Below are 144,179 nucleotides of genomic sequence, written 5' to 3'. Positions count from 1 at the left end.
TCCTTGTTAGTGTAGGCTGTGGCTCACAGGTTTAGCTAAAGTGTGCAATGATAGCGGTTGTAGGTTAGGTTCCTGGGGAAACCTGATTTTAATAAGTACTTGTTTTTCACAATTTTTAGTAGTTTTATAGGGAAAAAATCTGACTTTTTCTTCTTCTCTAGAATACAGGTACATAGAAATACACTGTAATGTACAGATGTGTCTCTAAGGTCCAGTATAATCTGCCTGTGGATTCAGTGCCTGAACTGCAGCTCAAGTATTGAAAATCTTCCCATGTTTGTCAATGGTGGCTGTGGCTCATAACTTTAGCTCCTGCTTACAATGGTACATGTTATGGGTTTGATTCCAGTGGAGAACAGAGAAAAAGAGAATTGCTTATTTTCTTATTGTGTGAGCAGAGCAAAGATGCGAGCCCCTAGGAAGAGGAGCGATGGATTGATGACGTCATACAGAGAGGAGATAGTGAGTAGAAATCAGGACAAAGCCCTGACCTTCCTGGGACAGCGGAATGGTCCTGCTGAATCTGGGATGGTTGGGAGCTCTAGGCTCTCTACTCACCTCGCCCTCCGCTTCAGTGGTCCCGATCATTCTTTGTTTATTTTCATGGCTTAATGATTTGCCGGATTTACGCAAAGGACCTCTGGAGCCAATCTCTGACCTTTGGCTAGCATCACCACAGAGGCCAGTGATTGGCTGCAGTGGTCACATGGATGTACAGCATATAATTATTCCAAGAAAATAAAAATAGACTCGCAGAATGGTGCGGCGGGGAATTTACAGAACACTTTATATTTTAGAACACTTTGTGCTGTTTTAGTTGACATGTCTTACGCTTTTGGAGAAATAGGAGGAAACGATGGCTAAATAAAACTAAGGGGCGCAATGAAGGACAAAAAGAAAGTGTTTAGAGAATTAAAGAGGGAAGTGGAAAGGCATTAAATAAGTCTAGAAAAAGAAAAAAAATGTTTAAAAATCAAATCAAGGCAGCAAAACTTAAGGCCGAGAGAATCATTGCCAAAGAAAGTAAAAATAATCCAAAAATATTTGTCATCTATATAAATAGTAAGAAACTAAAAAATAATAGTGGTGACCACCTTACTCTGAGTGAAATAGTGGAAGAGGGTGAGGTAAAGGCCAATCTGCTTAACTCCTTTTTCTCTTCAGTATTTATATTAGAAAATCCCATGACAGATTACATGATCAGGGATACTAGAAATTATGCATTAAATGTCACCTGCTTAATTCAGTGGGAAGTACAGCGCTGCTTCAACATCACTAAAGTACACAAAGCCCTGGGCCCGGATGGCAGACACACCCAAGTACTGCAGTATTGCAAGAATTAATAATACCGTGATAGATAGATAGATAGATAGATAGATAGATAGATAGATAGATAGATAGATAGATAGACTGTTATTTTTTATTTTTAATATTCACTAAAAATATAATATTGGGTTAACACCTGGCTCAGTGATAGGAAAGAGAAAAGGTTTATTAATGGAACACATTCTGATTGGATCACAGGCAACAGTGGGGTATTACAGGGGTCAGTATTGGGCCCTCTTCTTTTTAACATATTTATTCACTATTTTATAGGGGATGTGAGATAGCGCTCCGTGAGTGCATTGGGGGCCACTCGCTTGGCAACGGGATTAAAGCACTCAGGTACGGTTTCTCACAAAAACAGTCTTATTTGGTTTATTAACTCCATAAACCCCAGCGGCACACACATAAAGTAACAGCCTTCAGATCCAGCAAAATAAAGTAACAATGTTCATAACATGGTTCTACTCCATCAGGACTGTGACCATACTTGGTAGAGTCCAGTATTCAGGCTCGCTCTGGAGTCAAACACACACAGTCTGGGTTAACTGCTTGACAGCATTGCAGGTTTTCACCGGCTGTCATCACACGGGTCCTGTCCTTACGGGAATCACCAACTTGCCTGGCAGGCACACATCAGTCAGTTCCAGAGCCACTGAAGGATGATAGCTTCCCCAACACAGTAGCAGTCACCGGCTCTGCAGATCCATGGCCTCACCTTGTGCTCTTCAGGGATTCAGTCCACACACAGGACCTCCCAACACAGAGGCTACTCAGGATCACAGCCTCAACAGGTGCTCTTCAGGGATCCGGTCCACACTCTGGACCTCTCAACACCCAAGCCTTTCATCTCACAGGAACTTAAAGCCAAGAACCATTCAGGTCCATACACTCAGAGCTATGTGACCCAAACCCTGGTCACATTATGTAGTTGTAACCACTCCCAAAGGTAGGAGGTGTGTGTGGTTAGCCAGTCCCACCCAGCTCTCCTTCTAACCCTGCAAGCCTCCCTTTTAAGTAAACAAACACAAATACTTGTGGGACTACAGGTCCCAGAACAATACTACAGGCTTAGAGCGCGGACTACATCTGAAACACACACCAGCCATTTACAATCCTGCCTGTCACTGTTTCACCATCACCATTACAGATATGCCTCCCTGCGTATCCTGAGGAACACATACAGCGCCCCTTGGCTGTAACATGGGTCACTGCATCACAGGGCATACATAGTGCATTGCAATATTTGCAGATGATACTAAATTCTGCAGGGTAATAAACACAGGAGAATAATTTAATATTACAGAAGGATTTACAGTTGTGCTCAAAAGTTTACATACCCCAGCAGAATTTTTGCTTTCCTGGCCTTTTTTTCAGAGAATATGAATGATAACACCAAAACTTTTTCTCCACTTATGGTTAGTGGTTGGGTGAAGCTATTTATTGTCAAACTACTGTGTTTTCTCTTTTTAAATCATGACAACCCAAAACATCCAAATGACCCTGATCAAAAGTTCACATACCCCACTTCTTAATACCGTGCATTGCCCCCTCTAACATCAATGACAGCTTGAAGTCTTTTGTGATAGCTGTGGATGAGGTTCTTTATTTTCTCAGATGGTAAAGCTGCCGACTTTTCTTGGCAAAAAGCCTCCGGTTCCTGTAAATTCCTGGGCAGTCTAGCCTGAACTGTGCGCTTGAGATCTCCCCAGAGTGGATCAATGATACTGAGGTCAGGAGACTGAGATGTCCACTCCAGGACCTTCACTTTGTTCTGCTGTAGCCAATGACAGGTCGACTTGGCTTTGTGTTTTGGATCGTTGTCATGTTGGAATGTCCAAGTACGTCCCATGTGCAGCTTCCAGGCTGATGAGTGCAAATTTGCCTCCAGTATTTGCTGATAATGTGCTGCTTTCATCTTTCCTTCAACTTTGACCAAGTTTCCTGTGCCTTTGTAGCTCACACATCCGCAAAACATCAGCGATCCACCTCCATGATTTACAGTAGAAATGGTGTTCCTTTCATCATAGGCCTTGTTGACCTGTCTCCAAATGTAACGTTTATGGTTGTGGCGAAATAGTAAAATTTTGGTCTCATCACTACAAATTACCTTGTTCCAGAAGTTTGCATACTGTAGGTGAGATACTTTGTGGCATTTGCGCAGTAATGGCTTTCTTCTTAGCTCCTCCTCTGCAGTATACACCCTCGTGCTGGCTCCCAGAGAACCAGTTTGGTGCAAAAGCAGTAGGAACAAAGAGTAACAACATAGATGAGTACAACATGTCAACTAAAAAGAACAGGCAAAAGCCATATAAGCCGATAGGCTAACAGGGTGGGTGCTGTGTCCCCCAATGAGTGGCTCGGAGAAAAGGATTTGATGGTGAGTACACAAAAATCCCTGTTTCTCCTTCACCTCATTGGGGGACACAGACCATGGGACGTTCCAAAGCAGTCTCTTGGTGGGAAAACAACACAAAGAATTAGGCTTTATGCAACAACTGCCTAGATGTGCGCCACCGCTGCCTGCAGAATTCTTCTGCCCAGACTCGCATCAGCTGAAGCCTGAGAGTGAATATTATAATGCTTTGCGAAGGTATGTAAACTGGACCTAGTCGCAGCTATACATACCTGCTCTGCCGTCGCCTGATGCCGCATGGCCCTAGAAGCACCCCCAGCACAAGTGGAGTGTGCTTTGATCCCCATTGGGATGGGCTGACTTCTGACTCGGTATGACTCCTGAATGGTGGAACGAATCCATCTGGCTATCATGGCCTTGGAAGCAGCAAGACCCTTCCTGTGATCTTCTGGGAGAACGAACAAAGCATCTGTTCTTCTGAAGGATGCCGTCTTGAGACATACCTGCGCAGAGCTCTGACTAAAGGTACCTTCACACTGAACAACTTTCCAACGAGAACGACAATGATCCATGACGTTGCAGCGTCCTGGATAGCGATCTCGTTGTGTTTGACATGCAGCAGCGATCAGGATGCTGCTGTGACATCGCTGGTCGTCGCTGAAAGTCCGGAACTTTATTTGGTCGTCAGGTCGGCGTGATTCGTCATGTTTGACAGCAAAAGCAACGATGCCTGCAATGTTTTTTCATGGAGCTAACAACCAGCGAGAACGATAAGTACGTCACTAGATCGCTCCTGCATCGTTCTGCTGTTAGTGTTTGACGTCTCCTAGCGACCTAAACAGCGATGCTGCAGCAATCGGCATCGTTGTCTATATCGCTGCAGCGTTGCTCAATGTGACGGTACCTTAAGTCCAGAGTGTGGAGAGCTCTTTCAATTCTGTGAATAGGGGCCAGACAAAAGGAAGAACAATGTCCTCGTTAAGATGGAAGGATAAAATGACCTTTGGCAAAAAGGATGGCGATGGCCTCAGGACAACCTTGTCCTGATGGAGGTTAAGGAAAGGTACCCAGCAGAATAAAGGCCCCTTCACATTAAGCGACGCTGCAGCGATACCGACAACGATCCGGATCGCTGCAGCGTCGCTGTTTGGTCGCTGGAGAGCTGTCACACAGACAGCTCTCCAGTGACCAACGATGCCGAAGTCCCCGGTAACCAGGGTAAACATCGGGTTACTAAGCGCAGGGCCGCGCTTAGTAACCCGATGTTTACCCTGGTTAACAGCGTAAAAGTAAAAAAATCAAAACACTACATACTTACCTACCGCTGTCTGTCCTCGGCGCTCACCTTCTCTGGTCTGGCTGTGAGCACAGCGGCCGGAAAGCAGAGCGGTGACGTCACCGCTCTGCTTTCCGGCTGACCGACGCTCACAGCCAGTACAGGAGGAGTGCAGAGCACAGCGCCGGGGACAGACAGCGGTAGGTAAGTATGTAGTGTTTTTTTTTTTTACGTTTACACTGGTAACCAGGGTAAACATCGGGTTACTAAGCGCGGCCCTGCGCTTAGTTACCCGATGTTTACCCTGGTTACCAGTGAAGACATCGCTGGATCGGTGTCACACACGCCGATCCAGCGATGTCCATGGGAGATCCAGCGACGAAATAAAGTTCTGGACTTTGTTCAGCGACCAACGATCTCCCAGCAGGGGCCTGATCGTTGGTCGCTGTCACACATAACGATTTCCTTAACGATATCGTTGCTACGTCACAAAAAGCAACGATATCGTTAACGATATCGTTATGTGTGAAGGTACCTTAAGGCAGCTAATTCCGAAACCCGTCTGATTGATGTGATCGCCACGAGGAAGTCAACCTTCCAGGACAGAAAGACCAGCGAAATGTCCTGAATCGGTTCAAAGGGCGGTTCCTGAAGGGCACTTAGCACCAAGTTGAGGCTCTAAAGCAGCGGTTCTCAACCTATGGGTCGCGACCCCGGCGGGGGTAAATGATCAAAATACAGGGGTCGCCTAAGGCCATCGGAAAATACATATTTCCGATGGCTCTAGCCGCCGAGAAGCCGCGCTACCGTCTGCAGCAGCGCTATTCAGCTGGAACGCACGCTGTTATGGACGTGCGTTCCAAACTGAATACCTGCGCGCATGCGCAGACGTGATTGAATCATCCGTCCGGGGCCTAAGGGTTCGAGGGAAGCGGGGGGAACACTCCACAATCCATAGCAGCGTGCCTTCTCATTCATAGCAGCGCATTACGTGTGTCCGGCGCTTGCTGACGTCATCAGTGGGCGGATGCAGCAAGCGTCGGAGGACAGAAGCCTAGGAGGCGGAGAGCCAAGAGACCCTGCGAAACAGCCTGCTGGTGTAAAAAAGGTTAATAATGTAAAAACAGTACACACACCATACACACAATACTGTGTAAGTGTAAGGTGCTTTTTTCAGTGCTCAATTTTCAGGGCTCAATCTTTTGGACTCCCATTGATAAAAATAGGAGGCAAACCATTTTCAGCGCTAAATTTACTGCATAGGAAAATGTAGTGTGAACGGGCCCTAAGGCCCATTCACACTGAGGAATCTGCCAGCCAAATAGGCAGGCAGAATCCTCGTCCTCACAGAGCAGAGTGCCCAGTTTAAACCCATGCTATGCCATGGTAAAATGTTATTTATTTGGAATTGTTGTTATATTTAAACCCATGCTATGCCATGGTGAAATGTTATTTATTGGAATTAGTAATAAATATTTCTCAATATATAACTAAATATTGTTTTTGTGATTAATCACTATGTTTAAATTATGTTTGATTTGTAGCAATGAGAATACATAATGCATATCAGGTATTTACATTCCGAATCATAACTGCAGCAAAATTACAGTTATGAAGTAGCCACCAAAATTATTTTTTGGTTTGGGGTCACTGCAACGAGGAACTGTATTGCGGGGTCACGGCATTAGAAAGGTTGAGAACCACTGCTCTAAAGGCATGCGATAGGGTGGAGCGACATGTGACACCCCCTGAAGAAAAGTGTTAACCCGGAGTCTTGACGAGATGCGTCTCTGAAATAAGACCGATAGAGGGGAGATTTGGCCCTTGAGAGAGCCGAGTGCCAGCCCGGAGTCCAGACCGGCCTGTAGGAACTCTAAAATGGTGGGAACTGAGAAGACGAGAGGAGAAAGACCACAATCCATGCTCCAATCAAAAAATATCTTCCAGGTACGGTGATAGATACGGACCGATGAGGGTTTACGGGCACTAACCATGGTGGAAATGACCTGTTGAAAAACCCTACCTGGGTTAAGATCCAGGATTCAACGGCCAGGCCTTTAAACACAGGGCCCCTGAGTTCTGGTGGTAAATGGGGCCCTGGGAGATCAGATCTGGCCAATACGGCAGTCTCCAGGGTATGTCGGCGATGAGGCGTACCAACTCTGCGAACCACGCGCGGCGAGGCCAATCGGGAACAACCAGGATCACTGGTACTCCTTCCACCTTGATTTTCCGGATTACTCTGGGGAGTAACGGTAGGGAAGGAAAATGTACAGAAGACAGAATTGGCGCCATGAAAGAACCAGAGGGTCGACACCGATGGCTCTTGAATCTCGAGACCTCGCTATAAACTGGGGAACCTTGGCATTCAGTCTGGACGCCATGAGGTCCACATCTGGGATCCCCCAGTGAAGACAGATCTGGGAGAAGACTTCCGGATGGAGCTCCCTCTCCCCTGAAGTGAGACCCTGACGTCTGAGGAAGTCCGCCATCCAGTTTTTCACTCCTGGAATGTGTACCGCTGAGATCACCGAGTGGTTGTTCTCTGCCCATCGAAGGATGTGAGTTACCTCAGACATGGCTGTCCTGCTGTGGGTACCCCCCTGATGATTGATGTATGCCACAGCCATGGCATTGTCTGATTGGATACAGATGGGGTGACCAGCTAGAAGGTGATGGAAGTGCTGCAGGGCCAGTCGTATAGCACGGATCTCCAGAACATTGATCGATAGCTTTGATTCCTGAATTGACCAGCGGCCCTGAGCAGTGTGGTGGCAGAAGACTGCTCCCCAGCCCGAAAGACTGGCATCAGTAGTCACCACTAGCCATTGAACAGGTAGAAAGGAGCTCCCGCGGTTGAGGGAAGAATTCAATGTCCACCACCTGAGAGTGTCTGACCTGCAAGGATAAGTGGCACCTTCGGTCGAGGGAGAAAGGGTTTCTGTCCCAAGCTGCCAGAAGGGCATGTTGTAGGGGACGAAGAAGCAGTTGCACAAAGGGGACCGCTTCCATTGTGGCCACCATCTTTCCTAGTACCCTCATTTTAAACCGGATGGAGTGGGGGTAGGCTCACAAAGCCCTCAGGCTCCTCATTTGTCTGGAGGGAGAATTACCAACCCCCGAGACAAGTCCAGAGACATTTCTAGAAAGGAGATCTGCTGGGCTGGGACCGGAGAGGACTTGCTTAAATTTATCAGCCAGCCCAGGTGAGAAAGGGTATCGCAAGTAATGTGAACGGACTCCAAGCAGTCGTGGAAGGACGGACCTTTGATCAACAGGTCATCCAGATAGGGCAGAACGATCACGCCCCGAGAGTGCAGGATGGATATGACAGACGCCATGACCTTTGTGAACACTCTGGGACAGTAGCAAGGCCAAAGGGCAGGGCCGTGAATTGGAAATGCTGGTCGCGAATGGCGAAGCGCAGGAATCTCTGGTGAGGGGGAAAAATTGAAATGTGCAAGTAAGCTTCTCAGATGTTGATTGAGGCCAAGAATTCCCCTTCTTCCAGGGAAGTGATAACTGAACGCAGAGATTCCATGTAGAAATGACGTCTAGTATGGGTCTCACCTATCTGTCCTTCTTTGGGACCACAAAAAGGTTTGAATAGAAACCCTGAAAATGTTCGCTCTCTGGGATGGGGATAATGACTCCATCGTGACACACTGTGTCTATGGCCCAGGAGAAAGCCTTTGCCATTGCCTCTGAAGAGGGAGAACGAGAAGGAAAGAAACGTGAAGGAGGGCGCGTAGCAAAGTCGATTTTGTATCTGGACGACACCAAATCTCTGACTCATTCTTTGGAGACGACGGAAAGCTAGACCTGACGAAAGAGAAGTAGGCGGCCACCTACCCTGCTGGTGTCGACCGGATAGCGCTGATAGTCAGCATGAGGAAAATCTCTGAGACCTAGGTCCTTTAGGCCTCGACTGTTTGGGTCGGGACTTCCAATGCTGGTTAGGCCTGTACGAGACCAGAGTTCCTCCATCTCTTTGTTGAGAATGTCCTGAACCGGACAAAGTAGTGGTAGTGGCCCAGCTTGGAGTGGAGCGAAAGGAATGTAAACGGATTTGTTGCTGTCTCCGAAAGGGACGCCTAAGTCTCTGTTGGGGAAGGAATTTACTTTTTCCTCCCGTAGTATCGGAAATGATTTGATCAAGCTTTTCTCCAAATAAGCGACCGGTTTGATAAGGAAGAGAGGTGAGAGACTTTTTTGAATCAGAGTCTGCCTTCCACTCTCTGAGCCATAATAACTTTCTGATTGAGATGGCATTGGCTGCTGAATGAGCCGCACAATCGGCCGCATCCAAGGATGCATATACCAGGTAATCGCCTGCCCAGGAAATTTGGTTGGAAAGGTGCGCCACCTCTGGAGGAAGGTTACTGTTCTGAAGAGAATTAGCTAAGGTCTCTGACCATAAAACCATAGCCTTAGCTACCCATGTTGCGGCAAAGGATGAATAGAGGGCCGAACCTGAGGCCTCAAAAGCAGAGCGGGCCAAGTCTTCTATCTGATGGTCCGTGAGATTTTTGATGCATAAGCCATCCGGCACGGACAGGAGAGTTTTCGATGCTAGGCGGGATACTGGGGGGTCTACCACTGGAGATTCCGCCCAATACTTTTTCAGATCAGCAGAAAAAGGATACTTGGCTTGAAGGGGCTATTGTCCTGTGAAGCGTTTATCCGGGCGTTCTCTATGCCTATTAACTATCGCTCTCAATCCAAGCTGAATAGCAAATGCCTTATGAGAGTGTTTAATTCTCTTAAAGGACAAGGTCTGATCTGAACAGAGCCGGAATCTTCCTCAACTTTTAAAGCCTGGTTGACTGCCTTAATAAGCAAATCCACTTCTGAAAATCTAAGGAACCATCAGATTCGCAGTCAGATTCGCGTTCGCTACTGAATTCTGGAGAGAGCGAGAAACAGAGCTGTGAGGTGATAAGGCACGTGTCTGCTCAGGAGACGTGCTACGAATCCATTTTCTAGGTGCCTGACGGCTTCTAGAGTCCTTTTGGCCCCTGCTAACCCACTGCTCCCGGCTTGGGGAAGATCCTTCTACATCAGTCCTGCAAACGCTCCGGTCCCCCGAAGGATCACGGAGGAATTCAATCGCTTTGGCCAGCGAAGCCATGGATTGAGACAGTGATGAAGCCCACTCAGGGGAACTAGGTACAGTGGGCTCGGTGGCGGCAGAGGGTTCCTGAGTGCAGTTGGGGTGACAGGCATTGCAGAGCGGCAAACTGAGCCTTAGGCTTCTTTCACACTTCCGTCGGTATGGGGCCGTCACGAAGCGTCGGCGCGACGTTCCGACGGAAGTGTGTGAAATTTTGAATGACGTGAGCAGCGGACGCAGTGTTTCAACGCGTCCACTGTCCAATGTAAAGTCCCAGGGAGGATGGGGGATTTCTGGCCGGGCATGCGCATTAAAAAATGCAGGATAGGATGTACGAAAAAACGTTCCCTTGAATGTTTTTTCGATACGACGGCCCGCCAAATACCGACGCATCCAGTGCACGACGTATGGAACGTGTGTCTATACGTCGCGATGCGTCGGTAATACAAGTCTATGTGAAAAAAACGCATCATGCGGGCAACTTTGCATGATGCGTTTTTTTCACAAAACGACGCATTGTGATGGTTAGCTGAAAACGGAAGTGTGAAAGAAGCCTTAGGGAACGCAGATTGGCAGGAGAAGCATGAAGAAAAGAATATTGCCATAGTCCTATTAGACTTTTTAGATGCCTTAGGCTGGGACATGACGTACCCTTCTATGTGGCCCTATATTATGGGCTCCTGGGAAGGGATACTGCTGAGAAAAGGGGGTGACAGCAGGGAGGATGTATAATACAGCGCTCCCTTACCCAGGTCTGTGTCCCAGCTCCTCCTGCGTTTCTCCAACTGCGTGGCCCCTGCGCTGAAAACACTTTCTGCCGGTCCTGATGGCAGTTAGTGTGTCCTGAGGCGGTCTGAGGGGAGAAAGATGGCCCCCGAGATCTCAGAGGCGCTTTTGCTGTGCGAAAAGCGCCAGGACCAGTGGGCAGAGCCTCCGAACTGCATCATCACATGGGCGGAGATAGGGGTTGCAGCTTAGTACAGGGCCGAAGCCAGGGACTAAATTTGCGGTGCCGATGCAGGAAGGGGCCAAATGTGTGCCCCCACAGTCAAAATGGGTCCCCCTTAACCAGCGCTGCCCCAGACCACCTGAAAGGAGCCCTCGAGCCTTGGCACTTACCCGGAGAAGCTGCCGGGTGGCAGGTAAGGCAGCTTGCTGCAGGTCCACCTGTGCTGCTGCTGGTTTGGACGGTGCAGGGATAAGGGGGAAAAACCATCAATCCACCATCCCTTTAGAATGTGGTGGAGAGGGACCGTCCGCCTCCTTGTACCATCCGCTTTAACAGTGGTGGTGCTGTGGGGCTGCTCGGACGCCACAAGGTGGGCCTCTGTACATCCAAAGGGTTAATCACCTAGGATGGGACAGGACTGAATGTCCGGCAATAGGCCTGGCTGCGGAAGAGGATACGTGGAGGCGAAACTCCATGTGCTTGTCCGTTGAAGGTGTAGGGAGATTGGTGCCCTTGAAGGAACCCGTCGCCCCTAAGAATCAGCTCAGGCGTCGCATCCCAAGTCGCAGGGGAGGCGACACTCTCCGTGCTCGCCTGTTGATGGTTCGGGGAGATCGGAACCTTGAAAGGATCTGTCGCCCCTTCGTCCATTGTAAAAAATAAAATCAAAAATGTAAAAATAAAATAATAGTGTTTTTGGTCTGAATAGCAGACTCGTCCGTGTGCCTTCTACGGACACTAAGCAAGAACTGTTTCTCTGGGAGCCAGCAGGAGGGTGTATACTGCAGGGGAGGAGCGAACTTTTTTTGTGTTAACTTAGGCCCCTTTCACACATCAGTTTTTTGCCATCAGGCAGAATCCGTTGAATTTAAAAAAAACAAAAAAAACCCAGATCCGTCGCAAATTGTGAAAAACTTATGCAACGGATCTGATTTTTGGCCGGATTCGACAAGCTGATCCGGCTAATTGGATCCTAAAAAAAAAATCGGAGCATGCTCAGTTCAAAAAAACGAATCCGTAGCTGTCCGTTTTTTCGACGGACACAAAAAACTTTACTATGTCCGTTGTCTCAGGCCGCCGGACAATTTTCAACGGATCCGGTGAACGACACATAAAACGTGAGGCCATCCGTCGCTAACACAACTCTATGAGAAAAAAATGGATCCGGCGGCATTAGTCACCGGATCCGTTTTTTTCCCAAATTTGACGAATTGCGACTGATGGCAAAAAACTGATGTGTGAAAGGGGCCTGTCAGCCTCCTAGTGGCAAGCAGCATACAACCCATGATCTGTGTCCCCCAATGAGGCGAAGGAGAAAATAAACTTTTGAATTTACTAAATGGTTGCAATAAAACAGAAAGTGAAAAATTTTAAGGGGTCTGAATACTTTCCGTATGTGATGCCTGGGTATTGAGGTAATACATTAGTCTCCTATCACGCTTTTAAGAGTTTAGCCTCACTTGGCTCAGCTCCAGCCAGATGTCGGATCCTCTTCCACTCCCATCCTGCTGTCAGAGTATACTCCCAGGCTCAGTCCAGCTGCTCTAGATGTTTTTCAATCCTATAACTCTGCTGCATCAAGATCCCTGATTACCAACTCTTCTTGGGATTCACACCATAGTCTTTGCTATCAAGGCACTGAATAGTTAACGCGTCTCTACTAAGATACCAGTTTTCTTATAAATCTCTGCTATTCCTGTGAATAACCACACTCTTGCTGTAAGGGTACCGTCACACTGAAATGACGCTGCAGCGATACGACAACGATGTCGATCGCTGCAGCGCTGCTGTGTGGTCGCTGGAGAGCTGTCACACAGACAGCTCTCCAGCGACCAACGATCCCAAAGTCCCCTGGTAACCAGGGTAAACATCGGGTTACTAAGCGCAGGGCCGCGCTTAGTAACCCGATGTTTACCCTGGTTACCAGCGTAAACGTAAAAAAAACAAACACTACATACTTACCTTCCGCTGTCTGTCCACCGGCGCTGTGCTTTCCTCTGCACTGTCAGCGCCGGTCAGCCGTAAAGCAGAGCGGTGACGTCACCGCTGTGCTTTCCGGCTGGCCGGCGCTCACAGCCAGTGCAGAGAAGCACAGCGCCGGAGGACAGACAGCGGAAGGTAAGTATGTAGTGTTTGTTTTTTTTACGTTTACGCTGGTAACCAGGGTAAACATCTGTATCTTCTCTTACTCAGTTTCATTTCATTGCTTCTCGTGTTTCCATGTACAAATCAGAATAATGATGATCCCTCTACACTGTGACAGCCCTTCAGATATTTGTAGACAGCTATTAAGTCTCTTATTATTAGCCTTCTTTTTTTGCAAGATAAACATTCCCACATCTTTTAACCATTCCGCGTAGGACATAGTTTGCAGTCTGCTCATCATCCTGGTATCTTTTCTCTGAACTTGCTCCAGTTTTTCAATGTCTTTTTTTAAAATGTGGCGCCCAGAACTGGCCACCGTATTCCAGATGAGGTCTGATCAAGGAGTAGAGCAGGATAATTTCTTTACGTGATCTAGACTCTATGCTTCTCTTAATACATCCTAGAACTGTGTTTACTTTTTTGCTGCTGCATTACACTGTTGACTCATGTGCAGTCTATGATCTATTAGTATACCCAAGTCTTTATCACAAGCGCTGTTGCTCAGTCCTATTCCTCCCATTTTGTATATGCTTTTTTTTTCATTTTTCTCATTTCCCCATATGCAGTGTAATGCTGCCGCAGCACCGTATCGTGCCTCCAAAACCAGGGGGGTGCTGGAGAGGGAAGATAGGTTGCACACACAACGTAACACTACAGTGCGGCAGCGCAGGCACCACTAGGTGGCAAAAAAGTGTTCAGACAAGTCGGGTCAGGAACGGACAGGATATGCAGAACCAGGTGAAATAGCAATACACGTGGTAAGATACAAGCCAAACAAGTTGGAGCCAGAGATACCAGAGACAGAAAAACAGGTCAGAGGACAAGCTGGGTCAGATACCAAAGGTCACAGCACAAAGAGCACACAGCAAGACGAGCAGGGAAGCAGGGATGGGAACTGAGTAACCAGGGCAGAGGACAAATCAGGGTGCAATGGGGTCAGTCGCTCAAGCTGGGGGCAAGGACTATAGCTGACGCTGCCTGCAGGCAGCCGTGGACTAAAACAAAACAGATCCCAAAACGAGGCAAAGAAGGTTAATCCCCGCATCACCAGATCAGGGAGAAAATAGAAAGAAACAAACCCCAGCCTGGATCATGACATGTAGGACTTTGGCTTTTAACAGGGAGAAATACATTCTTTTAGTTGCTGCCCAGTTTGTTTGTTTAGATCTTTTTGAATCCTCTCTCCTCTAGTATTAGTTATTCCTCCTGGCTTTGTATCATCAGCAAATTTAATCAGTTTTCCCTCAATTCCCAAATCTAAATCATTGATAAAGATATTGAACACAGGGCCCAGAACAGAGTCATGCGATACCCCACTTGAGACATTATTCCAACTGGATGTGCAGCCACTTACCACCACTCTTTGGGTCCGATCACTGAGCCAGTTATGAATCCACCTAACGTATCCATTCCATACTTGGTTATTTTTTAAATAAGAATAGTATGATATACTTTGTCAAATGCTTTTTTTTAAAGTCAAGATATACTATATCTACTGCGTTTCTGAGCGATTCCATCATAGAAGTAAATTGTTAGTCCGACAGGACTTGTTTGCTGCAAACCCATGCTGGCTGTGGTTAATTATTGTATTCTTATCCAAGTACTTAAATAAATGCTGTTTAATAATTTGTTCAAAGCTCTTTGCTGGTATAGAAGTAAGGCTCACTGGCCTGTAGTTTCCTGGCTCCGTCTTCTTTCCCTTTTTGAAGATTGGCAAATGTCCCTATCTCCAATCTTCTGGGACTTCTCCTGTTCTCCAGGATTTTTCAAAGATTCTGGCTAGTGGTTCTGCAATATCCTCTGCTAACTCTTTCAGTACCCTAGGATGTAATTCATCATTTAAATTAGCTAAGTGTTCCCTAATAGCGATGAGCAAATATACTCATTACTTGAGATTTCTCAAGCACGCTAGGGGGTCCTCAGGGTATTTTTTAGTGCTCGGAGATATAGTTTTTCTTGCCACAGCTGAATGATTTACATCTGTTAGCCAGCATAAGTACATGTGGGGGTTGCCAGGGAATCCCCACATGTACTTATGCTGGCTAACAGATGTAAATCATTTAGCTGCGGCAAGAAAAACTAAATCTCCGAGCACTAAAAAATACTTGGGAGGACCCCCGAGCATGCTGGATTAACGAGTATATACGCTCATCACTATTCCCTAACCATCTCTCTGTTTATAGTGTGGATTATTCTATTCCTTTGATAGTATAATGAAGATCAGTTGATGTTACATTTACTTTCTTAGAGAAAGATGAAAAATAGGAATTTAAAAAGGTTCAGCCTTCTCAACATAATTTTTTTACCACTTCATCATTTTCATTCTGTAAAAATCCAATAACATCTTTGACTGCTCTTTACTTTTGACATACCCCCAAAATACTTTTTTATTGTTTTTTGACGTCTCTTGCAAGCCTTAACTTATTTTCAGGTTTAGATAATCTGATGTGTGCCAAGATCACACCCATCCTCAAAAAGCCCTCCCTCGACCCATCCTCTGTGTCTAGCTATCGCCCAATATCTCTTCTCCCTTATGCCTCCAAATTGCTGGAGCAACACGTCCATCTTGAACTGTCCTCCCACTTCTCCTCCTGCTCCCTCTTTGATCGGTTACAATCAGGCTTCCGTTCCCATCACTCAACTGAAACTGCCCTAACTAAAGTCACCAATGACCTACTAACTGCCAGGAGCAAGCGACACTACTCTGTCCTCCTTCTCCTGGACTTGTCTTCTGCCTTTGACACTGTTGACCACTCCCTTTTGCTACAAATCCTCTCATCCCTTGGCATCACAGACTTGGCCCTTTCCTGGATCTCGTCATATCTGACAGACCGAACATTCAGTGTCTCCCTCCCCCACACCACCTCCTCACTTCGCCCCTTGTCAGTCGGTGTTCCTCAAGGTTCTGTTCTAGGACCCCTACTCTTCTCCATCTACACTTTCGGCCTGGGACAGCTCATAGAATCCCACGGTATGCAGTACCATCTCTACGCCGACGACACGCAGATCTACCTCTCCGGACCTGACCTCTCCTCATTGCTTACCAAAATCCCGCACTGTCTGTCTGCCATTTCAGCCTTCTTTTCTGCTCGCTTTCTACAACTGAACATGGACAAAACAGAATTCATCATCTTTCCCCCATCTCACTCTACCCCTCCACCACATCTATCCATCAATGTCAATGGCTGCTCACTATCCCCAGTCCCACACGCCCGGTGCCTTGGGGTGATCCTCGACTCTGCCCTCTCTTTCAAGCCACATATCCAAGCCCTTGCCTCCTCCTGTCGTCTCAAACTCAAAAATATTTCCCGGATCCGTGCTTTCCTTGACCGCAACACTGCAAAAACGCTAGTGCATGCCCTTATCATCTCCCGCCTCGACTACTGCAACCTCCTACTCTCTGGACTCCCCTCTAGCACTCTGGCACCACTCCAATCCATCCTACACTCTGCTGCCCGACTAATCCACCTGTCCCCCCGCTATTCCCCAGCCTCTCCCCTGTGTCAAGCCCTTCACTGGCTTCCTATCGCCCAGAGACTCCAGTTCAAAACCCTCACACTGACATACAAAGCCATCCACAACCTGTCTCCTCCATACATCTGTGACATGGTCTCCCGGTACCTACCTACACGCGACCTCCGATCCTCCCAATACCTCCTTCTCTACTCCCCTCTCATCTCTTCTTCCCATAACCGCATCCAAGACTTCTCCCGTGCTTCCCCCATACTCTGGAACTCTCTACCCCAACACATCAGACTTGCGCCTACCATAGAAACCTTCAAAAAGAACCTGAAGACTCATCTCTTCCGACAAGCCTACAGCCTGCAGTGATCCTCAACCTACTGAACAGCCGCACAGCCAGCTCTTCCCTCTCCTAGTGTATCCTCACCCACCCCCTGCAGACTGTGAGCCCTCGCGGGCAGGGTCCTCCCTCCTTATGTACTCGTGTGCCTTGTTATCTGCTCATGTTTAATGTAATTGTCTATATTTGCCCCGTATTCACATGTAAAGCGCCATGGAATAAATGGCGCTATAAAAATGTATAATAATAATAATAATAATAATGTGTGCTCTGCACACAGCATTAGGCCGGCGTCACATTAGGCGTAAGTAAATACGGTCTGTTTTTTACGGCCGTAATACGCAGTAATTGTCCCAAAACACTGTTCCGTATTCAATGCGACGATGCGATTTTTACGCATAAATTTATCTGTGTGTCATTCGTATGGCTTCCGTACGGTGATTTTTTTCTCGCAGGCTTGCAAAATGGACATATCATGGATCCATTGGCTCAAATATTCTTAAAAACATATATACAGTCTATATATACAGTACAGACCAAAAGTTTAGACACACCTTCTCATTTAAAGATTTTTCTGTATTTTCATGACTATGAAAATTGTACATTCACAGTGAAGGTATCAAAACTATGAATTAACACATGTGGAATTATATACTTAACAAAAAAGTGTGAAACAACTGAAATTATGTCTTATATTCTAGGTTCTTCAAAGTAGCCACCTTTTGCTTTGATGACTGCTTTGCACACTCTTGGCATTATCTTGATGAGCTTCAAGAGATAGTCACCAGGAATGGTTTTCACTTCACAGGTGTGCCCTTGTCAGGTTTAATAAGTGGGATTTCTTGCCTTATAAATGGGTTTGGGACCATCAGTTGTGCTGTGCAGAAGTCTGGTGGATACACAGCTGATAGTCCTACTGAATAAACTGTTAGAATTTGTATTATGGCAAGAAATAAGCAGTTAAGTAAAGAAAAACTAGTGGCCATCATTACTTTAAGAATTGAAGGTCAGTCAGTCCGAAAAATTGGGCAAACTTTGAAAGTGTCCCCAAGTGCAGTGGCAAAAACTATCAAGCGATACAAAGAAACTGGCTCACATGAGGACCGCCCCAGGAAAGGAAGACCAAGAGTCACCTCTGCTTCTGAGGATAAGTTTATCCGAGTCACCAGCCTCAGAAATCGCAGGTTAACAGCAGCTCAGATTAGAGACCAGGTCAATGTCACAGAGTTCTAGCAGCAGACACATCTCTACAACGACTGTTAAGAGGAGACTTTGTGCAGCAGGCCTTCATGGTAAAATAGCTGCTAGGAAACCACTGCTAAGGACAGGCAACAAGCAGAAGAGACTTGTTTGGGCTTTTGAACACAAGGAATGGGCATTAGACCAGTGGAAATCTGTGCTTTGGTCTGATGAGTCCAAATTTGAGATCTTTGGTTCCAACCACCGTGTCTTTGTGTGGCGCATATTGACCAGCCACATAGTATATTGCACAGCGACATAGTATACAGCACAGAGCCATGTAGTATACAGCACATACACGTAGTATATTGGCCAGGCCCACGTAGTATATAGCAGCCATGTAGTATATAGTACTGCCCACGTAGTATATAGCAGCCATGTAGTATATAGTACTGTCCACATAGTATATAGCAGCCATATAGTATATAGTACTGTCCACGTAGTATATAGCAGCCATGTAGTATATAGTACTGTCCACGTAGTATATAGCAGCCATGTAGTATATAGTACTGCCCACGTAGTATATAGCAGCCATGTAGCCCATGCAGTATTTAGCAGTGTGGGCACATATCCCTGTTAAAAAAAAAAAAGAATTGAAATAAAAAATAGTTACATACTCACCCCTGGGATCCAACGGCGCTGTGGCGATGGGCGCGTGGCTGCCGCCATCTTCCGTTCCCAGGATGCATTGCGAACTTACCCAGAAGACTTAGCGGTCTCGTATTTCTCGCAAGTCACACGCACGGTCCGTGTGTAATCCGTAATTTTCTCGCCCCCATACTTTCATTTGTGTATTTTTTAGCGCAATACCCTGACAAACGCAGCATGCTGCGATTTTCTACGCCCGTAACATACAATATATTACAGATGTGTAATATACGGCAGATAGGAGCTGCCCCATAGAGAATCATTGGGCCGTGTGCAATGCGTATTTTCTGCGCTCATACGTTCGTAAAACTCGCTAGTGTGACGCCGGCCTTAGAGTTGTGTGAAAAAGTGTTAGCCCCATTCCTGACTTCCTGTTCTTTTGCATGTTTGTCACACTTAAATGTTTCAGATCACCAAACAAATGTAAATATTAGACAAAGATAACACAAGTAATCATACAATGCAGTTTAGAAATTAATGTCTTTGCTATTAAGGGAAAAAAAAAGAAAGACAAGAATTGGAAATATGCCATATTAAGGGTGAAAATCTGCAGAAAGATGACAGTGGATTTGAAATCTCCACCACGTCAATTTTTTTTTCTCATATTTGTTGCAATTTTTCTACCTGTAAATTGTGAAATATTTCTGCTGTGTGAAGATATCGCACCAGCGGGTTCTGAGTATAAGGTTTCTCTGCGAAGGTTGCTAATACACAGAAACTGCACCATTCTGCCATCTGCTGGTCATCCTCTTAACTGGAGCCTGTGGTTTCTGTAGTTTGATGTATGTGCCGAACTTGCTTCTCGACACTATTGAACGAACATTGAGGCTATGTGCACACGTCAGGATTTCTTGCAGAAATTTCCTGAACAAAACCGGACATTTTCTGCAAGAAATCCGCATGCGCTTTTTGCGCCTTTTTTTTGCATTTTTTTTCCGGAGGTTCCCAATGCAATAATATAGTGGGAAATCCGCAAAAAAATCCGCAAAATTAATGAACATGCTGTGCTTTTTTCGCGAAACAAAATCGCAACATATGCACAAAAATTGCAGAATGCATTATAAATGATGGGATGCATATGTATGCATTTTTAAAGCGTTTTTATAGCGAAAAAACCTGAACGTGTGCACACAGCCTAAATTGAACATCCACATTTACATAAAAATGTAACCTAGCTGCAGAAAGGTGCCTTTTTTTTCGACTTAAAATAACTGCAATACTTCTAAGCTACCGATTCCCCCACTTGTGGATTTCCATGAGTAGACCGAGGCCATTTCTTATTTAAAGGGAACCTGTCACCCCCAAAATGGAAGTTGAGCTAAGCCCACTGGCATCAGGGGCTTATCTACAGCATTCTGGAATGCTGTAGATAAGCCCCCGATGTAAACTGAAAAATCAGAAAAAGAGGTTAGATTATACTCACCCCGGGGCCTCCCATTTTCTTACGATCACGTCCTCTTCTTGTATTCACACTGCGGCCCCTGCGCAGGCGTACTTTGTCTGCCCTGTTGAGGTCAGAGAGGCCCAGCGCTTGCGCACTGCAGTACTTTGCTCTGCCTTCAACAGGGCAAAGTTCGCCTGCGCCGGAGGGTGAAGACAAGAGGACATCATCATAAGAAGATGGGAGGCCCCGGACCGCGACACCCATCGGACCGGACCGCAGCGGGACCGCCCCTGGGTGAGTGTAATATAACCTCTTTTTCTCATCTTTCAGGATACATCGGGGGCTTATCTACAGCATTAAAGAATGCATTACAGAATGCTGTAGATAAGCCCCTGAAGCCAGTGGGCTTAGCTCATCTTCGATTTTGGGGGTGACAGGTTCCCTTTAAAACCGGTGTGACGTGTTGCTTTAAGGAAGAATAACTGTGGTCCTCCCCCTCTTATCAGCCTGTGCCCCAAGTCCCCCTGTAGCACACACACGGCCTGCGCCCTGTGTCTCCTTCTATTACACACAGCCTGCGCCCCAGGCCCCCCTCTATTAAACATAGCCTGTGCTCTGGGCCCCCCTCTAGCACACACAGCCTGGCCCCCTCTATTACACATAGCCTGCGCCCCCTCTAGCACACACAGCCTGCGCCCCAGGCCCCTCTATTACACACAGCCTGGGCCCTCTCTAGCACACAAAGCCTGCGCCCCAGTCTAGAACACAGCCTGCGCCCCGGGCCCCCTCTATTACACACAGACTGCGTCCCAGGCCTTTCTATTACACACAGCCTGGGCCCCGGGCCCCCTCTAGCACACACAGCCTGCGCCCCGGGCCCCCTCTAGCACACACAGCCTGCGCCCCGCGCACCCTCTAGCACACACAGCCTACGCCCCGGGCCCCCTCTATTACACACAGCCTGCGCCCCGGGCCCCCTCTAGCACACACAGCCTGCGCCCCGGGCCCCCTCTAGCACACACAGCCTGCGCCTCGGGCCCCCTCTAGCACACACAGCCTGCGCCCCGGGCCCCCTCTAGCACACACAGCCTGCGCCCCGGGCCCCCTCTAGCACACACAGCCTGCGCCCCGGGACCCCTCTAGCACACACAGCCTGCGCCCCGGGACCCCTCTAGCACACACAGCCTGCGCCCCGGGCCCCCTCTATTACACACAGCCTGCGCCCCGGGCCCCCTCTAGCACACACAGCCTGCGCCCCGGGCCCCCTCTAGCACACACAACCTGCGCCCCGGGCCCCCTCTAGCACACACAGCCTGCGCCCCGGGCCCCCTCTAGCACACACAGCCTGCGACCCGGGCCCCCTCTAGCACACACAGCCTGCGCCCCGGGCCCCCTCTAGCACACACAACCTGCGCCTCGGGCCCCCTCTATTACACCAAGCCTGCGCCCCGGGCCCTCTCTATTACACACAGCCTGCGCCCCGGGCCCCCTCTATTACACATAGCCTGCGCCCCGGGCCCCCTCTAGCACACACAGCCTGCGCCCCGAGCCCCCTCTATTACACACAGCCTGCGCCCCGGGCCCCCTCTATTACACAGCCTGCGCCCCGGGCCCCCTCTATTACACACAGCCTGCGCCCCGAGCCCCCTCTATTACACACAGCCTGCGCCCCGGGCCCCCTCTAGCACACACAGCCTGCGCCCCGGGCCCTCTCTATTACACACAGCCTGCGCCCCGGGCCCCCTCTAGCACACACAGCCTGCGCCCCGGGCCCCCCTCTAGCACACACAGCCTGCGCCCCGGGCCCCCTCTAGCACACACAGCCTGCGCCCCGGGCCCCCTCTAGCACACACAGCCTGCGCCCCGGGCCCCCTCTAGCACACACAGCCTGCGCCCCGGGCCCCCTCTATTACACACAGCCTGCGCCCCGGGCCCCCTCTATTACACACAGCCTGCGCCCCGGGCCCCCTCTAGCACACACAGCCTGCGCCCCGGGCCCCCTCTATTACACACAGCCTGCGCCCCGGGCCCCCTCTATTACACACAGCCTGCGCCCCGGGCCCCTTCTAGCACACACAGCCTGCGCCCCGGGACCCCTCTAGCACACACAGCCTGCGCCCCGGGACCCCTCTAGCACACACAGCCTGCGCCCCGGGCCCCCTCTATTACACACAGCCTGCGCCCCGGGCCCCCTCTAGCACACACAGCCTGCGCCCCGGGCCCCCTCTAGCACACACAACCTGCGCCCCGGGCCCCCTCTAGCACACACAGCCTGCGACCCGGGCCCCCTCTAGCACACACAGCCTGCGACCCGGGCCCCCTCTAGCACACACAGCCTGCGCCCCGGGCCCCCTCTAGCACACACAACCTGCGCCTCGGGCCCCCTCTATTACACCAAGCCTGCGCCCCGGGCCCTCTCTATTACACACAGCCTGCGCCCCGGGCCCCCTCTATTACACATAGCCTGCGCCCCGGGCCCCCTCTAGCACACACAGCCTGCGCCCCGAGCCCCCTCTATTACACACAGCCTGCGCCCCGGGCCCCCTCTATTACACATAGCCTGCGCCCCGGGCCCCCTCTATTACACACAGCCTGCGCCCCGAGCCCCCTCTATTACACACAGCCTGCGCCCCGGGCCCCCTCTAGCACACACAGCCTGCGCCCCGGGCCCCCTCTATTACACACAGCCTGCGCCCCGGGCCCCCTCTAGCACACACAGCCTGCGCCCCGGGCCCCCCTCTAGCACACACAGCCTGCGCCCCGGGCCCCCTCTAGCACACACAGCCTGCGCCCCGGGCCCCCTCTAGCACACACAGCCTGCGCCCCGGGCCCCCTCTATTACACACAGCCTGCGCCCCGGGCCCCCTCTATTACACACAGCCTGCGCCCCGGGCCCCCTCTATTACACATAGCCTGCGCCCCGGGCCCCCTCTATTACACACAGCCTGCGCCCCGGGCCCCCTCTATTACACACAGCCTGCGCCCCGGGCCCCCTCTATTACACACAGCCTGCGCCCCGGGCCCCCCTCTAGCACACACAGCCTGCGCCCCGGGCCCCCTCTAGCACACACAGCCTGCGCCCCGGGCCCCCTCTAGCACACACAGCCTGCGCCCCGGGCCCCCTCTATTACACACAGCCTGCGCCCCGGGCCCCCTCTAGCACACACAGCCTGCGCCCCGGGCCCCCTCTAGCACACACAGCCTGGGCCCCCTCTAGCACACACAGCCTGCGCCCCGGGCCCCCCTCTAGCACACACAGCCTGCGCCCCGGGCCCCCCTCTAGCACACACAGCCTGCGCCCCGGGCCCCCTCTAGCACACACAGCCTGCGCCCCGGGCCCCCTCTAGCACACACAGCCTGCGCCCCGGGCCCCCTCTAGCACACACAGCCTGCGCCCCGGGCCCCCTCTATTACACACAGCCTGCGCCCCGGGCCCCCTCTATTACACACAGCCTGCGCCCCGGGCCCCCTCTAGCACACACAGCCTGCGCCCCGGGCCCCCTCTATTACACACAGCCTGCGCCCCGGGCCCCCTCTATTACACACAGCCTGCGCCCCGGGCCCCTTCTAGCACACACAGCCTGCGCCCCGGGACCCCTCTAGCACACACAGCCTGCGCCCCGGGACCCCTCTAGCACACACAGCCTGCGCCCCGGGCCCCCTCTATTACACACAGCCTGCGCCCCGGGCCCCCTCTAGCACACACAGCCTGCGCCCCGGGCCCCCTCTAGCACACACAACCTGCGCCCCGGGCCCCCTCTAGCACACACAGCCTGCGCCCCGGGCCCCCTCTAGCACACACAGCCTGCGACCCGGGCCCCCTCTAGCACACACAGCCTGCGCCCCGGGCCCCCTCTAGCACACACAACCTGCGCCTCGGGCCCCCTCTATTACACCAAGCCTGCGCCCCGGGCCCTCTCTATTACACACAGCCTGCGCCCCGGGCCCCCTCTATTACACATAGCCTGCGCCCCGGGCCCCCTCTAGCACACACAGCCTGCGCCCCGAGCCCCCTCTATTACACACAGCCTGCGCCCCGGGCCCCCTCTATTACACATAGCCTGCGCCCCGGGCCCCCTCTATTACACACAGCCTGCGCCCCGAGCCCCCTCTATTACACACAGCCTGCGCCCCGGGCCCCCTCTAGCACACACAGCCTGCGCCCCGGGCCCCCTCTATTACACACAGCCTGCGCCCCGGGCCCCCTCTAGCACACACAGCCTGCGCCCCGGGCCCCCCTCTAGCACACACAGCCTGCGCCCCGGGCCCCCTCTAGCACACACAGCCTGCGCCCCGGGCCCCCTCTAGCACACACAGCCTGCGCCCCGGGCCCCCTCTATTACACACAGCCTGCGCCCCGGGCCCCCTCTATTACACACAGCCTGCGCCCCGGGCCCCCTCTATTACACATAGCCTGCGCCCCGGGCCCCCTCTATTACACACAGCCTGCGCCCCGGGCCCCCTCTATTACACACAGCCTGCGCCCCGGGCCCCCTCTATTACACACAGCCTGCGCCCCGGGCCCCCCTCTAGCACACACAGCCTGCGCCCCGGGCCCCCTCTAGCACACACAGCCTGCGCCCCGGGCCCCCTCTAGCACACACAGCCTGCGCCCCGGGCCCCCTCTATTACACACAGCCTGCGCCCCGGGCCCCCTCTAGCACACACAGCCTGCGCCCCGGGCCCCCCTCTAGCACACACAGCCTGGGCCCCCTCTAGCACACACAGCCTGCGCCCCGGGCCCCCCTCTAGCACACACAGCCTGCGCCCCGGGCCCCCCTCTAGCACACACAGCCTGCGCCCCGGGCCCCCTCTAGCACACACAGCCTGCGCCCCGGGCCCCCTCTAGCACACACAGCCTGCGCCCCGGGCCCCCTCTATTACACACAGCCTGCGCCCCGGGCCCCCTCTATTACACACAGCCTGCGCCCCGGGCCCCCTCTATTACACACAGCCTGCGCCCCGGGCCCCCTCTATTACACACAGCCTGCGCCCCGTCTATCAGATTCAGACACTTTTCTTTTCACCTCACTTCCTGTATTCTGTACTATAGCTCCGCCCACATTCTGGTCACATGGTCATGACGTCATCGCAGGTCCTTTCTGCTCACTGGGATTTAGCATCTACCGTTTCTCCCATACGCCCGGTATCCGGGTAAGATGGCGGCCGGTGACCAGTGCTCGCTCTCGGCTCAGTGGCGCCCAGTTTCCCTCACGCACGTTGAGTATCCTGCAGGTAAATGACTTTCTTCCCGCTTTCTCGCCTCCGCTCGCTCACGGCTCATAGAGATTGGTTTGAAGAAAGATTTAATGGCGATATTGTGATCCCTGTACGGGACTGTCTGGGTTGTACGCAGGCGCAGTGTTGCTGAGGCTGGTGCCAAGTAGTGTGGCGGGCCAGTACGCATGCGCGGCGCACTTTCTGCAGGTTCCTGCTGTGTGTGGACTGTCATGGAGGGCACGGTGGTTTCCACTGTGGTTCCCTCAGTCTGTAGTGTGACTCCAGTGCTGTATACACGTTGCTGGCCGGGACGTGTATACATTATGCTTTCTGTACGGACTGGGACGTTGTTTTCATCTTTGTTGACAATTCCTCAAAATGGTTTCTAGTTCTGGTTCCGTGGCGCTATTAACCCCTTCCTGTTACAGGATGCAGTTTATCGTCTTGTAGCCAGTGCCGGTGTATGGAGCTGGTGCTGGGTGTATTTTACGGCAGCAACTGGAGCTAACCCCTGATTGCTGCTGTTTAGCCCCATAATTGTCGCTGTCTGTAACCTGATTCCTTGGTGTGAGTCGCACCATCACGGTTTTGTGTGTGTTGGCTTCCAGGACCGTGACCGCCAGCCACTGATGAGATGCCCTGACTGCCAGTGGTCTGCTGAAGCCCCCCTTGCCGCCATGTCCATAAAGGCTTCTTATTTACTCTTTGCCATGACCCTTGACTGGCATTTGTGGGGCCCCTTATTTTAAATGGCTCCTTATATATCTATAAAATGGACAGTAAGTCATCTTTCAATAGGGAGTCTCCCAGTGGTCCCTGGTTTGGGGCCCTCGCTGGAGTAGGAAGTGCACATGCTCTGTAGAGCCCACTATTCGGGAGCACTGGGGGTCCCGGGGGTCAGTACGTTATCCTCTGTACTATTTATAAGGGGACACATTTTTGGGAAGACTGTGTGAGTTTGGCTGGCCCGTCCCGTCATGTATTGCCGCTTTTTGCATAGAGAGAATGTCTTCCCGCAGTAAACAATCCTAATAAAACTATCCTACTGTTTTGTGTTCACAGCTCCTATGCAGATTCATGTGTTTCTATGGTTACAAGTGATAACCAAGCCCTGTATGTCGTCTGATTGTGCACTGCTTTGTACGCCGCTTCTTCTGCTCACCTATAGGCACAGAGGCAGGACTCTGGTCCGGGGGCTGCTGATCCAGGGTCCTGTGAATCTTTTTCCGCTCAGCTCTCATCATGACATATGTTGCTGGGAATAACCTTTTAACTGCTAAATCAAGCTACACACGTGCATGTTTGGTAGTCAGCGACTACTAAGGTTCATATATCTGCAAATACAAAACGGTATTGTGTGTGTGTGTATATGTTGATCCGATGCCTAAACTCGGCCATGAACTGATGTGACCCAGACGCAGGTCCATAGATGAAGAGCTCATTCTAAAATGACAGGGATTTGAATGGCAAATCTATGGCCTGTGTGTGGGGCGATAGGGCGAGGCTCGGGCGAGTCATCACGTTCTCTCTGTTCCTTTCTTGGTGGCTATCTGCAAGCACAAGAAGGAAAGTCTGGTAACTGAGTCATGTCTTATCAGTCAGCTGCCCGGGTCAGTTTTCCGTTTGGGCTGTGCGGCTGCTCACAAGTCATGATAGAGAGCCAACCCCATCCCACTCCTCTACTAAGGGAGGAAAAACCAGTAAATCTATGGATACCTTCATATGTCATGTTTGACGCAAAATGCACTAAAACGGTGCCATAAAGGGTCGTCACATGCCGCCGCCGTTCTTGCTCATCTCATGGGCAATGTCTGATGTTGTAGATCCTCCCAGTTTAGTAAAATATAAGGTGACCATCCCTATTGCTAAATGCAGCCCCTATAGATACTGATTCTCTGTAGAAGGAGTATACAGATATACATATAGAACTGTACTAATATACACGTATTATGAGAGTTGGCGGTCCTGGCTTTGGCAGCTTTGTTTCTAAGATGGGTTCCGCAAAGGAAGGGGGCTGTCTAACTCGCATTTCAGTAGGTGAGCCAGCCCCTCATCTGTCCATAGAGAAGTTTCAATGGATCCTGTCAGCCAGCCCCCTTATCATACAATATTGGCCCCATTGTCGAACCCTAATCAGAAGTGGAGCTCCCAGGACCGATGCTGAGATCTTAAGATGACGGCACCTTTCTTAAAACAAATATTAGTAGCTTGTATGTATATATTGTGTTTTTATGAGCTGGACAACCCCTTCTAATTTTCGTCTTATAGGAAACTCCCCTTCTTAAATGCTGGATGCGACCGCTTCCTCCGCAGACTGTATGTGGCCACATTTCTCTCATCTGGATTCTTCCGCTATGAGCCTTCCTTGAATATTTCATGTGGTTTTTAATGGCTCAGCAAAACTGACAGACTCAATTATTCATGAGGTTGTTCCTCTGGGCTGCAACTAAATAAGTCACATTTCTATGACGCTGGTAATTTACCCAGATATGTTCTTACCAAGCCTATAGGGGGTGCTCTTTCCTGCTGGATAGTGGACTGACTGAGGGACAGGTGTTACCATTTCAATAGGCAATGGGTTTGTACAATTACTCGTTTATTGCCCTATTGGGATACATCAAGTTGCCCAGGAGCGGGCCTTTCCCTGGTTGCCGTCCCGAGCTGGGACCTCCTCCCGTGTCACCCACCCGAGCTGCCAGGCAGGAGTCCTTCCCGGGCTGGGGCCCTTCCTGGGTTGCTGTCCTGAGCTGGGACCTTCTCCCGTGTCACCAACCCGAGCTGCCAGGCTGGAGTCCTTCCCGGGCTGGGGCCCTTCCTGGGTTGCTGTCCTGAGCTGGGACCTCCTCCCTGGTCACCCAGCAGAGCTGCCAGGCTAGAGTCCTTCCCGGGCTGGGGCCCTTCCTGGGTTGCTGTCCTGAGCTGGGACCTCCTCCCGGGTCACCCACGCGAGCTGCCAGGCTGGAGTTCTTCCCGGGCTGGGGCCCTTCCTGGGTTGCTGTCCTGAGATGGGACCTCCTCCCGGGTCACCCACCCGAGCTGCCAGGCTGGAGTCCTTCCCGGGCTGGGGCCCTTCCTGGGTTGCTGTCCTGAGCTGGGACCTCCTCCCTGGTCACCCAGCAGAGCTGCCAGGCTAGAGTCCTTCCCGGGCTGGGGCCCTTCCTGGGTTGCTGTCCTGAGCTGGGACCTCCTCCCGGGTCACCCACGCGAGCTGCCAGGCTGGAGTTCTTCCCGGGCTGGGGCCCTTCCTGGGTTGCTGTCCTGAGATGGGACCTCCTCCCGGGTCACCCACCCGAGCTGCCAGGCTGGAGTCCTTCCCGTGCTGGGGCCCTTCCTGGGTTGCTGTCCTGAGCTGGGACCTCCTCCCAAGTCACCCACCCGAGCTGCCAGGCTGGAGTCCTTCCCGGGCTGGGGCCCTTCCTGGGTTGCTGTCCTGAGCTGGGACCTCCTCACGGGTCACCCACCTGAGCTGCCAGGCTGGAGTCCTTCCCGGGCTGGGGCCCTTACTGGGTTGCTGTCCTGAGCTGGGACCTCCTCCCGGATCACCCACCCGAGCTGCCAGGCTGGAGTCCTTCCTGGGTTGCTGTCCAAAGCTGGGACCTCCTCCCGGGTCACCCACCCGAGCTGCCAGGCTGGAGTCCTTCCCGTGCTGGGGCCCTTCCTGGGTTGCTGTCCTGAACTGGGACCTCTTCCCAAGTCACCCACCAGAGCTGCCAGGCTGTAGTCCTTGGGCTGGGACCCTTCCTGGGTCACCCACCTGAGCTGCCAGGCTGTAGTCCTTCCTGGGCTGGGACCCTTCCCGTGTCGCTGTACCGAGATGCTAGACCCTTCCTTGGTTGCCGTCCCGAGCTGCCGCGGGATGGGGCTAATATTTGACTGAGAGGTGAATTGCACCCAGTGTTCCGATTTTCTCTAGTCACCTTCCACGACGGCATACGGAGGTTGCCTCTTTGCCCTAATGGGGAACAGGAAAAGGAGAGGTTAAAAGGCCCTCCCACCTCACCAGTGTCTTTCCTGTTCCCCATGGGACAGGAGAGGTTTACTACGTATGCAGTGGTGGCCGGTAACTACTGCTACAGGCTCTGCCTAAAATGTAACCGGGCAGCATGGGGTCGTATCTTACCTCCCCTCCGGTTTGCTGCTCCCGTCGCACCACGCTGCGGTGTCCTCGGGACCTGGTCCTAGCCTTCCCGCGCCCCCGTGAGGGCAAAGCAGGCTAGAGTATCCATCCGGAGTCCTCCTGGAGCTCTCCGGTTTCCTCCTCTCCGCATGCCGCTGGCGACCCGGAAGTGATCGCGCGCGTCACTTCCGGTCCTTTCTGCGCTCCATGGAGGCACTTCCGCCGGCGGTGTCTCGTGCAGGACCACGTCCTCCACCCTGGACCATGGAGGGGGGGAGGATTTTTCGAGTCGCTGGGGACAGGGACATGCCGCAGTGCATAAAAACCTGCCAGAAAACGTCGCAGGTAAGACTATCCTGACATGGAGAGCAATACCTGCCCTGCGCTTGCAGAGCCCAGCGCTGCCCCTGCCACAGTAAGTGCTGCAGGGACAGGGGGTCCCTAGTTAGTAACTTGGGGGTATTATTAGTATGACTCTCTCTCCCCTCTCATTGCAGGGAGAAAAGTCTACCCCCAAAACTACTACTAAAAAGAAGTGTGCCATCTGTAACATTAAGCTGCCACCATTATGGGAGAAGAAACTCTGCAATACCTGTACTGATAAGATTGTCAGGGCAGAGCAACCTTCTTTACTGGAAGAAATACGCTCTTTGGTCAAACAAGAGGTGCAATCCTCCCTAGCAGCCTTTACTCCCCCACCCCCTCCACCACACTCTCCAGCCAAAAAAAGGAAGATCCAGGAGGAGGATTCTGATTCTAAATCGGACCTCTCCTATGCCTCATCCTCGGGTCGACGGGAGGAACCCACGTCCCCTATATCTGTTGAAGCTAGAAAGTATCTTTTCTCTTCAGAATGGGTTGAGGATCTAGTAGCTGCCGTTCGCAGTACTATGGGGCTGGAGGAAGAGCCAGAGCCACAGTCCATACAGGACCAGATGTTTGGCGGTATATCTAAGGGTAAACGGGTGGGGTTCCCAATCCACTCAAATATTTCCGACATGATTGATCAAGAGTGGGAATCACCTGAAAAACGTCTCAGTACTCCATCCGAGATGAAGCATAGATTCCCCTTAGAAGGGGATTTGACCAAATGGGATATCCCTAAAGTTGACTCACAGGTGGCAAGAGTGGCTAAGAGAACGGCTCTTCCATTCGAAGACGCGTCTCAATTAAAAGACCCAATGGACAGAAAAATAGAAAGTCTTGTTGAAAAAATCGTGGGAGACCTCCACGGTAGCTCTCAAGGCCAATATTGCTTCAACATGTGTGGCTAGAGCACTTTTCCGTTGGATAGGCGAACTGGAATCACACATATCCCAGGGTACCTCTAGAGCTGAATTATTGGAATCTCTACCCAGTCTCCTTAGAGCCACGGGTTTCCTAGCAGATTCTTCTATGGAGACCATCAGAATTGCTGCTAGGTCATTAGTACAGACTAATTCGGCTAGAAGGGCGCTTTGGTTGAAAATGTGGTCCGGTGATATCACCTCCAAAGCCAAATTATGCGCCATACCGTTTAAAGGTAACCATGTCTTCGGACCTTCCCTGGATGACATCCTAGAAAAGGCTACCGACAAAAAGAAAGCCCTCCCAGAACATAAAACTCCCAAAAAGAAGTTTTTTCGTCCCTTTCAGGGCCAAACCTCTCAGAGAGGGAAAGGCAAAACTGGGAGGTGGAGTTACCCGAAGGGAGGCGGGAGAAACATCCCTATCCCTCAGCAACAGCAGCAGCAGTCTCAACAGGAGATGCGGTGACTTCGACCCGGTGGGGGGGAGACTCTCAGAATTTATATTCCAGTGGCAAAAAATCACCAATTGTTCCTGGGTCCTCAAAGTCATCAAAGAGGGTCTTCTAATAGAATTCATTTCCTCTCCCCCACGGGGTCTAAAAATTACCTCTCTTCCCTCCGTGAAAGACCAGTCCACTCTAGAGTCGGGTCTCAGGACCCTAAAAATGTCAAATGTGATATCCCAGGTTCCGGAATCAGAGAGGGATCGGGGTCACTACTCTCGTCTATTTCTGGTTCCCAAACCATCGGGCGAGTCCCGTATTATTATAAATCTGAAGGGCCTCAACCGGCATGTCAAATACAGAAAATTCAAGATGGAATCAGTGAAAAATGCGATTCCCTTGATAAGCCCGCACTCCTACATGGCCACTATCGATTTGAAAGATGCTTACTTTCACATCCCCATTCATCAGAGACATCGCCAATATCTCAAGTTTGCAGTGCAGAAGGGACGTCTGATAGAGCACTATCAGTTCAACGTCCTTCCGTTTGGGATCTCCTCTGCTCCAAGAGTTTTTTCCAAAGTAATGGGGGAAGTAGTCTCCTTCATCCGGAGGCAAGGCGTCTGTATAGTGCCATACCTAGACGACCTTTTATTAGTGGCTCCCACCAAACAATCTCTGGAGTCTCATGTATCAAAGACGCTCGATATTCTGACATCTCTGGGATGGGTACCGAATTTAGAAAAATCTCACCTACGACCCTCCAAATGCAGGAAATTCCTGGGAGTTCTTCTGGACTCTGCAAGACAAATGTCCTTCCTCCCATTGGAACATCGTCTGACTCTACTATCAAAAGTCAAGATGTTCAGAGACACCAGATCTCCTACAATCAGAGAAGGCATGTCTCTGCTAGGATCGATGACAGCTTGCATCCAATCGGTACCCTGGGCCCAAGCCCATTCCAGGATTCTTCAGGCACATATCCTACAGAATTGGAATGGTCAGCCCAGTTCTTAGAACAGGAGATTGTACACACCGGGCTGTGTCAAGGCCTCTCTGGCGTGGTGGATGACTCCGAAAAATTTACAAAAAGGAGTCAGTTGGTCTCAGATTCCTCTGACTACGGTCACAACAGATGCCAGCAAAAGAGGCTGGGGGGCCATGATAAATCCCACCCCTTTCCAAGGGCTCTGGGATCAATCGACGAGCAGAAAATCATCCAACTACAGAGAGCAAAAAGCTGTAGAAGAAGCCCTTCTGATAGGGGGTCATCTTATCAAGGGACATCATGTCCGAATATATTCGGACAATGTGACCACGGTGGCTCACATCAGACATCAGGGAAGTTCAAAAAACAACAACCTGAAGAACATATCTGCCAGAATATGTTCCTGGGCAGAAAGACATGTTATCCCTGACGGCAGTTCACCTGAAAGGCTCATCCAACACTCAGGCGGATTATCTAAGCCGTCAAGACATACACCCAGGAGAATGGTGTCTGAGCAACCGAAGTTTCGAGATGCTGGTGAACAAATGGGGTCTTCCAGAGATCGACCTCTTTGCATCCCGGCGAAAGTCGAAGTCTTCTTCTCCCTAAACCCCAGAGACGGCTCCAGAGGAGTGGATGCATTGGCCCAGGAATGGAATTTTCGACTGGCCTATGCGTTTCCTCCAATTCCGATATTGGCAAAGGTCTTGCAGAAAATTCGGGAAGAACGAACACCAACTATATTGGTAGCCCCATTGTGGCCAAAGAGGAGTTGGTACAACCTGATAGTGGATTTACAGGTGGATGGGCCATTCCAGTTTCCGGTGGAGGAAGACCTTCTTTCTCAAGGACCAATACATCTCCTAGACGTCCACAAATGGAATCTGGCGGCATGGCTACTGAAGCCCAGGTGTTGAGAGCCAAAGGACTATCAGAAGCAGTGGTTTCCACACTTCAAAAATCAAGGAAGCCGGTAACCATTGCTATATATAATAAAATCTGGAAAAAATTCTCATCCTTTTGTCTTCCCGAAGTACCAGATCCCTTTAATCCGAATCTGTCACAAATTCTAGATTTTTTGCAAAAAGGCTTAGAATTAGGCCTCAGGCCGAGCACCCTAAAAGTTCAAGTTTCCGCACTCAGTTCAATATTTGACCAGGATCTGGCAAATCATCGCTGGATTAAGAGGTTCATGATATCAGACTCTAGGATGAATCCTAAAAAACAAATAACAGTACCTTTATGGGACCTGAATCTGGTATTACAAGGATTTACAGGTGCACCCTTTGAACCATTATCCTCCTGCTCGCAGAAAAATCTGATTTATAAAACAATTTTTCTAGTGGCCATTACCTCAGCAAGGAGGGTAGGAGAATTACAGGCTCTCTCAATGAGAGAACCATACTTGTCTATCTGAGATGACTCTATAATACTGCGCCTTGACCCTTCCTTTCTTCCAAAGGTCGTATCAGATTTCCACCGCTCTCAGGAAATCATTTTACCTTCTTTTTGCCAAAATCCAACAAATCCAAAAGAAGAAAAATTTCATACCCTGGATGTCAGACGCATTGTATTATTCTACCTAGAGCAAACCAGCTCTTACAGAATTGATCAGAATCTGTTTGTCCATCCATCAGGACAAAATAAAGGAAAGAAAGTAGCAAGAAGCACTATTGCCAACTGGATCAAGAGGGCAATAGCAGAGGCATATCTTGCTCAAGATAAAACCCCTCCAGTGGGAATCAAGGCTCATTCGACTAGATCAACCTCAGTCTCCTGGGCAGAAAGAGCAGGTGCATCAACAGAGCAAATCTGCAGGGCAGCCACATGGTCTTCGTTGCATACTTTCTCCAGACATTACAGACTAGATGTAATGCCCAACAAGGATTTAGCCTTCGGCCGGAAAGTACTCCAGGCCGTTGTCCCTCCCTAGCGCCAAATTAGTTGGTATTCCTCCGTATGCCGTCGTGGAAGGTGACTAGAGAAAATAGAATTATTCTTACCGTTAATTCGGTTTCTAGGAACCTTCCACGACGGCGCTAGTTCCCTCCCTATATACTCCTGGATTTTAATCTGGGATTCAAGGTAAACCGGTGCTATGGTTTTCAGTTATAAGTCACTGGTGAGGGGGAGGTGGGAGGGCCTTTTAACCTCTCCTTTTCCTGTTCCCCATTAGGGCAAAGAGGCAACCTCCGTATGCCGCCGTGGAAGGTTCCTAGAAACCGAATTAACGGTAAGAATAATTCTATTTTTGGGCTTACACCTAATTAGATTGGCCTTTCCCGGTCTGAGTTGGTAAATAGCATAATTACATACAGTTAAATTCCATGGATTTAGATCCATCCCGTCTATGGTCTGCTTGTGTATAAGAGAAACATGGAAAGTTGTTGCCCCCTCGGTACCTGTGCTCCATTTCCATCTGCGCCTGTTCTCGTATAGTTGCCTTCCTATGTTAGGTGCCTCTGCTGTCAGTTACCTTTGCTATAGATGGACCATAATCCATTTACTCACTGCTTTCTTATTTTTGTGTCCCTTGTCATCCAGGAGATGTCTATGGGCAGCTCTTGGCCTACCTCAGCCTGGGACCAGTAGTCATTCTCATCAGTTTCGTGACTCTCATCATATTCAAGAGGGAACTGCACACGGTGAGCGTCCATTGTACCCCCAACACTTTATATCAGAGGGTGTCAGATTCCGGCTCACGGTCTCCTCTCTTTTCCAGATTTCCTTCCTGGGGGGTTTGGTAATGAATGAAGGCGTAAACTGGTTAATTAAGAATATAGTAAGAGAGCCGCGTCCATGTGAAGGTAAGTGAGCAAATGCAGGCGACCGGGCGAGGGGCTGCTGCTCATGGTTCGTGGGGATCAGACCGTGCACCCCATCGTCATTCCTGCCCGGCAGGATACACAGCTGCTCGTTATGTCACATTCAGTAGAGCGCAGCTTGGAGGTGAAAGCTTCTAGCAGGGACCCTGGAGAGCAAATGTGCAGGACGGCCCCAAGTGGCCGGAAAATAGGTCAGAGTTATTATGGTGTTAGTAATGTCTTGGTCAGGAGAGTGATTATTAGTAAGGTCAGGATCAATACAGATATTAGAGTTGGTAAGGTGGGTCTTCGGTATCATTAGTAAGGTCAGTGTTATTGGGGAAAGTAAGGTCAAGGTCAGTAGTGTTATAGTGTCAGTAAGGCTAGGTGGGTAATTAGAGATAGTAAGGTCAGGGACTGTGGGCTGTTCAGGTTATTTGGGTTAGTAAGGTAGAGGTCAGTGTATTAAATAGGGTCAGGAGGATTAGTGTTAGTTAGTTTTGGCTCTGTGTAATATCTGAACCCTAAGTTTGGTGTTTATATTAGGACATATGTCCTATGTATGCACAGGGCTCCTATGCAGCCCTATAAGTTAGTGTAAATCATAGTTGTAAAGTACAGGCTATTTATTTCATTTTAATTTTTTTTTAAATTGTGGCCAATCAACGATGCATCCCACTATATGGCTGTACAGAGGTGGGTGTTGCTAATTATTCCCAGCATCATCTCCAGTTAAAGGCTAAAATGTGCACAGATCATGATTGCAGGGTTTGTAGGCTTGGGGTTAGTGGGGTTGGCAGGTCAGGGGGATTTGCAGGGTTGGGGTTTGCATGGCTGGGGTCAGCGGGGTTTGCAGGTTGGGGTTTGCAGGCTTGAAGTCAGTGGGATTGAGGTTAGTGGGGTTTGTAGGGTTCGGGTCAGCGGGGTTTGCAGGGTTGGGGTTTGTAGGATTGGGGTCAGGGGGATTTGCAGGGTTGGGGTTTGCAGGCTTGAAGTCAGTGGGGTTGAGGTTAGTGCAGGGGTGTCAAACTGCATTTCTCGAGGGCTGCAAACGGGTCATGTTTTCAGGATTTCCTTGCATTGCACAGGTGATAATTTAATCACCTGAAGAGAATGATTCCAGCACCTTGTGCAATGCTAAGGAAATCTTGAAAACACGCATGGTTTGAGGCCCTCGAGGAATGCAGTTTGACACCCCTGGGTTAGTGGGTTTTGTAGGGTTCGGGTCAGTGGGATTTGCAGGCTTGGGGTTTGTAGAGTTGGGGTCGGCGGGGTTTGCAAGTTTGGGGTTTATAGGGTTGGGGTCAGCGGGGTTGGGGTTTGAATGGTTTGGGGTCTGTTGGCTTGTAGTCAGCAGAGTTTTCAGGGTTGGGGTCAGTGGGGTTTGTAGGGTTGAGATCAGCGGGGTTTGCAGGGTTGGGGTTTACATGGCTGAAGTCAGTGCAGTTTGTAGGGTTGGGGTCGATGAGTGTCTGATGTTGTTTTCTTGTGTCATTTTGCTTTTCTCTTCTCTCAGGAACGCACACGACAGTCACCACAGAGTACGGCTTGCCTTCTAGTCATTCCCAGTTCATGTGGTTCTTCTCGGTGTACTCCTTTCTCTTCCTGTATTTAAGGTGAGGTACTGATAATGGCTTGGCTCTCAGGCTGTTCATGGCCACCTCAGAGATTGGCGACTAGGGTAAGTGGTCGTGTGTGTGGCACTGGTCCAATCGGAGAGCAGGTCACACTTTCTGTAGAAGACAACTTTTCCAGGACCTGGTAGAATCACCTCTGCTCCAAACTTCTCTGAGGTCTGGGAGTTTTCTCTCTGGAGACGAGCAACACTTGCCCGTTAAGCAGTTTTACACACATCGGATTACATTTTGTGCCTTTTTTCCTTCAGGATGCACCAGACTAACAACGCACGGTTCCTGGACTTGCTGTGGCGCCATGTCCTGTCCCTGTGCCTCCTAACAGCGGCATCCCTGGTCTCGTACAGCCGGTAGGGGATCTGCCTGTCCTAATGTCCTATATCCCTATATATTCTGAGTGTTCGGTAACGGCTGTGGTCTTTCTGCAGAGTCTATCTCGTGTATCACAGCTGGAGCCAGGTCACGTATGGAGCTGTGGCGGGAAGTATCTTGGCTATAATTTGGTTCGGCATCACCCAGGAGATTCTCACCCCCTTGTTCCCTAGAATTGCATCCTGGTAAGTTTTTATTTTTTTTTTTTTTTTTTTTTTTAATTCCGTCTTTGCATTGGGTGATACAAATGGGGTCTGTTTCAACTATTAATATGAACCAAGCAGGCAGGCCCCTTCTCGGTCTCTGCATTGGCTGGTACAGAAGGGGGCTGGCTTAACTATTTGTTTGAACCAGTCAGCCAGCCCCCTATAGACACCTGCAATGATGCAGTAAATACTTTCCTGTGTTCATTGTGGAAGTTGAGCAGCCGAGGCCGTGGATAATATTGGGGAACCTTTCATAGTATGTTGGATAATTAAAACCGGCTGTGACGTCATTGGCACCACTCACTTCTGATGGGGATCTGATTGGCTCGGGACGGCGCTGGATAACCCCATTTAAGGGCTGTTGCCATAAAAGACATTGATCACTTATCCACAGTATTGGTGATGAATGTCTGATCAGTGGGATATTCATGGATCACTAGGACATCTGTCCTGATTCCCCCAGTTATCCTCATCACTGTCTGATTTAAATGGACCTGCATGACTGGTGCCGCCCCATACAAAGCCCATGAGTCCGGTGGGGTAATTGAATGCAACCCATGATCGTACTGTGAGGAGGAACAGGGGATCAAGATGGGAAGACACAGGATCCTGGTTCATGTGACATAGAGGAATGTGATTGGGACTGTGTATTGTGCCCATATACACATGCGCTCCCCAAAATACCAATTAACCACCATTGCACTAGACTAATGGAGGGCACTATTGTAGTAGTGGCTTTATCTTTCTGGCCCCCATCTCTAATGTCTTTCTTTACACTGTCATCTCTGTGTCTCTGTGTATGTGTGTATGTATATATATATATATATATATATATATGTATATGTGTGTGTACACATATATTTTCTTTTTTATTTTTTTTCTTTCAGGCCAATTTCCGAATTTTTTCTTATCCGTGACACCAGTCTAATTCCCAACATCTTGTGGTTTGAATACACAGTCACTCGATCAGAAGCCAGGTAACTATGCCAAGGGTGGCGTTTCTTTGAAGCTGGTGGCACAGGGATCTCCATCTGGTCACTTTCCAGCTGCTGTAAAATGACAGCTTCCAGAATGACCATCGCTTTCTAGTTGTTGTCAGCTCTGTGGAAGTCACTGTAAAGTATGCGGAGGATGTGGCACTGTGGGGGGCTGATAGTTGGCAGTGGGGCCTTTCTAACCTTGATGGCCTCTTAAATACATCTATCATTTTTACAGGGATTGTCTTAAAAAAGAAAAAAAAAGTTGCAAACGGCAGAGAAGGTTATAAATCAGTAATGTTGCTGGCTCGCTCTAGCCGCTATGGACTCTGCACTGGTTGCACGGGCAGGCCACTGGAAGGGGATGTTGTCAGACGTGCTATGGGCGATGTTCCCCATCAGTCACCTGACCTCTGCGGCCAATCACAGGCCTCAAATGCACAATGTCATTGCTTACTGTACTAGCGGAGACCACAGGTTCAGCACCGCTTGCGAGCATCCTTCATTTTATCGCTTCATCTCTTCCTGTCGCTTGCGATCTATAATTTTTTTTCTGTAGACATTCTGCAATAATCAGGCATTTAAAGATGAGAAATCTGTTCCGGCATCCAGCCTGGTCTTCACTTCTGCACCTGGTATCATGGGTTCCACTGGAGTTTACTGGGCAGCATGCTGTCATGGCGGAAGGCTATGTCTGAATACCTTGGGAGGGATTTAATAAGTTCTTGAAGTTCCAAGGAGGGCAAAAATGAGTTGCCCAATTTGATTAGCCATCTACGTGCACGGCCGGCAGGTATCGTGGGTGTGCCTGCAGGTATGTGTAGATGCCGGGTCATTGGCGCCATTGATCTTTCAGTGCAGAAATTGCAGCGTCCAAAGCTTTTTGGGTGGTGGGATTTGGAGCTGTGAACCAGAATAACAGACCTCTGAGTGTACAGACATAGTATGAAATGAATGCAGCAGTCATGATGCAAAAAAAAAAAAAAAGTTTGTACCCCCTCCCTCCATTGCTCATTGATTGCACAGTCAGGTAACTTACAGGAAATATTCTTTTAAACTTTTTTTATTATTATTCTTTTTTCTGCCTTGTCCAGGAGCAGACAGCGCAAACTCGGTACCAAGCTTCAGTGAATCTCAGCCAAGCGGACCGGTTTGGGGGATGACGGCGGCAGGATCCACAATATTCTGGCAAGGAATTGAAGCCGGTACAGCCCGTGGTGCACTGAAAAACATTTATAACGAACGGACCAAAAAAAAAATGCGGAGAAAAAAAAAAAGCAAGCGAGAGGCCTTTTACTCGGTTTACATGCCTGTCTTGCCAGCGGCCGCCCTCTGCATGTCAGGATTGGGGCTGACCCACACACGCCGTCCAACGGTGCCTCTCCGAGACGGATTGACGGAAACTTGCAAGAGCTAAGGGTGTCCCCCTTTTTTTATTTTTCTCCCTGATGATCAAAGGAAATTCATAATTCTATCAAATCCCAGCCCTTTTTATTGCATGAACATCCACCTTTTATTTATTTATATATATTTTATATAAAATGCTTTGGGACTAATAAGTATAGGGTGGAAGATTCTGTAAACGGGGGCAGATTTTTTTTTTTTTTTTTCTCCCATTTTATATAGGGGGCAAGAGAGGCTTTGGGACTGACTTTTAGTCCCTGTAGATGATGGACCCCACGTGCTTCAACAGACTAAAAGCTTTGGTTGCCGATTTAATAATTCCGCGCCCCGCTGCTCACCCCCATGGGCTTCAGCTATGCTCCCGAGGTGCCTATCGATGATTGACGGCTGGAGGGCTTAAAGCAATTCCTGTTGCACTTTTGAACAAGGTTTTTTTTCCCCTCGATTATAAGGACTATAAATTACCCTTTTAACACTAGTGATATATATTTTTTAATTGTGTGCGTGAAAATTGTGACAGCGGAATTTTTTTTTTTTTTTAGTTTTCCTCTTTTTAATCTACTTTGTTCCTTGTCTTACTCAGTGGAGAGGATGTTTCTTACAGTAAATGAGGAGCTGAATCGCTCTGTAGCCTCCCATGTGGTTCGTCCTGCAACTTGCATGGGTTAAAATAAAGCTGCACCCTTCGAGCCATGCTTAAGGAATTACCTTTTAAGCAATTTTCTAATGTATAGGTCAGGAAGCATGCAGTCATCTTGTCTATGGGCTGGTATCGGTCCCTCAAAAAAAAAAAAATCTGGGTTCCTTAAAATGGCTTCAATGGAGTTTTATTTTGAGCCATTTTTAGTTGACAGAATGGAGCCGTGTTTAGTCTTCACGACAAATCTCACTGTTTCTTCTACGAGATAGCAGCCGCCATCTGCCAGGTATCGGTGCAGGCCCAGCTCCTGCGACCGTTCTTATAAGGATGTGATTGGATTAAGTCTCGTATGATCTTTTCCAACCCTCGAACCCTACACTAGGAGAAACACCAATGGCCGATTATCAGAGGTGACCATCTGCCTCCAATTCTGAATTGTCCGTGAGTGAATCCGCACCCCCTGTATCTGCCAGTGTGAATGAGCATAACTATCTGTATACATGTCGGCTACAGCAGAATTACCTGTCCACGTGGAAAGGGCTTACGGCGGGCCGATTCGGACGTCTGCCATCATCGTCTATATGTCCCGTGTGGACCGATGCGGAGTGATCAAACGGCGGAGAACAGGAACTGCACAGGAGGCTGTTAAAGTTCATCTCCTCCCCAAAAATGTGCACATCTGGTAAAGGGGTTGTCCAGGTATAAACTTATGGTTGACTTGGCAAATGTATGATCAAGTGTCTCTCACTTTCTCAGAGTCTGTCTGGCAGTGCATTTATTTGCTGCAATACCAGGCACAGCCTATGGATAAGAGGGGGCGCTGTCTCTGGGCAGTCTTGGACAATGCCTTTACCATGAGATGGGAGCATCAGTCTATTTCTTCAGCTCCACGGCACAGATATCGATGCAGTGACCCCATGTCATGGCGCCTGACCAACGGCTCCTGGCACAAACGCGTCACTCGTTTGTTTTGTTCTGTGAGTCTAATGAATTGAGTCATGACATTTTTATTTTAAAATAAAAATTATGCAAAAAGTCTGCATTTCTAGTGCATGTGTGTGGTGTTTATTTTTTTTCTCCTGCCGAAGTTTCAAATGTGGCAAATTCATATTGGAATGGGGGCAATTTTGCAGGGTACATTTACATTTTTAGAGAGTGCAACCATAAATTGGGAAAAAGCACACATGGTCAAAATTGTTGGTACCCCTCGTTTAATGACAGAAAAACCCACAATGGTCACAGAAATAGCTTGAATCTGACAAAATTAATAAATTAAAAATCTATGAAAATGAACAAATGAAAGTCAGACATTGCTTTTCAACCATGCTTCCACAGAATAAAAAAACAAAACAAAAACTCATGAAATAGGCCTGAACAGAAATGATGGCATCCTTAGCTTAATATTTTGTTGCACAACCTTTTGAGGCAATCACTGCAATCAAACAATTCCTGTAAGGGTACCGTCACACTATAACATTTCGATCGCTACGACGGTACGATTCGTGACGTTCCAGCGATATCGTTACGATATCGCTGTGTCTGACACACAGCAGCGATCAGGGATCCTGCTGAGAATCGTACGTCGTAGCAGATCGTATGGAACTTTCTTTCATCGCTGAATCTCCCGCTGTCATCGCTAGATCGGTGTGTGTGACACCGATCTAGCGATGCGATCCAGCGATGCGTTCGCTTGTAACCAGGGTAAACATCGGGTAACTAAGCGCAGGACCGCGCTTAGTTACCCGATGTTTACCCTGGTTACAAGCGTTAAACTAAAAAAAAACAAACAGCACATACTTACATTCTGGTGTCCGTCAGGTCCCTTGCCGTCTCTGCTTCCCGCACTGTGACTGCCGGCCGTAAAGTGAAAGCAGAGCACAGCGGCTGTGCTTTCACTTTCACTTTACGGCCGGCAGTCACTGAGTGCGGGAAGCAGACTGCAAGGGACCTGACGGACACCAGAATGTAAGTATGTGCTGTTTGTTTTTTTTTAGTTTAACGCTTGTAACCAGGGTAAACATCGGGTAACTAAGCGCGGTCCTGCGCTTAGTTACCCGATGTTTACCCTGGTTACCCAGGGACCTCGGCATCGTTGGTCGCTGGAGAGCTGTCTGTGTGACAGCTCCCCAGCGACCACACTACGATTTACCTACGATCACGGCCAGGTCATATCGCTGGTCGTGATCGTAGGTAAATCGTATAGTGTGACGGTACCCTAACTGTCAATGAGACTTCTGCACCTCTCCACAGGTATTTTGGCCACTCCTCAAGAGGAAATTGCTCAGTTGTCTCGTGTTTGAAGGTTGCCTTTTCCAGATGGCAGGTTTCAGCTCTTTCCAAAGATGCTCAATAGGATTTAGGTCAGGGCTCATAGAAGGCCACTTCAGAATAGTCCAATGTTTTCCTCTTAGCCATTCTTGGGTGTTTTTTAGCTGTGTGTTTTGGGTCATTATCCTGTTGCAAGACCCATGACCTGTGACTAAGAGCAAGTTTTCTGACACTGGGCAGCACATTTCTCTCTAGAACCACTTGATAATCTTGAAATTTCATTGTACCCTGCACAGATTCTAGACACCCTGTGCCAGATGCAGCAAAGCAGCCCTAGAACATAACAGAGCCTCCTCCATGTTTCACAGTAGGGACATTGTTCTTTTCTTGATATGCTTCGTTTTTCCGTCTGTGAACATAGAGCTGATGTGCCTTGCCAAAAAAAAAGCTCCATTTTTCTATTCGCCACGACAGCACCCACTAGAGAGAGGGGATCTGCCCCTAGGAACATGAAACCTACAGTGATAAAAGGGGCGGTCCCCCCCTCACTCCTCAGTTGGTTTTCTGTTCCTAGACAGGAACCCACAGAGAAGACTCTAGTGAAGTTGGCTAACGAAGAGGAAAACCCACCTGGACTTCCGCCTGTACAACTCTGCTGAGCGGCAGGGGCTCCAGAACGGGTAAACAGAGTCGGGGGAATGATCCTGCTGGCTCCCCCCTCATCTGGTGATGCTACTGCAATGCCTGGAGGTTCTCAACAGTCTCCCTGCTGGGACACTGTTTTACGATGCCACCGCTGAATAAATACAGAGCGGCACCTGCCTCGGCCCTGAGTGGGACAAATGCTTGGCTGGATTATCAGTGCAGGTGAGAATGCGCTCCTGGCGTGTGAGACGCTGTGCACGACCGCTATGATACCTGTCATCTCCTCCGCCCACAGCGCTTACCCCGCTGTAATAAAAAACCTTCCGGAGTGGGAAGGAGCCGGGAATGGGGCGACGTAAGATGGCTGCAGGTGCAGCGCTTACCCGGTAGTAGCAGTATCTTCCAGCTGCACAGCAGAGAGGCGGGCGCACGTGCAGTAGCTTCGGCGTCCCAGAAGTGGTTAGTTTAGCTTCCGAGGTCGCGATGTTAGAATGCCACTTCCGGTGGAGACGCCATGTTTGTTTTCTCTGGATGGTCCGGTCCACTCTGGCAAAGCCTTAATCCGATGGAGAGGTAAATAAAAAAAAAAAAAAGGGGGAATGGCAGGAAAGGGTGTGTTTGAGGATGGTGCCTACACTATAAAAAGCATGTCAGCAGGTTGGAGTGTGCGCAATCATGTCTCAGGAGGATATGGGCGAGCGCCCAATGGAGGAGTTAATATTACCTATTGGTGATACCAGAAAGAAAAGTAGTGGACACTCGAAAGTGAGTGATTCCACTGAGAAATCGGGAAGGAATAGAAGATCAACCCGTGCTACAACCAAGGCCAGCCAAACAACCCTACAGCCAGTATATGATTATAACTCCGGGTGAGTTTAAAGACAGCTTTATTGAAGCTTATTGTAGTCTCTTCTGCTTTATTTTCTTATAGGCAAAAAAGACAGGGAAGTCTAAACATAGGCAATGTGCAATATGTACCGAACCCCTGCCTGACTCCTATATAAAGAGATTATGTCAGAGTTGTATAAATAATACCTTACAACAGGAGGGATCGGTCAAGATGGATGTGATTCGTCTTATGATCCCTGAGGAACTTCAGTCCTTAGGTGGTGGTCCTTCTATAAATATTGAGAGGAAAAGAAAGAGAGCACCCTCACCTAGAGCAGGCACGTCTTCAGAAAGTGGAGAAATTGATTCTGACATCTCTCAGGCTTCGGGTTCCTCGGAGGAGGAGGACTATGTGTGTTTTCCTACTGACGGTATAAATAATTTGGTAAAATCTGTAAGGAACACAATGGGTTTATCAGAATCCAAGGAACCTCAGACGCCGCAAGAGGTTATGTTTGCAGGTCTCTCCTAGGGAAAGGGTCATGTGTTTCCTGTAATCCAGACCTTTAAGAACCTTGTCAAAAAGGAATGGAGTAAGCAGGGACAGAAGGGGTTTGTACTAATATCTTGTAAGAGGCGTTACTCCTTTGACGATGAGGACTTGGCCACCTGGACTAAGGTGCCTAAGGTAGATGCGGCGGTCGCATCCGCTTCTCGTCGTTCCTCTTTGCCTGTAGAAGACGCAGGTTCTCTGTCTGATCCAATGGATAGGAAATCAGATGCGCTTCTAAAATGATCATGTAAAGCTTGTATCACCGCATTTAAACCAGCGATCTCAGCTACGTGCACTGGCAGGCCTATGCTGGTTTGGCTAGACCAGCTGGATTAGAACATTAAGAATGGTATGTCCAGAGAAAAATTGCATACCTCTATTCCCTTGATTAAGGGTGCTGCGGCCTTTTTATCATTACTAAACCTGATGGATCTTTCAGAACTATAATAAATTTAAAAAGATTAAAAACCTTTTTAAGATCCAAGACATTTAAGATGGAGTCCATTCATTAGGTTATAAAAAAAAATCTGTTTCCAGGCTGCTATATGGTAGCCTTGGATCTTAAAGATGCTTATTATCATCTTCCCTTACACCAATCACACCAGCAATTTCTCAGGGTGGCGGTAATAATGAATGGTCAGGTCTGTCATCTGCAGTTCAGAGCAATGCCCTTTGGGTTGTCTATGGCCCCGAGAGTGTTTACCAAATTGTTATTAGAGGTGATGTCCTTTCTACGGGTAAAAGATACACTGGTCATTCCGTACCTAGACGACCTACTAATTGTAGGGAAATTCCCCCTTCAGTGTGAACAGAGGTTGGAGGAAGTTGTGTTTTCGTTACAAAAACTTGGCTGGATTATCAATTGGGAAAAATCCAGGCTCCAGCCGGTAACATGTCAAAAATTTCTTGGACTTCTTCTAGACTCACGAGCCAGGAATGTTTGCTTCCTGAGGATAAGAAGACCTCCATAATTAATAAGGTGAACCTAGCGATTGAAAAACGTAGTATGTCATTAAGAAGTGCCATGTCCTTGCTAGGTTCATTAACTTCATGTATTCCTGCGGTTCAGTAGACACAATTTCATACTAGACAACTGCAGGGTTTTGTATTAGAAGAGGGCATTAAAAAGCGGGGACATTTAGATCAGACAGTTTTTCTCCCTTTAAATGTGGTTCACTCCCTTACATGGTGGTTGAACTGGGAAAATCTCTCGAGGGGAGTTCTTTGGGTAATATCTCCTTCAAACATAGCGACCACAGATGCTAGTCCAGAAGGCTGGGGTGCACATTTTAAGGAGCAGATTGTTCAGGGTCTTTGATCCAGATCAGAATCTTACAATTCTTCTAATGTAAAAGAGTTAAGAGCAATATATTATTCCATACTCCACTTTCTTCCTCAGCTGCGAGGCTCTCACACAAGGGTCCTTTCCGACAACACCACCGTGGTTGCCTACCTAAACCATCAAGGAGGTACACGGTCGCACACTCTCATGAACGTTACATCAGACATCATGAATTTAGTGGAAAATCATCTGTTGTCACTATCGGCAGTACATCAGGGGTATAGACAATTTTCACGCCGATTTTCTCAGCCGCCACACTCTTCATCAAGGAGAATGGTTGCTCAACAAAAGAATCTTCAAACTGATAACTGCCCGATGGGGGGGTGCCTCAGACTTATTTTAAACAAGATCCAACCGACAAGTCAGAACATTCGCCTTGCTGTGCAGACAGGACAATCCGGATGTATTTGATGCCCTGCAGGTTCCATGGACATTCAGTCTGGCTTATGCCTTTCCCCCATGGAATCTTCTACCCATAGTTATCAGAAAAATAAGAGAAGAGGGGGCAAGAGTGCTGTTGATAGCTCCATTTTGGCCCAAGAGGCCATGGTTTTCATGGCTCAGGGCACGGTCGATTACAGACCCTTGGATTCTTCTTCAGACCAAGGACCTGATGTCTCAAGGGCCTTTTTTCCACCCTCAAGTGAAGGGCATGAACTTAAGTCTGGAATTTGAAAGACAGTTATTAAGTCTTAGAGGATTCTCTAAAGGGTTGATAGATACCCTCATGAAAAGTAGAAAACCAGCTACTACCAAAATTTGTCAGAGTCTGGAGAAAATTCCTCGAGTTCCACACAGCACAATTTTCTTCTGAAATACCTATTTTTCCAATTCTGGAGTTTCTACAGAAGGGACTGGAGTTCTCTGTAAAAACTCTAAAGGTTCAAATTTCAGCTCTAGGAGCTCTCTTCAATTATGATATTGCAGGAGATTGGTGGATATCCTGCTTTATATCTGCATGTGAACGGTCAAAACCAATCCGTATACCTCAGGTTCCACAGTGGGATCTAGGTTTGGTCTTGGACGCACTAACAGAGAGCTCTTTCGAACCCCTTCATACAGCCTCATTAAAAAATATCTCATTAAAGACTATTGTTGGTAGCATTAGTATCTGCTAGGAGGGTGAGTGATCTTCAGGCCTTGTCAATAGACCCTCCGTTTTTGTCAGTAACATCTGACAGAATAATTCTAAAGACGGACCCGTCCTATCTTCATAAATTTGCTTCTAAGTTTCATAGATCCCAAGAGCTCTTCCTGCCTTCCTTTTATAAAGAACACTCAACTCCAGAGGAGGAGAAACTTCATACCCTAGATGTTAAGAGGTATGTGCTGGCCTACTTAGAAAGGACTAGGGACTGGAGGAAGAGTAGGGCTCTCTTTGTGTCTTTTCAGGGTAAGAACAAAGGCTCCAAAGTCACAAAGAATACATTATCATGCTGGATCAGAGATGCCATAATTCTGGCATATAAGGCTAAAGGGGTTGCCCCTCTCCTCCATGGCAGAGCGCGACGTATCAATAGACAACCTTGGCATAATAACACCACCAAAAAGCTAAGGCAAGTGTCCAGGGTTGCGGAGCGGCGTTGGAAGAGAACACACTCGCAAGACGACTTCACTGTATTCAAACAAGCAACACTCGCTTTTAAATCTGCACTCACCTCTGCTAAACAGGCCTACTTCACAACCCTGGTATCTTCCCTATCCCACAACCCCAAACAGTTATTCAAAACATTTAACTCCCTCCTCTGCCCCCCACTGCCCCCTCCAACCTCCCTCATCTCTGCTGAGGACTTTGCCACACACTTTAAAAATAAGATCGACCAGACAAGGCAAGACTTTATTGTTCAACCACCACAACCCCTTTGTATACCAGACCAATGCCCAAACCCCATAACCTCCCTATCCAACATCACTGAAGGGGGACTTAATTGTCTCCTCTCCAAATCCCACCTCACCACCTGTGCGCTCGACCCCATCCCATCCCACCTCCTCCCCAACCTCACCACCACACTTATCCCATCCCTAACCCACCTCTTCAACCTATCACTAACTTCTGGCACCTTCCCCTCTGCGTTCAAACATGCCACAATCACGCCTATCCTTAAAAAGCCAACCCTCGATCCAACTGCTATGTCCAGCTATCGCCCAATATCGCTGCTCCCATTTGCTTCCAAACTCCTGGAGCAGCACGACCATGCTGAACTCTCCTCCCACCTCTCATCTAACTTGTTGTACGACAATCTACAATCTGGTTTCCGCCCCCATCACTCAACTGAGACTGCCCTGACCAAAATCACTAATGACCTACTTACCGCCAAAGCTACTGGACAATACTCTGTACTCCTCCTTCTAGACCTGTCCTCTGCTTTCGACACAGTTGACCACTGCCTCCTACTACAGATCCTCTCCTCCTTTGGCATCAAAGACCTCGCCCTATCCTGGATCGCCTCGTACCTTTCCAACCGCACATTCAGCGTCTCCCACTCCCATACTACCTCCTCATCCCACCCTCTCTCTGTTGGAGTCCCCCAAGGCTCTGTTCTAGGACCCCTACTCTTCTCAATCTATACACTTGGCTTGGGACAACTCATAAAGTCCCATAGATTCCAGTACCACCTCTATGCTGATGACACTCAGATCTACCTCTCTGGCCCAGACGTCACCGCTCTGCTGTCCAGAATCCCAGAGTGCCTATCAGCCATATCCTCCTTCTCCTCTCGCTTCCTCAAACTCAATGTGGACAAATCTGAACTCATCATCTTTCCTCCATCCCACAAATCTTCCTTACTTGACCTATCTATCGCAGTCAATGACATCATGCTTTCCCCTGTACCCGAAGTCCGCTGCCTCGGAGTAACCTTCGACTCTGCCCTGTCCTTCAAACCACACATCCAAGCTCTTTCCACCTCCTGTTGCCTCCAGCTCAAAAATATCTCCAGGATCTGTCCTTTCCTCAACCCCCAATCTACTAAAATGCTTGTGCACGCCCTCATCATTTCCCGCCTTGACTACTGCAACATCCTTTTCTGTGGCCTCCCTGCTAACACCCTTGCACCTCTCCAGTCCATCCTTAACTCTGCTGCCCGACTAATCCATCTCTCTCCTCGCTACTCCTCCGCTTCCCCCCTCTGCAAATCTCTTCACTGGCTCCCATTCCCTCAGCGTATCCAGTTCAAATTGCTAATACTGACCTACAAAGCCATCCACAACCTGTCTCCTCCATATATCTCTGAACTAATCTCTCGATATCTTCCCTCACGTGACCTCCGGTCCTCCCAAGACCTCCTTCTCTCCTCCACACTTATTCGCTCCTCATCCAATCGCCTCCAAGACTTCTCCCGAATATCCCCCATCCTCTGGAACTCTCTGCCACAACACGTCCGACTATCAACCACAGTCGGATCCTTCAGACGGAACCTGAAAACTCATCTCTTCAGGAAAGCCTACAGCCTGCACTGACATCGCTGCTGCCTCATCACTATCGAAGCTACCGCCTCACCAACACCGGAGCTACCGCCTCACCAACATCGGAGCTACCGCCTCACCAACACCGGAGCTCCTGCAACCCTCAACCTACTGTCTCCTTCCCCATAATCCTGTAGAATGTAAGCCCGCAAGGGCAGGGTCCTCGCCCCTCTGTATCAGTCCATCATTGTTAGTTTGTTTACTGTATGTGATATTTGTAACTTGTATGTAACCCCTTCTCATGTACAGCACCATGGAATCAATGGTGCTATATAAATAAATAATAATAATAATAAATAATAATAATAATAATAAAGGAAGAGATCCTCCACTGCATGTGGGAGCACACTCTACAAGAGCTTTGTCGGCTTCCTGGGCGGAGAAGGCATACGTACCGATAGACCTTATATTTAAGGCCGCAACCTGGTCTTCACCTAGTACTTTTTAAAAGCACTGTAGATTAGACCTGTCTTCTTCCTCTGATCTAACCTTTGGAATATCGGTCCTTGACACGGTGAACCCACCCAAATTATAGTCTCTGTAAATCTCTCTAGTGGGTGCTGTCGTGGCAAATAGAAAATACCGGATTACTTACCGGTAATGCTCTTTTATAGAGCCCCACGACAGCACCCACTCACATCCCTCCCTTTTTATAGTAGCACGAGTTGCCTTGGTGGTGAGCTGTTAACCCCTTTACCCCAAGGGTGGTTTGCACATTAATGACCGGGCCAATTTTTACAATTCAGACCACTGTCCCTTTGTGAGGTTATAACTCTGGAACGCTTCAACGGATCCCGGTGATTCTGACAATGTTTTCTCGTGACATTGTGCTCCATGATAGTGGTAAAACTTCTTTGATATTACATGCGTTTATTTGTGAAAAAAAAAAAGAAATTTGGCAAAAATTTTGAAAATTTCGCAGTTTTCCAAATTTGAATTTTTATGCAATTAAATCACAGAGATATGTCACACAAAATACTTAATAAGTAACATTTCCCACGTGTCTACTTTACATCAGCACAAATTTGGAACCAAATTTTTTTTTTGTTAGGGAGTTATAAGGGTTATAATTTGACCAGCAATTTCTCATTTTTACAACACCATTTCTTTTTAGGGACCACATCTCATTTGAAGTCATTTTGAGGGGTCTATATGATAGAAAATAACCAAGTGTGACACCATTCTAAAAACTGCACCCCTCAAGGTGCTCAAACCCACATTCAAGAAGTTTATTAACTCTTCAGGTGTTTCACAGGAATTTTTGGAATGTTTAAATAAAAATTAACATTTAACTTTTTTTCACAAAAAATTTACTTCAGCTCCAATTTGTTTTATTTTCCCAAGCGTAAGAGAAGAAATTGGACCCCAAAAGTTGTTGTACAATTTATCCGGAGTTTACTGATACCCCATATGTGGGGGTAAACCACTGTTTGGGCGCAAGGGAGAGCTCGGAAGGGAAGGAGGGCCGTTTGACTTTTCAATGCAAAATTGACTGGAATTGAGATGGGACGCCATGTTGCGTTTGAAGAGCCACTGATGTGCCTAAACATTGAAACCCCCCACAAGTGACACCATTTTGGAAAGTAGACCCCCTAAAGAACTCATCTAGATGTGTTCTGAGAGCGTTGAACCCCCCCAAGTGTTTCACTACAGTTTTTAACGCAGAACCGTGAAAATAAAAATTCTTTTATGTTCCCACAAAAATTATTTTTTAGCCCCCAGTTTTGTATTTTCCCAAGGGTAACAGGAGAAATTGGACCCCAAAAGTTTGTCCCGAGTACGCTGATACCCCATATGTGGGCGGGAACCACCGTTTGGGCGCATGGGAGAGCTCGGAAGGGAAGGAGCGCCATTTGGAATGCAGACTTAGATGGAATGGTCTGCAGGCATCACATTGCGTTTGCAGAGCCCCTAATGTACCTAAACAGTAGAAACCCCCCACAAGTGACCCCATATTGGAAACTAGACCCCCCAAGGAACTTATCTAGATGTGTTGTGAGAACTTTGAACCCCCAAGTGTTCCACTAAAGTTTATAACGCAGAGCCGTGAAAATAAAACTTTTTTTTCCACAAAAATTATTTTGTAGCCCCCAGTTTTGTATTTTCCCAAGGATAACAGGAGAAATTGGACCCCAAAAGTTGTTGTCCAATGTGTCCTGAGTACGCTGATACCTCATATGTGGGGGTAAACCCCTGTTTGGGCGCACGGGAGAGCTCGGAAGGGAAGGAGCACTGTTTTGCTTTTTCAACGCGTTTGGAGAGCCCCTGATGTGCCTAAACAGTGGAAACCCCCCAATTATAACTGAAACCCTAATCCAAACACACCCCTAACCCTAATCTCAACGGTAACCCTAACCACACCTCTAACCCAGACACACCCCTAACCCTAATCCCAACCCTATTCTCAACTGTAAATGTAATCCAAACCCTAACTTTAGCCCCAACCTTAACCCTAACTTTAGCCCCAACCCTAACGGGAAAATGGAAATAAATACATTTTTTTAATTTTTCTCTAACTAAGGGGGTGATGAAGGGGGGTTTGATTTACTATTTAAAGCGGGTTTTCTAGCGGATTTCTATGATTGGCAGCCGTCACACACTGAAAGACGCTTTTTATTGCAAAAAATAATTTTTGCGTAACCACATTTTGAGAGCTATAATTTTTCCATATTTTGGTCCACAGAGTCATGTGAGGTCTTGTTTTTTGCGGGACGAATTGACGTTTTTATTGGTAACATTTTCAGGCACGTGACATTTCTTGATTGCTTTTTATTCTGATTTTTGTGAGGCAGAATGACCAAAAACCAGCTATTCATGAATTTCTTTTCGTTTATACCGTTCCGCGTTTATTCTTCCCGTCAGTATGACTACAGCGATACCTCATTTATATTTTTTTTTATGTTTTGGTGCTTTTATACGATAAATACTATTTTATAGAAAAAATAATTATTTTTGCATCGCTTTATTCTGAGAACTATAACTTTTTTATTTTTTCGATGATGATGCTGTATGGCAGCTCGTTTTTTGCGGGACAAGATGACGTTTTCAGCGGTACCATGCTTATTTATATCCGTCTTTTTGATCGCGTGTTATTCCACTTTTTGCTCAGCTGTAAGATAAAGCGTTGTTTTTTTGCCTCTTTTTTTTTTTTACGGTGTTCACTGAAGGGGTTAACTAGTGGAACAGTTTTATAGGTCGAGTCGTTAGGGATGCGGCGATACTAAATATATGTGTACTTTTATTGTTTTGTTTCTTTTATTTAGATAAAGGAATGTATTTATTGGAAATATATATATATATATATATATAATCATATATACTAGATGGTGGGTCGATTCTAACGCATCGGGTATTCTAGAATATGCATGTCCTCGTAGTATATTGCCCAGCCACATACAATATTGGCCAGCCACGTAGAATATTGCCCAGCCACGTAGTATATTGCCCAGCCACGTAGAATATTGCCCAGTCACGTAGTATATTGCCCAGCCACGTAGAATATTGCCCAGCCACGTAGTATATTGCCCAGCAAAGTAGAATATTTCCCAGCCACGTAGTATATTGCCCAGCCACGTAGAATATTGCCCAGCCACGTAGAATATTGCCCAGCCACGTAGTATATTACCCAGCCACGTAGTATATTGCCCAGTCACGTAGTATATTGCCCAGCCACGTAGTATAGTGCCCAGCCACGTAGTATAGTGCCCAGCCACGTAATATACAGCACAGAGCCATGTAGTATATTGCCCAGCCACGTAGTATATTGCCCAGTCATGTAGTATATTGCCCAGCCACGTAGAATATTGCCCAGCCACGTAGTATATTGCCCAGCAACGTAGTATATTGCCCAGCAAAGTAGAATATTGCCCAGCCACATAGTATATTGCACAGCGACGTAGTATATTGCCCAGTCACGTAGTATATTGCCCAGTTACGTAGTATATTGCCAAGCCACGTAATATATTGCACAGCCACGTAATATACAGCACAGAGCCACGTAGTATATTGCCCAGTCACGTATGCAACAGGTTAAAAAATAACATTTTAAATAACAGCATTAACCCTGTGTTAGCGGTGACCGGAGGGGAGTATGCGGGCGACAGGCACTGACTGTGGGCAGTAAGGAGCGGCCATTTTCTTCCAGACTGTGCCCGTCGCTGATTAGTCGCGGCAGCCATGACAGGCAGCTGCCGAGACCAATCAGCGAATGAATAACCGTGACAGACAGACGGAAGTGACCCTTAGACAATTATATAGTAGATATTTTTATTATTATTTAGTGCCCAGCCACGTAATATACAGCACAGAGCCATGTAGTATATTGCCCAGCCACGTAGTATATTGCCCAGTCATGTAGTATATTGCCCAGCCACGTAGAATATTGCCCAGCCACGTAGTATATTGCCCAGCAACGTAGTATATTGCCCAGCAAAGTAGAATATTGCCCAGCCACATAGTATATTGCACAGCGACGTAGTATATTGCCCAGTCACGTAGTATATTGCCCAGTTACGTAGTATATTGCCAAGCCACGTAATATATTGCACAGCCACGTAATATACAGCACAGAGCCACGTAGTATATTGCCCAGTCACGTATGCAACAGGTTAAAAAATAACATTTTAAATAACAGCATTAACCCTGTGTTAGCGGTGACCGGAGGGGAGTATGCGGGCGACAGGCACTGACTGTGGGCAGTAAGGAGCGGCCATTTTCTTCCAGACTGTGCCCGTCGCTGATTAGTCGCGGCAGCCATGACAGGCAGCTGCCGAGACCAATCAGCGAATGAATAACCGTGACAGACAGACGGAAGTGACCCTTAGACAATTATATAGTAGATATTTTTATTATTATTTAGAATTTATTTATTTATTTTACACGTGTAATTTTTTTTTTTACCTTGCTCCGGGGGGGGGGGGGGGGGGGGGGCATCACAGTAAAGTGACAGATCGCTGATCTGACTCTTTGCTGTGCACTGTGTCAGATCAGCGATCTCACGTGCACTCCTGGAGGCTTCCTGGCGCCTGCTCTGAGACGGCACTGTGAGGCCACCTCCCTGCAGGACCCGGATGCAGCCCCGCAGCCATTTTAGATCCGGGCCTGCTGCAGGGAGAAGGTAAGAGACCCTTGGAGCAACGCGATCACATTGCGTTGCTCCGAGGGTCTCAGGGAAGCACGCAGGGAGCCCCCTACCTGCACGATGCTTCCCTATACCGCCGGAACACTGCGATCATGTTTAATCGCAGTGCGCCGGGGGTTAATGTGTCGGGGGCGGTCCGTGACCGCTCCTGGCACATAGTGCCGGATGTCAGCTGCGATAGCTGACACCCGGCCGTGCTCCCCCTGTGAGCGCGGCTGATCGGGCTGGACGTACTATTCCGTCCTTGGGAAGTAGGGCCCACCCCACATGGACGGAATAGTACGTCCAATGGTAGAAAGGGGTTAATAGTAGGATGATATAGTATAAGTTTGTAAATATGTACATATTACGGAGCCTATTAACGAAAACCTGGCGGCGGTTCCTCCTATTCTCTGTAATACAACTGAGGAGCGAGGGGGGACCGCCCCTTTTATCTCTCTGTAGGTTTCCTGTTCCTAGGGGTGGATCCCCTCTGTGGGTGCTATCGTGGGCTCTATAAAAGAGCATTACCGGTAAGTAATCCGGTATTTTGTCTCATCTGTCCATAGGACATTCTCCCAGAAGCTTTGTGGCTTGTCAACATGTAGTTTGGCAAATTCCAGTCTGGCTTTTTTATGATTTTTTTTTTCAACAATGGTGTCCTCCTTGATCGTCTTCCATGAAGTCAACTTTGGCTCATACAACGACAGATGGTGCGATCTGACACTGATGTGCATTGAGCTTGAAGTTTACTTTTAATCTGTTTAGAAGTTTTTCTTGGCTTTTTTGTTAGGCTATGTGCACACGTTGCAGATTTTGTTTCGGATCTGCAGCTTTTCCATGCGTTGTACAGTACTATTTAAATGTATGGAAAGCAAAATCCGCAGTCCACATGCTGCGGAAAAAAACAGGCGAAACGCAGCGGTGTTTTTTCTGCAGCATATCAATTCTTTGTGCGGATTCCGCAGTGGTTTACACCTGCTCCTCAATAGGAATCGCACAAATACCACGTTAAATCCGCATGTAATCCACAGTGCGGTTTACCTGCGGATTTTGCTAAAACAGCGCGGAAAAATCCGCACACCAATCCGCAACGTGTGCACATAGCCTTACCTTTCGTATTATCTGTCTCTTTGATTTGTCATCAATTTTCCGCCTGCGGCCACGTCCAGGGAGGTTGCCTACAGTCCCATGGATCTTACATTTCTCCTTCGCCTCATTGGGGGACACAGACCATGGGTGTATGCTGCTGCTGCCACTATGAGGCTGACACTAAGTGATACAAAGAAAGTTCTCACCTGCCCTGCAGTATACACCCTCCTGCTGGCTCTCAGCTAACCAGTTCTTGCTTAGTGTCTGTAGGAGGCACATGGGTCTGGTTCAGACCCCAATGTTTTTATTTTATTTTTTACTTTTCTGTAAATTTTTATTTTTTAATTAACAGAGTGAAGGGGCGATGGATCCTTTCAAGGTTCCGATCTCCCCCGAATCATCAACAGGCGAGAACGCAGAGTATACTTCCCCGTACCCTCTCCTGCGACGTGGGAAGCCATGCCTGAGCTCACTTCAGGGACGACGGTTCCTTCGAGTCCCGATCTCCCCACACCAGAAACAGGCGACCACATGGAGTGTCGCCTCCATGTATCCTCTCATGGAGCCAGGCCTAATGCCGGACAACTGGCCCTGTCCACCCGGACTGAACTCCATGGATGTACAGAGGCCCCTCTCTATGGCGTCCGAGCAGCAACCACTGTCCCACCACTGTGAAAGCGGATGGCACAAGGAGTCGGACGGTTCCTCTCCACCTCCCTAACAAAGGGATGATGGATTGAGATTTACACCTTTACCCCTGCACCGTCCACGCTGCACAGAACAGCGCTGAAACCCACATCCACGGCGGCTCCATGCCGGGACGCGCACAGATGGTGAGTGGATCCATCTGCAGAGGGATATCCACATGCTGACAGGCAGCCTCAGCCACTTCCCTGTGGCCCACCTCCCTGAGGTAACGCTCCGGCTGGCTGCAAAACTTTAGCCCCGTCTTCGGCCGATGTTTAGGCTGCATCCCAGAAGCCGCACCCGCAGTATGGCGCGCTAAGGTGGCTCCGCCCGCTTTTCTGGCGCTTCTCGCCTGGCAACAACGCCCCTCACTTCTACCGCTAGGGTCGCCCGCCGGCTGCAGAAATTTAGGCCCCGGCTTGGGCCTATTCACGGAAGTTTTGAGGCTCCGCCCACATTGTGTCCGTGGCACTGCCCCCCGAATTGGCGCTTCTCGCTCTCTGCGAGATTTTATCAACTCTGCAACTCCCTGTGGTCATCTTGGTCCACCCGCTCGGCTCACACAGGGGCGACGGTTTTTGCATTAAAGGGGCACAACAACTCTACATCAGTACCCAGGTAAGGAAGTACCTGACCAGTTGGTCTTAGGGGCGCATGACCAGTGTTCCCTGGTCTTAGGGGCGCATGACCAGTGTTCCCTGGTCTTAGGGGCGCATGACCAGTGTTCCCTGGTCTTAGGGGCGCATGACCAGTGTTCCCTGGTCTTAGGGGCGCATGACCAGTGTTCCCTGGTCTTAGGGGCGCATGACCAGTGTTCCCTGGTCTTAGGGGCGCATGACCAGTGTTCCCTGGTCTTAGGGGCGCATGACCAGTGTTCCCTGGTCTTAGGGGCGCATGACCAGTGTTCCCTGGTCTTAGGGGCGCATGACCAGTGTTCCCTGGTCTTAGGGGCGCATGACCAGTGTTCCCTGGTCTTAGGGGCGCATGACCAGTGTTCCCTGGTCTTATGGGCGCATGACCAGTGTTCCCTGGTCTTAGGGGCGCATGACCAGTATTCCCTGGTCTTAAGGGCACATGATCTATCCGAAGCCAGTCACCTAAATGAGCTCAGGAGCCCTCCACCGCTAATCCCAGTTTATCCCAGAGTACCTAGTTCCCCTCAGTGGACTTAGTCACTGACCGCAATCCATAGTTCTCTGATCAAGAGATTGAATCCCTCCGTGTACAGTCTGTGGCTCAGTGCTCACAGGGCCGATATACATGGTCCCTATCCTACATGGGAGCCGTCAGCTAGCAGGGGCCGCAAGTATTCTAGAAACGTACAGGTGTCTAGAAAATGGAAGTTTTCATTTCCTGATCCCTCACCAATGATTTGATGACAACAAGGCTCTGAATATGGATCGGATATTGCCTAGGGCCTGGAATTGCCAGAGCTTCAGAAAAGGATGGACTCGCCTATTTATACCATCAATCTCGGTACATTGACGAGGACTCTGGTTCTGCTCTAGACTACGCAGTGTCTCTCATAAGGAGACAAAACTCCCTCGCAGAGCATTTGCCATTCAGTCCGGATAAGCGATTCACTGGACAGAAGCCTCTATGTGGGATGCCATGCCTGTCCAGATTTTTAAGGGTGACGGGTCCTTTAAAGGGCACCGATCTCCCCACACCATCAACAGACGAGCACATGGAGTGTCACCTCCATGTATCCTCTACTGCATCCAGACCTAACGCCAGACAACCTGCCCTGTGCACCCGGGGACCTGAGCTCTGGGGATGTACAGAGGCACCCCTTTTTGGCATCCGAGCACCCCCCTTTGCATCACCACTATTTAGCAGATGATGTAAGAAGGCGGACGATTCCTCTCCACTTCCCTGTTAAGAGGATGGTGGATCGAGGGTTCCTAATTTTCTACTCTGCACCGTCAAAACAGAGCGACGATGGCATGAGACGGCTTTTTCCTGACCTGCTGGATGCAGCCCTGCATTCTGCCACTTGGCAGACTAACCAGGTAGAATCTCTTGTGGTATAACCTACCAGTATCCCTGCCCAATGTATCATCAATTAAAAATACCACGGACTGTCGGATAGCAAATCTGGTTTGTTCCGTCTTGTGGCTTCGGGTTCAGCTCGCTACCTTTCCTTAGCAGCCACATGGGTTGCTTGAGCAATGGTCTCCTGGTCGGAGACCTTAACTACTTCGATTCACACAAGTAACCTTTCCCCAAAGACAGTACAGCTGGCGAATCAAATCTTCTGAGCGGGAGACTAACAAGGGATCGTATTTTTTCTACAAGCAGCAGTGGAAGGATTGTCCAGGACAGTCTAGATCTAAGGGATCTTGGTTCCAAAAAGGGGGAATGAAAAGTAAGACCGATCCTGGACCTCAAACTTCTAACAACTTTTGACAAGGTCCTCCTTTTTCAGATAGAGTTCTTCTGCTCAGCCATTACTTCAACAGAAAAAGGTGGAGTTTTCTGGCATCCATCGACATTTGGGATTCTTACCCTCACATTCCTATTTTTCCCCTCTATAAAAATCCCTTCGCTTTTCCATTCGCGAACAGCATTTTCAAGTCACGACCTTGCCCTTCGGCCTGTCTACCGCACCCAGAGTGCTCGCAAGGGTCATGGCAGTTGTCATGTTCCTCTGGCACCCTAGTAGCATGGTCGTCCTGCCCTATTTGGTCGACTTTCTAGCCGCTCTTCCAGGACTACGCTGAGTCGTCTATATCACTTGCGATACCCTCTCACCTGGGCTGGCAGCTAAACTTAGACAAGTTTTCCTCATTTCCAGCCCAGCAGATCCTTTTTGAGGATGATCCTGCACATCCAGAAGGATGGTAATTCTCTCTCGAGTCAAGGTCGTGGCACTTCAACAGGGAGCTCGCGCACTTGATCACTCATCCCCTCAGTTCATTCGATTCACTAGGAGGGTTCTGAGGAAAAATGGTGACGACAATGGAAGCAGTTTCCTTCACTCCGCTCGTTTTCAGCAAGTCAATCAGGCTTTCAAAGGGTAGTCTCAGAGCTCCTTCCTCATCAAGGGTCTTTTCCTGGTCCAATGGTTATTAGTGATTACCAATGCCAGTCTTCTTCTCCCAATCATTGCTCTGGGGATCCGAACGGTATAGCTAATCCTACAGCAAGTCCACTGCCTTCAGGAGGGTCACCCCATCCGACTTCAATTGGATAATGCCACGGCTGTGCCATACGTCAATCATCTAGCAGGTACCCACAGTCAAGCACCATGGCCGAGGTACCTCACATTCTCTGATGGGCCGAGATCTATCATTCGGTGATCTCCGCAGTACATATCCCTGGAGTAGAACACTGGGTGGCAGACATATTCAGCCGTCAGGGTTTCTCAAGTGAGTGGGAACTTCACCCAGAAGCCTTCTATCAGATCTGCCTTCACTGGAGTACTCCAGATGTAGGTCGGATGGCGTCCAGACTGAATGGCAATGTACTCGAGTTCATGGTTCGGCCTCAAGATCCAAGAGCCATCGCAATGCATGCTCTGTTCTTCCATGGTTCCAATTTCCATAACCCCTCTTCCACTACTTCCGAGATCTTTTTGGAAGCAGGAAGGGCCCCAGTGATCCTGGGAGATCCACACTGACCATGTCAGGATTTCTCATTTGCGGTAATAGTATTTTTCCGTCTTATTGCAACAAAACTGCAAATATGGACTTCCTCGCAGGGAGTCTTCACCTGTGGTTCTTCCCTATCGCATACCGTTACATCTTTGGGAACTTAATGGTCCTGGGGGTCTTACAGTAGACTCCTTTTTTGATCCGGTTAGACTTTACTATCAGGGAAGGTCGCCCCCTTTTTTCTCTGCAATCTTGATGAGTCTTCAGAGCTTGCCGCTCTGTTCTTTTAGACTTTTTTCCTTATTACCATCAAGGCAAGGTTGTCCTCAGGCCATCCCCTTCCCTTGTTACCAAGGTGGTATTGTATTCCCACTGTTACAGGGGCATCGTCCTTCTCATCTCTTTCGGCTCCAGTCCACAAAACGGAATGGGTTCTCCATAATCTAGACGAAGTGAGTGCTCCGAGTAGATACATATCGAGGACGGCGTCCTTCCGAAGGTTGGACACTTTATTCGGCCTTCCCGACTGTAAGAAGGCTTCCTGACGGTCACAGGAAGGGTTTAGCTGTTTCATCAGCCATGTTAGCCTGGTGGATTCGTTTCACCATCCAGGAGTCCTTCCGTGCTACATGTCAGCCTATCTCCCTGTCGGAGGGCTCTAGGCACCAGACGTCGGCAAGCAAGGCTGCAAGCTTGCAGATTTGTCCAGTCCGCATGGATTCTTGAAGCACTATAATTCCTACACTTCCATTGATGTGAGTTTGGGCAGGCGGACTCTGCAGGCCACAGTGGTGCACTTGTAAGTAGTGGTTACACAGGGCCTGATCTGATGTTGTCCCCACCCAGGGACTGCTTTGGGACGTCCCACGGTCTGTGTCCCCCAATGAGGCGAAGGAGAAAAAGGGATTTTTGTGTACTCACCGTAAAATCCTTTCCTCCGAGCCATTCATTGGAGGACACAGCCCCCACCCTGTTATTAGCTTTTGCTTGTTTTATAATTTGACATGATATATATATATAAAGATATATATATATCTATCTATCTCATGCTATACGCTCAAATGTTGTTATTGATCTCCTACTGCTTTTGCACCGGACTGGTTAGCTGAGAGCCAGCAGGAGGGTGTTTACTGCAGGGGAGGAACTAACTTTCTTTGTTTCACTTAGTGTCAGCCTCCTAGTGGCAGCAGTATACACCCATGGTCTGTGTCCTCCAAGGAATGGTTCGGAGAAAAGGATTTTACGGTGAGTACACAAAAATCCCTATTTCTGAATAATATATGCAACTGTAGTCACAAGAACATCAAGCTCCTTGGAGATGGTGTTATAACTTTTACCTTTATCATGTTTGTCTATCATTTTCTTTCTAATCTCCTGAGACAACTCTTTCCTTCTCTTCTTCTGGTCCATGCTGAGTGAGATACACACCATGTCACCAAACAGCACAGTGAGTATCTGTAGCCCTATATACAGGCCACTCGCTGATTCCAAGATCTTAGCCCTGCAGGGGGCCACTCAGATGCTCTCCTGCTCTTTTCCGCACTTTCTACGTTTCAGCATGAGAGTTCTCAGCAAGATGGTAGCAGCTATAGAAGCGGTTCCATTCGTTCAGCTACACCTCTGCCCCTTGCAACATGCACTTCTGGTGGCTTGGGACAGGAATCCATTCTCTCTCGACCGTTGATTCCGCCTCTCTCAGCGGGTCAGACAGACCCTAAGGTGGTGGATGTTGAAGTCCCAACTGAATCAGGGGAAGTCCTTCCTCCCAGTTCATTGGCTAGTGGTGACCACAGATGCCAGCCTTCTTGGATGGGGGGCAGTGTTCCGCCATCACACAGCTCAGGGACGCTGGTCTCCTCAAGAGTCGCGTCTGCCGATCAACATTTTGGAGATACGGGCAATCAAGTTAGCCCTTCTGCAGTTTCATCATCTCCTGGCAGGTCGACCCATCAGGATTCAGTCCTACAACGCTACAGCTGTGGCGTACATCAACCATGGCCACGATCGAAGTAGGTCACATTCTCCATTGGGCCGAGAGGAACCACACGGTGATCTCGGCAGTCCACATCCCGGGCGTAGAGAATTGGGCGTCAGACTTCCTCAGTCGCCAGGGTCTCGCCTCGGGAGAGTGGTCTCTCCATCCGGAGGTTTTCCAGCAGATCTGCTGTCGCTGGGGGACTGCGGATGTGGATCTGATGGCCTCAAGGTTAAACGCAAAGGTTCCCGACTCCACAGCTCGGCCCCACGACCCAGTAGCTATCGGAGCAGACGCACTAGTCCTCCCGTGGCATCAATTTTGGCTTCCATATATATTCCCCCAGCTCCCCTTACTTCCGAAGGTTATCAAGAAGATCAGAGCGGAAGGGGTTCCAGTAATCCTGATTGCGCCAGATTAGCCGCGCCAGGCATGGTACGCGGAATTAGTTCAACTCGTCGCCGACGTCCCCTGGCGACTGCCGGATTGTACGGATCTGCTGTCCCAGGGCCCTATTTACCATCAGAACTCCGAGGCCCTGTGTTTAACGGCGTGGCCGTTGAATCTTGGGTTCTAGCTCAAGCAGGTTTTTCTCATCAGGTGATCTCTACCATGCTTAGTGCTAGGAAACCCATGTCTATGCGCATTTATCATCGCACCTGGAAGACTTTCTTCGCATGGTGCAAAGACCGTGGACGTTCTCCTCTTGACTTTTCTATTCCTTCAATTTTGGAATTCCTGCAGACCGGATTGGAATCAGGTCTTGTGCTAAGCTCACTTAAAGGGCAGATTTCAGCCTTATTGGTTTTGTTCCAACGCAGGATTGCCAACAGATTACAGGTGAAGACCTTCATTCCTGGAGTCTCTCATGTGGTGTCTCCCTATAAGATGCCGTTGGAACCATGGGATCTTAATTTGGTCCTCAGGGTTTTACAAGAGGCCCCTTTTGAACCGCTGCAGGATGTCTAACTTTCCTTTCCTGGAAAGTAGCCTTCCTAGTTGCGGTCACGTCAATCAGGCGAGTCTCGGAGATCGCAGCCTTGTCGAGTCCCGTTCCTGAATATTCATCAAGATAAGGTGGTTCTGAGGACGTCCCCGTCTTTTCTGCCAAAAGTGGTCTCTTTCCATCTCAGCGAGGATATTGATTGTTTTGCCCTCACTCTGTCCGGCACCAATACATCGCATCGAGAAGGCCCTTCACACTCTGGATCTAATGAGAGCCCTGAAGAGATATGTCTCGCGGACAGTGTCTTGTCGCAAGTCAGATGCCCTGTTCGTGCTTCCGGAAGGCCAGAGGAAGAGTCTAGCCGCTTCCAGGACCACAATAGCCAAGTGCATTCGCTCGGCCATTCAGGAGTCATACCATGTTAGGGGTGAACCTGTCCCAGCAAAGATTACGACACACTCCACTCGGTCAGTGGGCACCTCTTGGGCCATTCGGCACCAGGCATCAGCAGAACAGGTCTGCGACTTGGTCCAGCTTGTATACTTTCACAAAACATTACAGTATTCATTCTCAAGCCTCTGCAGATGTGGCCCTCAACAGACAAATTCTGCAGGCGGCAGTACCACATCTGTAACTCGTTGGTACATGGGGTAATAACAGTTGATGGTTCCACACCAAGGGACTGTTTTATGACGTCCCATGGTCCTGTGTCCCCCAGTGAGGCGTAGGAGAAATGGGGATTTTTGTGTACTAACCGTAAAATTCATTTCTCTGAGCCAATCATCGGGGGACACAGCACCCACCTTGCCTGATGGCTTGTTTTGTTTTCTTGGTTTTGACATAGTTTATCCTTGTTAATGGTTTTAAGCTCCTACTGCTTTGTTACCAAACTGGTTCACTTAGAGCCAGCAGGAGGGTGTATACTGCAGGGGAGGAGTTAATATTTCTATATTCACTTAGTGTCCTCCTAGTGGCAGCAGCATAACACCCATGGTCCTGTGTCCCCCCCCAATGATTGGCTCGGAGAAAAGGATTTTACGGTGAGTACACCAAAATCCCTATTTTCAGGGGTACCATCATTTCTGTCTAGGCCTATTTCATGAGTTTTATTTATTTTTTTATTCTGTGGAAGCATGGTTGAAAAGCAATGTCTGACTTTCATTTGTTCATTTTCATAGATTTTTTTTTAGTTATTACTTTTGCCAAATTCAAGTTATTTCTGTGTCAATTGTGGGGTTTTCTATCATTAAATGAGGGGTACCATCAGTTTTCACCACCTGTGTAGATCTAAACTAATGTTGGCCATTTTGTTGGTAAAATGTGCATTTATTTGGAAAAAAAATAAATGCCATTAATCGATCAATTTCACATGTTTTTGGCTGTCCTCTACCACTGCGGTAAATATGTGCCATTTTCCACATCACTCGGTAGCCATACAAACCTGGCCGTGGCTCACTGTGCTATAAAATAATGGCGTCGTGGATAAAACGTTACATTTATTATAAATCTCTTCTTAACCAATCAAACAATTACAAAGTAAACATTAACTCCTCGACCAATCTGATTGGTCAGGATGAAATTGCAAGACCAGTATCTGGATCGTGTACACATAAGATCTCCTCCTTTCGAGGCCACAGATTTGTCAAAGAGCAAAGAAAATGAAAGAGTTTGTGGCACATTTCTGTGGCAAAATCCCAATTTTTGGTGTGGCTTTCAATAAGTTCTGTGTGATCGTACCCATGGGCATCTATTTATCCATAAAGGGGTGTGTGCGTGTACACTTTTTTTTAGTGCTCTACGTCAAAACAACATCTGTTAAGCCTGTTTTTTAAAGTTTAAAAAACTCCAAAAGGTATCCTATCTTCTAGGAACAGCACCACTCTCATCCATAGGTTGTGCCTGGTATTGCAACTCAGCTTTAGAAAATTAAAGGGATTGTTCTTCTGCATTCAAGAACTGAGGCTGCCAGTAGACCTTTTCCAATCAAACTATATTAATGAGCAGTAATAATTTCACTTTTTAAAATAATTTTATCTGATGGACAACTTTAGATTTATCGCAGCTGCGCTGCAATATCAGACCCAACCTGTGGACAAGAGTGGCGCTGTCTATAGAAGAAAGCAAGGCATGTTTTTGTAAGTCTGAACAGCCCCTTTAATGCCTCTAAAGTAAATCCATGCCTCTAACATCTTCTTTATCAACCATACAAATGAATCGGGGGCTGATTAATCAAAACTAGAGGTGGAAAAAAAAAATTGGCGTGTTGCAGCAACAACCAATCAGACTGGTGCTTTCAATTTCCAAGGCCCCTTTAATAAAAAAATTATCTGCTTTCTGATTGGTTGTCATGGGTAATTTCACCACTTTGCACCATTTTGGATAAATCTCTGCGTTGTTTGGAGTTAGTGAAGCTTGAATGACTTCTCATTAGTATCTAGTCCCATGAGCGGAGGGCACCATGTTTGGCCTCTCTGTAGTCTCTCAATGATTGGCGACTAGCGCCCGCGTGTGACAATACGCATTGTGGGTAGAGTCCCCGCCTGGTTCAGGGTTAAAGCTTAGACTTGGGAGTGCTTTGGATCAGCTGCTGCATATCGCAGAGCGCCCGCTCCAGGTAATGGGCCATCCGGGCTGCGTTGGTTTCTGCACAGCTGTTAAATGCAGATACTGAGAAGTTGATGTGATCTTCCATGGGGTTGTAACAAACGCCATACCCGTCGGGCACCACTGGGCCGAAGCACATGACGCAGTCCGTTTGGGCGGGCACCTGCAAGCAATACACTATGTCAGTCAGACTAAACGATAGGTTATTTCACTCTGGAGAGGACGGCGTTATTACCTGGCTGGTGGAGAGATTGAAATGCATGGCCATGGCGTAGGACGTGTCCATGAAGATCTCCGGCATGCTGACCAAATCCTCAATGGCCTGAAGCTTCAATCCGAGCAGATGCCGGTCTATGGCTTTTCCACTGATTGCCTGCGGTAATGAAGGCATCAGTCACAATTTATCTTGTGTATAGAGACCCTCACACATATATTCGGTCAGACCGCTTAAAGGAAGTCAGGGGAGAGGACGGTCCGGCCGCTGGACTTTCAATGGCTGATCCTTCTCTTGGGGCAGAGATAGGAGCTCTCGAGCCGAGGAGTTCTGAGTATAGAGGAGCCAGGAGCGATCGCTATATACTGTGCATGAGGTCCCATTCCAGGTTACAAGTGATCACAGCTCAGCAGATCACTGCCTGCTTGTGGACATTGCGATCTTACGTCGTATACCCACATGTAGCAACTCGCCTCTCTCCAATTTGGCTGGTTTCACACATCCCATACTAAAATTGGAAGATGCGGTTCCTCCCGCTCTGAGCTCACTGCAGCACAGCAGGTCGGAGACCCAGTGGTCTGGCAGGATGAGGCTTTATGAGCATGGTCCGCGGTTCACTAAAGTGTAAAAATGGCCTTAATTGTAATAATAGACACTTGGATTCCCCGTGAAATAATTCTTCAACATCTTTATGCGTTCTACTGCACCATTCCTATTCTTCCTGGGAATGCAAGAACTGACTACTGGGTGTGTGTTCCTCCGCACTGACAGAGCCGATGGTGTCAGAGAGAAGAGACATGATCCAAGGAAAAAAGGGAGGATAAAACCCAAATCAATCTACTGTATTCCTACATTTCCAGGAGGAGTAATACTAAAACTGACAGCCGAGGGGCTGTGCGCAGGCACTGGGAAAGGTCAGAGAGGCCCAGCGCCTGCGCACTGCAGTACTTTGCTCTGCCCTCAACAGGGCAGATAAAGTACGCTTACGCGGAAGCCTCGGCAGGAAGCAAAGAAGAGGACGTCATCGTATGAAGATGGGAGGCCCCGGACCCGGATCGTGACGCCCATCAGACGGGCCTGCCCCTGGGTGAGTATAATATAACCGGTTTTTCTTATCTTGCAAGTTACATCGGGGGCTTATCTACAGCATTACAGAATGCTGTAGATAAGCCCCTGATGGCGGTGGCCGCATCTTATAGGCGAAAATTGGGGTGACAGATTCCCTTTAAGGTGGACTGTGATGTCCTAAATGAAGGGTATGGGGTGTGCTTACCATATCAGTGTAGGCACGATGAGCCTGAACCGCTTTTCTGAGCAGATCCACCTTCTCCAGGTTCTAAGGATAGGAGAGAGCAGAAACCATGCGTTAGGTAGGACGGCTGCCTCCCATATAACAGACACCGCTGTCACTCACCTGTTTTCCAGGATCCGCCATTCCTTGGACAAACTCTAGAGACTGCACGGAGGCGGAGCGGATAGTGTCGGTCCTCCCCAGGCGGAACATTCGCAGCGACGCGCTCTCGTAGGTGGCGCAGGCCTGGCCGTACATCCTGCACACAGAGTAAATAGGAGACCATCAGATGAACTTTCCAGCAATCAATCAGGTCATCAACCACAGAGTCCAGGCTGAATATTTCATTTGTTGCCTTCCTCTTAAATCAGTGCTCCTCCAACCCATGGCTATTCTAAAACTACAACTCCCAGCATGCCCCAACAGCCAGAAAACCAGAGCCTGCAAATTCTCTCAAAGATGGAGCTGCAAGACTTCTCTTGTGCTGCACCCATTACACTAACCCTTCTTTCTCTGCTCCCAGCTGATTCCCAAACTATGAAAATTAAAAGGGGCAGAAATGTTAAATTTTGATCCCAAGACTATTAATAAGCTGCGGACTATCCTGCCAAGAAAGATTCCCACATTAACCTAATATTGGTATGACTCGAGACCCCACTTACCGATAATATGCCAGCTGGAGCGCCACTTGGATAAAGGCATCGGGGCTCAGCTTTTCTGACTTTGGGAAATTTTTCCCAAACACCTCAAAGACAATGACCTTGACATCCAGGTCATGAACCATTCTGAAAGGAGAAGAAAAAAGAATGAGGAGGGAAGCAGCACGACAAGAGGTCACCGTATATACAACATGGTGACCGTCTGGGCCTCAGGTCACCCCTTTAACCCCTTAGTGACATCTGCTGTATGTTTATAGTGAATGTGTGCACTTACTACATGGAGCATCCTCAGGAGCTGAGCCCGCTCCACACAGAGCTGGGGCACAATGGAGTAGTTATGACTTAGATTCTGCGGTCAGTCTCTGCTCGTGGCATTTAACCGGTTAGGAAAGGGGTGTGTTAACTTTTCCAAACCTTTTCCACTATTCGTTTGCGATGTCCTACTGAACACCCTCGTGTCTGCTGTACCAGTACACCTATGAAGCCCCTCCTGTGAAAGAGCTTCATAGGAGAGCGGTACTTGTACAATACACTGCGATATCCCAAAATTGCAGTGTATTGTACAAAAATATTTAGAATTGAGAGTCCTCAGTGGTAGATACCTTTTAATGGCTAACTTTCAATAGTGTATTGTACAGGCACTCACAGGCTTGAGTTCCCTAACGGGAATAATAATATTAAATATCTAAATATATCATCGTCAAGGGGTTAAATTTGACGTCAGCAGCTATAGTATTCCAAAATGTGAGGTCCCGCTGCAGCAGTATCTCTAATGGCCGCTCACATGTTCAGATTCTGCTTGGCGTTGTCGATGTCTTTCTTGATTTCTGGCGTGATGTTGAATCGCAGTTTCTTAGGCATTGGCAGAGAAATCATCGGCGAACGCACCAGATCCGGCTTCTTCCTGCAGAAAAAATAAATAATATATCAGCTGTGGAAACCCTGGTAAAAATAAAAATTTTCTTTGCATTCATTATTACATAAAATATGTTTGAAAGCATTTTTACATTATCTTGTAAAATATAGAAAAAAAAATAGTTTTTTATTGTAACTTATTTTTCTCATTTCGAATATATTTGTACTCTGAAATTTATGTTTTTAGTTTTCTATATTTATAGATTTTTATTTTACCCATTTTTTTTTTACATCAATTTCTTTAATTTTCGGCATCATTAATATACCTGCATTTATACAAAATGCTTGATATATTTGTTTTTTTTTTTATAGTGTTAGATATGTATATCTGGTGGTAAAAAATAAATAAATATATGATTTAAGGTGTAATGTTACTTTTAGCTGACAGATTTGCATAGCAAAATAAAAAAAATTCTGTCACAAGTCAGACCAGTACCATCGTTTGCATCTAATCTGTAGGACCCCTACTGTAACTTACAGCAGGGTCCCCCAGAATAAGTTATAGATTGCCTTTCTTGCCTAGACGGCTGATGTCTAGTCTCTCTCCATAGAGATCAATAAGATTCTTCTGCGGTTTCTGATGCTCCCATTCATTAGGACTCTGGTCAGTGACCCGTCAATGGATGCATAGGGAGCACTGTAAAGCCCCCTCATATACATTGGACTAATATCGGCCGATCCCGGACAATAAGCACACAAGTCTTACGTGTACTCAACGACGTGATCAAGTAAGGCCACGATCGGCGGTCCTTCTGCAGGAGCGTGCTCATACACCATCCCGCACGACCCATCCTCCGCCACTATGAACTGAGAATAATAAATAATAATACTCTTTATTTTTATATATATATATAGCGCTAACATATTCCGCAGCGCTTTACAGTTTGCACACATTATCATCACTGTCCCCGATGGGGCTCACAATCTAAATATCCTATCAGTATGTCTTTGGAATGTGGGAGGAAACCGGAGTGCCTGGAGGAAACTCACGCCTGCACGGAGAGAACATACAAACTCCTTACAGATGTTGTCCTGGGTGGGATTAGAACCCAGGACCCCAGCGCTGCAAGGCTGCTGTGCTAACCACTGCGCCACCGTGCTGACCAGAGAAGAGACAAAATATTAAATGCAGCACTTAGAAATTTTAGCTCATGCAATAGCACATGATGGTCGTCTCCTACCTGAAGTGTTTTGTCAAACCACCTGTTGCCACTGTTCAGGCGGCTTCCCCCACCGTGAAGCATCTGAGCGGCCACACGGCTCCTGTAGTGTTCATCGGAGACTTTGGGCATTGGGCCATCCAGGCACACGGTGAAGATGCTCTTCTGGATTGAGCGAACAGACTCCTTGTTGGTTTTATCTAGTACACAAGAGAAGGCATTAGTTGACTCCAGACCAAACTTGTCATCGGACCCCAATGTGTCGTATGGATTGCCGTACAAAAGTCGATTGTCAGGGACACCAAGAGATGGAGGCGGAAAACTACTCTTGGGACTTTGATACTGCAGATAGGCAACCAATATCAGATTAGTGGGGGTTTGACACCTCGTACTCCGACGATCATCTGACTAAAGGGCGTCATTATTTACTCGGCATGGTGCTGCAATTTTAGTCGCAGTTGTGCTCAATACTGTAGCTCAGTCCCTTTCAAGTGCATGGGGATGAGGTGTAACACCGGGCAAAGCCACTACGAAACGTGGAGGACGTCGGTAGCATCCATAACACTGCCACAGCCCCTTCAATCAGCTGATCATTGGGCATGCCGACAGTCGGACCCCCTACTGGTTTAATATTGATGTCCTAACCTAAGGATAGACTATAAATATCAGTCCTGGAAAACTACTTTAGAGGGGGTTGTCCGAGGAAAAGACTGTCTATCCGCAAAATAATTTATAGATCAATGGTGGTCCGACTGCTGGGACCACCAACAATCGACAGAATGGAGGCACTCATATCCATCAGAATGGGGCAGCAGTGACCATTGCACTTTCGTTCTCTATGAGAACTGCTCGAAAAAAGCCGGGTGCAGCGATCAGCAGTCTTGTATGTGCACTGTAGCTCCATTCTAAGGGAAATACCAATCTGGTGAACAGTGGGCGTCTTAGCAGTTGGACCACCATCGATTTAGAAGTTATTGCAGTTTCCTTTCACCAGACAACTCCTTTAGAAAAACCAGTCCTTTCAGACTAGATTTGTACAGGGTCAGGAATATTGCCCTGCGGGTCACTACGGCGCATCTTCATCGTACCTTTGATCAGGTTGTTGTAGGCCTTGGCCCAACTGTTCCTGTGATTGGAGGTCAGAATGCCGATGGGCTCCTTGTTTGTCTGTAGCGAGGTCCCCCAAATCTTTTCCAGCTGATTAAAAATCTGATCGGTGGTGAGGGCGCTTCCATCACTGTTATACACGTCCAGTTCAAAGAACTAGAGGGGGTAAGAATGACAGTAACGACCAGATTAAAGGGGGTCTCCACTAGGGCCGGTCTCTGATTGACAGCTGAGGTCACCTAGTAGACGAAGCAAAGAGTCTGTGGTGGGACACCGACAGCCATATGGAAGGGCATCTGGGGTGGTGCAGATTGTGAATATTCCGTTTAAAATTTGGCAATGCCATGCACCCATTTTGAGAGCATTTGTAAGTAGTGGACACCCCCATTAAGTGGGAATCCCACTATGGAAAAGCAAAGGTTTATAGACTTAGGGTCTGTTCTTACTGTGTTTAGAGTCTGGAAAAAAAACCTGACATACAAGCAAAGAGTCTCGATAAGGGGTCCAATGTCCAGAGAGGCCGAAAAGCGTCCTTTGGCCTCCACCAGGTCAGTATGGTCCTAGCTCTGCGCATCCATATGTACAAATGGGTCTTACTTGGAAGTTATGGACCACAGTTATGTGAGTAGGGGGATTCTTCACTTGACTGTAGTTGACCACGGAGTCTCGCTTTGCCCCGGGGATTCGACATGAGGACAGGATCTGGTAGTACTGATTCATACATAGAAGTTTACCACCAAGATGCTCCACAGGGAGGGTCTCACTGTAATCAACAGGAGGACAATGTACACTCGGCCCATAAACAGGTCTACAGGGGGTCTGACAGTACCACTCACTTATCTATCATGGCTTTAAAGTCCAGGACACCTTCAATCAGCTTTGCAGCAAATCTGAAAGAAGAAACAGAATTAATTCTACCTATGGTTATGGCCTGTTGGCTTCTCTCTGCACATTGTCATGTCTGTCACTGGTACTGTAACTCGGGTTCATTCACTTCAATGGGATAGAGCTGCAGTACCAGGTACGGCCACTGTAGAAGCGTATGGCGCTGTTTCTGGAAAACAATAAAGAGGTTGGAGTGTTGCGACCCCTTTAATCATCTGACTGCTGGGAGTCAAATAGCCACAGATCTGAGACAGATGACCCATCTTAAAGGGAATGTGTCAGCAGAAAATGGACAATTGTTTAAATCAGGCTTGTGTGTCAAATTTATTTATTTTTTCCTTCTAAGGATAGGCCATCAATAATAGTGTAATGGACAACTTCTTGTTGTAACCGCCCTCATCAACCAGCTGCATCTAAGATATAAATTGTAGCAGTTACTCTGCGGGTGGCGGCTGTATAATACAGCTGGCACCGGCATTATGGAGCGGGCGCAGCCCCTGATCCTGCTCCATACAAGGATTATGCACATCCATCATACCTTAAGGGGCTAAAGAGAGGGAAGGAAGCCTACAGGAAGAGAATGGCCATGAATAGATGTCAGTGTATATAGATTGGGGGGAGAGAAGTGGCTGCCAGGGACCTCTCATCAGTGCACGGTAAATGGCGTGCATGTACACATGCTGCACATGTCACTGTGTGAAGATCAGTCCTACATGGAGAAGATATCTGCTTGTCATCAGAGTTGGATTGCTGCATGGCCGTGTAATGTTACACCCGAGGAGGGGAACACGCAGGAGCTCAGAGCCAAGAATCAGCACATGTAGCTCCGCTCTGATCCAGACACGGGGGAGGGTCCGGAGTAAACGTCCCAAGATAAATCTTATTGGACTTTATTTTGGGCCTAGTGGAAATAGCGGTGGAGTGAGTGTGAGAAAGGTCACCCTGGACAGGGGTCATCTCCTACCTCTTTCTGAAATCCGGGAGAGGAGGTCATTGTACAAAACACAGAAGTTACCGGGTACCTGAGCTGCCCCTGTCTGTCTGCAAAATCTTGCTTTGGTAAGACCACGCCAGGGCTGGAGTGGACGACCACGGGGAGCCGGTACTCCAGATAGGCCGTCTGCAGCCACCAGTCAGAGAGCTGAGGAGAAGCACATCAGACTTTATCGGCAAATGTCCCCCCCATCCAAAAATGCTGCAAGAAAGTCTACCGTATATTAACCCCTTCCCCCTTGGTCCGCGCCAGCATGGCGGTGTCGTCTGTGTTCTACTAGCTAGCTCTGTTCGCTCCTGCTTTACCATTTGGACAACGCTGTTGACCACTGACCGTGGCATTTAAACGGTTCGGTTACCGCTGTGCGTCCGCCAATGTTTTTTTTTTTTTAAACTAAAGTTCTTATTTTTTCTTTAATTTAAAAAAGAAAAAAAAAAAGTTTGCTATGTACCCAAACAATAAGGTTAGATTTTGTTTCCACTGCACTTGAAATTTCAGTACCTTGTATGATAAAGTGATTAGCATTATTCTGAACTACAAATAGTTGAGAAAAAAAAAACAAAAAAAAAACAAAACACAAGCCCTTGTGTCGACGAAAAAAAATAAAATCCCATACAAATATGGCCTAGTCCTGAAAGGCTTTAGAAGGTTTCCATGACCAACTGTAATAGGAGCCGAGCTGCAGTACCCAAGAATGGCCACTAGACGGAGTATTTAGCAGTGGGATCAGGCATCGCACACTGCGTACAGCTGATTTGTTGGGGTGTGACCTATCATATGGATAGGTCATCAATATCCAAGTCAGTTGAGAAAGGATTGGTCATACTGAAATTCAGCATGCCTAATCCTTCTGTTCTTACAGGAGATACCCATTGTCAGAAATGCCTGGCAGCGGATTACTCCTCCCCCTCTGATGCCTGCTGGGAGTTGTAGTGTAGCCGAGGTTGCACTGCTGTACAGTAAAACGTGACCATACCCAGTTTTCGGTTTTCTTTGCTCTCCTCTCAAGCCCCTTCTGCAGCCGCTCGCCCACTCCAGAGCTCTGGAAGTCTTGCACCACTTGGCTGGTGTGGCTCCATTCTTCCTGAGAGACTATGGGTTTCAGGGCCAGAAGGTACTTGTCCAGCGTCTGTTGCAGTGGTGGTACGGGAAGAGAAGGCAGCCCCTCCTGGTGTGCCAAGTACCTACCTGGCAGCTTCACCAACGACACGGGTTTCACCAGGCGAGCCGGCTTGGCCTGTAAAAATAAAATAAATAATAGAGTTTAAATGGGTATGTAAAGCAAAATGACCTGGAGGGCCCCCTTATAGGGGTAACTTGCTGCTCTCTGTATCACACGCAGCACCACCCTCGTCTACAGGCAGTATCTGGTATTGCAGCTCAGCCCAACCAGGACGCCGAAGGAAAGGAAATCTACGAAACCGGCTCGAAGATACGGGGCGTCTGGCATCTGTTCGTCGCTTCTCTCCCCCTCTTAAATATATTAGGAGGCAAGGTTAGAAAGTCATTTAAAGGGCCATTTATCCAATATCAATGGCTGAGAAACAGCAGGAAAATGTATTCCCTTAGTCCACTATGTCTGCCTGGCTGACACCTGTAAGTAAAAGGGGGCCATACTTGTAGCTGTGTTAATAAATCTCCAGATGGTTAAAAAAAGCTGAAATATTGGATTCATTTCAGATTTTTTTGGTTAGTGTCAGAAATAAGCATCAGTATATATTGGGTTAATGGATTATGTGCCACCAGCGCTTGGGTGATGCCGGCTGTCCATTAAGGACCATTTATGATGAGCTAGAGCCGGACCTGACAGTGAATCCAAAGCTTTAGTGTGGAGCCGGATGGCGGCGCCATTGACTTCTATGGTGAATACCGGATGAGCAAAGCAGCAAGGAGATCTTGTTGTGATCCCTGAGACATCTAGTGCGATATAGGATGCATGTGAAAACATGTGTCGTATTTAAAGGATCTGTCACCAGATCAAAAGTGGCCAGTTTTTGCTATTCTTATTTTATTCCCGCCAATTCCGTAAGAATTTCGTTTTTTAATTTTTGGAAATCCACGATACGATTCCAAAGATATGGTCCTTTTAGTATTTAGTGCTAATTTCTATGGTCTTTACGAGGGGGTGTGGCTCACAGGATCCTCGGGGGGGCATGGCTCACATGGTCCTGGGGGGCGTGGCTCACAGGATCCTCGGGGGCGTGGCTCACAGGATCCCCCGGGGCGTGGCTCACAGGATCCCCCGGGGCGTGGCTCACAGGATCCCCCGGGGCGTGGCTCACAGGATCCCCCGGGGCGTGGCTCACAGGATCCCCCGGGGCGTGGCTCACAGGATCCCCCGGGGCGTGGCTCACAGGATCCCCCGGGGGCGTGGCTCACAGGATCCCCGGGGGCGTGGCTCACAGGATCCTCGGGGGCATGGCTCACAGGATCCTCAGGGGCGTGTCTTCAGGCTGCTCTGCATTGGCAAGGACCATAAAAAGCAACACTAAAGAAAAAGGTCCACATCTCTGGAAATATATGGCGGATTTCCCAAAAATAGAAAATGGAATACTCAGGGGAACAGCAGGAATAATATAAGAGCCAAAACTGACCACTTACCACTTGGTGATAGGGCCACATTAAAATATAAGAAAAAACAAAATCTCAGTTTAATTCTGGCTCCATCGAGTGCTGATCTATGGGGTGATTTACACGAATTCGGCCCCAATGCTCTGGTTCTATATTGCCGACTTAAAAGAATGAAACAAGTATCCGACAGTATCCGTAGACACTTGAGAAACTTTTTGAAAACGTGAAAAACTACTGACGAATGAAGTGAAAAAAAAAACAAAAAAAAAAAAACACAAAATCATGGACTGTTAAAAAAAAAAAAAAAAAAAAAAAAAAAAAAAAAAAAAGACCATGACACGGAAGGAAAAACGGGCATGCACGTGTGAATAAGGCCTGAGTAGGGAGCAATGTGAAGGGTATAAACGATAGGGCAGCACAGCACCGGGCACTTACACCATACACAAATTTTCCAATTTGATTAGATTTCACCATTTAATCAATAATCCTCTAATATACAGACTGAACATCTGGTACCTAATAATAAACATGGCGCAGCCTATGATACGACAGCTTCCTTTGGGATGGGTCTTCAGAATAAAGACTACTGTTCGGCGGAGTCCAGACTGCCGGGAGCATGATCCCTACTGCTCCCCCTCATGGGAGTTCCATCTCCTTTTACCAACCTGAGAGGCAGAAATGATGAGATCTCCAGACCTTCCTAATATAACGTGATCTTGGGTAACGAGATAAATTCCCCGTCCACAATCCTATTTCCCACTATTCTAATCCCAGCAGAAGCAAAAATCAGATTAAAAGCAGGAGAACACAGCCCGGGCCGGAGGAAGCGTACCGTACCTGGCGTGACTGCCGCCTGTCATCCATCGCCGCCCCTAACGCTCCGACACAGACTACAGAACAAGCGGGATCACAAAGCCTACAGACAAAACACTGGGCTACTCTGTCAAAGGAAACAAAACGGCAGCCGTTAAGATGTGAATCGGTCAAACGAAGGGTGAACAGGGCCTTAACCCCTTAGTGACGGGGCCAAATGTTTGAAATCCGACCAGTGTCCCATTATGTAGTAATAACTCTGGAACGCTTCAACAAATCCCAATGATTTTGAGAATGTTTTTTTGTGAGACATTATACTTTATGATAACGTTATTAGGTTGATATGTTTTGTGTTTATTTATTAAAAAAATATCAGAAATTTGAGAAAAATATTACAAAATTTGCAATTTTCAAACTTTGAATGATTATCTCTTTAATCCAGATAGTCAGAACACAGAAAAACATTAATGAATAACATTTCCCACATGTCGGCTTTACATCAGCACCATTTGTAAAATGTCCTTTTGTTAGCATTTTATGAGGTTTAAAAATGTAGCAGCAATTTTTCATTTTTTAAAAAAAGAAATGTACAAAATGTATTCTTTTAAGGACCTATCCATGTTTGAAGTGACTTTAGGGGTCCCACATATTGGGAAACCCCCCAAAAGTTATCCCATTTTAAAAACAGCACCCCCTGACATATTGAAAACTGCAGTCAGGTAGTTTATTAACCCTTCAGGGGATTTTCAGGAATTAATGCAAAGTGGCATGATAGGAATGAAAATGTGTATTTTTACCACCTAAATGCCGCTAACTTCTGAGCAGGTTACAACAGCCGGCAGACTCTAAGGCCACTATTTGGCCGTGAATTGCCATGGCAAACATCAGGACAACAAAATCATGATCTGAGGGCACCAATTGGGATAAAGAGGAAGCCCCCAAACTCTGTTAACCATTTATATGATGTAATCACTATTGACAGCAGCATCTAAGGGGTTAAACAGACTGATCGTGGCTGATGCAGCAAGTTGCCAGCTATAGTGGACAGCCGACAGCTGCTGGATTGTCATCTGTATGGGCACGCTATTCTCTTATATCTCAGGTCAGTTAAAAGGCGTATTGGCGGTCATTAAGGGGTTGAGGGTATGTGCACACGCTATGGATTTTGCTGCGGATCCGCAGCGGTTTCGCATGTGTTTACAGTATAATGTAAACCTATGGGAAACGAAATCCGCAGTGCACATGCTGCGGAAAAAAACGCGTGGAAACGCAGCGGTTTACATTCCGCAGCATGTCAATTCTTTGTGCGGATTCCGCTGCGAGTTTACACCTGCTCCAATAGAAAACTGCAGGTGTAAACCCGCAGCGGAATCCGCAATAGAAACCGCGATAAATCCGCAGGAAAAAACGCAGCGGTTTTGCACTGCGGATTTATCAAATCCGCTGCGGAAAAATCCGCAGCCCTCACAGATACGTGTGCACGTACCCTAAAGGGGTTGTCCACCTCATAATAACATGAGGGGGGGGGGGGGGGGGAGTGGACGACCCCTGTAATCTGCACAGTAGTTCACTTGTTAGAGCAGCAGTTTATTCTCCAGAGCTGCTCTTCCTTCTGTAAGCAAGTTACAAGAACAGGCAGCCAATTTCAGCCTATATAGCCGCGTTTTCTGGGTACACATCGCATCCAAGTCTGTACAGTGTGCTCCCCTCATGCCGGACGGCCCTCTAATGTCTGCACGCCCCATCCGTTACTCTCAGGGGTGACCGGTAGTGGCAATACAGCCCCCCATCAATGGATATAGATAACCTAAGGCCCCTGTGCAAACAGATGCTCACCGGGATGTGGGTGCAGCGATTGACGTCTATCTCGGGGGTACGGCCGGCACATGGATGGTAGATTGCCAGCTCTGCAGGCCACAGACATCCACCATGAATGTGGGAAATTGGCAGAGAGATCACACATCTCTTCCTACATGGGCAGTTTTGCAATAGTTGGCATCGTGTGCGGCCACACTGCTGCCATAAACACGGAAGGACCACCTTACCCCCGGGCAGCTCTTTGTTACTCCTACCAGAACAGAGAGGGAATTGTTATCTAGGCAATTCCCTAATGCAATGTTATTAATACAAATCCAGCCCCATCTCCTGCACTGTTCCCACGGCTATGAGGGAATCGCTTCTAAGACAATTCCTAAAATATTGTTCCTTATAACGTTCATTATTACGGAGGCTGAGCACAAATGCACTTCAGAAATAGAGGATCGGGAAGCCTTAACCTTGGGATTGGGGTGGTCTTAAAGGTATAGTACAGGTTAAAACAAAAAAAATGGCTTCCAGCCTACAGATTGTGTGGCAATATTCCAGAAAACCTGAGGGTGGCGCCTTTTTTTGGGAAGAAAAAAGCCAAGTTTTATGAATAGGTCCTGCTCTTAAAAAATAAATAAATATTAATAGATGGTGAAAAATGTCAGATCTGCAGCTGTGCACATACATCTGGTGCCCGCACCACTTGCACTGCGCTGAACTTTGCCACGGTTGCGTTAATGCTCTGAGGTGTCGGCCATAGGACAGAAATCAGTTCACGAGAAGAGCAATGTGACCCTTACTCCAATTTTCATGGCTATAATTTGCCGGTATAGTAGGTGGAACCCAACCCAAGGTCATGGACTGTAGTAACCGATTATAGCACTGAGAGCCTGATACAAATCTACCCCTCCATGATTAAATAAATGGGCAGCGTGCAAAAGAGTGACAAGGACCTGCGCAGAAAAGAGCGCTCGCTGCAGGGTACAGTATTGTGGGAGGGAAAACCAGGTCATCGCTGTGTAATGATAAAAGACAAAGTAACTTCCATTATTCTAAATATATATCCGATCGGGAGCACCGCCTGTGCCGGGGATCATCACCAGCCCGTGTGTAACACAATACACTGCAAGCATGCCATGCATGGCCATGTGTGCGGCCGGGGTCATCATCTAGGACACGGCGCCCCCCTCACTCAATGTCAGGCTCATTACCAGAGCCAGAAACCCAAACCAATAAATCCCCAGTAACTGAAATCCCTCCTCGATCATCTTCATCTATTTATCTGTCGCTGGAGAAGCAGAGGGCATAGGGGCATGTGCCCAGGGGGTAAGACCACAGAAGATAAGTCCTGTGCGTTTTCTGAGGCATTAAAAAACAATGAGTTTTTACAGTTCAAATTGCTGCAATAAACTTGTCCATGTCTGTGGGTGCAGCTCTTGGAGTGAGCGGAGTACGGGGCCATGTCTGTGGATACAGCTCTCTGGGTGAGTGGAGTACGCGGCCATGTCTGTGGATACAGCTCTCGGGATGAGCGGAGTACGTGGCCATGTCTGTGGATACAGCTCTTGGAGTGAGCGGAGTACGTGGCCATGTCTGTGGATACATCTCTCGGGGTGAGCGGAGTACGTGGCCATGTCTGTGGATACAGCTCTCAGGGTGAGCGGAGTACGTGGCCATGTCTGTGGATACAGCTCTCGGGGTGAGCGGAGTACGCGGCCATGTCTGTGGATACAGCTCTCAGGGTGAGCGGAGTACGTGGCCATGTCTGTGGATACAGCTCACGGGGTGAGCGGAGTACGCGGCCATGTCTGTGGATACAGCTCTCTGGGTGAGCGGAGTACATGGCCATGTCTGTGGATACATCTCTCGGGGTGAGCGGAGTACGTGGCCATGTCTGTGGATACATCTCTCAGGGTGAGCGGAGTATGTGGCCATGTCTGTGGATACATCTCTCGGGGTGAGTGGAGTACACGGCCATGTCTGTGGATACATCTCTCGGGGTGAGTGGAGTACACGGCCATGTCTGTGGATACATCTCTCGGGGTGAGTGGAGTACACGGCCATGTCTGTGGATACAACTCTCAGGTGAGTGGAGTACACGGCCATGTCTGTGGATACAGCTCTCGGGGTGAGTGGAGTACATGGCCATGTCTGTAGATACAGCTCTCGGGGTGAGTTGAGCACATAACCATACTTGTCAATGAAGCTTTTGAAGCGCAGGGGGTACAAGGGATTTGATGCATACTACACAGGCACTGTCAATAAACTCAGCTAGGGTCCAGATCAGTCCATAGTGATTCTGTGTGACGGCACCCTTGAACCTCACCTTTAACTTCCCCTTTAAATCCAAATAAGTAACAAAGTTTAAACACAAAGATAAAACCTTAAGGCTGTGTGCACACATTGCTGATTTTTTGCGGGTTTTTTTCACGTTTTTTGCGATAAAAACGCTATAAAACCGCAAATAAACAGCATACAATATGCATCCCATCATTTTGAATGAATTCTGCATGTTTTGTGCACATGATGCGGTTTTTTTCCGCGAAAAAAAAACCCATTGCGGTAAAAAACGCAGCATGTTCATTAATTTTGCATTTTTTTTTGCCGATTTCCCCACTATAAAAATGCATTGGGAAATGTCCGGAAAAAAAGCATCAAAAACGTGCAAAAAACGCATGCAGATTTCTTGCAGAAAATTTCAGGTTTTTCTCAGGAATTTTCTGCAAGAAATCCTGAACGTGTGCACATAGCCTAATAAGTATGGTAAGTATCAGTCACATACCTAAGAGCAGGGACTTGTGATAAACTGCAACCTGGGCCCTAAAGGCATTGCTTCTTAAAGTGACAGGCACTCTTATTTATTTTATGGGAAATGATAAGCATGTGCAAAAGTGTATTTGCCTAAGCAAATAATAAGACGGATGTGAATCACAAGTCTCTAAATTTTAATCTCCATTTACCATATGAGTAGCATTTAACGCTTTTCAGCCCGCTCAACGGTAACAATGGGCAGAGTCCACTAAAGAACGGTGCAGCGAGTAATGGCAGACCACTATTCCTCTCCAAACCCCTATACACATGCACGCTCTGTGTGAGAAGGGGTTGGGGGGATAAGCTGTTGCCCGAAGTGTATGGTAGCCACTTATCTCCCCCAAAAACCAATGAAATGGGCATGTTGAAATCCAACATGTCCAATCCTCCAACCCCTTCCTTACGGTGAGTGTCAGGCAGCTAGGTTAGGGCTGCGTGGTGACTTACATGTGGGGTCTCAACACAGCAGCATAGACAATCATTACACGCCAGGTCACGTGACCAGCGTCGCTGTGTAGGCCTAAAAATGGCCTGGTCAGACATCTAGGGAAAAGACCTTACGCAGCAGTGAGCAGGATTGGGGTCTGAAATAGAAACTAGGCCTCGTCACCCATAGCAATCAATCAGTTCTCAGCTTTTATTTATGCAACAGTTCTGGTCAAATGAAATCTACGCTGTGATTGGTCCCTTTGGACAAGAAAGCCACATTTTCCTGTCAGAAGGTTTTGATAAATAGTCTCAGAAATTAGGCCTCGATGCAAAACTTTGGTGTTAACAGTATATAGTACAAGCTACCACAGTCACATATGCATGTCTCTTAGGAAAACTAAAAAAAAATGGGTTAAAAAAAATATAATTAAAAAAAAAAAATTATATATATATATATATATATATATATATATATATATATATATATATATATATATATATATATATATATATATATATATATATATATATATATATATATATATATATATATATATATATACATATACACACACACACACTTTTTTATGGAGGGGGAGGAGTTTGAGTTTTGGTAAAGTTTTTTCTCCCCCCGAATTGTTATATATACACTCACATCACCTCCATCTAAATAATAACAAATATATTCGGTATAGTTATGTCCTAGGAAAATGTAAAATTAACCAAAATCATGTTTAACCCCTTAGTGACGGAGCCAAATTTTTGAAATCTGACCAGTGTCACTTTATGTGGTAATAACTCTGGAAAGCTTCAACAAATCCCAGTGATTTTCAGACTGTTTTTTCGTGACACATTATACTTTATCATAATGGTAAATTTAGGTTGATATGTTTTGTGTTTATTTATAAAAAAAATATCAGAAATTTGAGAAAAATGTTACAAAATTAGCAATTTTCAGACTTTGAATGATTATCCCTTTAATCCAGATAGTCAGAACACAGCAAAACATTAATAAATAACATTTCCCACATGTCTGCTTTACATCAGCGCCATTTGTAAAATGTTATTTTATTTTGTATTTCAGGAGAGTATAGTTGATTCACAGTGGTTTTATTCTACGCGTTTCAGGGGTCTCATGCCCCCTTCATCAGGAAATACCACACCTGGTATGGTAATTCCTGATGAAGGGGGCATGAGACCCCTGAAACGCGTAGAATAAAACCACTGTGAATCAACTATACTCTCCTGAAATTGATCTTAGCAGCAGCGCAGAACTTTAACTACAAATCTCCCTTTGAAGACATTATTTTCTCTGGTCGGTGAAGACCTGTGGATCTGCAGCAGCCGCTATCTATATGCTCTAATCTCATCCTAACCAGGTGAGCAAATTTGGTGTATATTCTCCTCTGTGTAACGTGGATAAGACCCTATTGCGCTCTTTGTCTCCCCATTGTTTTGCAATTTTATTTTGTAAGCATTTTAGGAGGTTTAAAAATGTAGAAGTAATTTTTCATTTTTTTCAAGGAAATTTACAAAATTTATTTTTTACGAACTTATCCATGTTTGAAGTGACTTTAGGGGTCTCATGTATTGGAAAACCCCCAGACGTGATACCATTTTAGAAACAGCACCCCCTGACATATTGAAAACAGCTGTCAGGTAGTTTATTAACCCTTCAGGTGCTTTACAGGAATTAATGCAAAGTGGCATGACAGAAATGAAAATGTGTATTTTTACCACCTAAATGTCTCTAACTTCTGAACAGATTACAACAGCCGGCAGACTCTAAGGCCGCTATTTGGTCATGAATTGCCATGGCAAACATCAGGACCACACAATCATGATCTGAGGGCACCAATTGGGATAAAGAGGGAGCCCCCACACTCTGTTAACCATTTATATGATGTAGTCACTATTGACAGCAGCATCTGAGGGGTTAAACAGATATGGACGGTGCAAACACTGATCGTGGCTGACACAGCAAGTTGTCAGCTATAGTGTACAGCCGACAGCTACTGGATTGTCACCTGTATGGGGAGGCTATTTTCTTATATCTCAGGTCAGTTAAAAGACGTATTGGCTGTCATTAAGGGGTTAACAAAAAATAAATACAAATTGTAAATATATATATATATATATATATATATATATATATACACACACTTCAATATTGCTTTTCTTCAGGTACCGCACCTCTCTTACAAGTGCAATACAAAAAGAAAAAAAAATATCAAAATGTCGTGTGTACCCTAAAACAGTACCGATAAGTTGACAGCTCAGCCTGGAAAAAATAAGCCCTCACAGCCCCAGCTATGGAAAAATAGAGAATTTTCACAAAATAAATAATTTTTTTTTTTTTTTTTTTACAAAAGTTCTGAATGTTTTTCACCACTAGTGTAACAATTATATATAACAGTTTGGTGTGGCCACCACCGTGCTGACCTGGAGCGTGGCGTTCCCAGGCCGTATACATAATGGTGGGCTCCTTTTTTCCCCCCACTATTTCACCCCCTCCCCACTTGGTAAAATGACTGCTGTCAATCATTCTAGACCACAACTCCTCATAAACTTGTGGAAAACTAAGAAAAAAAAAAAAAAAAGTGTTCTGGTTCTCGGAAGGCGAGGAAAACCCCCCACAAAAGTGCAAAAATGAAAAATTGTGGTTTTTGTCCTGTTTCGCGGCTGCATTTTTCCCCCCTAATATCGCCGCCTTTGCGCCAACTGCCATATACTTATATATAAAAATGGAAAATTGTCGCGGTGGGAAAGGGTTAAAAGCTTCACAGGTGAAAAACTTCTTCACACACACAAAAAAAGAGAGAAATCCTATGCTGAAAGGAGTGATGAGCAGAGGGTAAATCCACAGGTGACCCCCCCCCACACACACAGACCACCCTACAGCCCACCCTGCACCCCACAGCCCCGTGTGCAGCACTCACCATGCTCCGCGCTATGAGAGCCAGCATGTCTCCTGCAGGGCACCGCTATCACAGCCCAGTGCAAAGTCCCCGGAGCTGTCAGTCACAAGGACAACTTCATGGCTGCACTGTCAACACAACCCTGGTGCGCTGCCCACAGAGGCCAGGGTGGGGCGCACTCACACTCACTGGAGCCTCTCCCAGCTCAGCTGCAAGAGAAATGTTTGCAAATACAAATCATACGCAACTCAGACTTGCCAGAAACAAACATGTCCGCTTGCGTTTCAAACAACAACCATCTTAACTAAGGGCAAACCATGACTTGTCCATTACATTCCACTGCGCATGCGGACGTATTTTACCCGTCACATCCAGAAGACGTAAATAAATGGGAAGGTTTGCCCTGAGTAAAGATGGCGGGTGACGACTGTGAAACGGCCATTTTTCTAATTGGCAGGCGCCAATTTGTGAGGGTCGCGGCGTGCGTGGAAGGAGAGGGGAATTACTTCTGTCTCCCAGACGCAGCCTGGAAAGTTTTGTCTCCGGCAGCAAACCGTAAATTTGGAGACTGAAGAGTCACCGTTGCCAGGGTAACGGCCAGAGGGTGTGTCCTTCGGAGGTGAAAGGTGAAAAAAAAAACCCGGCTGCAAGAAGATGGCTGAGAGGGAGCAGCAGACAGGTCGGTCCCCGGGGTCCCGGTCACATACAATTAATAGCCACATATCAGAGTCAGGGAGAGGCTGGGCGAGCCGGAAGTGGCGAGCAGTCACGTGGTTCTGGCTGGTCTTATGTTGCTATGGTAACCATGGCTGAGCCTTCAGTGGTCTCATCAGGCAGAGGTGGGCATCATGGGGCAGCCTACATGTCCCAGCATGCCTTATATTAGTGTGCACTGGCAGCATGCTGAGACTTGTAGTGACCACTAAAGATAGGAGGACACGGAGTGGACGTGGTCATATATTCACGATAAGATAAGCGGCGCCGATTATATCTGGTTGTCACTTATCACACCTTTATCATGGGAGCCATAGCGTTTAGCCCAGTCTCAGTGGGAGGCATGCGCTTAGTCCAGGCTCAGTGGGAGGCATGCGCTTAGTCCAGGCTCAGTGGGAGGCATGCGTTTAGTAGTCCAGGCTCAGTGAGAGGCATGCGCTTAGTAGTCCAGGCTCAGTGGGAGGCATGCGCTTAGTAGACCAGGCTCAGTGAGAGGCATGCGCTTAGTAGACCAGGCTCAGTGAGAGGCATGCGCTTAGTAGACCAGGCTCAGTGGGAGGCATGCGCTTAGTAGTCCAGGCTCAGTGGGAGGCATGCGCTTAGTAGACCAGGCTCAGTGAGAGGCATGCGCTTAGTCCAGGCTCAGTGGGAGGCATGCGCTTAGTAGACCAGGCTCAGTGAGAGGCATGCGCTTAGTCCAGGCTCAGTGGGAGGCATGCGCTCAGTAGTCCAGGCTCAGTGGGAAGCATACGCTTAGTAGACCAGGCTCAGTGGGAGGCATGCGCTCAGTAGTCCAGGCTCAGTGAGAGGCATGCGCTTAGTAGTCCAGGCTCAGTGAGAGGCATGCGCTCAGTAGACCAGGCTCAGTGAGAGGCATGCGCTTAGTCCAGGCTCAGTGGGAGGCATGCGCTTAGTAGACCAGGCTCAGTGAGAGGCATGCGCTTAGTCCAGGCTCAGTGGGAGGCATGCGCTCAGTAGTCCAGGCTCAGTGGGAAGCATACGCTTAGTAGACCAGGCTCAGTGGGAGGCATGCGCTCAGTAGTCCAGGCTCAGTGAGAGGCATGCGCTTAGTAGTCCAGGCTCAGTGAGAGGCATGCGCTCAGTAGACCAGGCTCAGTGAGAGGCATGCGCTTAGTCCAGGCTCAGTGGGAGGCATGCGCTCAGTAGTCCAGGCTCAGTGGGAAGCATACGCTTAGTAGTCCAGGCTCAGTGGGAGGCAGGCGCTCAGTAGTCCAGGCTCAGTGAGAGGCATGCGCTTAGTAGTCCAGGCTCAGTGAGAGGCATGCGCTCAGTAGACCAGGCTCAGTGGGAGGCATGCGCTCAGTAGACCAGGCTCAGTGGGAGGCATGTGCTCAATAGTCCAGGCTCAGTGAGAGGCATGCGCTCAGTAGTCCAGGCTCAGTGGGAGGCATGCGCTCAATAGTCCAGGCTCAGTGGGAGGCATGCGCTTAGTAGACCAGGCTCAGTGGGAGGCAGGCGCTTAGTAGTCCAGGCTCAGTGAGAGGCAGGCGCTTAGTAGTCCAGGCTCAGTGAGAGGCAGGCGCTTAGTAGACCAGGCTCAGTGGGAGGCAGGCGCTTAGTAGTCCAGGCTCAGTGGGAGGCAGGCGCTTAGTAGACCAGGCTCAGTGGGAGGCAGGCGCTTAGTAGACCAGGCTCAGTGAGAGGCATGCGCTTAGTAGTCCAGGCTCAGTGAGAGGCATGCGCTTAGTAGTCCAGGCTCAGTGAGAGGCATGCGCTTAGTAGACCAGGCTCAGTGGGAGGCATGCGCTTAGTAGACCAGGCTCAGTGGGAGACATGCGCTTAGTAGACCAGGCTCAGTGGGAGACATGCGCTTAGTAGACCAGGCTCAGTGGGAGACATGCGCTTAGTAGTCCAGGCTCAGTGGGAGGCAGGCGCTTAGTAGACCAGGCTCAGTGGGAGGCAGGCGCTTAGTAGACCAGGCTCAGTGGGAGGCAGGCGCTTAGTAGACCAGGCTCAGTGGGAGGCAGGCGCTTAGTAGACCAGGCTCAGTGGGAGGCATGCGCTTAGTAGTCCAGGCTCAGTGAGAGGCATGCGCTTAGTAGTCCAGGCTCAGTGGGAGGCAGGCGCTTAGTAGACCAAGCGCATGCCTCTCACTGAGCCTGGACTACTAAGCGCATGCTTCCCACTGAGCCTGGACTAAGCGCATGCCTCTCACAGCCTGGACTACTAAGCGCCTGCCTCCCACTGAGCCTGGTCTACTAAGCGCATGCCTCTCACTGAGCCTGGACTAAGCGCATGCCTCTCACTGAGCCTGGACTACTAACCGCCTGCCTCTCACTGAGCCTGGACTACTAAGCGCATGCTTCCCACTGAGCCTGGACTACTGAGCGCATGCCTCCCACTGAGCCTGGACTAAGCGCATGCCTCCCACTGAGCCTGGACTACTAAGCGCATGCCTCCCACTGAGCCTGGACTACTAAGCGCATGCCTCTCACTGAGCCTGGTCTACTAAGCGCATGCCTCCCACTGAGCCTGGACTACAAAGCGCATGCCTCTCACTGAGCCTGGTCTACTAAGCGCATGCCTCCCACTGAGCCTGGACTACTAAGCGCATGCCTCTCACTGAGCCTGGACTACTAAGCGCATGCCTCCCACTGAGCCTGGACTACTAAGCACATGTCTCTCACTGAGCCTGGTCTACTAAGCGCATGCCTCCCACTGAGCCTGGTCTGCGCTTAGTAGTCCAGACTCAGTGGGAGGCATGCACTTAGTAGTCCAGGCTTAGTGGGAGACATGCGCTGAGTAGTCCAGGCTCAGTGGGAGGCATGCGCTGAGTTCTCCAGGCTCAGTGGGGGGCATGCGCTGAGTAGTCAAGGCTCAGGGGGAGGCATGCGCTGAGTAGTCCAGGCTCAGTGGGAGGCAGGTGCTAAGTAGTCCAGGCTTAGGGGGGGCATGCGCTGAGTTCTCCAGGCTCAGTGGGGGGCATGCGCTGAGTAGTCCAGGCTCAGGGGGAGGCAGGCGCTGAGTAGTCCAGGCTCAGTGGGAGGCAGGTGCTGAGTAGTCCATGCTCAGTGGGAGGCAGGCGCTGAGTAGTCCAGGCTCAGTGGGGGGCAGGAGCTGAGTAGTCTAGGCTCAGTGGGAGGCAGGCGCTGAGTAGTCCAGGATGAGTGGGAGGCATGCGCTGAGTAGTCCAGGCTCAGTGGGAGGCATGCGCTGAGTAGTCCAGGCTCAGTGGGAGGCAGGCGCTTAGTAGACCAGGCTCAGTGGGAGGCATGCGCTTAGTAGTCCAGGCTCAGTGAGAGGCATGCGCTTAGTAGTCCAGGCTCAGTGGGAGGCAGGCGCTTAGTAGACCAGGCTCAGTGGGAGGCAGGCGCTTAGTAGACCAGGCTCAGTGGGAGGCATGCGCTTAGTAGTCCAGGCTCAGTGAGAGGCATGCGCTTAGTAGTCCAGGCTCAGTGGGAGGCAGGCGCTTAGTAGACCAAGCGCATGCCTCTCACTGAGCCTGGACTACTAAGCGCATGCTTCCCACTGAGCCTGGACTAAGCGCATGCCTCTCACTGAGCCTGGACTACTAAGCGCCTGCCTCCCACTGAGCCTGGTCTACTAAGCGCATGCCTCTCACTGAGCCTGGACTAAGCGCATGCCTCTCACTGAGCCTGGACTACTAAGCGCCTGCCTCTCATTGAGCCTGGACTACTAAGCGCATGCTTCCCACTGAGCCTGGACTACTGAGCGCATGCCTCCCACTGAGCCTGGACTACTCAGCGCATCCCTCCCACTGAGCCTGGACTACTAAGCGCATGCCTCCCACTGAGCCTGGACTACTAAGCGCATGCCTCTCACTGAGCCTGGTCTACTAAGCGCATGCCTCCCACTGAGCCTGGACTACTAAGCGCATGCCTCTCACTGAGCCTGGTCTACTAAGCGCATGCCTCCCACTGAGCCTGGACTACTAAGCGCATGCCTCTCACTGAGCCTGGACTACTAAGCGCATGCCTCCCACTGAGCCTGGACTACTAAGCACATGCCTCTCACTGAGCCTGGTCTACTAAGCGCATGCCTCTCACTGAGCCTGGACTACTAAGCGCATGCCTCCCACTGAGCCTGGACTACTAAGCGCATGCCTCCCACTGAGCCTGGACTACTATGCGCATGCCTCCCACTGAGCCTGGACTACTAAGCGCATGCCTCCCACTGAGCCTGGACTACTAAGCGCATGCCTCTCACTGAGCCTGGACTACTAAGCGCATGCCTCCCACTGAGCCTGGACTACTAAGCGCATGCCTCTCACTGAGCCTGGTCTACTAAGCGCATGCCTCCCACTGAGCCTGGTCTGCGCTTCGTAGTCCAGACTCAGTGGGAGGCATGCACTTAGTAGTCCAGGCTCAGTGGGAGGCATGCGCTGAGTAGTCCAGGCTCAGTGGGAGGCATGCGCTGAGTAGTCCAAGCTCAGTGGGAGGCATGCGCTGAGTAGTCCAGGCTCAGTGGGAGGCATGCGCTGAGTAGTCCAGGCTCAGTGGGAGGCATGCGCTGAGTAGTCCAGGCTCAGTGGGAGGCATGCGCTGAGTAGTCCAGGCTCAGTGGGAGGCAGGCGCTGAGTAGTCCAGGCTCAGTGGGAGGCATGCGCTGAGTTCTCCAGGCTCAGTGGGGGGCATGCGCTGAGTAGTCCAGGCTCAGGGGGAGGCATGCGCTGAGTAGTCCAGGCTCAGGGGGAGGCATGCACTTAGTAGTCCAGGCTTAGTGGGAGACATGCGCTGAGTAGTCCAGGCTCAGTGGGAGGCATGCGCTGAGTTCTCCAGGCTCAGTGGGGGGCATGCGCTGAGTAGTCCAGGCTCAGGGGGAGGCATGCGCTGAGTAGTCCAGGCTCAGTGGGAGGCAGGTGCTAAGTAGTCCAGGCTTAGGGGGGGGCATGCGCTGAGTTCTCCAGGCTCAGTGGGGGGCATGCGCTGAGTAGTCCAGGCTCAGGGGGAGGCAGGCGCTGAGTAGTCCAGGCTCAGTGGGAGGCAGGTGCTGAGTAGTCCATGCTCAGTGGGAGGCAGGCGCTGAGTAGTCCAGGCTCAGTGGGGGGCAGGAGCTGAGTAGTCTAGGCTCAGTGGGAGGCAGGCGCTGAGTAGTCCAGGCTCAGTGGGAGGCATGCGCTGAGTAGTCCAGGCTCAGTGGGAGGCATGCGCTGAGTAGTCCAAGCTCAGTGGGAGGCATGCGCTGAGTAGTCCAGGCTCAGTGGGAGGCATGCGCTGAGTAGTCCAGGCTCAGTGGGAGGCATGCGCTGAGTAGTCCAGGCTCAGTTTGAGGCAGGCGCTGAGTAGTCCAGGCTCAGTGGGAGGCAGGCGCTGAGTAGTCCAGGCTCAGTGGGAGGCATGCGCTGAGTTCTCCAGGCTCAGTGGGGGGCATGCGCTGAGTAGTCCAGGCTCAGGGGGAGGCATGCGCTGAGTAGTCCAGGCTCAGGGGGAGGCATGCGCTGAGTAGTCCAGGCTCAGTGGGAGGCAGGTGCTAAGTAGTCCAGGCTTAGGGGGGGCATGCGCTGAGTTCTCCAGGCTCAGTGGGGGGCATGCGCTGAGTAGTCCAGGCTCAGGGGGAGGCAGGCGCTGAGTAGTCCAGGCTCAGTAGGAGGCAGGTGCTGAGTAGTCCATGCTCAGTGGGAGGCAGGCGCTGAGTAGTCCAGGCTCAGTGGGGGGCAGGAGCTGAGTAGTGTAGGCTCAGTGGGAGGCAGGCGCTGAGTAGTCCAGGCTCAGTGGGAGGCATGCGCTGAGTAGTCCAGGCTCAGTGGGAGGCATGCTCTGAGTAGTCCAGGCTCAGTGGGAGGCAGGCGCTTAGTAGACCAGGCTCAGTGGGAGGCAGCCGCTTAGTAGACCAGGCTCAGTGGGAGGCATGCGCTTAGTAGTCCAGGCTCAGTGAGAGGCATGCGCTTAGTAGTCCAGGCTCAGTGGGAGGCAGGCGCTTAGTAGACCAGGCTCAGTGGGAGGCAGGCGCTTAGTAGACCAGGCTCAGTGGGAGGCATGCGCTTAGTAGTCCAGGCTCAGTGAGAGGCATGCGCTTAGTAGTCCAGGCTCAGTGGGAGGCAGGCGCTTAGTAGACCAAGCGCATGCCTCTCACTGAGCCTCGACTACTAAGCGCATGCTTCCCACTGAGCCTGGACTAAGCGCATGCCTCTCACTGAGCCTGGACTACTAAGCGCCTGCCTCCCACTGAGCCTGGTCTACTAAGCGCATGCCTCTCACTGAGCCTGGACTAAGCGCATGCCTCTCACTGAGCCTGGACTACTAAGCGCCTGTCTCTCACTGAGCCTGGACTACTAAGCGCATGCTTCCCACTGAGCCTGGACTACTGAGCGCATGCCTCCCACTGAGCCTGGACTAAGCGCATGCCTCCCACTGAGCCTGGACTACTCAGCGCATGCCTCCCTCTGAGCCTGGACTACTAAGCGCATGCCTCCCACTGAGCCTGGACTACTAAGCGCATGCATCTCACTGAGCCTGGTCTACTAAGCGCATGCCTCCCACTGAGCCTGGACTACTAAGCGCATGCCTCTCACTGAGCCTGGTCTACTAAGCGCATGCCTCCCACTGAGCCTGGACTACTAAGCGCATGCCTCTCACTGAGCCTGGACTACTAAGCGCATGCCTCCCACTGAGCCTGGACTACTAAGCGCATGCCTCCCACTGAGCCTGGACTACTAAGCGCATGCCTCCCACTGAGCCTGGACTACTAAGCGCATGCCTCCCACTGAGCCAGAACTACTAAGCGCATGCCACCCACTGAGCCTGAACTACTAAGCGCATGCCTCCCACTGAGCCTGGACTACTAAGCGCATGCCTCCCACTGAGCCTGGACTACTAAGCGCATGCCTCCCACTGAGCCTGGACTACTAAGCGCATGCCTCCCACTGAGCCTGGACTACTAAGCGCATGCCTCTCACTGAGCCTGGTCTACTAAGCGCATGCCTCCCACTGAGCCTGGTCTGCGCTTAGTAGTCCAGACTCAGTGGGAGGCATGCACTTAGTAGTCCAGGCTTAGTGGGAGACATGCGCTGAGTAGTCCAGGCTCAGTGGGAGGCATGCGCTGAGTTCTCCAGGCTCAGTGGGGGGCATGCGCTGAGTAGTCCAGGCTCGGGGAGGCATGCGCTGAGTAGTCCAGGCTCAGTGGGAGGCAGGTGCTAAGTAGTCCAGGCTTAGGGGGGGGCATGCGCTGAGTTCTCCAGGCTCAGTGGGGGGCATGCGCTGAGTAGTCCAGGCTCAGGGGGAGGCAGGCGCTGAGTAGTCCAGGCTCAGTGGGAGGCAGGTGCTGAGTAGTCCATGCTCAGTGGGAGGCAGGCGCTGAGTAGTCCAGGCTCAGTGGGGGGCAGGAGCTGAGTAGTCTAGGCTCAGTGGGAGGCAGGCGCTGAGTAGTCCAGGATGAGTGGGAGGCATGCGCTGAGTAGTCCAGGCTCAGTGGGAGGCATGCGCTGAGTAGTCCAGGCTCAGTGGGAGGCATGCGCTGAGTAGTCCAGGCTCAGTGGGAGGCATGCGCTGAGTAGTCCAGGCTCAGTGGGAGGCATGCGCTGAGTAGTCCAGGCTCAGTGGGAGGCAGGCGCTGAGTAGTCCAGGCTCAGTGGGAGGCAGGCGCTGAGTAGTCCAGGCTCAATGGGAGGCATGCGCTCTATAGTCCAGGCTCAGTGGGAAGCATGCGCTTAGTAGACCAGGCTCAGTGGGAGGCAGGCGCTTAGTAGACCAGGCTCAGTGGGAAGCATGCGCTTAGTAGACCAGGCTCAGTGGGAGGCAGGCGCTTAGTAGACCAGGCTCAGTGGGAGGCAGGCGCTTAGTAGACCAGGCTCAGTGAGAGGCATGCGCTTAGTAGTCCAGGCTCAGTGAGAGGCATGCGCTTAGTAGTCCAGGCTCAGTGAGAGGCATGCGCTTAGTAGACCAGGCTCAGTGGGAGGCATGCGCTTAGTAGACCAGGCTCAGTGGGAAGCATGCGCTTATTAGACCAGGCTCAGTGGGAGACATGCGCTTAGTAGACCAGGCTCAGTGGGAGACATGCGCTTAGTAGTCCAGGCTCAGTGGGAGGCAGGCGCTTAGTAGACCAGGCTCAGTGGGAGGCAGGCGCTTAGTAGACCAGGCTCAGTGGGAGGCAGGCGCTTAGTAGACCAGGCTCAGTGGGAGGCATGCGCTTAGTAGTCCAGGCTCAGTGAGAGGCATGCGCTTAGTAGTCCAGGCTCAGTGAGAGGCATGCGCTTAGTAGTCCAGGCTCAGTGGGAGGCAGGCGCTTAGTAGACCAAGCGCATGCCTCTCACTGAGCCTGGACTACTAAGCGCCTGCCTCCCACTGAGCCTGGTCTACTAAGCGCATGCCTCTCACTGAGCCTGGACTAAGCGCATGCCTCTCACTGAGCCTGGACTACTAAGCGCCTGCCTCTCACTGAGCCTGGACTACTAAGCGCATGCTTCCCACTGAGCCTGGACTACTGAGCGCATGCCTCCCACTGAGCCTGGACTAAGCGCATGCCTCCCACTGAGCCTGGACTACTCAGCGCATGCCTCCCACTGAGCCTGGACTACTAAGCGCATGCCTCCCACTGAGCCTGGACTACTAAGCGCATGCCTCTCACTGAGCCTGGTCTACTAAGCGCATGCCTCCCACTGAGCCTGGACTACTAAGCGCATGCCTCTCACTGAGCCTGGTCTACTAAGCGCATGCCTCCCACTGAGCCTGGACTACTAAGCGCATGCCTCTCACTGAGCCTGGACTACTAAGCGCATGCCTCCCACTGAGCCTGGACTACTAAGCACATGCCTCTCACTGAGCCTGGTCTACTAAGCGCATGCCTCTCACTGAGCCTGGACTACTAAGCGCATGCCTCCCACTGAGCCTGGACTACTAAGCGCATGGCTCCCACTGAGCCTGGACTACTAAGCGCATGCCTCCCACTGAGCCTGGACTACTAAGCGCATGCCTCCCACTGAGCCTGGACTACTAAGCGCATGCCTCTCACTGAGCCTGGTCTACTAAGCGCATGCCTCCCACTGAGCCTGGTCTGCGCTTAGTAGTCCAGACTCAGTGGGAGGCATGCACTTAGTAGTCCAGGCTTAGTGGGAGACATGCGCTGAGTAGTCCAGGCTCAGTGGGAGGCATGCGCTGAGTTCTCCAGGCTCAGTGGGGGGCATGCGCTGAGTAGTCCAGGCTCAGGGGGAGGCATGCGCTGAGTAGTCCAGGCTCAGTGGGAGGCAGGTGCTAAGTAGTCCAGGCTTAGGGGGGGCATGCGCTGAGTTCTCCAGGCTCAGTGGGGGGCATGCGCTGAGTAGTCCAGGCTCAGTGGGAGGCAGGTGCTGAGTAGTCCATGCTCAGTGGGAGGCAGGCGCTGAGTAGTCCAGGCTCAGTGGGGGGCAAGAGCTGAGTAGTCTAGGCTCAGTGGGAGGCAGGCGCTGAGTAGTCCAGGATGAGTGGGAGGCATGCGCTGAGTAGTCCAGGCTCAGTGGGAGGCATGCTCTGAGTAGTCCAGGCTCAGTGGGAGGCAGGCGCTTAGTAGACCAGGCTCAGTGGGAGGCAGCCGCTTAGTAGACCAGGCTCAGTGGGAGGCATGCGCTTAGTAGTCCAGGCTCAGTGAGAGGCATGCGCTTAGTAGTCCAGGCTCAGTGGGAGGCAGGCGCTTAGTAGACCAGGCTCAGTGGGAGGCAGGCGCTTAGTAGACCAGGCTCAGTGGGAGGCATGCGCTTAGTAGTCCAGGCTCAGTGAGAGGCATGCGCTTAGTAGTCCAGGCTCAGTGGGAGGCAGGCGCTTAGTAGACCAAGCGCATGCCTCTCACTGAGCCTGGACTACTAAGCGCATGCTTCCCACTGAGCCTGGACTAAGCGCTTGCCTCTCACTGAGCCTGGACTACTAAGCGCCTGCCTCCCACTGAGCCTGGTCTACTAAGCGCATGCCTCTCACTGAGCCTGGACTAAGCGCATGCCTCTCACTGAGCCTGGACTACTAAGCGCCTGCCTCTCACTGAGCCTGGACTACTAAGCGCATGCTTCCCACTGAGCCTGGACTACTGAGCGCATGCCTCCCACTGAGCCTGGACTAAGCGCATGCCTCCCACTGAGCCTGGACTACTCAGCGCATGCCTCCCTCTGAGCCTGGACTACTAAGCGCATGCCTCCCACTGAGCCTGGACTACTAAGCGCATGCATCTCACTGAGCCTGGTCTACTAAGCGCATGCCTCCCACTGAGCCTGGACTACTAAGCGCATGCCTCTCACTGAGCCTGGTCTACTAAGCGCATGCCTCCCACTGAGCCTGGACTACTAAGCGCATGCCTCTCACTGAGCCTGGACTACTAAGCGCATGCCTCCCACTGAGCCTGGACTACTAAGCACATGCCTCTCACTGAGCCTGGTCTACTAAGCGCATGCCTCTCACTGAGCCTGGACTACTAAGCGCATGCCTCCCACTGAGCCTGAACTACTAAGCGCATGCCTCCCACTGAGCCTGGACTACTAAGCGCATGCCTCCCACTGAGCCTGGACTACTAAGCGCATGCCTCCCACTGAGCCTGGACTACTAAGCGCATGCCTCTCACTGAGCCTGGACTACTAAGCGCATGCCTCCCACTGAGCCTGGACTACTAAGCGCATGCCTCTCACTGAGCCTGGTCTACTAAGCGCATGCCTCTCACTGAGCCTGTTCTACTCAGCGCATGCCTCCCACTGAGCCTGGACTACTAAGCGCATGCCTCCCACTGAGCCTGGACTACTAAGCGTATGCCTCCCACTGAGCCTGGACTACTAAGCGCATGCCTCCCACTGAGCCTGGACTACTAAGCGCATGCCTCTCACTGAGCCTGGTCTACTAAGCGCATGCCTCCCACTGAGCCTGGTCTGCGCTTAGTAGTCCAGACTCAGTGGGAGGCATGCACTTAGTAGTCCAGGCTCAGTGGGAGACATGCGCTGAGTAGTCCAGGCTCAGTGGGAGGCATGCGCTGAGTTCTCCAGGCTCAGTGGGGGGCATGCGCTGAGTAGTCCAGGCTCAGGGGGAGGCATGCGCTGAGTAGTCCAGGCTCAGTGGGAGGCAGGTGCTAAGTAGTCCAGGCTTAGGGGGGGCATGTGCTGAGTTCTCCAGGCTCAGTGGGGGGCATGCGCTGAGTAGTCCAGGCTCAGGGGGAGGCAGGCGCTGAGTAGTCCAGGCTCAGTGGGAGGCAGGTGCTGAGTAGTCCATGCTCAGTGGGCGGCAGGCGCTGAGTAGTCCAGGCTCAGTGGGGGGCAGGAGCTGAGTAGACCAGGCTCAGTGGGAGGCAGCCGCTTAGTAGACCAGGCTCAGTGGGAGGCATGCGCTGAGTAGTCCAGGCTCAGTGGGAGGCAGGCGCTGAGTAGTCCAGGCTCAGTGGGAGGCAGGCGCTGAGTAGTCCAGGCTCAGTGGGAGGCTTGCGCTCTGTAGTCCAGGCTCAGTGGGAGGCATGCGCTGAGTATTCCAGGCTCAGTGGGAGGCATGCGCTCTATAGTCCAGGCTCAGTGGGAGGCATGCGCTGAGTAGTCCAGGCTCAGTGGGAGGCATGCGCTGAGTAGTCCAGGCTCAGTGGGAGGCATGCGCTGAGTAGTCCAGGCTCAGTGGGAGGCATGCGCTGAGTAGTCCAGGCTCAGTGGGAGGCAGGCGCTGAGTAGTCCAGGCTCAGTGGGAGGCATGCGCTGAGTAGTCCAGGCTCAGTGGGAGGCAGGCGCTGAGTAGTCCAGGCTCAGTGGGAGGCAGGCGCTGAGTAGTCCAGGCTCAGTGGGAGGCAGGCGCTGAGTAGTCCAGGCTCAGTGGGAGGCATGCGCTCTATAGTCCAGGCTCAGTGGGAAGCATGCGCTTAGTAGACCAGGCTCTGTGGGAGGCAGGCGCTTAGTAGACCAGGCTCAGTGGGAAGCATGCGCTTAGTAGACCAGGCTCTTTGGGAGGCAGGCTCTTAGTAGACCAGGCTCAGTGGGAGGCAGGCGCTTCGTAGACCAGGCTCAGTGAGAGGCATGCGCTTAGTAGTCCAGGCTCAGTGAGAGGCATGCGCTTAGTAGTCCAGGCTCAGTGAGAGGCATGCGCTTAGTAGACCAGGCTCAGTGGGAGGCATGCGCTTAGTAGACCAGGCTCAGTGGGAAGCATGCGCTTATTAGACCAGGCTCAGTGGGAGACATGCGCTTAGTAGACCAGGCTCAGTGGGAGACATGCGCTTAGTAGTCCAGGCTCAGTGGGAGGCAGGCGCTTAGTAGACCAGGCTCAGTGGGAGGCAGGCGCTTAGTAGACCAGGCTCAGTGGGAGGCATGCGCTTAGTAGTCCAGGCTCAGTGAGAGGCATGCGCTTAGTAGTCCAGGCTCAGTGAGAGGCATGCGCTTAGTAGTCCAGGCTCAGTGGGAGGCAGGCGCTTAGTAGACCAAGCGCATGCCTCTCACTGAGCCTGGACTACTAAGCGCCTGCCTCCCACTGAGCCTGGTCTACTAAGCGCATGCCTCTCACTGAGCCTGGACTAAGCGCATGCCTCTCACTGAGCCTGGACTACTAAGCGCCTGCCTCTCACTGAGCCTGGACTACTAAGCGCATGCTTCCCACTGAGCCTGGACTACTGAGCGCATGCCTCCCACTGAGCCTGGACTAAGCGCATGCCTCCCACTGAGCCTGGACTACTCAGCGCATGCCTCCCACTGAGCCTGGACTACTAAGCGCATGCCTCCCACTGAGCCTGGACTACTAAGCGCATGCCTCTCACTGAGCCTGGTCTACTAAGCGCATGCCTCCCACTGAGCCTGGACTACTAAGCGCATGCCTCACACTGAGCCTGGACTACTAAGCGCATGCCTCCCACTGAGCCTGGACTACTAAGCACATGCCTCTCACTGAGCCTGGTCTACTAAGCGCATGCCTCTCACTGAGCCTGGACTACTAAGCGCATGCCTCCCACTGAGCCTGGACTACTAAGCGCATGCCTCCCACTGAGCCTGGACTACTAAGCGCATGCCTCCCACTGAGCCTGGACTACTAAGCGCATGCCTCCCACTGAGCCTGGACTACTAAGCGCATGCCTCCCACTGAGCCTGGACTACTAAGCGCATGCCTCTCACTGAGCCTGGTCTACTAAGCGCATGCCTCCCACTGAGCCTGGTCTGCGCTTAGTAGTCCAGACTCAGTGGGAGGCATGCACTTAGTAGTCCAGGCTCAGTGGGAGACATGCGCTGAGTAGTCCAGGCTCAGTGGGAGGCATGCGCTGAGTTCTCCAGGCTCAGTGGGGGGCATGCGCTGAGTAGTCCAGGCTCAGGGGGAGGCATGCGCTGAGTAGTCCAGGCTCAGTGGGAGGCAGGTGCTAAGTAGTCCAGGCTTAGGGGGGGCATGCGCTGAGTTCTCCAGGCTCAGTGGGGGGCATGCGCTGAGTAGTCCAGGCTCAGGGGGAGGCAGGCGCTGAGTAGTCCAGGCTCAGTGGGAGGCAGGTGCTGAGTAGTCCATGCTCAGTGGGCGGCAGGCGCTGAGTAGTCCAGGCTCAGTGGGGGGCAGGAGCTGAGTAGACCAGGCTAAGTGGGAGGCAGCCGCTTAGTAGACCAGGCTCAGTGGGAGGCATGCGCTGAGTAGTCCAGGCTCAGTGGGAGGCAGGCGCTGAGTAGTCCAGGCTCAGTGGGAGGCAGGCGCTGAGTAGTCCAGGCTCAGTGGGAGGCATGCGCTCTGTAGTCCAGGCTCAGTGGGAGGCATGCGCTGAGTATTCCAGGCTCAGTGGGAGGCATGCGCTCTATAGTCCAGGCTGAGTGGGAGGCATGCGCTGAGTAGTCCAGGCTCAGTGGGAGGCAGGTGCTGAGTAGTCCAGGCTCAGTGGGAGGCAGGCGCTGAGTAGTCCAGGCTCAGTGGGAGGCATGCGCTGAGTAGTCCAGGCTCAGTGGGAGGCAGGCGCTGAGTAGTCCAGGCTCGGTGGGAGGCATGCGCTCTATAGTCCATGCTCGGTGGGAGGTGTTCTGTGATGGTATTTGTAAAGCGCTGTGGAATATGATGGTGCTATATAAGCCATGACTAATAAATAGCTCATTTCTGCCTCCATTTTACAGGCTCCCATGATGTAGACGAGGCTTGTTTGCCTTTCGCCGAGCACAACTTCATAGTCCCAAAGAAAGAGATCAACACAGTTCCTGACATGGCCAAGTGGAAGCGCTCACAGGTACGTCACCGTGTGTAAATGACTGACATATGGGGCTGACAGTGTGCTTAGCTGAACAGCGCCGCACCAGTCTACAGGTTGTGTGTGGCACTGCAAATCAGCCCAATTCACTGCAGTGGAGCTGAGCCTCAATGCCAGGTAACGTACGGACAGAGTGGCGCTATTTTTGCAAGAAAGCAGCCATGTGGTTTTTTTTGTTTGTTTTTTTAAATCTTGATGTCTCCTTTAAAGGGGTATCCTGGTGTCAGGAGGTGTTAGTGCTGATACCATTAATAGTACACAGAGAGGCCCCATATACAGTGTAGGGGTTTCCTTCTGTACCTTGTACTGATGGCGCTTCTGTAGTGTGTACAGGAGCCTAGGTGGCCAAACCAGCACTGTCCCCTCCTCATTGTGGGGACCACCCAGTCCGTGCAGCACTTTTCACTGGGTGTGCGTCAGACTGTACGACACTAAACATGTTATTTATGCTGCACATCGAATGATGTAAAAATTAGTAATAATAAGAAAAAATGTGCTTTTCTAAAACATTAATTCCCACAACATAAAAAAGAAAAGTTTCTATACCTGACTGTACGCTCCCTCTTGTGGCACTTTTAAGAACTGCATAAAAATACTTCTGTACGCTCCCTCTTGTGGCACTTTTAAGAACTGCATAAAAATACTTCTGTACGCTCCCTCTTGTGGCACTTTTAAGAACTGCATAACAATACCTCTACCTGAGCAAATGAAAACATCAGTAGTTGTTCCCAGCAGCCAATCAGATTACACTTTTTTTTTGGGGGGGGGAGAAAGTTTGCACCAGTGTCATTTATTTTTCTCCTTTCCAGTCTGTAATGGTAGCGGGTGTATTATCCGCCATGTATCTCACCTATACTGTATCCTCCTCGTAGGCCTACGCTGACTACATGGGCTTCATCCTCACCATAAACGAGAGTGTGAAGGGAAAGAAGCTGACCTGTGATTACTGTGTGTCAGAGGTAAGAGGACGACTTTCGTCTGTGTTCTGCATATTTTATTTTTTTTATTACCAAGCTCAAGATTGGGACATTTTTTTTGTTCTGTTTCTTTTTTTCTGAATTTTTTTCCATTCAGATATTCAGAAAATGTTTGTTTCTTATGTTTTTTAATGATCACTTAGTTATATGTATTTATTATATTATATACAGTTTGGAACGCCAGAAGGTAAGAATGTCACGATTTTTCATATTTTTTTAAATTATTTTTAACATTATATCTTTTTACTATTGATGCTGCATAGGCAGCATCAATAGTAAAAAGAGAGAGCGAGCGAGAGAGAATTTCCCTGACTAAGTGCACGCTCAGTTTGAAAAGACGGCATCCGTCGCTGGATTCCTGCTTTTGACAGTCAGTGACGGATCCTGCGTCCATAGGGTTCCATTATAGCCAATGACGGGCGGTGCAGGATCCATCGCTGCGCGATTTTCCGACGTGCAGAAAAAAACGTTCTTCTGTGCGTCGGCATTCGCATCTGTCACAATCCGTCGCTAATACAAGTCTATGAGAAGAGAACGGATCCAGCAGCACCATTTGCTGGATCCGTTTTTTTCAAAAAATGACGGATTGTGATGGAAGAAGAAAGACGGAAATGTGAAAGAGGCCTAACCGCTTCCCAAAAGCAAGTCCCCACTCAGGTCCGTCATCTGTTAAAGGAAATATAGGGGGCTTCCACGTTACTGGAAGCACAAAGGCTGTGGAAAAGCTAAATGGCTTCCCACTTTGAAATACAAATGCCCCCTCCCTTCTGAGCTCCAGTGGGTCTAAAGCACATTTAGCGCCCACATGTTTGGCATTTTTGCAGCAATGAGAGCCTGCCTAACTAATGGGTACATGTCTCAAAAGCATGAGCTGGTCACTACAGGATATTGGTCACTACAGCATACTGGTCACTACAACATACTGGTCACTACAGCGTTCTGGTCACTACAGCGTTCTGGTCACTACAGCGTACTGGTCACTACAACGTACTGGTCACTACAACGTACTGGTCACTACAGCATACTGGTCACTACAGCATACTGGTCACTACAGCATACTGGTCACTACAGCATACTAGTCACTACAGCGTACTGGTCACTACAACATACTGGTCACTACAGCGTACTGGTCACTGCAACGTATTGGTCACTACAGCATACTGGTCACTACAACATACTGGTCACTACAGCGTACTGGTCACTACAGCGTACTGGTCACTACAGCGTACTGGTCACTACAACATACTGGTCACTACAGCGTACTGGTCACTACAGCGTACTGGTCACTACAACGTATTGGTCACTACAGCGTACTGGTCACTACAGCATACTGGTCACTACAGCGTACTGGTCACTGCAACGTATTGGTCACTACAGCGTATTGGTCACTACAGCGTACTGGTCACTACAGCATACTGGTCACTACAGCGTACTGGTCACTACAGCGTACTGGTCACTGCAACGTACTGGTCACTGCAACGTATTGGTCACTACAGCGTACTGGTCACTACAGCATACTGGTCACTACAGCGTACTGGTCACTACAGCATACTGGTCACTACAGCGTACTGGTTACTGCAACGTATTGGTCACTACAGCGTACTGGTCACTACAGCGTACTGGTCACTACAGCGTACTGGTCACTACACCGTACTGGTCACTACAGCATACTGGTCACTACAGCGTACTGGTCACTACAGCGTACTGGTCACTACAGCGTACTGGTCACTGCAACGTATTGGTCACTACAATGGCAGTTTGCAATTTTTCCAAAGGGACTCTGTTTTTCTAGCACTTGGGGGTTTTGTATATGGAGTCTGCAATCTGTTTTGGAAAGTCTGCTCCAGGAGGCCAATGGCGTTCCTTCCCTCCCGAGTGTCGCTGTGTGACTAAGTAGTACTGTACAGCCACACATGCAGTATTTCTACATTCAGCAGAAATTGTGGGACACATTTTGGTGCCGTTTTTACCCATTTCCCAGTGTGAAAATGTAAAACTTGGGGCTAACACACAATCTTGGCGGTAAAAATGTAAATGATTTTACACTCCTAGATGAATTCAGGGGGTGACTTATGGGGGTTCTGCTGTTCTGGCACCTCAGGGGCTCTCCCAGTGTAACATGGCACCCTCAAACAAGTCCAGCAAGATCTGCACTATAATATGGTGTTTCTTCCCTTCTGAGCTTTGCACTGTGCCTCAAAAGTAGTTTATGACCACATATGGGGTATCTGTGAATTCAGGAGAAATTGCAAAACAAACTTTGGTGTCTACTTTCTCCCCTTACTCTTGTGAAAATATAACATTTGGGGCTAAAAAACATTTTTGTGAGAAAAATGTGATCTTAAATTTTTTATTTTTTTGTTATTTTCACGGTTATAAACTTCAGTGAAACACCTCTGGATTTCAAAGTGCTCACCACACATCTAGATAAGTTCCCTGAGGAGTCTAGTTCCCAAAATGGTGTCACTTGTGGGAGGTTTCCACTGATTAGGCACATCAGGGGCTCTCCAAACGCGACATGACAACTGCTAATTATTCCAGCAAATTTTACATTCAAAAAGTGAAACAGTGCTCCTTCCCTTCCGAGCTCTGCCATGCGCCCAAACGGTGGTTTTCTCCCACATATGGGGTATCCTTGTGCTTAGGACAAATTGCACAACAAATCGGTTGGTGCAATTTCTCCTGTTACCCTTGCGAAAGTAAAAAAAAAAAAGATTGGTCTAAAAGAACGTTTTTGTGAAAAAAAAAAAGTTAAATGCTTATTTAATTCCTTCCACATTCCATTAATTGCTGAAGGGTTAATAAACTTCTTGAATGCGGTTTTGCGCACCTTGAGGGGTGCAGTTTTTAGAATGGTGTCACTTCAGGTACGATGTGGTCCCTAAAAAAAAAAAAAAAAAAAAAATGGTGTTGGAAAAATGAGAGATCGCTGGTCAACGTTTAACCCTTATAACTTCCTAACAAAAAAAATGTTTTAAAAATTCTGCTGATGTAAAGTAGAAATGAAAAGTTTGAAAATTTCAAAATTTGTCACCAAATTTCCAATTTTTTCTCAAGTAAATGCAAGTCATAGCAAAGCAATGTTACCGCTATGATGAAGTACAATAAGTCACACACGGAAAAAAAAATCTCAGACTCAGTGGGACCCGTTGAAGCGTTCCAGAGTTAGAACCTCATAAAGTGACAGTGGTCAGAATTGTAAAAATTGTCCCGGTCAGGAAAACCAGCTCAGAGGTGAAGGGGTTAATACCACCCCGGGTCCATTTGTAAAATAAAATCGTGTAGTGGATAACCCTTTAAGTCAAATGCGTCACTCAGACCCCACCTCTGGCCATTCTGAGCGGGGTGCCCACTGCCCAATCTGTATGTCGTAACCTACGGACGTCGGTGGGAATATACCGTATTGTACCTTCATATTGTATGAACCTTAACTGTCTCCTTTCTTGTGTTGAGAACATGTATTGGGGGCTGCTCGTGCACATAGTGAAGGATCCGGGGTCCACTAGAGTCCGCTCCTCTCATTGAGTGCACTGACTCAGCCATTATGGGTACAACACTGCCATCTAGTGGACACACCAAAGTTGACACTTGGAAGTAAATTTTCACATATTACGTTATTGTGTATTTATCCACCACTTTTCTGTGGGATATCCACACCGTCCTCTTGCTGTGCTTGCATTAGATTCAGCACAGTGCAAGGTGATATTTTTTATTATTTTTTTATTACTAGGGGTGGATACCTGGCATAGGAACGCTAATGCTGCAGTACACCACCCTGCAGTCCATAGACTCTGTAAGAACACTGCCACCTGGTGGACAAGTGGAAGAATACATTAATTTATTTATCCTGTCGCTCAAACACCTAAAGGGCACTTTCAGTACAGAATTGGCCCATGATAGATAGATCATGGCATATATTAGATAGTATACTGGGAGATTACTTAGACTGGTGTATTTTATGCCTTTTTTTGCAAAAAAAATTAGCACCAAAAGCGGCTTGAGGCCATTGATGCATTTCCTGGGTGCCCCAAGTGACTGTAGTCGAATCTCCCATGCTGCAATTTTTACATATCTGACAATTGTATTAGTGGTTCTTGTCTCCCGGTGTATGGGGCGTCCATGCTCCCTGGATTACCAGCACCAAAGAGGTATAGATTGAGCTTAGTACTGCGTGCTTAGATACAGGACCTGGGATTATTATATTGTGTATATTCCTTTAAGAAATGTAACCCCCCCCCCCCCCTCCACCTCCTCCTCCCTCACCCAATCACTAATGATGGACTATTGGGTGCAGCGCCCCATGTGGCCAACAACAGGATAGTACCTTAGTTTTATGCTTCCAAAAACTAGGCAAGGTTGCCGCCACATGCAATGAGGTGGCGCAGCGTCGTTTAAAGGGACACTGTCACCTGAATTTGGAGGGAACAATCTTCAGCCATGGAGGCGGGGTTTTTGTGTTTTTGATTCACCCTTTCCTTACCCGCTGGCTGCAATATTGGATTGAAGTTCATTCTCTGTCCTCCGTAGTACATGCCTGCACAAGGCCATCTTGCCTTGCGCAGACGTGTACTATGGAGGACAGAGAATGAACTTCAATCCAATATTGCAGCCAGCATGCAGCCAGCGGGTAAGGAAAGGGTGAATCAAAAACCCCAAAACCCCGCCTCCATGGCTGAAGATTGTTCCCACCAAATTCAGGTGACAGTGTCCCTTTAAGTCCCTCCTGTTTAACCCTTTTTGTACATGCCTTTTTAGCGGGTGTCTGCTTTGGAAGATTCCTGTTGCTGCGATTAGCTGTAATGAAGTGGGAAACCCCAGAGAAAGTGCAAAAATTCCCTGCAGCGCCCCCAGAGGCGGTAAAAAGCATTACACAGTTCCTTTAAAATCAATGAGTTGTGCAATGAATAGAGTTGTGAACCAACAGATTTTCAGCAGCTCAGCTGGTAGTCTGTGGCCACCAGACCCGAGCCCAGCAAACCTCTCCCTCCAGCTTCTTTAACTTAAAGGGGTTGTTCAGAATTAGAAACACATGTTTTCTATGTTTCATAAAAAGCGCCCCACCTGTCTAAGGGTTGTGTCTGGTATTGCAGCTTCTCGCCATTCACTTCCGTGGAGCTGAGCAGCGACACGTCCCTTATGTAAGGGGCGTCTGAGTGCGGTATATACCCACAAACATCAGCGTCATGAATGCCATTATTATCTATCTTCTTTTCTCCTAGTTTTCCGCACGTTCTGCCCACGGCTCCGGGTATAGCGGCTGATGCTGAGTGGGATTCGTCCCCGCTCTCTCGCTCCCGATGACCCCGGCTACATAGGACACACAGACCAATGCTTCCGTTGCAATATTAATTTAGCCGGACAATAGGATGCCGCCTGCGCTTCCAAAGAGGCCCAGACACCAACCAAACCCTCCTGTCTCTTTAATTATGTATTAGCTGCCTGGGCTGGCAGCTGGGGCCTGCTCGCTGCATACGCTGCCGCGCTGGGTTTAATCCCTTTAAAAAGCAGTAGAAAGCGATGGATGCGTGACTGCTCTCCCCTCCCCCAGCTCCGGAGCCTAGAGGTACAGCCATCCCCTGCCAGCCATTACTCAGCCAGAGGGACGGAGCATCCAGAACTGGCCATAATGAGCCGCCCATGGCTGGCAGGCTGGTGGCCATGTAAATCACAGGCATTGTTTAACAGAAAGCCTCGCTCCCCGCGACTCTTAATTACAGCGTGAGGCTGCAGCCGCCACAGCTGGATCCTCCGGAGCGGCGGCCGGCCACCAACTATTCACCGCCCGGACACCGAGGGGTTAACGGACTTATCATACAAAATCAGTCCCAAGTATAGAAAACACCATTCATACATCTGTATCTATCTATCTATCTATCTATCTATCTATCTATCTATCTATCTATCTATCTATCTAACTATCTATCTATCTATCTATCTATCTATCTAATCTATCTATCTATTATCTATCTCATATCTATCTATCTATTATCCATCTATCTATCGTCCATCTATCTCATATCTATCTATTATCTATCTATCTATCTATCTATCTATCTATCTATCTATCTATCTATCTATCGTCCATCTATCTATCTATATCATCTATCTATCTATTATCTATCTCATATCTATCTATCTATCTATTATCCATCTATCTATCGTCCATCTATCTCATATCTATCTATTATCTATCTATCTATCTATCTATCTATCTATCTATCTATCTATCTATCTATCTATCTATCCATTATCTATCTATTATATATATCTATCCATTATCTATCTATCCATTATCTATCCATTATCTATCTATCCATTATTTATCTATCTATTATCCATCTATCTATCGTCCATCTATCTCATATCTATCTATTATCTATCTATCATCTATCTGTTATCTATCTATCTATCTATATATTATCATCTACCTATCTATCCAAGATCTATTTCATTTCTTTATCTTTTTTGCTCTTTCTGTCATTCTTTTTTATTCTCTATCTAATTTCTTTCTTTCGCTTTTTTCTCTTTTTTTTTCTCTCACTTTCTTTCACTTTGTCTATCTTTATCTTTCTCTCTGCCTTTCTTTCTTTTTTGTCTTTCTCTTTTTATTTCTTTCTATTTCTTTCCCTCTCTTTCTCTGTTTCTTTCTTTCTCTGTTTCTTTCTTTCTCTCTTATGGTGTCAGATACCTATAGATAGCAGTGAGATATGATGGATACAAAGATTAATAAATGTACACGTATCTCTCATCCCATAATAATCTCACTGCTTTGTATAGGCCTCTGAGACCATTGTAATGCTACATAGATGATCGGAGATATTGGGATGTATCTATATGTACCAGATATGGACATAGATCCCAGTATGACAGATTTCTCCGTCTACTGTCCCCCCCATTCCTTAGGCCGGTGTCACGTTGGTACAGACCGGCCGGGGGTCTCCTATATGAGGGTAACCGTGTAGGTCAGCAGCTCACCGCTCGTTAGTATGTAAGTAGAGATTGTACATAAGCCATAAGGAGGATAAGCCCGATCCTCCATAAGGTCCACATGTGAAGAGAGCAACCACAGCTTCCACGGGGTCTTCTCCTTTATTAATACATCACGTAACACAGGGACACGGCGACACTTCCACCTCAGGTGGGTCTTCATCGACCATATGTGAGGTTGTTGAGGTCAGGTGAGGCGTCGCCCACTTCTTGCGCGGCCTCTGTATTCGGGGGGACAGTCAGACGTGTGGCTCCGGTGTTCTCCAGACAAACACCCAGCGGCGTTCACCACGGCCGGCGCCCTCGCCTCCATCCCAGGTCTGACAGCCAGAGAACTAACTTTTCTCCTGCGAGCAAAGGTCCATCAGGGTCACTGCGAAAATGAATAATCAGAGGAAGTGATATAATAAGGGGACCGTGCTCATTTTGTCCCAGGCACTGGGTATATCCGGTGTGCCAACTGATGAGAAAGGCCCACCAGGAATCGTCGGGGTGGCATGAAATCTAGAAAGGCTCTGTGACATCTCGCCGAAACAAGCCGGCATGTCACATTACTAAGTATACCCTTACCTCCCCACAGGTGGTTGTGAAGCTGATGGCCGTGCTGGACACCTTAGATCGCTGGATCGATGAAACGCCCCCTGTGGACCAACCCTCCCGTTTTGGCAACAAGGCATTTCGAACCTGGTACGCCAAGCTGGATCAGGTGGGCACCGCAGGAGCAATTCATGAGCCGTTACACAAAGGGCACCAGTATGTGGGCAGCACAGACACCCCCGATACATGTCTTTACAATACACATAGTGCAACCATCGCAGAGCTCCCTGCCTATCACCGCGTACATATATGTGGGCGACATGGCAGTCTGATATGTATGGCGGCATGCTCAGCAGAGGAGCCACTACGGGGTCCTGTAGACCGAGGCAGGCACCTGAGGTAGGGTGGGAGCTGCACATTACCGCTCCTGTGTACCCCGCACCTTAGGGAAGATTTCAGCCTGATTCCTTAGTGCTCATGTCATGGTGGCATCGCTCCTCTCCCCCCTATTATACACATGGTGCCCATAGCTAATACACGCCGTGCATCTGCAGACCGCCACATGCTGTGCATCCTCCATGGGGTACATACTTACCCACGTGCCATCGGGTGTTCCTTAGATCACTTTCCCCGCACCCCAAAACCTGTATTCCCGGTCCATGACATATCTAATGCCAGAATCTTCCATTTAGGAAGCCGAGAATCTCATTTCCACGGTGATCCCTCCGCATCTGAGCGGGGCCGTGCCCGAGGTGGCCGTCTATCTGAAGGAATCTGTGGGGAACGCAACCCGAATTGACTATGGCACAGGTAATGTTGACCAGCAGCTGCAGAACGCCCCCTATAGGACACAGTCGTGTAGGGAGATGAAGCTTCTGCGTTACTGCTGCGTCGCTTTCAATGTTCCCTTTAGATCCGTGCGAACATTTCTGCAAATGAGTATCTGTAAAATGGGGTCACTTTTCATCAGCGTCGTCACTAAACAAAACCCCAAACGATGCCCGCGGCACAGGCTCCGAAATGAAAGTTGCCTGCCATTCTGCATGGTGCCACTAGGGTGCCCTGTTGCTGCGGCAGTGCTCGTGCGGTGCCTGCGGTGCTTTTCTGGAGCCCACTTCTTCCTGTGCTGTCAGTGTTTTCCCCCTCTCCCTTACATCATTTCTTGTTCTCTGTTAGTCACTCTGAAACGGTTTGTGTCTTGTAACTCCATGGGGTGACAGCATCGGTCGCCCGTGCTCCCGGGGCTGCGGTGCGATGTGCGCACAGCATGGAGCCCCTCACGTACGCAGCGGCACATGTCCCCGGTGCAGTCCAGCAGCGTCCGTCACCCCCATCATTCTTTGTACTTTATTTTCTAACCCTTTCCTGGTCGGCCGTAGTTATATTTTTCCGCAAGCCTCTTTCCTGTTAGATCACCGCCCCAGTCTCATCGGACGTTTACATCCCATGGTATAATATAGGAGCACGGAGTAGGGTCCGGACGCTCATAGTGACACTGCGCATCCTTTCAGGCCAGCCAGGAAGGGGTTAAAGGTCGTTAAAAGGTGCTATTTGAGGCTCAGGAACTGTAAGTTTCGTGAGGGGGACAGAAATGGGAAGGAAGCTGGAGAGGCAGGAAAGGTGGCCGATGAGTGAGGTGGCCGATGGGCAGCGAGTCCTGGATGAGTACAACATGGCGGCCAGGAAAGGACGCCATTAGAAGCATCAAGGAGCCTGCGGCACAAGTCGTAGGCTGGGAATGCTCCCTGGTTTATGTCCATCATGGCGGCCAGCATGGGATGCCACGAGGGTGAATCGGTCCTAGGAGTCCGGCCGCCTGCTTCTGCCGGAGGAGTCCGCATGACTGTCTCCGTCCATTGTCACCGCTGCCTCCTACTGGCTTGTACAGCAGTTACACTTAATATTACTTTCATGCATTTTTTTTTTTTACTTTTTTTTTTTCATCCCCTTGTCTTGTGCTTTATCCTCTGGCGTTTACCTCTGATGTTTGCGTTGTACTGTATAGTCATACATTTGCGTTCATCACGCTTAGGATCCATACAAAAAAAAAAAAGAAAAGGCTTGTACCAAGCAACTTAGTAGCCTATAAAAAGAATGTATACTGATGTATCCCAACCTCCCCTGTCTGGTGAGTGAGATCCCATCAGTCCGTACGTGCTGGGGGCTGTAGTTTTCAGGGGTCACAGACTGGAGACCACCATCCTCACATGTTTTGTTTGTTTCCTTAGGACATGAAGCCGCCTTTGCTGCGTTCCTGTTTTGCCTGTGTAAGATTAGTGTCCTGCAGGCGGATGATCAACTCGCCATCGTCTTCAAGGTGTTTGATCGGTGAGAGATGGGCAGTGCGGGCAAAATCCAATGATGGCATATAGTCTGTGATGTAAAACATCTGTTCAGAGCCATAGACCCCCAGATATTAGTTGGCGCCCCCTCCTAACTCTTCAGGGTCCAGGCTGTACAGTATGATTTCTACCATTCCTTCCATGGTAATTAGATTGTAAGCTCCGAGGCACGTATGTCTCATAAAGGTCCTGCGTCCTGGAGAGATGCAGACATCATGGGGGCCGACATCTTTTAGGACTCCCATTGAAAGACACATCCATTGGTCACTTGACTGCTGCAGTCAATCGTGCTGTGCATGCAAAGGTCACGGCTGCTCAGTGATGGACTGCAGCGGTCACGACCATTGGAAGTGCCATCATCATGAGAGCAGCGACGCTGGAGGGGAGGGAGCAGGCAGGTGATGATTACTGTGGGCAGGTATGGTGTCAGCGCACCCGGTAGAGGAGGTTTATGTAGGACGGACCTTTCTGCTGGGGCTTTATGCTGCTGAACATGGGGCATTATGATGGAGACTTTCTTTTTTCTGCTTCACAGTTACCTTGAGGTCATGAGGAAACTGCAGAAAACCTACAGGATGGAGCCTGCCGGCAGCCAAGGGGTCTGGGGCCTGGACGACTTCCAGTTCCTGCCTTTTATATGGGGCAGCGCTCAGCTTGTAGGTAAGAAGAGCATCGTTGTAGGGCAGGACTGCGTCTTCCATTTCTGAGCCAGCAATCATACATGTAGTCGCCCATAGACCCGGAGGTCGGTGTGTAACATGTGGTCATTGTTTCTGCAGATCATTCCTCCCTGGAGCCCCGGCATTTTGTGGACGACAAGGTGGTGAATGAGAATCACAAGGATTATATGTTTCTGGAGTGCATCCTATTTATTACACAGGTGAGCAGTGTGGCCAGAAAAAAACAAGTGAAAGGCTGCGGTTCATGGTTGGCGTAGCGGGATTGGCAGGGTGGTTGCCCCAAAGCAGACAGTCAGTGCCAGTCCACATGTCTGACCGGTCAGTCAGTCTGGATATCGGATCTATCCGGTATTCAGCTCTTATACCCAGGGCTGTGGAATCGGTAAGCCAAACCTTCGACTCTGACTCCGACTCCTCAATTTCCATGACTCCGACTCCACTAAAATGGGCTCCGACTACAACTCCACGGCTCCGACTCCACAACCGAGACAGAGCTGTGGAGTCGGTAATTCAAACCTCCTACTTGTCAATTTCCATGACTACGACTCCACAGCCCTGCTTATACTCTATATTACATAGGGTCTTGCTAGTGGGTATGTGCACTTGTGCTGTCCTGTCGGTGGTCTGTCTGGGGAGAATAGCGCTCGACATCAGCACAGTCTGAGGAACAAAGATGGCGGGCACAAGGCTGGTGAGGGCCCTGTAAACATCTGGCATAGGAGGGCTAACGCTTACTAAAGTGTATTTTATCCTCGAAAGATTGGAGTGACTGGCTGCAGCGGTCATACCGGTAGGTTCAGCAACTGACCGCAACAACCAGTGTTGTAGCATTCACCGTCCGGAGGGGTGCGGTGGGGTCACAGGAGCACCGGTGCTGGCCCAACAGATTAGTGTGGTCCGTACTGTTATTTTATATACTGTTATTGGATTTTGAGCCATGGACAACCCCATGGTAGAGAATGTGAACTCTTGGCTCATACATAATACACATCAAATCGCCACTGGCTGGGCTATCGTTCATCCGCCATCTATGCCCCCGGAATTTATATTATTTGGGGTCTTCTTAGGTGGCGCCGGAGTCCATTAATGTCAGTTTTTGGTGCAGTGTTTGTTTTCTCCATAGACTCAGTAGTTAAAGAACAGGCTCGTGCTGTAACGGAGCCGCTCTGTAAACTGCACCCACATGGTTAAAGGTTAACGCATTCATTTCACATGTCACCAGACGGCGGGGGAACTCCACCGGTTGGGTGAGGCCAAGCTCAGACTGTTATGTAGTCAGTGCGTGCTGGAACTTGTAGTCCACCCCTCCCCTGAACAGAGTACTTAATATTCTGCATCTGGACAGACTGCTGGGGTCACTTTGATGCAACAAGTCAGCGAGCGATCAGTATTTCTGTAGCTTTTCCGTCCTCCACCTCTTGGAGCACACACTGTCCGTACTGAGGCCGGTATATGGTCCCGGGGTCAGCCACTGAGGATGCTGCCTGCCCGGAGCATTAGATGGCAGCTGCAGACCAGGCCTTAGCCATCGCTGCTCTGTAATGGAAATTTTCTCCGTGCACTGGTAGATTTCCATATAAAAGTAAAATAAACTGGTGCCTCGGAGCTTATGTATTCGGGAAAGTATTTAAGAATTCCTGTATAATATTGCATTTAATCTCCACCAGTTCCATCGATTGCTGCCCTTAATGATGCTCTCCTTTCATTCTTTTTTTGCCCTTTAATGAATATATCACCGTTTTCATACTTCCATGTAGGTAGTCTGATACAGATAGAAATCTAGTAGCCACAACGGCTACGAAGTGTCACTCCGGAAGACCCGGCCCGTCCATGCACTACAATGGGAGTGGTGTAATGCTTCCTTTCGCCTGTGGTGGCGCTGTAAGAAGTGAGCGCATGCTGCCTATTCCTCGCCTGTTAATTGGACTTTCTGTGATTAATCCACTGGCCCCTAGCACTGGGACCCCCACCGATCGCTAGAATAGGGATCTTTGCGGACAGATGAGCAGCACCATGGCTCACTATTTTGCAGCAGTGGTTCCACATGGATGGAGTTTGTATTTCCTTTCCTTGTCTGCAGGGCTGTAAAGTCAGTAAGCCAAACCGCCGACTCCAACTCCTCAATTTCCATGTCTCCAACTCTGACTCCACTAAAATGGGCTCCGACTCCACAGCCCTGCTTGTTTGTGTGAAATTAAAGGGGTGGCGGAACATTTATGGCATATACTGTATAAATGTCCAATAGATGCAAGTTCCCCCAAGAACTGGACCTTGTCACTCACTGCCAGGAATGGAGAGATGGCCGTGAAAATGGCTACCCAGAGGGGGAGAAAACCCCTTTAAGGGAGTTGTCCAGGCAGGACGTAACAATTCATGACCTGTCTGTAGATGAGATTGGTGGGGGTCCGACACCCGACAAGTGAATGGGGGATCAGCACTAAGCAGTGTACAGGCCAGAGCAGATTACAGGTGCCGAGTTGGGGGTGCCGAGTGCCGGACCCCCATGATCTCATATTGAGGACAGATCATCTATCGTTAGGTGCTGGACAGCCCAATGGGCCTGATGTGAGTAATTACAATCTGTGTACAGCGCTTCGGTATAGGTTTAGTGACAGATAAGAAACAGAAAGTCATTTAAAGGGATTGTCTGTAATTTAAAAAAAAAAATTCTAAAATTCCTTCGTAACTTTAGCATCTGTAGACTTCCAGCCAATCAGTAGCCGCAGCAGTGATGCCGAGGCCATTGATTGGCTGCATCGGTCACATGGATGTACTTGATGTCATGACTGCAGGACAAGTAGACAAAGACCCTCGGAGCGCTGGAGCGGCGGGGGAGCGAGTATATTTTTTATCACGTTGCCTGCTTTTAAGCTAAACTTTCCAGTTCCTGGACAATCCCCCTTTTATTGTATATTATCTCCCTCCGCACATCTGGGGGTCTCACGAAATAAACGCTCCGTACCAATCCTCGTATTTTTTAAAAGGGATTTGCGGGGGAGGGCGCTTAGGGGGTTAATAAAAGCGCACCACAAAGGATGAGATCAGAGACGTTGGGAATGAGCGATGCTGACTTAACGGGAGCGAGAGACGAGCGGTAATTGAAAGGCGCAGAGCTTTGTGCTCCGCTCTGCCTGCACAGCTCCCGCTTCAATCTGCCCTTCTAAATTTAGAGATTTTTTTTCTTTTTTTTTTTTTTCCCCCCCTCTCCTGGAGAAAGGGAGGAACTGACAGGAAGGGGCTGCTCTCATCTCTCCCGCTGCCCCCCTCCTCTTACTGACTGAGGAACCATTTACAAAAGGCTCATTCTCTGGGGAGAGCAGAGTCAGGAACGCAGAGCCTGTGAGTAATTTCCTGCTCAATATGGCTCCTCTGACTCACACAATCCCCCCGAGGTTACTGCAGGATTGGCTCTCTCCCTCTCTCCATCATGTGATGGCTCAGGCTTTTTTCTCTTTGCCTTCTCTCATGATCTCTCCCTGGATTTTTTCTTATTTTTTTTTATTTTTCCGTTCTCGCTTTTTTTAATTTTTTTTATTTTTCAGCACTCCGCGATTACAGCGGAAGCGTCATTGTTTACAACCACATGTGGCCGGGCATGGCGACCGGCGATGTCCTTGCTGCGTGCGTCCCCCATCCCTGATTTAATCACACAAAAAAAAAAATAGTGTCGGCTTTATTAGATATTGGCAGCCCAACGGTACTGACGTTTACCAGCGGCTCCAGCACCAGGAAGGGACGCCATCGCTGACCCTATAGGATATCCGCGTTGTGATAAAAGCAGCGCCACCGCTTGGCTTGTGTGCGGTATTGCAATGTCCCGATATTGTGACGTCTTCTCTTATCACTTTGCATTGTGCCGTTCCTCTGTTACTCCTCCTGGAAGTGAAGGAATTGACGCCGTAGCCGTTATTAGCGAGAAAGGGACGTGTTCCTACACAGTAATGATTGGACAATATCAGCGTGTGTAGTGACACACCCCCAGAGCTGGTAACACCCAGTTGTCCATTTATTCATGAACTTCTAGGAGAAAGAACATAGAAAAAAAGCAAGAGAGGTGACCAGTTCTAATCAGGCTGGGCTGTAATACCACATACAGTCTAGAGGGGCGCTGTTTTTTTATTTAATTTCTCCATTTCATATAATCCCTTTAAAGGATTATTCTTGTGCTACTTCCACATTGGTTGGGGGGTGAGCGGCACCGATGACGTGACGGTACAGTTAAGGTACCTCTAGCACCCCCTGATTTTATTAGGCAGACAATAATTTTTGTGAGGGTAGATAGCGCACCCCAGAGGACTGATCAGGGAATGACGTGATCTGCCACGTTTCAGGAATATTAATAATAACTTCCAATAATGATGAGGATCTGTGCTGCACATATCCAAAACCTCAACATATCCTACCCATCACATAAATAAAAGAAAACAACTTACCAAACTAGTATTGATTAAAAAAGAAATCCGCTACCGTTTTGTGTATACAGCACCCGTGCAGACATAGACGTCTCCACGGTTGCTCCAACTGCAGGCTACACAAAGTGGAAGAATCAAACAGAAAGGAGTAGACCGCACTACTATCTGACTACATGCAGGGTTTGTTTGTAGTCTGTCACCATGGAAACACATAGGTCTGCATAGGAGCTGTATACACAAAATTATAGGAGATCACCCCCGCAGAAACCTTGCACACCTAGACACCCACACACTCTCTGACTCTATCCTACCACTGGCATCTCTCTCCTCGCTACTCCCATTCGCCATCCCATTCCCTCAGTGTATCCAGTTCAAATTACTAACACTGACCTACAAAGCCATCCACAACCTGTCTCCTCCATATATCTCTGAACGAATCTCCCGATATCTTCCCTCACGTGATCTCCGGTCCTCCCAAGACCTCCTCTCCTCCACACTTATTCACTCCTCATCCAATCGCCTCCAAGACTTCTCCCGAATATCCCCCTTCCTCTGGAACTCTCTGCCCCAACACGTCCGACTATCAACCACATTCGGATCCTTCAGACGGAACCTGAAAACTCATCTCTTCAGGAAAGCCTACAGCCTGCACTGACCCCGCTGCCGCCTCATCACTACCGAAGCTACCGCCTCACCAACACCAGAGCTCCTGCAGCCCTCAACCTACTGTCTCCTTCCCCACCATCCTGTAGGATGTAAAGGTACCTTCACACATAACGATTTCGTTAACGATATCGTTGTAACGTCACTCTTTTTGTGACGTAGCAACGATATCGTTAACGAAATCGTTATGTGTGACAGCGACCAACGATCAGGCCCCTGCTGGGAGATCGTTGGTCGCTGGGGAATGATCAGGACCTTTTTTTTGGTCGCTGGATCTCCCGCTAACATCGCTGCAGGTCCGCGCTTAGTAACCCGATATTTACCCTGGTTACCATTGCAAAAAAAAAAAAAAACAGTAAATACTTACATTCCGATGTCTGTCACGTCCCCCGGCGTCAGCTTCCCTGCACTGACTGTCAGCAGCGGCCGGCCGTAAAGCAGAGCACAGCGGTGACGTCACCGCTGTGCTCTGCTTTACGGCCGGCGCTGACAGAGTCAGTGCGGGAAGCTGACGGCGGGGGACGTGACAGACATCGGAATGTGAGTATGTACTGTTTTTTTTTTTTTTTTACTTTTACAATGGTAACCAGGGTAAATATCGGGTTACTATGCGCGGCCCTGCACTTAGTAACCCGATGTTTACCCTGGTTACCCGGGGACTTCGGCATCGTTGAAGACAGTTTCAACGATGCCGAAGTCGTTCTCCTGATCGTTGGTTGCTGGAGAGACCTGTCTGTGTGACATCTCCCCAGCGACCACACAACGACTTACCAACGATCACGGCCAGGTCGTATTGCTGGTCGTGATGGTTGGTAAGTCGTTTAGTGTAACGGTACCTTTAGCCCGCAAGGGCAGGGTCCTCGCCCCTCTGTACCAGTCTGTCATTGTTTTAGTCTGTTTACTGTAAGTGATATCTGTAATTTGTATGTAACCCCTTCTCATGTACAGCACCATGGAATCAATGGTGCTATATAAATAATAATAATAATCAGTTGTACCGTGTGTTTTTTTGTCCCAACCGTAATGTCAGAGATGGACACGGATTTTAAAGAAGCAAAATCCTAATGATTGCAGGGAAATTGTGTGTATTAAAGGGGTTGTGTCATACAGCAGCCCCTGTCCATAACTGATATCAGGGGTCCGCTGTATGACCTGTCCAGTAAGCTGCCATTATTACTGGTGTTGTGGTCCTGACAGTAGCGGCCTTTTCATTCCTGGACCTTATGGGGGTCTTGGGTCATTCACCCCCCACAGTGATGATTTTTTGGACTTAGTCTTTAGTATGCCAGCTGCTGTATATTCGATTTTCTCATTGGCGTCAGTAGAAATATTCCATTTAGGTTGGATCTGATGATTATTTCTCTTCCAGATGAAGACCGGACCCTTCGCAGAACACTCCAATCAGCTGTGGAACATCAGCGCCGTCCCAACGTGGGCGAAAGTCAACCAGGGCCTGATCCGCATGTACAAGGCAGAGGTGAGGGGCCGGACGCACACTGTCAGCACCTCAGTGGGGACATGGAGAGATCCTGTGTGCTTCCAGGGAATGTAAGGTGTCATTGACATCTCTTCCCTGAAAACAAAAGGATTGGGTGCTTCAATCAAACTAGCCACATTGGAACACCTACCATCCTAGCAGATTAAAGGGGTTGTCCCGGCAAACTCTCCTGCCCAATCTGACATTGGGTGTGAAAAACGCTGGGCAGCAGAATTGGTACCGAAACACAATATTCGCTGTGCATTGGATGGCGGTTTTGGGGTCTGTGTCATACAGCGTCATATGCCCAAGTCACAGGGTGCAAAATAACAACCTCAAGGGGGGAATCATCCATCAGCACAGAGTGTTTCAGTAGAGAATGTGCGTGGCCATAGCCTTGAGTAATTGCTGCATCCTGCTGCTTTACTGCACCATAGCAAAGGAGATGGAGGCAGGACAGGCATAAATTACTGCCCCCTGTGCTCACGTTGCTGCCCCCTTCCCCTGTGCTCACGTTACTGCCCTCATGCTCAGGTTATTTCATCCCCCCTCCGTGCTCGGGTTATCGTCCCCCCCACCCATGCTCAGGTTGCTGCCCCAGTGCTCGGGTCACTGCCCCTCATGCTCAGGTTATTGCTGCCCCACCCCCCCTGCTTCTTATCAGGCTGGTCTGCACGATATTTTTACGGGTTTACAATAAGGCTGCCGTCCACGCTCAGTATTTGGTCAGTATTTTACATCAGTATTTGTAAGCCAAAACCAGGAGTGGGTGATAAATACAGAAGTGGTGCATATGTTTCTATTATACTTCTCCTCTGATTGTTCCATTCCTGGTTTTGGCTACAAATACTGAGGTAAAATACTGACCGAATACTGCTAGTGTGACGGCAGCCTAACAATGTGGTTTCCTCTGACTGCAAGGAAACCAAATGCTGCGCTATGTAAAAGCCTCTGCCGCCATATTCTGCGATATGGAAGCGGTGGAGTATGCTGCTGTGAGCCCAAATTAGAGCAAAGGGGGATAAGGCAGGGCCAATGTGGCGCCGCTGATCTCTAGGAGAAATAAAGGATAGCGGAAAATTCCGAAACCGTGTGTCGGAGCCGCTTATCTCCAGAGGACGGGATGGCGGCCCCTTCGCTCACACATACAAAGATAAAGCCGCTCATCTCCAGGCGGACATGTTTCCGTATTGGAGCAGCTTTGGTTTTCTGGCCTCCCTCTAGGATGATAATGATAATGAAGATCCATACACTTCCCAGTGGAGCAGGGGTTAATGTTACCACAGGCTTGCTTGTTAACCCGTGAAAGGGGCGAGCACATGTACTGAATAGAATTACTGAGGTGAAAAGTTCCTGGAGCTGTGAATCAGTCCTTCCTCCACTGCCCCCTCCGCTGCCGGCTCCACATCCTGTGCTGCGTCCCACCCACATACCTCTGTAATCTGGGAGCCAGTCTCTTGGAAGTCTGCGCTGTCTCCTTCCTGCTAAGAAAGCTCTGTTCCCGGTTGTCTCTCCGTGTTATACAGAGGCCCGGTGCGGGCAGGACAGCGGGGTCCACCCGAGCGGTGTCGGGGGGCACGAGTCGCTGCAGAGCTAAACACAATTACATATATATGTATGAATCCAATAATCCCCTACAAGATCCAGGTTAATAGAGGGGTCAGAGGAACCCCGCACATCCACGCATTTCACACACAGCCCATTGATTTCTATAGGCGCCATGTAATTCTTTATTCCCCCAGTAGGGGAGCTGCAGGGAGTTTCTCCATAGATTACAGCTAATTGCTGGGAGTCGGTGGGGTCTACTCGCCTTCTGGTCAAGTACTTGTTACAGGAAGCAACTTCTTATTAGAAAACAACATTTTTAAGTCTGAAGTTGATAACTTGTTGCCTAGGTTACGGGCACCTCTGCAGTCAATCAGAGGTGGTTGAGTTCCTAGGCAAAAAGTGCAGCACTTGCAAGATCTTTGTAATACAGCTTGTAAGCGCTGGGCTGGATCCATCCACCTTCAGCGCACCTTTTGCCCCTCTTGTGTTAGAGAGCGCACTGTTTTGACCAGTGGCACAACCATAATGATGGCTCGCATTACCAATTCTCAGGAGAGCACCACAAGCCGGAGGAGGCAGAGGATTGTTGTGCTCTTAGAGAAAGGGCATGAGACAACCCCTTTAATGATGTGCATGGTCATGCACTTTAAATAAAAGTAGTTTTATAGTTGGGTCATCAGTGAGGACTCATTGTGCGGACACAGGCGATGTTGGCCCGTTTTGGACATTAGTGGTCCATCCTGATCATACATGGTCAGGAACACCGGGCCATGACTATCTGGGATCAGTTCGATATAACCATTGTTCCTTCTTACATTTTACCCAATGATTGGTGACTTCTGGTTGAAATCATACATTTTCATCAAAATGGCTCATGGCTGTGGGGTAGCGTACGATTAACGGGTCAGTAACAGAAAAGTGAAGGCTGCGTACGATCAGTGGTTGTTGATTGGCTGCAGTGGTCACATGGAAAGACTCTCCTTATTTTTACCGTGCTGTCCACAAATTGGATTGCATGTACGATGTGACAGGTTCTCTTTAAGAAAATTAAAAAATTACCGTTCTGTGTATACAGCTCCTATGCAGTCCAATGTATCTGCATGGTTATTGACTGCTTACCTGCTGACAGATGGAGAAGAGTCAGGGTGCTTTCACATTGCGTTCAGGCGTCGCTCACTGGTGCCGTCAGAGCTTACAAAACGGGATGTGGACATATGCGCCAACAGGGCCGTGGACTATAGTGGTGGCGGCAGAGCCATCATGCGCTCTCTTACATCATTTTTGGGTGTATACGCCTACTGGAGGCAGAAAATCAGACTAAGTAGACTGTGTCTGAGTGTCCACCCCCAATAGGAGTAAACGCCCAAAAATGATGCACGACAGAGCACACATTCGCTCTGCCAGCACCATTAGTCTAAGGTCTTGTCGGCACATATGTCCGGTTCAGAAGTTACCTCCGACGGAGCCAGTGAACGGGGGCCTGAACGCAATGTGAAAGCACACTAACTCATGACACAAGATCTGACTACACAGGGGGCGGTTGTTTGTAGTCTGTTACCATGGAGACGCATAGAAACTATTGACAAAACACAGTTGTAGAACTTTTTGAGCATTCTTTACATGACAAGGCTTGGTGAGGCCAGAAGCGGACCGAGTGGGAGGACCCCCTTATCTTTACAGCTCTGCAGTAGACCCCCGTTTGGAGCTGTGTGTGAAGCAGATGGTATTCACCCGATTGGTCCCATGTCTTATTTTCAGTGTGGTCTCCTCGCTCTGGCAGCCCAGGATGAGTCGTCTGCCATGGTCACCCTAACAAATGTCACCTAGCGGCCGCTGTATCCGTGGCTTATTACCCGTCTCTGCAGAGCAGCATGTGGCGGTGTGAGGGCGAGCGTCGCCCGGCTTCCCTGGCGCTATAGGGAGGTGTGGTATTGATTATCAGGCATTAGGATTGCAGAGGCAGCACACTGCGGCCATGTGTGTCAGTGCTGAGGATAGGCCTCTTCTTTCATCTGCTGCTCCCCTCACACATGAGGCTCCGTCTCTGCCGCCGCAGAACAGCGCAGCTCTTGTAGCTCTGCAGCCCTCTCTGGTGTTTGCTCAGCCTCCACCAGGCCCCCAAGTCTCTGGGAAGAGAAGTGAACTTTCACCCTGGCTGGAATTCCAGGCGGCCTGATCTCTACACCCCCCAGCCTCCCTCATGACATCAGCGGGACCGGCAGCTGCCCGCCTGCAACTAAAATCCGGAGCGAGGTATCGGGGGTCTCACAGTCTGCACCACACAAGCAGGGGTGCCGCTGGTCTCCGGGAGCCGTAAAGAAAAAACACAGATTTTCTGCACAGAAAATGTCCACAACTTGTAGATTTTTTTTTTTTCAGGCCATGTTCACACCTTCGGGATTTGCTGCAAATTTAGGGGGGTCAGGTTTTGAAAACTCCCACATATATGTAGCAGGAAAACAAATTCTGCTGGAGATTGAAGGCACTGTGCGGATTTTATGTTCTGCAGCATAATCCTGCAGATTTCATCCCTGTTGGAGTAGAGCGAAATCAGCGACAAATCTGCAGCAAAATCAGCTTGTAGCGCGCAGATTTTGTTGCTGATTTGTGAATAAAAGGACGGGCCGATGTCTGATCCTCATAGGTGGGAGATGGGAGGTCCCTCTGATACCCATTAATTGAGCAGCCAGTCCTGCCAAAGTCCGCTGCTACAGGCGGTATACAGCTAAAATGTGTGAAAGTTTTAAGGGGGTTGTCCTGTACTTTAATATTGAAGACCTATTCTTAGGCTGGATTAATGTCAGACCGGTGGGGATGTGACACCAGGAACCCCCCGCCCGTCAGCTGGTGCTGATCTGTTGTGAGGCTGCACAGCACCGCCATCTGCGTAGTGGCCACAACAGGTATTGCACATTCACCCACAGCAAATCTCTTCCTGCACAGCTGCGGGGGGTCATTGCTAGAGGGATTTTCTCAAAATCCTAAGCAATAGACATGGGTCAGCTTACTGATTGCTCAGGGTCCAGCTGCATCCTGTGTGCCGCCGGCTTGAGCTCTGCTCCATTCACCCTCTATGGGACAGACCCATAGACGGTACATGGCGTGGCGGTGGTGCAGCTTTCCCAGGATCCAGAGCCTCAATCTCAGGCTCCATCAGTAACCTATATTTTAGGAATAACCATGTGGCACACCCTGCGCCTGTGGTTCGCCTCTACTCAGCAATGAATGTGTCCATTCACTGACTGCAAGCAGAAGTGTTGAACATGGCTGAGAATCCATTAAGCTCCATTTAGATCCAGCAGGAAGCCCCCCGCCCTGGCTGTGCCGCAGGCTGATAATACATTGCAGATGGGGGGCCCCCAGCAGCTAATGGCGTTTACTGCCCGGTGGGCTGGGGAGCGCAGCTGTGCTGTCCCGGTCTCTTCCCACACACACATGTGGAAACTTCCTGCAGAGACCGAGCTCACACACAGAGCTCTGCGCGCCCTCCCACCTCATCCTGTGCAGAGCGGAGCCTCCATCGCCACTGCCTGACAGCACAGCGCTGTAGGTGCAGTTCACACACCGCGCGGTTTTTGGCTGGAATCTATAGCACGCCACCATGCCCATCCTTGCCACCCAAATGTCCTCCAAACCATAGAGGTGAAAGATGTTTTACCTCGTACTGATCCTGATCTGTGTACAGGACTGCATTCACAAATATGTGGGCTTCAGAGCTGAAATCTCCAAGCACCCTTTAGGTTTTACAGTATCTTGGAAGTGATGGTTTTATAAAGTGAGCTGTTTAGGGGTATGTTCACATGGATGATAAATGTGGTGCCTAAATCCACATGAAATCTGCACAGAAAAGCAGAAAACCACCTCACCTGAGTCACAGCGGTACTAGTGTGCCGAACCCCTGCTGGTCGAAATTCAGATCCGCGGCCAACATCTGAAGTCTGACTGTAGCCTAAAGGGTATCTGACAACAAGCTGCTCAATGGTTTCCAGTGATAATCAGTAAAGTTGTGCATACAGCTCTGGAGTATAATGTAGCATGTAACTCGGGATCAGTCATCTATGTACACAGTGACTGCACCAGCAGAATAGTGAGTGCAGCTCTGGGGTTTAATACAGGATGTAACTCAGGATCAGTACAGGATCAGTAATGTAATGTAGGTACACAGTGACTGCACCAGCAGAATAGTGAGTGCAGCTCTGGGGTATGATGCAGGATGTAACTCCGGATCAGTAATGTAATGTATGTACACAGTGACTGCACCAACAGAAGAGTGAGTGCAGCTCTGGAGTATAATGCAGCATGTAACTCCGGATCAGTAATGTAATGTATGTACACAGTGGCTGCACCAGCAGAATAGTGAGTGCAGCTCTGGAAAATAATACAGGATGTAACTCAGGATCAGTAATGTAATGTATGTACACAGTGGCTGCACCAGCAGAATAGTGAGTGCAGCTCTGGAAAATAATACAGGATGTAACTCAGGATCAGTACGAGATCAGTAATGTAATGTATGTAAACAGTGACTGCACCAGCAGAATAGTGAGTGCAGCTCTGGCTTATAATACAGGATGTAACTCAGGATCAGTAATGTATGTACACAGTGACTGCACCAGCAGAATAGTGAGTGCAGCTCTGAGGTATAATACAGGATGTAACTCAGGATCAGTAATGTATGTACACAGTGACTGCACCAGCAGAATAGTGAGTGCAGCTCTGGAGTATAATACAGGAGGTAACTCAGGATCAGTACAGGATCAGTAATGTAATGTATGTAAACAGTGACTGCACCAGCAGAATAGTGAGTGCAGCTCTGGAGTATAATACAGGATGTAACTCAGGATCAGTAATGTATGTAAACAGTGACTGCACCAGCAGAATAGTGAGTGCAGCTCTGGAGTATAATACAGGATGTAACTCCGGATCAGTAATGTATGTACACAGTGACTGCACCAGCAGAATAGTGAGTGCAGCTCTGGAGTATAATACAGGATGTAACTCAGGATCAGTACAGGATCAGTAATGTAATGTAGGTACACAGTGTCTGCACCAGCAGAATAGTGAGTGCAGCTCTGGGGTATGATGCAGGATGTAACTCCGGATCAGTAATGTAATGTATGTACACAGTGACTGCACCAACAGAATAGTGAGTGCAGCTCTGGAGTATAATGCAGCATGTAACTCGGGATCAGTAATGTATGTACACAGTGGCTGCACCAGCAGAATAGTGAGTGCAGCTCTGGAGTATAATACAGGATGTACTTCAGGATCAGTAATGTATGTACACAGTGACTGCACCAGCAGAATAGTGAGTGCAGCTCTGGAGTATAATGTAGCATGTAACTCGGGATCAGTAATCTATGTACACAGTGACTGCACCAGCAGAATAGTGAGTGCAGCTCTGGAGTATAATACAGGATGTAACTCAGGATCAGTAATGTATGTACACAGTGACTGCACCAGCAGAATAGTGAGTGCAGCTCTGGAGTATAATGTAGCATGTAACTCGGGATCAGTAATCTATGTACACAGTGACTGCATCAGCAGAATAGTGAGTGCAGCTCTGGAAAATAATACAGGATGTAACTCAGGATCAGTACGGGATCAGTACTGTAATGTATGTAAACAGTGACTGCACCAGCAGAATAGTGAGTGCAGCTCTGGGGTATAATACAGGATGTAACTCAGGATCAGTACAGGATCAGTAATGTAATGTATGTACACAGTGACTGCACCAGCAGAATAGTGAGTGCAGTTTTGGGGTATAATACAGGATGTAACTCAGGATCGGTAATGTATGCACACAGTGAGGGCAGCTCTGGAGTATAATACAGGATGTAACTCAGGATCAGTAATGTAATGTATGTACACCGTGACTGCACCAGCAGAATAATGAGTGCAGCTCTGGAGTATAATACAGGATGTAACTCAGGATCAGTACAGGATCAGTAATGTATGTAAACAGTGACTGCACCAGCAGAATAGTGAGTGCAGCTCTGGAGTATAATACAGGATGTAACTCCGGATCAGTAATGTATGTACACAGTGACTGCACCAGCAGAATAGTGAGTGCAGCTCTGGGTTATAATACAGGATGGAACTCAGGATCAGTAGTGTAATGTATGTACACAGTGACGGCACCAGCAGAATATCGAGTGCAGCTCTGGAGTATAATACAGGATGTAACTCAGGATCAGTACAGGATCAGTAATGTAATGTATGTAAACAGTGACTGCACCAGCAGAATAGTGAGTGCAGCTCTGGAGTATAATACAGGATGTAACTCAGGATCAGTAATGTATGTACACAATGACTGCACCAGCAGAATAGTGAGTGCAGCTCTGGGGTATAATACAGGATGTAACTCAGGATCAGTACAGGATCAGTAATGTAATGTATGTACACAGTGACTGCACCAGCAGAATAGTGAGTGCAGTTTTGGGGTATAATACAAGATGTAACTCAGGATCAGTAATGTAATGTATGTACACCGTGACTGCACCAGCAGAATAGTGAGTGCAGCTCTGGGGTATAATACAGGATGTAACTCAGGATCAGTACAGGATCAGTAATGTATGTAAACAGTGACTGCACCAGCAGAATAGCGAGTACAGCTATGGAGTATAATACAGGATGTAACTCAGGATCAGTACAGGATAAGTAGTGTAATGTATGCACACAGTGACTGCACCAGCAGAATAGTGAGTGCAGCTCTGGAGTATAATACAGGATGTAACTCAGGATCAGTAATGTATGTACACAGTGACTGCACCAGCAGAATAGTGAGTGCAGCTCTGGAGTATAATACAGGATGTAACTCGGGATCAGTAATGTAATGTATGTACACAGTGACTGCAACAGCAGAATAGTGAGTGCAGCTCTGGGGTATATGCAGGATGTAAGTCCGGATCAGTAATGTATGTACACAGTGACTGCACCAGCAGAATAGTTAGTGCAGCTCTGGGGTGTAATACAGGATATAACTCAGGATCAGTACAGGGTCAGTAATGTAATGTATGTACACAGTGACTGCTCCAGCAGAATAGTGAGTGCAGCTCTGGAGTATAATGCAGCATGTAACTAGGGATCAGTAATGTATAAACACAGTGACTGCACCAGCAAAATAGTGAGTGCAGCTCTGGAGTATAATACAGGATGTAACTCAGGATCAGTAATGTAATAATAATAATAATCTTTATTTATATAGCGCCAACATATTCCGCAGCGCTTTACAGTTTAACAGTTTCAAACACAGCAGTCATAAGTAAGAACGTTAACAATACAATAATAAAAGCGAAATAAGACGACCCTGCTCGTGAGAGCTTACAATCTAGTAAGTAATGTAATGTATGTACACAGTGACTGCACCAGCACAATAGTGAGTGCAGCTCTGGAGTATAATACAGGATGTAACTCAGGATCAGTACGGGATCAGTAATGTAATGTATGTACACAGTGACTGCACCAGCAGAATAGTGAATGCAGCTCTGGAGTATAATACGGAATGTAACACAGGATCAGTAATGTAATGTATGTACACAATTACTGCACCAGCAGAATAGTGAGTGCAGCTCTGGAGTATGATGCAGGATGTAACTCAGGATCAGTACAGGATCAGTAATGTATGTACACAGTGACTGCACCAGCAGAATAGTGAGTGCAGCTCTGGGGTATAATACAGGATGTAACTCAGGATCAGTACAGGGTCAGTAATGTAATGTATGTACACAGTGACTGCACCAACAGAATAGTGAGTGCAGCTCTGGAGTATAATGCAGCATGTAACTCGGGATCAGTAATGTATGTACACAGTGGCTTCACCAGCAGAATAGTGAGTGCAGCTCTGGAATATAATACAGGATGTAACTCAGGATCAGTAATGTAATGTATGTACACAGTGACTGCACCAGCAGAATAGTGAGTGCAGCTCTGGGGTATGATACAGGATGTAGATTTGTGGTTTCATTCCTCTTGCCTCCCTGTCCTTCCTTGCCTGCTCTGTGTCTCTGTGCTGCTGTGTCCTCTAACTCGGATTGTCCCTTTATCTCTTGCAGTGTCTGGAGAAGTTTCCTGTAATTCAGCACTTTAAGTTTGGCAGCCTGCTCTCCATTCAGCCTGTGAAGTCGTAAGGATCGCCGGCGGTGGAGCGGAGAACCCTCTGCCTCTAGATACAGGCCCTCTCCTCCTTCCTGGCCACTTTTCTCATCCATGTTGTCCCATCTGCTGGGGAGGATGGGGGGGGGGAGGGTCGGCCCTTTTTAATTTGTGGAGGTGCAGAGAGCAGTTAATATTTTGGAATTAGCAATATAAGTTAATATGCAGCATTTGCCGCCATGTTTGTATGGGGGAGGGTATTTTTGTGTTTAGCAGGACTTTTGGGGGCAGCAGATTAAAAGATCCAGGGGAAGGTCGGGTGTAGGATATTGATGTGACAAGTCGCTTCCCTGCTCTTTTCACCTCTACTAATGACCAATAAGGAGACATGACAGATTCCTTGAATTTGGCACTGCAGTTCAAGCTGCATAAAGGGTTAATGCCAATAAAATCTTAAGACCCTCATGTCGGGTTCGTTATTTAATTGTGTAAATTTATTTGTACATTTAAAGGGACAAAGCTGCAGTACCCAGCACAGCCACTACTGAACGTATGGCGCTGTATGATGAGCTGACGGCAGCGGTGCGGGGAGTCCGAACCCCACCAGTCGTCAGTTTTAGAAATGTGGATAACTCCTTTAAAAGTGAAACGGTTTTATAGTGAATTTGAAGGGGATTTCTAGTTTTATGCAGATCTTAAAGGGGTTGTCCAGGAGGCGCCTGGGATGCCGGCATCTGAGTGGCAGCAGACATTCTTCCTTACTAAATTATTATTATTATTATTATTATTATTATTATTTATTGTTATAGCGCCATTTATTCCATGGCGCTTTACATGTGAGGAGGGGTATACATAATAAAAACAAGTACAATAATCTTGAACAATACAAGTCATAACTGGTACAGGAGGAGAAAGGACCCTGCCCGCGAGGGCTCACAATCTACAAGGGATGGGTGAGAATACAGTAGGTGAGGGTAGAGCTGGTCATGCAGCGGTTTGGTCGATCGGTGGTTACTGCAGGTTGTAGGCTTGTCGGAAGAGGTAGGTCTTCAGGGTCTTTTTGAAGGTTTCGATGGTAGGCGAGAGTCTGATATGTTGTGGTAGATGGTTCCAGAGTAGGGGTGATACGCGAGAGAAATCTTGTATACGATTGTGGGAATAGGAGATAAGGGGGGAGTAGAGAAGGAGATCTTGTGAGGATCGGAGGTTGCGTGCAGGAAAGTACCGGGAGACGAGGTCACAGATGTATGGAGGAGACAGGTTGTGGATGGCTTTGTACGTCATGGTTAGGGTTTTGTAGTGGAGTATCTGGGTAATGGGGAGCCAGTGAAGGGATTGACAGAGGGGAGAGGCCGGGGAATAGCAGGGGGACAGGTGGATTAGTCGGGCAGCAGAGTTTAGAATAGATTGGAGGGGTGCGAGAGTGTTAGTGGGGAGGCCACAGAGCAGGAGGTTGCAGTAGTCAAGGCGAGAGATGATGAGGGCATGGACTAGGGTTTTTGCAGATTCTTGGTTGAGGAATGAACGGATTCGTGAAATATTTTTGAGTTGAAAGCGGCAGGAAGTGGAAAGGGCTTGGATATAAATACCCCCAATGTATGCCGTCTAGACAATCACCCATGAATTATAGTCGCCCGTACACATTAGACCACAGTCCTCTGAACCCGCTGATATCTGCAGGATGCAATTGTTGCAAACCCTCTGCTGTGAACTGGATGAAGTCTGTACATTGTTAGCCCATAAATGGGAATATTTTCATTCCCCGACAGCAGGAATCTTGGTGCGGCCACCGGATAAAGCAGGAAAAATACTATAAATGGGACTTCTAGACCGAAAATGGGGGTAGCGGAGTCCAGACATGCTCATCAGCCCACGGTCACTGCTCTCTGGTGATTCTCAGGGGATTGCACCACCGGTAATTCTTCATCATATTGGGGTTGGAAATTGCAGCGCTCCGGTTCCATCCTGCAGGACCCCCCATTGTTACCCTGTAGGGGCCATCAGCACAGAATACAGAGGCCCAGTGCGGCGGCCATATTCTCCCTATATGAGGCTGCCATGATCTGCAAAGAAACTGTGTGTGGCTGACAGTAGACGGGTTCCCTTCCCGGGCGACCCGCTAATTCCTATACCCAGGACGTGGGGGGCTGTGACTGGGTTAGCTGCTGATCACTCGCCAGCATATCTCCAGTATGTGATGAGCCACGAGGAATCTGCAGCCATAGAGGAGAGGGATTACTTATGCAGGATGGCATGTCAGACTTTCACATATATACTGCCCCGTTTCCTCTGCTCATCAGCCGTCCTCAATGCTGAGAATACTTATCCATCATGTAATACCATGAGGAAGGCGTCTGATTGGCCCCAAATTTATTCTGCAGCAGGAGAACAACCCCCAACATCCAGCCACTGTCATTAATAACGAGGAGCCCAGGGGCGCTGATCCCTCACATTATCCAGTCTGTCTGGGATCACAGACTTCCACAAGTGACATCCACCGAAGATCTGGGGTCAGTTCTCCAAGATGTTTGGTGCAACCTCCTGCCGCGTTCCTTCAAGAACTGTGATGACGGTAAATGGCGGTCACCAGACACTGATGGGGAATGCATTTCTCTTTTCATGATTCGCTTTGTAATTTAATTGATAACAATAAACCAGTAACGCTTCTATTGTATGCAATATTATTTGCAGTGTTTTTTTCCCAAACCTGCCTAAAACTTTTGCACAGTGCAGAGAGGTCGTCTTTTAAGCTTTTCCTCTTTTATACACTTCTTAGCAAACAGTCTGACAACCGATATGGCCGCCCGCAGGGGTTGTCACTCAGCTCTTACAGAGACCAAAATGGCAAAACTGCCCCACTATGCTGTACTGCAGTGAGATGTCTCTCCGATCAATGAATACCCATCAGGAACACCAGGCTCATACGGCTCTTCACAGTTCCTACTGTTAACCTAAACAAATAATAAGAGGAGCAACAAAAGTGGCGAAATATAAGAGTAAAGTCCATATTTGCATACTCTGTGAAGTCATTTACAATGCCCGTGAGCAATCACACGAAGAGCTGGACTCATGGACTGAGTGAGATCATGCGGCTATGTGATGGGCTACATAAAAAGTGGAAACGTTACACTACTTATCTCATTAGTGAGCCTGTATTATACTCCAGAGCTGCACTCGCTATTCTGCTGGTGCAGTCACTGTGTACATACATTATATTACTGATCCTGAATTCCATCCTGTATTATACTCCAGAGCTGCACTCACTACTCTGCTGGTGCAGTCACTGTGTACATACATTACTGATCCTGAGTTATATCCTGCATTATACTCCACAGCTGTACTCACTATTCTGCTGGTGCAGTCACTGTGTACATATATTACATTACTGACCCTAAGTTACATCCTGTATTATACTCCAGATCTGCACTCACTATTCTGCTGGTGCAGTCACTGTGTACATACATTACATTACAGATCCTAAGTTAAGTTACATCCTGTATTATACTCCAGAGCTGCACTCCCTATTCTGCTGGTGCAGTCACTGTGTACATATATTACATTACTGATCCTAAGTTACATCCTGTATTATACTCCAGATCTGCACTCACTATTCTGCTGGTGCAGTCACTGTGTACATACATTACATTACTGATCCTGAGTTACATCCTGTATTATACTCTAGAGCTGCACTCACTATTCTGCTGGTGCAGTCACGGTGTACATACATTACATTACTGATCCTGAGTTACATCCTATATTATACTCCACAGGTGCACTCACTATTCTGCTGGTGCAGTCACTACACTACTTATCCTGTACTGATCCTGAGTTGCATCCTGTATTATACCCTAGAGCTGCTCTCACTATTCTGCTGGTGGAGTCACTGTGTACATACATTACATTACTGATCCTAAGTTACATCCTGTATTATACTCCAGAGCTGCACTCACTATTCTGCTGGTGCAGTCACAGTGTACATACATTACTGATCCTGAGTTGCATCCTGTATTATACCCTAGAGCTGCACTCACTATTCTGCCGGAGCAGTCACTGTGTATATACATTACATTACTTATCCTGTACTGATCCTAATTTATATCCTGTATAATACTCCAGAGCTGCACTCACTATTCTGCTTGCATAGTCACTGTGTACATACATTACACTACTGATGCTGAGTTACATCCTGTATTATACCATAGAGCTGCACTCACTATTCTGCTGGTGCAGTCACTGTGTGCATACATTACTGATTCTAAATTACATCCTGCATTATACCCCAGAGCTGCACTCACTATTCTGCTGGTGCAGTCACTGTGTACATACATTACATTAGGGTGGTTTCACACTTGCGTTTTTGTCTGCAGCGTTTTTTGCAAAAAAAACGCATGCGTTTTTTCCCCCCTATATTTAACATTGAAAACGCATGCGTTTTTTGGTGTACGCGTTTGCATGCGTTTTTGAACGCATGCGTTTTTTTACTGCATGCGTTCATTTTCAGAAATGCAACTTGTAGTATTTTTGAGAGGCGTTTTTTGGACCAAAAAAAAAACGCATGCGTTTTCATGCGGTTTTTTTTGGGTCAAAAAATACATTGGAGTCAATGGGGACGCATGCGTTTTTTGTGCATGCGTTTTTTTGCGTTAAAAACGCATGCGTTTTTCTATTAAAAAACCAGAAAACACACTGATATGCCACCCCCCAACATAAAGGTGATAAAGGGATCCTAACCCTACCCCTAACCCTAACCTTACCCCTAACCCTAAACCCTAAGGGATCCTAACCCTACCCCTAACCCTAAGCGATCCTAACCCTACCCCTAACCCTAATCCCTTTAGGGGTAGGGTTAGGATCACTTAGGGTTAGAGGTAGGGGTAGGGTTAGGATCCCTTAGGGTTAGGGTTAGGATCCCTTAGGGTTAGAGGTAGGGTTAGCGGTAGGGTTAGGATCCCTTTAGGGTTAGGGTTATGATCCCTAACCCTACCCCTAACCCTAACTATTTCTGTTTATAGTGGGTTTTTTACTTTATTTTGATGATTGGCAGCTGTCACACATTTCTCAGCATGCGTTTAAAAAACGCAAACGCATGCAAAAACGCATGTAAACGCGTCAAAACGCCGCTTTTTTTCACCACATGCAAAAACGCATGCGTCAAAAAAACGCAGCGTTTACATGCGTTTACGTGCGTTTTTTCACCATGCTTTTTTTGCGTTTTTTACCGCAAAAACGCACCCAAAAAAACGCAAATGTGAAACCAGCCTTACTGATCCTGAGTTACATCCTGTATTATGCTCCAGAGCTGCACTCACTATTCTGCTGGTGTAGTCACTGTGTTCATACATTACTGATCCCTAGTTACATGCTGCATTATACTCCAGAGCTGCACTCACTATTCTGCTGGTGCAGTCACGGTGTACATACATTACATTACTGATCCTGAGTTACATCCTGTATTTTACTCTAGAGCTGCACTTACTATTCTGCTGGTGCAGTCACTGTGTACATACATTACATTACTGATGCTGAGTTACATCCTGTATTATGCTCCAGAGGTGCACTCACTATTCTGCTGGTGCAGTCACTGTGTACATACATTACATTACTGATCCTGAGTTACATCCTATATTATACTCCACAGCTGCACTCACTATTTTGCTGGTGCAGTCACTACACTACTTATCCTGTACTGATCCTGAGTTGCATCCTGTATTATACCCTAGAGCTGCACTCACTATTCTGCTGGTGCAGTCACAGTGTACATACATTACTGATCCTGAGTTACATCCTGTATTATACTCTAGAGCTGCACTCACTACTCTGGTGCAGTCACTGTGTACATACATTACATTACTGATCCTGAGTTACATCCTATATTATACTCCACAGCTGCACTCACTATTCTGCTGGTGCAGTCACTACACTACTTATCGTGTACTGATCCTGAGTTGCATCCTGTATTATACCCCAGAGCTGCACTCACTATTCTGCTGGTGCAGTCACTGTGTACATACATTACATTACTTATCCTGTACTGATCCTGAGTTACATCCTGTATTATAGTCCACAGCTGTACTCACTATTCTGGTGCAGTCACTGTGTACATACATTACATTACTGATCCTAAGTTACATCCTGTATTATACCCCAGAGCTGCACTCACTATTCTGCAGTCACTGTGTACATACATTACATTACTTATCTTATACTGATTTACTGACCCTGTACTGATCCGGAGTTACATCCTGTATTATACTCCACAGCTGTACTCACTATTCTGCTGGTGCAGTCACTGTGTACATACAGTACATTACGTTACTGATCCTGAGTTACATCCTGTAAAAGTGGAAACGTTACACTACTTATCTCATTAGTGAGCCTGTATTATACTCCAGAGCTGCACTCACTACTCTGCTGGTGCAGTCACTGTGTACATACATTACTGACCCTGAGTTATATCCAGTATTATACTCCAGATCTGCACTCACTATTCTGCTGGTGCAGTCACTGTGTACATACATTACATTACTGATCCTGTACTGATCCTGAGTTACATTACATCCTGTATTATACTCCAGAGCTGCACTCACTATTCTGCTGATGCAGTCACTGTGTACATACATTAAATTACTTATCCTGTACTGATCCTGAGTTACATTACATCCTGTATTATACTCCAGAGCTGCACTCACTGTTCTGCTGGTGCAGTCACTGTGTACATTCATTATATGACTGATCCTGAGTTACATCCTTTATTATGCCCCAGAGCTGCACTCACTATTCTGCTGGTGCAGTCAGTGTGTACATACATTACATTACCAATCCTTAGTTACATCCTATATTATACTCCAGAGCTGCACTCACTGTTCTGCTGGTGCAGTCACTGTTTACATACATTACTTATCCTGTACTGATCCTGAGTTACATCCTGTATTATACTCCATAGCTGTACTCACTATTCTGCTGGTGCAGTCACTGTTGACATACAGTACATTACATTATTGATCCTGAGTTATATCCTGTATTTTACTCCAGAGCTGCACTCACTATTCTGCTGGTGAAGTCACTGTGTACATAGATTACATTACTGATCCTAAGTTACATCCTGTATTATACACCAGAGCTGCACTCATTATTCTGGTGCAGTCACTGTGTACATATATTACATTACTGATCCTAAGTTACATCCTGTATTATACACCAGACCTGCGCTCACTATTCTGGTGCAGCCACTGTGTACATACATTACATTACTGATCCTGTACTGACCCTGAGTTACATCCTGTATTATGCTCCAGAGCTGCACTCACTATTCTGCTGGTGCAGTCACTGTGTACATACATTACATTACTGATCCTGAGTTACACTCTGTATTATACCCCAGAGCTGCACTCACTATTCTGCTGGTGGAGTCACTGTGTACATGCATTACATTACTGATCCTGTACTGATCCTGAGTTACATCCTGTATTATACACCAGAGCTGCACTCACTATTCTGCAGGTGCAGTCACTGTGTACATACATTACATTACCAATCCTTAGTTACATCCTATATTATACTCCAGAGCTGCACTCACTATTCTGCTGGTGCAGTCACTATGTACATACATTACTGATCCTGAGTTACATCCTGTATTATACCCCAGAGCTGCACTCACTATTCTGCTGGTGCAGTCACGGTGTACATACTGTACATTACTGATCCAGGGGTACATCCTGTATTCTACCCCAGAGCTGCACTCACTATTCTGCTGGTGCAGTCACTGTGTACATACATTACTGATCCTGAGTTACCTCCTGTATTATACCCCAGAGCTGCACTCACTATTCTGCAGGTGCAGTCACTGTGTACATACATTACATTACCAATCCTTAGTTACATCCTATATTATACTCCAGAGCTGCACTCACTATTCTGCTGGTGCAGTCACTATGTACATACATTACTGATCCTGTACTGATCCTGAGTTACATCCTGTATTATACCCCAGAGCTGCACTCACTATTCTTCTGGTAGAGCCACTGTATACATATATTACTTCTCTTATTCCTTATAATTACGGTCTGTATTATACTGTACAGCTGCATTCACTATTTTGTAGCCTTCAGAGCTGCAGTGATTGCAGTGTGGGAGGTATATTCTATACACCATGTTGATACTTTTCTCTTCCATACTGTTGGTTTCCTTCTCTCCAGCTTCCTACTAACCCTACATGGACAGTGCAGTAGCAGAGCGGGTCCCCTAATCCCTGTGCCAGCTGCTCCTGCCACCCGCGCTGCTGACCGGCAGCTATCGCCCAGTTCTCAGGAAATCATCCTTCTTCCATTGACGTCCTGTATACAGTGATCACTGGCAATCCCAGTAGTAAATGTGTACTGATCGGACCTAACGCCGGATTTTTGCTCCGGGGCACATACTCTGCTGCTACAGTTCCAGCAAAGGGGTTGAGATTTTACTAAATTTCATCCTCAATCTGAGAAAAAAAATTCAGCAGAAATTCTCAGGCACCATATCAATGTACGCTTCACTGCGCATCTCACCCTTTGAAGAGGATAAAATCCGGAACAAATACGCAGTAAAATTCGTAAATATTTTGCGTGGAACTGGTTTCTTTACGCTCCATTCCGCACAGTCGTTTTAAAAAAAGAGGCACAGTACTGTGCAAAAGTATCAGGCAGGCGTGGAAAAAATTATTCAAAGTAAGAGTCATTTAAAAAATAGAAGTGTTAATATTTTATTTTTATCAATAAACAAAGCGAATGAGCAAAAGGGAAATCTAAATCCCATGAATATTTTGGTGACCGCCCTTTGTCAGTTCTTCTAGCTACACTTGTACAAAGCCAGGGGTTCTGTAGGATTATTGTCAGGTGTATGAGAAACTAATTATACCAGACGGGTGACTATGATCATAATTTTTAAGGTTGGCAGCCATTGACTGATACAGAAACAGCTGTGTAGGAGACTTAAAGCTGGGTGAGGAACAGAAACTCTGCTATAAAGGCGAGGTTGTGGAAGACAGTTTCATATCACAGGTCATAGACCATGGCAAGATTGACATAAGGTAGTTATACTGCATCAGCAAGGTCTCTCCCAGGCAAAGACGTCAAAACAGACGGGTTTCAAGATCTGATGTTCAAGCTCCTTTGAAGAAGCAGCAAGACATAGGCAACGTTGAGGACCGTAGCCAAGGAAACATTGCAGCGGATAAAAGAAAGCCACATGCTTACTTGCATTCTTAATTGGGAGATGTCCAGCAGTGCCATCAGCTCAGAACTTGTCATAGGTGGTCTTCATAGAAGTGAGCCCTGATCTTACATCATCCAGTCTGTCTGGGATCACAGAAGGATCTGCACAAGTGACATCCACAGAAGATCTGGGGTCAGTTCTGCAAGATGTTTGGAACAACCTTCTTTCAAAAACTGTACAGGTGCCTAAAATTGGTGAAGGCAAAGGGCGGTCACCAAATATTGATGGGATTTAGATTTCGCTTTTGTTCATTTGCTTTGTATTTTATTAAATGATAAACACTACTTCTGAAAACATTTTTTCCCCATCTGCCTAAAACATTTTCACCGTACAGTATCTATACCGGCCACGGAGGGAACAGTTCCCCATAATGATGACTCTCCTGGAATATATATATATATATATATATATATATATATATATATATATATATACATATATATACATATATACATACATATATATATATACACATATATATATACATATATTTGGTTGGCACAGGGTGACTTGTCTCCGGCAGCTGAGATTGGGCAGCTCTGCTTTGCTGACTGTTCTCCATGTAATCCCCCCTCCACCACAAACCCTGGCAGCCCCCTCCTCGCCAGACACCCCCTAACTGTCACTTCCTGAGCCGCGCAGCTGTACTGCAGCACTGTAAACACAGCATAGCCCCCAGCTACCCTGCAAATCCCGGGATGATCACCAGGACTGCGCAGCTAGCCACAACATCATCGTTCCTGCCTGTCCGTACCGGGAGCTTTACCACCACCGCCCTATCTTCTCTTATAGACATTATATTACAGCTGAGGGGCTGTATGAGAGTATACAAACTGTAGGTACACACTGCAATACCAGACACAACCCATCGACAAGGGTGGCGCTGTTGCTGACACCTTTTTTTAAGAAGTACATCGATCAGCCGAAATTCAAAGGTGTTGAAATGGTCAAAAAATGAAATTCTGCCTTTTTTTTCCCCCTAAATTTTTACAGCGTTCATTGTGCAGTAAAAATGACCTGGAATATGACGCTCAAGGTCACGAATATTTACAGAGATACCAAACTTGGATTTTTTTTTTTTATTTAAATAGTGAAAAAATACCGAAGTTTGTAAAATAAAAGGTTGACGACACTATTTTTTTAGACCAGAAATGTTTTTATTTTACTCTTGATGGAGCTGTGATCTTTGTATTTCTAGCAGTTCCATTTTTTTTTACATTATTTTTTAGTCCCCATAGGGGACATGAACCTGCAATATCCTTGTACTATGTGCTGTGGTACTCATTGCAGTATATGGTGTACACGTATAGTTACGGCCATATGTGCCAAGCAGTTAGAAGAAAAGTATCATCATCATCATCATCACAACATGAGCTAACAGTTATATCAGGTTTTTATGTGAAATGTAATTAAAAAGGAAAATGTCATTATTCATATCACTATATTAAACATAAAAAAATGTGCAACTGTCTCACTGGACTTTAATGTTAGACTCTCACTGTTCACATGGACATTAGCAAACCCTAATTTTGTTATAAAAGCCTTATCTATGCATGCTCTATTCTGGACAAAGGTTATTGTGAAGGGAGGAGGAGGTGAGCTGTGACATCATCTATTGTGAATGGTGGATCCTGTGTTATATCTGCTGCATATAGAGGTGTTATCAGTCATTGTACAGGAGGAGGAGGAGGTGAGCTGTGATATCTCCTATTGTGAATGGTGGATCCTGTGTTCTCTACTGTATATAGAGGTGTTATCAGTCATTGTACAGGAGGAGGTGAGCTGTGACATCACCTATTGTGAATGGTGGATCCTGTGTTATATCTGCTGCATATAGAGGTGTTATCAGTCATTGTACAGGAGGAGGAGGTGAGCTGTGACCTCACCTATTGTGAATGGTGGATCCTGTGTTATCTACTGTATATAGAGATGTTATCAGTCATTGTACAGGAGGAGGAGGTGAGCTGTGACATCACCTATTGTGAATGGTGGCTCCTGTGTTATCTACTGTATATAGAGGTGTTATCAGTCATTGTACAGGAGGAGGTGAGCTGTGACCTCACCTATTGTGAATGGTGGATCCTGTGTTATCTACTGTATATAGAGGTGTTATCAGTCATTGTACAGGAGGAGGTGGTGAGCTGTGACATCACCTATTGTGAATGGTGGATCCTGTGTTATCTGCTGTGAATTCTGCTTTTGGGCTCTCTCCGGTGGTTGTAGATGGTAATGCAGTTGTCTCTGGGCTGCAGTCTTGGACAGGTGTATCCGCTAATTGCAATTCTGACTGGGCTATTTAGCTTTGCAGGACTCTTCAGTCCTGGCCAGTTGTCAATGTTTCTTTGGAAGTGTTGGATCTCTGCGTGGCCTCTCCTGCTTATCTGCCAGTTCAGCAAAGATAAGTGTCTGTTTCTTTTTCTGAGGCACACATGCTGTGTGTTTATTTTCAGTGCTGATCTTTGTTTCTATTTGTCCAGCTTAGACTGTGTCAGTTGTTTTTCTCAGTCTGGTTGGATTCTCTGGAGTTGCAGATATACTCTGCACATCTTTAGTTACGTGGTGGAGTTTTGTATTTTCTGCTGTGGATATTTTTGTAGAATTTTTAAGCTGACCGCTTAGTATCCTGTCCTGTCCTTTTCTATTTAGCTAGAAGTGGCCTCCTTTGCTAAGCCTGTTTTCTGCCTGCGTGTGTCTTTTCCTCTCCAACTCACAGTCATTATTTGTGGGGGGCTGCCTATCCTTTGGGGGTCTACTCTGAGGCAAGATAGTTTTCCTATTTCCATCTTTAGGGGAATTTAGTCCTCCGGCTGTTCGAGGTGTCTAGGTTTTGTTAGGCACACCCCACGGCTACTTCTAGTTGCGGTGATAAGATCAGGGTTTGCGGTCAGTATAGTTACCACCTACTCCAGTGAAGGTTTTCATGCTGCTCCAAGGCCACCTAATCATAACAGTTATCTACTGTATATAGAGGTGTGATCAGTCATTGTACAGGAGGAGGTAAGCAGTGATATCACCTATTGTGAATAGTGGATCCTGTGTTATCTACTGTATATAGAGGTGATATTAGTCATTGTACAGGAGGAGGAGGTGAGCTGTGACATCACCTATTGTGAATGGTGGATTCTGTGTTATCCACTGTATATAAAGATGTTATCAATCATTGTACAGGAGGAGGAGGTGAGCTGTGACATCTGCTATTGTGAATGGTGGATCCTGTGTTATCTACTGTATATAGAGGTGTTATCAGTCATTGTACAGGAGGAGGAGGAGGTGAGCTGTGATATCACCTATTGTGAATGGTGGATCCTGTGTTATCTACTGTATGTAAAAGGTCTTATCGGTAATTGTCCAGGAGGCGTAGGAGGTGGGCTATGACATCACCTATTGTGATTGGTGTGTCCTGTGTTATTAGTCTTTGTACAGGAGGAGGAGGAAGTGAGCTGTAACATCACTTATTGTGAATGGTGGATCCTGTGTTATTTACTGTACAGTATATAGAGGTGTTATCAGTCATTGTACAGGAGGAGGAGGTGAGCTATGACATCACCTATTGTGAATGATGGATTATCTATTATATATATATATATATATAGTTGTTTGTACAGTAGGGGAAGGAAGTGAGCTGTGATATCGCCTATGGTGGATCCTTTTTTATCAGCTGTATATAGAGGTGTTACCTTCCACTGTAATCCTGCCTGTGATGATAATGAGGCTGCTGAAATGTCTTCTGTGCAGATTAGGAAGTGTGAGCCTTTTGTAAAGTTCAGAGACCAGTCTGAAAATTGCTAAATCTTAGAATGTTTTTATCTAGATAATGATTTGTACTAAGGTGACTTTACAATGACACGTTCCCTTTATCAGGGCTTCATGTACTAAGTCAATTGTTCTAATACCTCGGTTTCATCTACTGCCAATTTATTGCAACTTGAGAAACTTGTCCGTGCCACGGAGAGTAGAATGGGAAGACATCTTACATGGACAAAATAATATTTTGGTATCCGAGAGGAAACTTTGGCCCTTGGTCAGCCATCTTGATGGACCAGAGGAGACACCAAGTGCTTCACTACGACTTAGTCAATCATTGTGAGCCAAGTACTCGTGCCCCCTCATTGGCGCAGCGGCCTTAATGGCTGCAGATAGTATGTGCGCTATGTATATTATTAATATGCCAGTCACTGGTATGCACACACATCGCTGCGGCACTGACACTTTGCGGCACAGAATACTAACGACGGCCGTGTGTCCTCCACCCCCTGCTAAGAAAAAAAACCTAAATTGTTTATATGCATAGATGCCTTGTTTATAGGTGACTCTGGGTACGCACAGACCCACAGGATTAACAACAGGGGGTTCAATGATTTTATAAGTTTCCTTTAAGATTACAGGCTCCCCTGGTGTCTCCAGTCCGGCCAGAAATACAGCACGGAGATCTGTCGTCCCCCTGGAAGCCGCCGTGTATGGTACGTGCAGCACAGAATAGGACGCACTCGCACAAGACGGATGGGAACAGACTGCCATGGTGTAAACTGCATTTGTCTTCCACATTACAGCCTATCATGCCTCCCCGGTGATGCAGACTTGTCCGGCCGCCTCTTCCAGCCCAGGATGAATTGCAAAAGGGGGATTCACAACGACGACTTGTAATCCGACGCGTTTTCTGCCGATATTCCCATGTCCATGTTGCAGTTCAGCCTTTTACTAGGAGAATTTATGTTTCCGGGAAGGACGCTGTAGCCCAGGCCTGGGGAGCAATCACAAATTGTCCGTGTAGATACGGAAACGCATGAATTACGGATGGTGGAGCCGGTAGACTAATCGTACAGCAGCTGTAGGTGGACATTTAATAGGACTCAACTTAGCCTCCGGCTACACACTGATTTCAGTCGCGCGACTTTGTCTGCAAATTGGAGTTGCGTTGCAATGGCTCAACTAGCCAGGAACGATTAAGGATTTGCAATTCCCATTAAGTGCAAAAAAACCATCAGAAAACGCAAATATGTCGCAAGTGAGTCTCAGTTGCTCACAATTTCCATTAATCATCGTGCTGGGAAAGACACTCCCCAATGGCAACCGTTTTGTTGCAGCTGCATCATGACTAGAGATGAGCAAAATTTCTTTACATTTTGTTTTGGTGGCAGATTCGATTCAGTGCCGAGAAAATTGATAGTGAAAAGATGTTTATATGGTCTGAAGCCTCTCCAGACCCTAAGACATAAAAATGAAGGGGAAGGAAGGGGGTAAAAAAAATTATAAAACACATTATACTCACATGTCCCAGGTCCTCAGCTGTCCGGACGCCACTGGTCATCCACAACAATCTTCTAGACTAGTAATTGGCCTCACTTGGTCATGTGGAGACCAGTGCAGAGGACCAGGGAGCTGCGGTGGCATAAGGGCAGGTAGGAGCCTTTTCTATACCTTTCTGGCCCCCAAAAGAAGTCAGCAAAATTGTGTCCAAATAATCTTCATTTTTCTGTATTTGTGAGATCTGAAAGAATAAAATTTGAGATTTATCACTAGAAAAAATTGGACCCATTAGCGCTCATCTACGAGTGCCATTCACAGCTGTGGCACTCTTTTGTGCATGCCATATTTCGGATGTATTTTCCCATAGAAGCTTCGCTCCTAGGGAATTATAGGCTACCATACGAGGCAACAAGCAAAGGCACAAAGAGGGCCTACTTGTGCCACCATATACACTGCAATCTACATTATGCCTTAGTGGCATGTATAAGTAATGGTCAGAAATACAGATGAACATACCCTCATCTTAGCACAAATTTAGGTAGGAAGGCTCATAGCAGTAGGCACACCAGTTGCAGAGACCCTGTGTTAGTTGCAGAGGGCCTCTGCCAGTTGTAGAGAGCCTGTGGTAGTTGCAGAGATCCTGTGTCAGTTGTAGAGGGCCTGTGTCAGTTGTAGAGGGCCTGTGTCAGTTGTAGAGAGGCTGTGGTAGTTGCAGAGATCCTGTGTCAGTTGTAGAGGGCCTGTGTCAGTTGTAGAGGGCCTGTGTCAGTTGTAGAGGGCCTGTGTCAGTTGTAGAGGGCCTGTGGTAGTTGCAGAGATCCTGTGTCAGTTGGAGAGGGCCTCTGTCGGTTGTAGATATCCCGTGTCAGTTGTAGAGGGCCTCTGTCAGTTGTAAAGATCCTGTGTCAGTTGTAAAGATTCTGTGTCAGTTGTAGAGGGCCTCTGTCAGTTGTAGAGATCCTGTGTCAGTTGTAGAGAGCCTATGCTAGTTGCAGAGATCCTGTGTCAGTTGTAGAGATCCCGTGTCAGTTGTAGAGGGCCTGTGTCTGTTGTAGAGATCCCGTGTCAGTTGTAGAGGGCCTCTGTCAGTTGTAGAGATCCTGTGTCAGTTGTAGAGGGCCTGTGTCAGTTGCCACCGCTGGACTATAGCTATTACCAAAAAAGAAGGTGGACTCTTGCCACCTTCTGTTAGTTTGTTATTACTATTTTGAACACATTGCCCCTTTGATTGTGAATTGCTCTTTCGCAATGTATGTTTCTATTTGCCATTGTGTTTTATTACATGCCCATAGCACTGCCAGAGGAAGATAATGTATGAGATTTTGGCATTTCCAGCCACCACATGGACTTATGTTCAGTCCACTCTTTTATGGTTATTACCTGTTTACTTCCAGCCATGCTTTCTGTGTGTTTGTGCTGTGTGCCGTGAGTAAGGCTGGGTCATGCTAATGCTGCAGGAGTTTAAACATTAAAATTAAAAGTCTGTACAAGAGACAGAGAGGCAGGACAAAGAATGTGACAAATTGAGGTTATTTAGGGGTTGGCTACCCTTCTTTAAGTGTCAGTTGCAGAGATCCTGTGTTAGTTGCAGAGATCCTTTGTAAGTTGTGGAGGGCCTCTGTCAGTTGTAGAGAGCCTGTGGTAGTTGCAGAGATCCTATGTCAGTTGTAGAGATCCTGTGTCAGTTGTAGAGATCCTGTGTCAGTTGCAGAGGGCCTCTGTCAGTTGCAGAGGGCCTCTGTCAGTTGCAGAGGGCCTCTGTCAGTTGCAGAGGGCCTCTGTCAGTTGCAGAGGGCCTCTGTCAGTTGCAGAGGGCCTCTGTCAGTTGCAGAGGGCCTCTGTCAGTTGCAGAGGGCCTCTGTCAGTTGCAGAGGGCCTCTGTCAGTTGCAGAGGGCCTCTGTCAGTTGCAGAGGGCCTCTGTCAGTTGCAGAGGGCCTCTGTCAGTTGCAGAGGGCCTCTGTCAGTTGCAGAGGGCCTCTGTCAGTTGCAGAGGGCCTCTGTCAGTTGCAGAGGGCCTCTGTCAGTTGCAGAGGGCCTCTGTCAGTTGCAGAGGGCCTCTGTCAGTTGCAGAGGGCCTCTGTCAGTTGCAGAGGGCCTCTGTCAGTTGCAGAGGGCCTCTGTCAGTTGCAGAGGGCCTCTGTCAGTTGCAGAGGGCCTCTGTCAGTTGCAGAGGGCCTCTGTCAGTTGCAGAGGGCCTCTGTCAGTTGCAGAGGGCCTCTGTCAGTTGCAGAGGGCCTCTGTCAGTTGCAGAGGGCCTCTGTCAGTTGCAGAGGGCCTCTGTCAGTTGCAGAGGGCCTCTGTCAGTTGCAGAGGGCCTCTGTCAGTTGCAGAGGGCCTCTGTCAGTTGCAGAGGGCCTCTGTCAGTTGCAGAGGGCCTCTGTCAGTTGCAGAGGGCCTCTGTCAGTTGCAGAGGGCCTCTGTCAGTTGCAGAGGGCCTCTGTCAGTTGCAGAGGGCCTCTGTCAGTTGCAGAGGGCCTCTGTCAGTTGCAGAGGGCCTCTGTCAGTTGTAGAGTCTAAGAACACATAGCATGTTCGAAATGTGTTCAGTTCCCTCTGTGGCAATCTTACTCTGGTATCCCCGGCTGCGTATGTCTTTGGCAGCTATGTTACCATTTTAATCGATTACAATAAAGCATCTTAATTTTACCTACCGAAGCTGGATCTTTTCACTTGAAATTATTCCCCACGGCATCTGGCAGAGACACAATCCTGTGCTTCCATGGGAACCGACCAGGGGTCAGTTGAATGAACTTTACACTTTTATGTGCAGTTGCAGAGCTCCTGTGTCAGTTGTAGAGGGTCTGTGCCAGTTGTAATGGGCCTTTGTCAGTTGCAGAGGGCCTGTGTCAGTTGTAAAGGGCTTGTGTCAGTTGAAGAGAGCCTGTCAGTTGCAGAGGGTCTGTGTCAGTTGTAAAAGGCTTGTGTCAGTTGTAGAGGGCCTGTCAGTTGCAGAGGGCCTGTGTCAGTTGCATAGGACCTTTGTCAGACACAGATATCCTGTGTCAGTTGCAGAGATTATGTGTCAGTTGCAGAGATTATGTGTCAGCTGTAAAGGGCTTGTGTCAGTTGAAGAGGGCCTGTCAGTTGCAGAGGGCCTTTGTCAGTTACACAGACCCTGTGTCAGTTGCAGAGATTCTGTGT

General features: G+C 48.5%; 3 protein-coding genes across 4 annotated transcripts; 2 read left to right on the top strand and 1 right to left on the bottom strand.

Annotated features, from left to right (window-relative positions):
• Positions 1 to 25,320: 25,320 nt before the first annotated feature.
• DOLPP1 (dolichyldiphosphatase 1) lies at positions 25,321 to 41,380 on the top strand. The gene is made up of 8 exons (XM_069748170.1): positions 25,321 to 25,470; positions 34,837 to 34,937; positions 35,015 to 35,099; positions 36,613 to 36,712; positions 36,982 to 37,080; positions 37,159 to 37,287; positions 38,196 to 38,285; positions 39,380 to 41,380. The coding sequence occupies exons 1-8, from the start codon at positions 25,395 to 25,397 to the stop codon at positions 39,414 to 39,416; spliced, it is 717 nt and encodes a 238-aa protein (XP_069604271.1). The 5' UTR covers positions 25,321 to 25,394; the 3' UTR covers positions 39,417 to 41,380.
• A 22,944-nt stretch (positions 41,381 to 64,324) lies between these two features.
• Positions 64,325 to 84,559, bottom strand: CRAT (carnitine O-acetyltransferase). 2 transcript variants are annotated; one of them, XM_069748167.1, is made up of 14 exons: positions 84,044 to 84,559; positions 73,651 to 73,911; positions 72,703 to 72,821; positions 71,632 to 71,685; positions 71,393 to 71,558; positions 70,777 to 70,951; positions 69,710 to 69,888; positions 69,235 to 69,335; positions 68,398 to 68,517; positions 67,617 to 67,739; positions 67,078 to 67,213; positions 66,937 to 66,999; positions 65,685 to 65,822; positions 64,325 to 65,612 (listed from the first exon to the last, which is right to left on the bottom strand). In XM_069748167.1, exons 1-14 carry the CDS (start codon positions 84,068 to 84,070, stop codon positions 65,397 to 65,399), a joined length of 1,878 nt encoding a protein of 625 aa, XP_069604268.1. In that variant the 5' UTR covers positions 84,071 to 84,559; the 3' UTR covers positions 64,325 to 65,396. The 2 variants fall into 2 exon arrangements, with proteins under 2 accessions (XP_069604268.1, XP_069604269.1); XM_069748168.1 differs by lacking the exon at positions 84,044 to 84,559 and adding an exon at positions 76,083 to 76,124.
• Positions 84,560 to 84,564: 5 nt separating this feature from the next.
• On the top strand, positions 84,565 to 127,009 carry PTPA (protein phosphatase 2 phosphatase activator). Its single transcript, XM_069748169.1, has 10 exons — positions 84,565 to 84,701; positions 98,700 to 98,809; positions 99,703 to 99,789; positions 107,375 to 107,500; positions 108,024 to 108,141; positions 109,560 to 109,659; positions 110,209 to 110,333; positions 110,453 to 110,553; positions 116,798 to 116,905; positions 126,505 to 127,009. The coding sequence occupies exons 1-10, from the start codon at positions 84,677 to 84,679 to the stop codon at positions 126,577 to 126,579; spliced, it is 975 nt and encodes a 324-aa protein (XP_069604270.1). The 5' UTR covers positions 84,565 to 84,676; the 3' UTR covers positions 126,580 to 127,009.
• Positions 127,010 to 144,179: the final 17,170 nt, after the last annotated feature.

The sequence above is a fragment of the Ranitomeya imitator genome, chromosome 2 (assembly GCF_032444005.1).
Source record: "Ranitomeya imitator isolate aRanImi1 chromosome 2, aRanImi1.pri, whole genome shotgun sequence".
NCBI classification, from domain to species: Eukaryota; Metazoa; Chordata; class Amphibia; order Anura; family Dendrobatidae; genus Ranitomeya; species Ranitomeya imitator.
The sequence above is the reverse complement of the archived record's forward strand: the minus strand, read 5'-3'. Positions and strand labels throughout refer to the sequence as shown.

Excerpts from the sequence above, each read along its gene's own strand:
- DOLPP1 (XM_069748170.1), top strand. The coding sequence starts at position 25,395 with ATGGCGGCCGGTGACCAGTGCTCGCTCTCGGCTCAGTGGCGCCCAGTT. Across the intron at positions 36,713-36,981 it reads TTTCTCTTCCTGTATTTAAG|GATGCACCAGACTAACAACG; the intron begins GTGAGGTACTGA and ends TTTTTCCTTCAG. Across the intron at positions 37,288-38,195 it reads TTCCCTAGAATTGCATCCTG|GCCAATTTCCGAATTTTTTC; the intron begins GTAAGTTTTTAT and ends TTTTTCTTTCAG.
- CRAT (XM_069748167.1), bottom strand. The coding sequence starts at position 84,070 with ATGCTGGCTCTCATAGCGCGGAGCATG. Across the intron at positions 69,889-70,776 it reads CTACAACAACCTGATCAAAG|ATAAAACCAACAAGGAGTCT; the intron begins GTACGATGAAGA and ends CTTGTGTACTAG. Across the intron at positions 67,214-67,616 it reads CTCCAGCTGGCATATTATCG|GATGTACGGCCAGGCCTGCG; the intron begins GTAAGTGGGGTC and ends CTCTGTGTGCAG.
- PTPA (XM_069748169.1), top strand. The coding sequence starts at position 84,677 with ATGGCTGAGAGGGAGCAGCAGACAG. Across the intron at positions 98,810-99,702 it reads CCAAGTGGAAGCGCTCACAG|GCCTACGCTGACTACATGGG; the intron begins GTACGTCACCGT and ends TCCTCCTCGTAG. Across the intron at positions 110,334-110,452 it reads GGGCAGCGCTCAGCTTGTAG|ATCATTCCTCCCTGGAGCCC; the intron begins GTAAGAAGAGCA and ends TTGTTTCTGCAG.